The sequence below is a fragment of the Chionomys nivalis genome, chromosome 3 (genome assembly GCF_950005125.1).
Source record: "Chionomys nivalis chromosome 3, mChiNiv1.1, whole genome shotgun sequence".
NCBI lineage: Eukaryota > Metazoa > Chordata > Mammalia > Rodentia > Cricetidae > Chionomys > Chionomys nivalis.
The window spans coordinates 116,626,692-116,756,314 of NC_080088.1; the positions used below are offsets into that span (position 1 = coordinate 116,626,692).

At 49.5% G+C, this 129,623-nt stretch overlaps 1 protein-coding gene across 5 annotated transcripts; it reads left to right on the plus strand.

The window, feature by feature from the left end:
- Positions 1–13,182: 13,182 nt before the first annotated feature.
- Nos1 (nitric oxide synthase 1) lies at positions 13,183–119,438 on the plus strand. Of its 5 annotated transcripts, none has more exons than XM_057764206.1 (31): positions 13,194–13,320; positions 14,126–14,191; positions 35,256–36,348; positions 47,798–47,924; positions 62,501–62,629; positions 64,624–64,769; positions 65,138–65,300; positions 66,280–66,371; positions 68,716–68,857; positions 71,619–71,758; positions 73,216–73,390; positions 75,855–75,956; positions 77,463–77,657; positions 78,177–78,262; positions 79,208–79,352; positions 80,562–80,666; positions 81,134–81,192; positions 82,379–82,480; positions 85,272–85,388; positions 89,551–89,725; positions 92,215–92,353; positions 93,064–93,142; positions 99,200–99,393; positions 100,628–100,797; positions 105,086–105,296; positions 105,927–106,014; positions 108,184–108,305; positions 109,648–109,796; positions 111,121–111,315; positions 113,489–113,607; positions 114,613–119,438. In XM_057764206.1, exons 3-31 carry the CDS (start codon positions 35,639–35,641, stop codon positions 114,626–114,628), a joined length of 4,392 nt encoding a protein of 1,463 aa, XP_057620189.1. In that variant the 5' UTR covers positions 13,194–13,320; positions 14,126–14,191; positions 35,256–35,638; the 3' UTR covers positions 114,629–119,438. The 5 variants fall into 5 exon arrangements, with proteins under 5 accessions (XP_057620186.1, XP_057620189.1, XP_057620185.1 ...); XM_057764202.1 differs by having other exon boundaries at positions 115,584–119,438; XM_057764203.1 differs by lacking the exon at positions 14,126–14,191 and having other exon boundaries at positions 13,183–13,320; positions 115,584–119,438.
- The last annotated feature ends 10,185 nt before the right edge of the window (positions 119,439–129,623 follow it).

Below are 129,623 nucleotides of genomic sequence, written 5' to 3' on the forward strand. Positions count from 1 at the left end.
AGGGGCAGAGAATTACCAAGAGTGGAGCCTAACACAGCATGGTTGGCGGGGGTAATATAGCACACATACAAATGCTCGGTTCTAGAATGAACCCCCACTTCCCAGTCTATTCCCCCGCCCCCAACTCGCACTTCCCCCACGGGGCAGACACAAGCTGTGCTACCCTACCTCTTCTGTGTGCCCAGCACCATCCCCTGGTGTCACCCTGAACATGTCTCGTGGTCATTCTACAACTTCAAGCAAGTTCTGTGACCTTTCCTGAACCCCCATTTCTTTCCTTAAAAATATAAGGTTCTGTAAATAGGTTCCTAATGGGGTCATTGAGCCTTAATGGTGTGGTACTTAGCTTGGCGCCTGGAGCAGAGAGAACAAGCAGTTAGTATTAGCTGGTGTGGGCCTTGGCCACTTCTCAGACTTGAGGCTTGAGGCAGAACCCATGGCAGGATCCACTTCCCATGCCTATGATTTCCAGGCCCTCAGGTGGCCCTGCATGGAGTCACAGTGCTGACTGATGGCAGATGACACCTTCCTCTCAGGTATTTATTGGGCCGGGGACCTATCAGATGTCTGGATGACGTTGTATTATTCTAACTTCCTTTCTGTTGCTATAATAAATTCCTCTATTTAACTCTCTTACATAGACCAGTCCTAGCTGCCCAGGGAATGGAGCTGCCCACAGTGGACTGAGCCCTCCTATTTCAATTAACAATCAATATGATCCTTAACAGACATGCCAACAGGCCAGTCTGAACCACTGCTCTAGACTGTGTCAAGCTGACAGTTAAAATGAACCAGAACAGGTATCAACTTGGTAGTCTGTGGTTCTGGAAACTTTAGACAAAGTCCCCATGGATTTTTCCTTTTTTCTATCAAAGCTACCTATATCATTGGTATGGTGGGCTCTTTATTTAGCAAGCCTTTGTGGCACACTTGCTACGTGCACAGTCTCCATGACCATGTCTCGGCTGTGCTGGGTAACATCAGCCCCAGCATGGCCTCTCTGCCCCTTTCCCTGACACTTTTGCCATAGCTACCTTCAGCAGCTATGGCCAATTGATACATTGTTTCTCTGTTTGCTTGTGGAATAAGAATGTAGGCCCCACTGGGGCTAGGCCAGGCGTGTTGGTTTGCTTATCTCCCTCTGGCTAAAGCACACAGCGGATGCCCAGTGAGGATTTACCAGATGACTGAATGCTAAGCCATGGCCCAGGTGGTTTGCAAGGATGGGGATGAATATGTATATATGTATATTCACTGGTGTGGCCGAGGAAAAACCTTAGTAGAAATTCACAGTTCTGTCGTGTGAATGGTGTCACAGTAAACAGCTTATGAAGGAGATGGTAGAGGCTCTGTCACCAGACCCAGCAACCTGAGTTTAATCCCTGGGACATGTGGTGGAAAATGAGAACCGACTCCTTTAGGTTGTTCTCTTTCACAAATACACAGTTGTATGCCTCTCTCTCTCTCTCTCTCTCTCTCTCTCTCTCTCTCTCTCTCTCTCTCCCCCCTCCTCCCCCTCCCCCTCCCCCCCCTCTGTTAATGTTAAAGAAAGAACAAATAAATTCTCCTCAGTCGATTGCCTGCTACACACCAGTGTCCTCCTGTGGCTATTGGTCAGTGTGATTTTTTTTTTCAAAACATTTGAAAGGTAGCTGGATACTGGTGGTGAGGTGGGGGACTCTGAGAAGTTAGGATTCTGGCCTCTCGGTCACACATCTAACATCAGGCGGAGGCTGGCTTGGTTAAGGCCAGGTGTCACGTGGCTTCCATGATCATCCTGTCATAGTATGGATTAGCGGGCTGCAACAATGGTGGGGCTAGCCTGGGCTGGAACGTTCATGGGGGGTGCCCGCTTTCCTCATCTACCCTCCACCCACTGTGTCCTCTTTGGCCCCAGATGTGAGTCAGCCCAACCTTGTCCCAGAGTCTAGTCAGGGGATTCCCTAGCCTCGGTCTCACCCTGAGGCCCACCTTCCAGGCTTCTCTCCAGACTTTCAGACTGGTTGATATTCAAGTCCGACAGACCTGGATTCAAATTTTACTGCTGCCACAGTTAGCCCCGTGTCCTCGAGTAAGTAACCCTGCCTTTCCTTGCCGTGGTCCCCCTAAAGTTCAGCCGGCAGTGCCCTGCTTACAGGGCAGCTGGAGGAGGGCTGGCCCAGACAAGTGTTCCTGTGGCAATGACACTCTGATGTCATCTGCTTCCTCACCTTTCCGTACTGAGGACTCTCCCCTCCCCTACCCCTTCATCTTCAGTCACCATCATGCAGGGTAAGCATGCAGACCCTAGAGGCTGGTGTCCTGAGTCCACACCTGACTCTGACCTGCACCAGTGGCCAGCAAACAGTGTGCAAATAGGAAAAGCAAGCTGTGTCCCTTCTCCAAAATGCTCCAAAATGGGAACAGAAATGGAGATTTTTAGGTGGTTTTCATATTTTGCGATATTAACATCTATGTAATAAGCTATGTTAAATGGGACCCTGGTCTAAGCACGAAGCCCATTTCCGTTTCCTGTGTACCTCCTACATCCAGACTGAAGGTGCTTTTATGCAGTATTATTAATGCAATTTTATTTTGACTTTCCATGAGGTCAACTGTGGAATTTTCCACTCATAGCCCCAAGTCAAAACATGGTAACTTTCGGCTTTTGGAGCTTCCTGGGTTTTTGGATTGAGAATTCCTATGCTGTCCAGCAAGTAGGTGAGAGTTCACACTTTAGCCAGCCTGTGGGATGAAGCTACCTCCAATGTTCCTATGAGCAAATCTTTATTAGATGACGACTGTGTAGCAAACACTGGTGTGATGCCAGGTCCCTGGGGTAGAGAAGCAGGGCTCTCTCCTCGGGGCTGCTGCGACATGCGGAGGCAGAGGCACTGGGCAGCACCGAGCCGTGGAAGGAGAGGACGGTGCTGGAGCACAGCTGAGGAGCCAGGCACTCTCTGCGGGCCCTCCTGGTGTCCACCTGCTTGATGTGCTCTGCCTAAAAGCTTCCTTTTCATGTCTTACAGCTCTGCTGGGGTCCCCGGTATCTCTACCCCTCTGCTCGAGGATCCACTCTAAGCCTTCATAGGCTGTGTCATTCCCTAAGGATTTTATATGATAATGGAACCAATACACAGAGCTGAGCAGAGAGAGGCTGAACAGGGTCCAAGCTCTGACGTCTGAAGGTTGCTGCCCACCCATAAGCTGGCGTGTGGCCGGCCACAGTTTCATGTAAGCTTGCAGGTGACACAAGATGCCTGGGGCAAAGGCACTCGATTTTATTACTCCTGTCAACAGTAGAAATCAGGATATCAACATGGAGCCCAGTTCCCAGCAGACAACACAAAGAGGACCCAGTGACGTGGCTTTTCTTCAGGGGAGAAATCTAAAACTCAGGAAACCAACTCTTGATGATTAGAAAACTTCCCAAAGGCAAATGGTATCTTTATTGATGTGATAGTGGACACATGTCCCCATTGCTTCTGAATGCCCATGCTGCTTCTGTCTTCCAATGTTGTCTTCTTTGTAAGCATGCTTAGAAACAGTCTTCTTGGTAAGACAGATAGAAATATAAGAGACATGTGATCTCAACAGATACCGATATGTGGGTGGACAGGTAGTGAATATATGGATGGATGGATGGATGGATGGATGGATGGATGGATGGATGGATGGATGGATGCATCAACAGATTGATGGATGATGAATCCATGTGTACGTGAGTATATGGTATATAGATGAATTGATAATATATAAATTTATGTATGCATAGATGGATGGTGAATGAATATGTTGTTGAGTGAATGGATGGATGGATAGATTCATATATGTATGAATAAATGGATAGATGGATTATATGTGGATGACAGATGGTAGATGAATAGGTAGGTAGCTAGGTAGATAGATGATAGATAGATAGATAGATAGATAGATAGATAGATAGATAGATAGATAGATAGATAGATAGATAGATGAATGTATTCTTATGTGTATTGATACCTGGGTAGATGGATGGATATAGAAATAGATTCATGTGTTCATGGATGTCTGGGTGGGCATGTTCATATGTGTAAGGATGAGTGTGTAGATAGATGAAAAATGACTGAGACAGATGGATTGGCTGCCTGCTGAATAGATAGGCAGTAGGCAGCGAGATGAAAAGTCCTTAGGCAATGCTTTCTAAGATGCATTCCAGGAGGTCCTAAGTGTTTCCCGGCTCCTGGAGGAGGATGGTAGAGGAAGGGGTCTTTATCCTCCCTCAAGATTCCTATATATGCTCTTCTGCTTTCCTAGAGACACATAGCTATTTTATTCCAGACAGTCCTTCTTTAGGAGTGCATATTAGTCACGCTAAACTGTGACATTTTCACACATATGTACAATGCACTTCAAGCATGTTCACCCCATTTCCCTCCCTTCCTCCTGCCCCTCCTGTAGTCTGCCCCCCCCACAAGGCAGTCAGTCCTCTTTCTACTTTTATCCCTGTATTTACTTTTAAATCTAGATTTCATGTACGGGAGGGAACATACAATGTCTATTTTTCTAAACCTGGTTTGTTTTCTCAACATCACTGCTTCTGGCTCCATGCATTTTTCTTGTTGATGACATAGTTTCACTCTTCCTTATGGCTGACTAATACGCTGTCAGATGTACACCCTACACCCCACTCTCTAGCCACAAATCTGACGCTGGGCATCTAGGCTGATTCTCTTGGTTGCTGTGGATAGGGCTGCAGTGAGGTGAACCTGGACATGCGGGGAGGGAGGGAGGGATGTGCAAGTAGCTCTCTAGTTTTCCCACTTAGATTCCTTCAGGTCACATGATCTCACGATGATTCTGCTGTTGCTGGGGTCAGGGTTGGATTGGGTATTTAAGATGAAGTCTCAACCTATGACCCAGCTTGCCCTATGACTCACTGTGTAGCCTTGATCCTCCTGCTTTGACCTCCTGAGCTGAGGTGACAGGTGCGTCCTGCCATCATATCTGACTCTACTTTCAGCCTCTACGCTGACTGCCTGAGGCTGGACCCACTTCCATCCCCACCAACATCAATGGTGATTCAAGATTCATCCCTCTGCCATCCTTGCCAGCCCTGGTTCATATGCACTTTCTGATGATGACCATGCCAACATAAGCTGCAGTCTCGGTCTGCTTATGTTTTCTTTGTAGCTAAGTATAGTGAGCATTGCTTCTGTTGGTCATTTCTTCCTTCCTTCCTTCTTCCTTCCTCCCTTTTATTTCTTTCTTCCCTTCTTTTTATGTCTGTTCAATTTTGCACTAATGAGGGCTCTTTTTTGTCAACCTGACATAAACTAGAGTTATTTGGGACGAAGGACCCTCAAATGCCTTCATCAAATTGACTAATGGCAAGTCTGTGGGGCATTTTCTTGATTAAAGATTGGCATGGGAGACCCAGCCAGTTGTGGGCAGTGCCAGTCCCAGACAGAAGATCCTAGGTTGTGTAAGAAAGCAGGCTAAGCAAACCATGGGGAGTAAGCCAGGAAACAGCACTTCCTGGTCTCTGTTTCAGTTCCTGCCTCCAGCTTCCTGCCCTGGCTTCCCTGAGTGATAGACTGCACTGTGGAACTGTGAGCCACAATAAACCCTTCCCACCCAGGCTGCTGCTGACCATAGTGTTTATTGCAGCAACAGAAAAACAAATCATGACAAATTTTGGCTCATCTGCCCACTGATGATTGGATGGTTTTTTTGTTTGTTTGAACTCTTTATATATCCTGGATCCCCTTGTCAGGTGGAGAGCTGGCAAAAGCTTTCTCCCAGTCTGCACTGTTTTCTTTGCTAATCCAGAGCTTCCGATTTCACACATTCTCATTCGACACTTCCGGCCATGATTTCCAAATCTGCTGGAGTCCTCTCCAGAAAACCCTTGTCTCTGTCTGTATCATGAAGTAGGGCGGCTTCAGAGTCTCAGATCTTACGCTGAGGTCTCTGATCCAGCATAAACTGATTTCTGCATGGTGTAGTAGGGAACCTAGTTTCATTCCTCCTGTGGATATCTGGTTCCAGCAGCACCATTTCTTGAGGAGTTTTTTTCTCCAGTGCTTTGAGACCTTTGATGTGAATGGCTTTATCTCAGGGCCCTCTGTTCTGTTCAACTGGTCATGTATGGTTTGTTGCCCGTAGCATACCGGTGTTGTCACTACGGCTCTGTAGTTCACTTTGCGGTCCATATTGCAATCCCTCCGGGCTTTGTTCTTTCTACAAAGAACTGCTTTGGCTATTTGGGCTCTTCCAACATCCATAGATCCTCTTTCCTGCTTTAGCTGTTGGCTTCTGTAGATTCTGTCTCAAAAGAAATGATTAATTTATAAAACCAAACAAGTAAAAACAGGCATAGTGATATTGTGTCCATAACCCCAATACTCAGGGTCAGAAGTTCAAGTTTATCCTTGTCTAGATATGGAGTTCAAAGCCAGTCTGGACTACATAATGCTACATAATAATAAAGTAAAATAAACTATGTACACTCTACATACAATCATGTACACAATTTCACTTGGATAGCAAATATTGTGAAAACATCATGAATGTGGGTCCCAAGTTTACTTAGCAAATCAGAACTGCAAGCAACTTCTTAAAATTCGGATAGTCATTCTCTGCCCCTCCTCCGGTCGCCGACTGGGACAAGGACAGAAAACATACAGGTGCCACACAACCCAGGAGCTGCTGCAGGTGGTAGTGGCGGTCCCAGGACTCAGCTTCTAAAATCAGTCGTGTGGAGAAACTGCCACATCCTCCCAAACAATTGGGTTGAGCTGCTGAACTGCCTGAGACACATTAGCAAACTGCTAGACATCTGAAAATGTCAAAATAGATTCCAACTTGACTGCTGCCTTCCAAAGAGACCAAAAACCAACCTAGGATCACACAGTTAGGAGTCCGCCGGGCCCAGAACTGAGTCCCATGCTTTTAAATGGCACCAGCTCCTCCCTCGTCCACACGATTAGAGGGAGAGTCCACTCGAATCAATTGGATGCCAGAGTGCAGGGCCGTCTGACTGGGGAGGATAAAATGGCTTCTCTCACTAAAGTTTTGAAACTGAGGGCAAGGCTGGCATCCCAGGGTCCCATTGTAGGGGTACAGACAAGAGAGACTGCGGGGTGTCAGCACTGCTGTGGACCATGAGTTTATGGTCCTCTGGGGCCCAAACTCCTGCCAGAGGGTCTCACCACCCCACCTGGCACAGTGCTCCACACAGCTACCAGAAAGAGTGAGTGTGTAACCTGATACACAAGCAAGAAAGCCAAACACACAGGGCTGGAGAGATGGCTCAGTGGTTAAGAGCATTGCCTGTTCTTCCAAAGGTCCTGAGTTCAATTCCCGACAACCACATGGTGGCTCACAACCATCTGTAATGAGGTCTGATGCCCTCTTCTGGCCTGCAGATATACACAGACAGAATATTGTATATATAATAAATAAATATTTAAAAAATAAAAAGAAAGCCAAACACACCAAGAGCAGAGCTCTTCTGGAAGGAAGAGGGACCTGAGGGCTAGGGCACCCTCCCCGCTACCCAGCAAGCAAGCTGCTGCAGAGTTCTAAGAGTCCTAAGCAAGTAGAGTAGGGAAGCTAGTTCAATCTCCTTCATTTCATAGAGACCCAGAGAGGGGAGCCCTCTCACCCAAGCTCACACAGCAGGTGAAGTAAAGTTAGGAGAAGGATTGTGGTACCTGACCCTGACTTTGGGGGCTTTGTAGAATATGAAGCTGGAGTTTCTTCCTGCCCCTCTGTCCTCCACATCCCCAGTGACCTCCCCCAGGGACTGCCCAGCAGAAGCCAAGGGTATGACCTTCTCTGTAATATCTGTGGCCTGATAAAGCGGGTGCGGTCACTGGAGATCTCTACTTTGATAAGAGAGGAGTGTCATAGTTTCCAAGAAGCCTTGTCATTTGAATTCCAGATGTCTGGAGCCAAAGATGAGGATGCAGACCAGCTTATTGGAGTGACCTCACATGGCAAAGCAACCAACTTGAAACCAGGGGATCATCTGACTCCGTCTCCTCAACAGCTTGTTGAGGACACAGTCGTCCCAGCTCTCCTTTTGGGGGATGGGGGGAGCATCTCTGCATATTGGGAATTCTTAGGCACCTGGCAGTTTGTGACTCTGTGTTGGGGATCTCCCTTGACACGACACAGCAACACTCGCAGGAGCCCACATTTGTGGTCAGAACTCTCCAGTGAGTGGCCTCGAAGCTTTAGTTTGATGGGAAGTATTAGAATTCTCTGCAGACCCCACTGTTCCCCAATGCTTCACACTCAGCCTACTTTAAGCCCTGGCTGTACCCTTCTAACTGCAAACTCCACCAGAGCTGTCCACAATGAGGGGGGCTGAGAAAGAGCAGGAGGTTACAAAACAAGGCTTGGACTAACTATAAGATATTAACAGGACCAGCAGTTGCATGCCACCCAAATCAGTTCAGCTTGTCCGGGACCCAGACCCGAGGTCCCAAAATTTGACTCTAAGAAGCCATCATATCTTCCAGGTAGGTCTCAAAAAGCAAGTTGGCTACCGTGAAAGCTTAGCGCCATCTGTCGGTCATTTAGGGAACTGCCTCTCTGCTGAGCTAGCTTGGTAAATCCAACTGCCATCAGGGACCCCTCGTCTGGTGGCCCTTTAAAGGGGTTTGGACACTGAGAAACCTTTGTATACTTGATTTTGCACATAACTCATGGGGCTATCCATCTTCACATTAAATTCTCCTTTGAGGCCCAGAGACTCCCGGCTACTTTACTCTGGCTCACACGGCCCTGGAGGAAGTCAGGTCATGCTATTCCTTATGGCCAGATTGCTCCTCTAAATGGTTCCTCTCTGATCTCTGCCAGAGTCTCACAAATTATTTCCGGTGTCTGGGGTAACATCTGCAGGGACCGTGGCACTCCCTCCTTCCCTAGGGACAGTAGCCTCTCAGATAACCATGTTCTCAATACTGGGTCCTGTCTGGCCTGCCAGCCTGCTGGCTCCAAGACTGCTTTAGATAAAATGTTTCCCTTCTTATGATCCCTGAGCTGGAGGGAAAAACCAATCAGCCACCCACAGGCTGCTGCTCCTAGAAGGCTCTGGAACTTTCTGGTTTGGGCCACTCTGCCAGACAGCATTTCCGAGGCCCCTCCTTTCTCCAACTGCAAAAGGGACTGATGGACATGGAGTCTCATAGAATGTGCGCAACACCCAGGGCTGAGCTCAGACGCCAGCTAACTTTGTGGCTGAAACCAGTATCTCTCACCCAGAGAGAGGAGCAGAGTTGATTCGGGCACAGAGAGGCTCTGATTGCCATGGCAACGGAGGGACAGCCCTGAGGCTGTCATCACCCCTGTAACTCAGGGGCATTCCTCAGAACTGAGGTGTGAGGGAATGTGGGCGTAGGTTAGAGGCCGAAAGAATTCAAGAACTTCATTACATGGGACTGTGTATACAGTTGGTGTCTAATAAGGGAGTTGCCGTTGAATACACAAACCCTGGCTAAATGAACGGTTGTCCCTTCATTCACATATTCAAACAAGTGTGAGTTTGGCTTTTGGTTGGCACTGGGATTCTCATAAATCCGCAATGAGTCTGTCTTAAACACAGCCCTGAGGGTCTGCTCCAATGGGTGTGGGGTGAGCGTGGTCAAGCGGTTCCCAGGGGATGGTGACCTAGTTGTCCAGCAGCAATCTTTGAGAACCACCGACTTGGAGTCGCAAGTGGTAGTGGCTGTGAGCGTCCACCCTTGTGAGCGTCTTTCCAGTCTAACACTGAATTTGTAAATATTCCTGAACGTGCTGTGTATTAGGAGTGGGAGGGTAGCTTAGAGCAGCGGCTTCTCCGAAGAGGGAGTGTTTGTGCAGACTACATCTCAGTACAGCCTGTGCAGTCATGGAAGAAGTGATCGTTTTATTAAACACATAGAATATGCTGGGACCCCTCCCCTCCCACCACCTCACCTAAGTTAAGTTCCTTAAGTTGCAGTGAAAGAGGAATAATTAAATCCCATTGTATGGGTGAGAAAACTGAGGTTGCAAGTGACAAAGGAAAAGCCCAGAACTCGCAGCAGGAATGGAACCCCCAGGTCTGTGCCTGGACAGACAGACACCTTGGGGTTGCCGTGGGCCTTTGGCGGCTGCTGCTATCTGAGCTCTAGGCACCGCACAGCCTGGACACAGCTGCAAGCCAGCCAACAGCGCTCTCCTCTCCCCTCCAGGGTCCTGCAAGTGTTTTCACTGATGGGTGAATTCAACAGATGCCTTTCGATCGCAGCCTATTAAATTAGCCCCTCTCTGCAGCCAAAAGAAGATAATTATGTTTTCATTAGCCCTGGGTAATGTATTAGCCCTCGGCGGCAGCCACATAGAGTAAGCAAAGCAAGTCCCTCTTCCCTCGGCTCGCCTGGGCCAGCTCTTAGCAGAGGACCGTGGGGGATACTGACGGACGTGGATATAAACACTTTATCCACCCACTGTCTGTGCAGGGGTTTGGAGTGAGACCCCAAGCCTGGAACAGATGTCTGGATGTGTGTTAGCCGACTCAGCCCCTGTCAGACCGAGAAAGGTGACATCTTCGTCATCTACCCCTAAACGCCCAAGGCTGCTTCTGGTAGAACCAAGCCATAGCACCCTCTAGGTCACCACATCCAAGGAGCATTTGGGGGACTGTTGCTATCACCCTGCCCAGAGCCACCTAGCTGGTGGCAAGATCCTCTGGTTTGTTTTCCTGCACTTCTTGGGAATGTTAGTTCTGCCCAACATTAGCCATGAGGCTCCCCGGGGCCGAGAGTCACTCCTCCCCCCAACACTAAGATCCCAGCACAGTGACTGACTTCATTCCCCTCCCTCTTTCTCTATGAGACACCAAGCACTTTGGGGTCCTGGGGGTGGAACCTAGGCTCTCATGCACAATCAGAAGGAGCACTACCTCTGAGCCATGCCCACCCCACCCCCCGCCCCCGCCTAGATCTGGGTTCTTGTATTTTACTTTCTCATCCACTGCTTGGAGAGGCTCTGTCTTCAGAGCATCTAATGCCCCCTCTGTCAGGCACGGATGAGGAAAGGAAGCCACTTCTTGTCATTTTGGTGATAATTCCATGAGCCGTGTGTCTGTAAAGGGCTTGGTTCAAAACCAGCAAAATGGGAAATGATACCCATGTCCTCGTGGTGGTAAGCTCCTCCGCTGGACTCTGGCTCAGTCGTCGCAGCGGAGTCTCCAGAACCTCTGGGTCCTGACTCGCCGTCACTTGCACCAGGACACCTAGCAACAGTGACAGGATTGGGGGTCGTGGGTTTCTGCCTCCTCCCCCAGCCAGCCAACTCTGTTTCTTCAGGCACAGCCCAGCCTTGGCCCTGACCCCACATGCCACAGCTCTGTCTTCCCTACTGACCATCCCTCTGGACCTCTGCTGGCCCCAGCTCCCACACACAGCAAGCTAGCGTGAGTCTCTGGAGCAGGTGAACTGCCAGCCCAGTGAAGAGGCAGCCTCCCTTCCTGGCTTCCTGATTTTCCCCAGTTGCCATGGTAATTGAGGGAGCAGTGTTGAGACCCAACACCATGGAAGCCCAGTACTCAACTTTGAAAAGGATGAGGAGGAAGCTGGGCCCAGGATGGACTGAGCCCAGGCTGCAAGGACTCAACTCCAACCTCCGCTTCTGGGACCCTCCTTTACCCGTTGACATATAGTCAAACCTTCTGGTCAGTAACACTATTAACGGCTGGTCTTTTCAGAGCAGGTACTGTATGCCAGACGCTAAACTAAGGGCTTTGCCGCCATTGTTTGACTATACCAGCCTCACCACAGCCCAAGACCCACGTCAGAGGCTCAGGAAGCAGACTTCGGAACTGGCACACCCAGTCAGGAAGTGGCAGGAGCCCTGGCAGGCCGGTGGAATTTCTCAGGCCTTCCCTCTACACACACTCTTCACACCCCACAGCTTTTTCTTGTGCTTCTCTCCCCTCCTCTTCCTGCACCCCTCCAGGTCATAGCCCCTTTCCTCAAGCTTGACATGTAACAATATCTGAAGACCATGTGTGAGCAACAAGGAGGGGTAGCTGGCTCTTGGTCTCAGTGCGATTATACTCCGAGTGTGCAGTGTCTTCGCTGAGACTAAATGGAGATCAAGCTAGTAGCCAGGTGTCTAGGCGTGTTTGGGTCTGAATCCTCCTCCCCTTCCTTGAGTGCAACCCCCTCTACACACACACACACACACACACACACACCACACTCCTTCCCTCAAGAGTGTGTGAGCAGCAGTGACAGTTAAATGCAAAACCGCCTTGCAATCTGCCCAGGGAAAGACAGCTTTAGAGACGGGTTTATATGGTTACCCATATGTTAGAGCCCCCAAGAAAGGAAGGGAAGAGCTCTCTGAGCCCACCCCTCCCCCAGCCCAGCCCTTGGCCTCTCCTGGCATTGTTGTCTCCAGCCCCCCCCCGGGGTTTTTTTACCCCCCCCCCCACTCCCACAGTTGCAATACCTACACTCTACCCTGAAAAACACCAGAACCGGGCATCCTTTCCAGAACGTCTGGGCACCCAAGAACCAGGACCAGAACCCAGGCCGTCTTCTGCTGGCTCTGCAAGGGGCTTCTTGCCCTGCCCGGAGGGGCTGTGCTCTACCTATCCCATTAAGGAATGTTTCACCACATAGGACAGAGACAACCACCTGCCTCAGCTAGGTCCTTCCCTGCCCAAAACAGCCTGCCTCCTCGCTGTGGTCACTATCCAGCCCCCTTCGGGCTCCCCAAAATTGTCATTGTGTGTATGTTTTTTTTTTCTGATAAAAAAAAAAATGGAAATTAGGTTACATAAAAGATGTATGCTTCCAAGCCCAGAGCGGCCCTTTTAATGAGGGTTGCGACGTCTCCCTCCCCACGCCCATAAACCAGCCAGTTGGACGTCACCACTAATTCGTTTCAGCGGTGATAGGATAAAGCAGGGACATTAAGAAATAAATTCCCCCTCACGACCCTCGCTACGCTCACTGCTCGGTCCCTGCATATTGATGCAGCTGCAGGCGCGAGCGACTACTTAGCACAGCGGCTAAGGCAGGGGCAGCTGCTGCTAGGGTGAGCCGGGTTGCGCGTGGGGACACTGGCAGCCTCCAGTCCTGAACTTGGCTGGGCTAGGGCGGAGCGAGGCGGGAGCTAGGGGCCGGGAGGGGGCGGGGAGCGCTCGCTCAGGAAGCTCCTACCCCGAGGCGCTGCCAAAGCCTGGAGCATCCTGCCGCTGAGCTGAGCGAAGCTCTGGATCTGCGCGCTTGACAGCCCCGGGAGAAGGAGGCGCGGGAGACAGGGTGATCAGCGAGATTCACAGCCCTGAAACTGCGCGGGCTCCGGCGGCGGCGGCAGGTGAGTTCTCTGCCCCGGACCCAGTGTATTCCACATACCCTCTCTCAGACCAGTGCTCTAGCTCCGACTGTGTGTGTCCCAACTTGGCTCTCCTTGGCGGCCTGGCTCTCTTGATAATGGGGCAGACCCGGATCCCCGGACTGTGAGCTCCTGGGCAGATGAGTCCTGCCACATCGTTCCAACTTTACAAGGGCAGAGGACCCTCCCAACCCCATTCCCCGAATATCCCCAACCTCCGTGTCACAATGACAGGGATTCACGACCCTAGGCATGCATGTAACCTGAGGCTGGGGATACATGACCCTAGAGACCTTGGCACCTGCGGGGCCTTAACTTTAAGCTACCTCTTCTTCTAGGAGACCCTCTCATCCTCTATCCCGCCACCACCCTCCTCAAACCCGTGACCCTGTTGGTGACTCTGGCATGGCCAGAGGGTGATGGGGGCTGCAAGACTGGCTTGCTAGAGTGCTGTTCCTTGACTTTCCAACTTTGCCCCATCAGCCTGGCGCTCCTACAGACTGGCACAATACAGTAAGGCAGTTCTCACTCCTCCAATCTCAAAGTTGTACCTCTCCTGCCAAGGAGACTATTGAGAACGTCTGATGGTTCCCAGAGCCGAATGAAGGCACTCTGTGGGTCCCTGCTATGCACAGCTTTTCATCTAAGTGGTCCGAGAGTGAGACAGGGCTCCCAGGAGATCCGGCTTCCCTGGTCACTCGTGAACACTTGGGTCTTAGAGTCTAGCTCAGAACTCTTGGGTTGTGCCCTAAAGAATAGGAAATAAAAGGCTCACCTCCATCCTCAGGGCAAGGTGGTCTCAGCACTTGCAGCTGTCTATACACTGGGGACGTCGCTGTCTGGAGCAAGCAAGGTTTGTAAGGGCGGTACACCCAGGGAAGAGACTTAGAGGAACTCCCCCTGGGGTTCTAATCCTAAAGCTACCATTTCGGGTGAGTCCCTTCCCCTCTCAAAGACTATTTTTCTCGTGTGTAAAAGAGAGACGTAGCCCTTTCCTGGAGATCTGTTGGCAAACCTTTCAAACATCGTAAATGTCGCAGTGAAACTGAGGGTAGGTGCTCAGCGAGGGAGATATTGCTGGTTCAGTCTAAAGCAGCTGGGACAGAGCCTGGGGCCTCGGCATCTTGTGATTTCCCATAGACCAAACCGAGGGTCAGGAGGGTGATGTAGGCTGTGCCCACCTCCATCTCCCAAGCAGCCCCTGGGGAGATGTATCCCATTTTTGCGGCAGATGAGACTCTTTAAAAACATTGTCCGACTCATGGGGAACCCCAAACCTCTCTTCACACATGTACATATTCACAGATTGGGAAGGGAGCTCTAGAGGCACCCCATAGAGGGAGAACCCCAAAGGTGAGCTGGTAGGTGTGATGTGCAGGCAAGCCTGGGGCACCCAAGGAGTATCTGCCCCAATAGTGAGGAAGACAAAAAGGAGTTGGCCCTTCAGACCACTCTCTAGGGCAGGTGTGAGGGAAAGTACCCCCCCTTGTCCAGCCCCTCTCAAACTAGGATGTGCAAATAACAGGTCGGGGGGGGGCATTAACAGCTTCCTGGAGAATTGATTTTCTTGGCTGGATTTTTGCTCTTGTTTTTAGTGGGGTTTGTTTTGGAGTTTGTTTTTTAAGCTTGGATGTATAGCAGAATGGAATAGGGGTCATGCCCACTCTTTATCCTTGCAAGCCGCAGCAGAGAGGTTTGAGGATTCTTCACAGGTTTCCAAGAGGAAGCCCTTTACCCATGATCACAAATGACACCACCCCAGTCCAGATTCCAGAAGAGGACATGTCGTCTCTTTGCTTATGCTGTAGGCTACTACCGCATATAGGATGTGTCTGGAATATCTTGACTTCCCCAATACCTAGGACAGCTACCTGAAACTCACTTTCCAGATATGGAAACTGAGGTAGGGCCAACCAAGCTAGCTGCCCATAGTCAAAGCAAGGAGACCTCCATCCTGGTTTGTGGCTTCCTAAATGGGGGGAGGAGGGATTGCATGCATAACCAATTGATCTGTGTCCCTCTTTTGTGTACATGGCCCCACTTCCAGATGCATCTACACAACCAGACTACCCCCCAAAAGACTTCATAAAGTCTGGGAACCCTTCCCCCCAGTACCCAGAACATGCAGGGAAAGCCCGAGCAGTATAGTGGAGACCTGTTGAAGATTTTTGCCTAAAACTAAGATTGCTCCATGGCTGTGTAATCTTCCATTTGGTCACTTAACATCTCTGAGCTTCAGTCCTGTTATCTGTTAAATGGGAGAATCACTCCTACAAGAAGCCGTCTTGATGATATTGTGATGTCTGTAACAGGCATTCTGGAAACACCCACAGTGTGTTAAAGTTGTTGGGTTTTTTTTGTTTTGTTTTTAAATAAAAGAGAATTAACCCAGCTTGGGAGGTCTGCTCTGAAGTAAACATGGGATATAGAATCTCTTCCTGCCGCTTGTTCATTTTTCCCAAATGGCCAATGCCAGCCCCTAAGGGCTTTATCTCTGAGGAGCAGCCCTGGGGTAAAGCCAAGAGCCCGGGGAGTGCTCTAATGTAGAAAGTCCCCAAGGGTCTCTCCACCAAGCAGCAAGGAGCTGTCCAAGGTACTGGGGGAAAGTGTTCCAAATACTTCCAGCGCTCACAGAGATGACTTGGGGCGGGGCGGGGTGGGGGTCAGCTTGCCTACGTTTGTAAGCATGAAGACATTTGTTCCGTATTTGTGTGTCCGTGTGTCTGTGTCCCCGGTGGCTGTCAGGTTCCCGGTAGGTCTCAGCAGGGGTGGGTGTGCTTCGGAATGCAGTTAAGAACCACAGGCAAGAAGTGTGCTCATCAGAGAAGCTGGCGTACTCAGAGGTTGAATTTGGCAACTCAAGAGCAATTTTAGCACAGGCTGTTTCCATGAAAGGGCACGCTTTTCCCACCCCAAAACAGTGTGGGACTAGGTGGTTAATAAGGCAAAGGCTGCAGACTGTATAGTCTTGGCTTTTTGTCTCCTGATGTCTGATGGGCTTAAGACATCTTCCAATTGGGTGAGTGTCAAATGCCTGCCCAGCCAACCAGCATCATCAGAACCACAAGCTGGAAGCAGAGATGTCAGGACCCCTCTGCAGAGTCCTTGTCTCCTGCAGGAGACATGAAGTAACTGCATTTAGACAGAGCTTTTCTAGAAGATTCTAAAGCCCTCAGTTTCTGACCTCATTGTGAAGGAGGGATGCTAAGGACAAGGGAAGGCTTGTGACTTGTCAAAAGTCATATAGCCCTTCTCTGACAAAGTAGGGGCTGAGCCTCATGTCTCGGCATTTTGTCTAGAACTTGTGGATGATATTTTATGCTGTCTTCTCAGTAGAGAGTCCCCAGAGTCAGGCATGGGTGGTGCAGGGTTTCTTCTCTTCTGATCATCCCTGTAAATTAGGGAGCTGTTGGGGGTTCCTCCCACCTCTGCCCTGAGTTCCAGTCCAGCACTAAGCCTTAGTCCACTGGTTAATCCTTTCAGGGGGAAAGTTCCTCTTTAAAGTGGCCCATCAGGAATAACTTCAGGATCAAGCATGCAGGCTCCCACTGAACTGTCACTGGTCTTGCCAAAGCCCTTGTTTTGTGCTCAGCCCTGGCCCAGCCTTGGCAAATCTTCAGTGCATCGGTGGATCTCAAGCTTCTGAGCCTGGAAAGGAGGAAGGCTACTTAAGCTGCCATGCCAGGCACCATAGCCAGCTCAGAGCTGTTCAACACAAATAACCCATCCACAGAAAATGTCACTGAGTCCCCAGTGTGAGCATTATCAGGGCTCTGTGGGCACACATCCTGTCATATCGGTATTCAACGAGAAAAGACAAGAATTAGGGCAGTTACTATGGGTGGCCCCACAACATACACCCTCATTTGCCAGATGTGACATTGTGTGTGTTAATGCTACATGTCCATAGACAAGTACGTGATACAAGTGGTATGACCACCCTGAGGTTGGCTGATCAGGCAGTGGGTCATCTAGCAAGCCCTGTGCCAATTGTGACATTTCTTTAGGAGTGGTGGGAGGTACTTTTTCATTGCTGCCATGATGGTGTGGCTGAGGGCATCAGGGGAGATGTCTCAGAGGCAGGGTTATCAGAGATGGTACCCAAATTTTCACTAATCTCTTTGGCAACAGGGCATCTTCCACTATAAGCTGGCCACAGTCAAATCACAAGACTCAGTATGACAGAGAATCAATGGGGGCATCATTATGGGATGCATCCAGGGACTCAGTGACTTGGGGATGAATGAGTTGAGCTCCCCAACCCTTGGTGTGTCATCGATGAAATCATAAGTACTGTGTGAGCTGTCAGGAGGAGTCAGTGGGGCAGCATTGTGAAAAGGGACAGAATCTAGTAACCAAAGCAAGAGGAAGGATCCTGAGAGCAAGAGACCCCTTCCATTGGCCAGTTGTTTAGTCTAAGCCTTAACCTCATGCTCAACCTCCATTTTCTGCCTGTGAAATGGAGACCTAGGAATCCATGGCGGATCTACCCAGATGCCTGCTGAGATACTGTGGCTGGTATACAGTTGTGTCTTGTTGGTTTGGTTTTGGATGGGTGGGGGAGGCTTTTGTTATAGGCTCTTATTATAGGCTCTTGTTACAATTGATTTGGCTTATAGATCTAGATCATCTCAGGACCAGCACATATGGTCCGTGCCACTTGACTGACCTCAAAGGTGTTTGGGCTGCAAGCCCTGGGCTAACGACCCTCCATAGCCTTATTAGCATCAGTGTTCTCTTGCTTGCCTGAGACAAACATTCCTCAGGCATGATCCCTTAGTTATGCGCAAAGGGAGAGTTCCCTGTTCAAATGGAAGTCAGAAACCCTTTGCTAGGGACACGGTTTCTGTGTGCAGCAGGGAGGTGCACACTGTCTCACACTGTACCTGGTGTCTCACTGTACCTGGTGCCACCTTGTCTCCATGGTGGTTTTCCAGGAAGGGCAGTGCTGAATCTGGAGTACCATACTGGGTGGTCCTGAGTCTGAGCATCACACTGGGTGGTCCTGAGTCTGGAGCATCACACTGGGTGGTCCTGAGTCTTGAGCATCACAGTGGGTGGTCCTGAGTCTGGAGCATCACACTGGGTGGTCCTGAGTCTGGAGCATCACACTGGGTGGTCCTGAGTCTGGAGCATCACAGTGGGTGGTCCTGAGTCTGGAGCATCACACTGGGTGGTCCTGAGTCTGGAGCATCACACTGGGTGGTCCTGAGTCTGGAGCATCATACTGTGCTTCCGGAGTTTGTGGCAAAAGTCCCCGGAACAAATCTCCAGGTTTGCAGAGGTGCTCCAAAGTTTTATCAGCTTCTGCCAGAAACATTGACCCAACATCTCAACATCAAATAACTCAGAAATGGCTTCTTCTTTTTTATTTATTTATTTTTTTATTAAAACCTTGCAGTCAAGTTGAAAACGAGGTGGGGTTTTCCGGAACCTATTTCTGATTAAACACGAAGAAGGAAGCTTGTGTGGAATCAAAAGCTTGTTCTGCCTCAGACAGCAGCAGCCGTCGTTTCTCAGCTTGAGGATTTGATTTTTTGTTATAAACGAGGGTTAGGTGTGTTGCCTTAATGGACAAACCTTGAACTTCTAACTCCAGTGAGACTTCCTAAAAGAGGGGGGTGGCATCAGGAAAGGGTAAGATGGTCTCTGCCTCGAAGACAATGGTTCTCAACCTATGGATCGAGACCCCCACTGGGGTCACATGTCGGATATTTTCAATTACAGTTATAAAGTAGCAACAAAATAATTTTATGGGTGGGGGTCACCACAACATGAGGACCCTGTATTCAGGAGTCACAGCATTAGGAAGGTTGAGAGCCATTGCTCTAGGGTGCTCACAGCATCTAAGGGGCATCCAGTTGCCAGTCTCTAGATATAAGAGTTGGGGTGTATTTTTTTTAAGTATAAAAAAAAAAAAGTATAGATTTCAGTGGCACCTGACATCTTCTGGGCTCTTTTGTCTCTCTGATGTTTGACACTGTAGCCCTGAAATATTCAACAAGTGAAATGAAATCCAATTACAATCACACACCAGCGTTCAGGTAGCCGGCAGAGTCGAGAACAGCCTGCTGACGAAGCAAAGCTTGCCTCTTATTTCCCCTCCTGTGACGCGGTCTTGGAGATGAGACCCCTTTGTTTCCTTACAAAGAACAACAGAGGTTTGTTCACCTGACCGGATAGCTCTCCTAGCTGGGTGGGGGGGAGTATTATTATCTTGGGGGATTATCTAGGTGTTTTTATTATTTTATTATCTTTTTACCAGACACTTGGAACTCTGGTGTGGGGAGAAATACAGTCTAAGTAGAGAGGAAAAACAGACAGGGTCGACAAGATGGCTCAGCAGATTACGGAGGTTTGACGCCAAGTCTAAGGACCAGAGTTCAACCCCCAGAACCCCCATACTGACCTTCTCAAAGGGTAATTTTTCCTTCAGATCTCCCACAGTGCCTTTTCCTGGATTCTAGAAACAGGAAACCTCAGAGAGTGAAAGATAGGGAAGGGTTGTGATAACACTGGCTAGAAGAATACATGGACTTGGGTGTGGTTTTTTTCCTAAGAGATGGGTGTGGTCAGGCTAAATTTCTAGTCTAAACCAAAGCTACTGTCAAAGAGGTGTGTCCTGGACTTGGTCGTGGACACACCACTCCCGTAGCTGGGAGGTAAGATGTCAGCTTTTCTCTCAAGTGGTGAGACTCTAGCTTTCCTGCACAGACTGGCATTAAAATTAAAAAACCAAACAAACAAAAACTCTGTTGAGTATTAAGTGAAATTTCTAAGAACAAAGACATTATATTTAAGAATTTAGGGCTGAAAATTTAGTGTGGTGGCTTGTGCCTGAAAGCCTAGCACTCAGGAGCCTGAGGCAGAAGGATTGTCCCAAGTCTGAAGCCAGCCGAAACTACTGAGGGAGAGCCTGTCCAAAAAAAAAATAATAATAATAATCATAAGTAATGTTCTACTAATGACTGTTAATATTAACATATTATGTTTATACAATGTTACAATATAATTATTTTTATTATGGTTATTACTCAAGGCTGAAACACCATGATGTCTCCAATTTATTTTAAGATGATTCATTTTAAGGATAAAGGCCAGGGTTGGGCTCAGTGGAAGAGAACTTGCCAAGATAGGCAAGGCCTGGGTTTCAGATGAGTAAGTTAAGACAAACAGGTAGATGGACAGACAAATGGGTAAATGACAGACGATTGGATACTTAAATAGCTTGCAGGCAGACGAGGAAATGCATAGCTTCATGGTGCTTTGATGGGGGCGGATGAGCCAAGACATGTACGTGAGCAGCTATGGGATCTAATGGAAACTTGGAGGCTGCTGTTGTCTTGTTTAAGGTTTCTGCATGTAAATATTTCCTACAGGTCAGCCATGCTCACCTATAATTCCAACACTCAGGAGGCTAAGGAGGGAGAAGTTCAAAACCAGCCTTGGCTAAAACAGCAAGACCTTGTTTGTTGTGTCTCATTCAGCACACAAGTGTGCACGTGTGTGTGTGTGTGTGTGTGAGCGCGCGTGTGCGTAATTTCCTAATAAAAGTTAGTTGGGGGTGTAGTTTCAGTGAAACTTCTCATCCAATTTCCTGATCTCTTAGAAGAATAATATTCATAGCTCAGGGTACATAAGACCCTCTCTAAAAAATAAATAAATAATGATAATTTTGTCTTTCCTATTTCCTGCCATCTCTTCACATATACAGGCATGTATTCACTCCTGAACTCCCCCTCTCTTCCCGCCTTCTCTTTCCCCTCTTTTCCTGGAAAACTCACCCCCCCCAAGTTTAGTAGAGAGTCATTATTTTTCCAGGCAGCCTTTCTTTACACGTGTCTTTGGGCATTTTAATTAAGACTGAGGGTCTTTCTGAAGGCTGGTGACAGGGTCACTCCCAGCTCTGTGAGTCCCTATCCGGCCCTTTTTCTCCGGGTTCATCATCTCGCAGGCACTGAGCAGCTAGTGGGCAAGTGCTCTCTCTGCCAGCAGCAGATGCTGCCCTGGGCCTCCTGGTGAGCATGCAGGAAAGGTGCAGCAAACCTGTGGTTCCCTCCTGGAGCTGCTTCCTAAGTTGCCCTGTCCCAGGCCAGTGTGGCATCCCAGCCATATCCACAAGCTCTGTTTTTGCTTCCAGCTCTGTGGAGTTGTTCAAACAACTCTGACCTCCCCTCACTCCCAGTGACCTCTTTCCTCTGTGTGAAGGACCAAGACAGGAATCTGTTCTGCTCTGGGGACGGTCAGGTCTGAGGTGACATCAAAGACAAAAAGCCTCATTGAGAATAAAGAGGCTATGATAGGAAAGGCTTGGTCAGAGAAGCACTAGATAGGGCAGGTACCTAGCAAGAGGCCTGGATGGTAGGGAGCTGCCCTAGTAAGAGTCCAGTGTAGCATGCATACAGATGGTGGTGGATTCCAACCAGGGCATGGAAAGTTAGGGGAAGCCTCAGCCAGAAGCATGAGATGGACAGGGACTGAGCCCCAGCAGAAGACCTCATGACATACTTTGGTCTTCCAAGGGACCCTAATACCCAGCCACTTCTCGGCTCTTAAGGAGTTCCGAGAGGTGACTCCACTATCTCCTCCGAAAACTCCTACTTAATAAGGACTTAAAACTTAAATTGAGTCTTCCCTCCAAAGCCCTGGCAGGAAACAGAGATTTGAGGGAGGCTGTGTGGTGGCCAACGGTGACCAAGAACTCAGATGCTATCTGCGCCACCACCCAGTCCAGCTGTGTTCGACAGCTGCAATTGTCTAAGACTGGGCTGTAGATTTCCAGCGTCTTTCTACCTACATGTTTCTTGACTATCCTCAGTAAGTCCAAAGAGTTACAATCACTTTACCCCGCCTCCTGGGGAACCACCTTCACCTGCCTCTTAAGATGGAGAACAGGGTGTTTGAAGAAATCTAAGCATGAAATGAGCACAAGAAGGCCCAATATATCCATAAATATTATGTAAAACCCCCCTTTTTTAATGGAAGGAGAACTTAACATTGTAAACCACACACGGCTCATCTACATATCTGTGGGCCATTCTATATAGACCCTGGTCACAGCCTTTTTTAAAAAAAAACCTTCATATCCTAGATGAGAAATGCTTTTGTTTGGAATGGCCTGTAGATTGAGCTGAAATTGGAGTTTCATTTGAAACTGTCATCTTTGTAGGTCACAGAATTGCCCAACGGCGACAATTTCGTGTGGTTCAAGCTAACATAGTTAGCTTCGCAGTTCAAGCTAACACAGTTCAAGCTTCACAGTTGCTGCCTGGAAGTCTTCTGCTTGAGGCTTTGAAGAATTGACTGCCCGAAAGTGCCCCGGGCATTCAGAGATAAACTAGACCCATATGTCTCAAATGCTCTGGTGGCCCTGTGCACAGGAATCTGAGGCTCTTGAAGTGGGGAGTCTGGGTGGCTCTTAGGGGTTTGTGTCTCTGATGGTGATGCTGACCTGTGGACCAGACTTTGGGGAGCAGGACATTAGATGGCATCCATCCCTGGTGATTTCACAGAGACCCCTCTTTTTTTTTTCTTTTTTCTTTTAAACATGTTTATTTATTGATTCTTTGGAAATTTCACATCATGCTCCCCAATTCCACTCACTTCCCAGTCCCTCTATATCCATCCCTTACTCCTGTAGTATGCCCCCCCAAAATTAGTTAAAAACAACCAAACACCCACCTTGCTCCTCCATCTTTTCAACACTTCTTCCTTCATTTTCTTAGCATGGGGAACATCATGCAGTGTACCCCATAAAATGTTCATCAGTGAGTCACCGATCTGGGTCAAAGCCTCTGGGTTCTAGGATACCATCATCTCTGGGCTGAGAGCTCATGGAAATTCTTCTTGGCTGTCCAACCATCGCCCTGAGTCAGGGCTCATTCTGTAGGACCAGTCCCTTTGTGTACTAACAGGTCAAAGACAGGGCAGCTGTCAGGATGGGCCAACCCAAGGCCCAGAATGTGGGTCTGGATGGTAGTTGAGCTGGTTAGTCTGGGTCATTGGGACCACCCCTTCAGGCGAGGGGCAGAGCCAGCTCTCCCCCGTCCATGATTTGGGGTAAGGTCATCTGTCCCAAGTGTTTGGGTCAGCTCTCCCATGGGGGCAGTGGCAGTGCCAGCTCTTCTATTATAGTGTCCCCGTGACAGGGCCAACTATCCCAGAGACGCTTCTTTTTCAACTCTCCTTTTTCTAAATCTGTGATTGGTTTCCCAAGCCTGTAAAGTCCAGCTGACCCTTCCCATTGGCAGGTGTGCCAGGCACTGGACATCCTGGGCTCTCCAGTCCTCTGTGATCCTCACTGGCATGGTTCTGTTAATGGTTGTCGATTTTAAGGCTCGGTTCCTGGGCTGTTGAGCACCTGAGCTGTACTGAGCCCCATGCATTTCCGTGAGGATGAAATAGGATCTCTGTGAGTTCGAGACCAGCCTGGTCTACAGAGCTAGTTCCAGGACAGGCTCCAAAGCCACAGAGAAACCCTGTCTCGAAAAAAAAAAAAAAAAAAAAAAAAAAAAAAACCCAAGGAACAGGCAAGCAGCAGCAACCAAGCTCACGGCTCATTTGGTTGTTCACGTGTTTGGGTTCTGTTGTGGGGGGAGGGGAGTAATTGCTCAATAAAAACAGTTGATGAGGGAATTACAGCAGGGTTTTCTGGGTCCACGAGCCTCATGTTAATTTTATTCTTTTAATTAAAAATACTATATTATGCTTTATCGTTCCCCCACAACACTGACATACAGCTTTCTTGCATAATCATGAAATTGACCTTTGAAACATTTACTTTCTGAAGTGGCTAGAATCCATCCACCTGGGCAGCACCTGTGAATTCTTCCACACCCTGTTCTCCATCCTAAAACACAGTTAACACTTGAAGGTCCTTCACTAGGAAGGGAAGGGAATCGATTTGTAACCGTTTGGGCTCATTTAGAATAGTCAAGAAGCACCTAGACGGAAAGAGTTCAAAAGTCTGCAGCCCACTTTATGAGATCATGGGGAGATAAGGAAACGGGTAAGAGCCCGGGTGAGTCTGAGGGGCCTGAATTTGAACCTAGTTCTGAAATTCTGAGAAACTCTCCAAAGTCTCTCCAGCTGTGATCTCGAACTCACCTGTCCGTTTGACGCACACACTTCTCCCCTGAACCCTTGTTGCTACCTGGAGCGTTTGGAAAACTGTTGTGTGCAGACTCTTTCCCTGAGGGAACTCACAGGCACTTAACCTGAGGTCCCTGAGCCCTAAGGACATCCTCAGACTCCAGACAGGACTGAAGTGAAAGGCCAAGAGTCCCTCTCACCTTCCAGTCCCTGGAGCTGCGACACAGTCTCCTCTCCGGTCAGGCTTCTTACATCACGGGCATGCAGTGCTACCTGGAAAGAGACTAGAGAGCGAGACTACAGATATAAACAGACTAAGCTTGTGCCCCCAGCCGACTCCAGGGATTTCATTGCCTTTGTTAGTGTCTCTGCATCTTGTTTCCATCTGCCAAGAGGAGATAAACAATATTGTGTCTTTCAGGATTTTTTTTAAAGTTCAATTAGAAAGATCCTGCAAGAGCTAGAGATGGAGATTAGTTGGTAGAGATCTTGCCTAGCAAGAAGTCTTTACTTGGATCTCCAGCACATAACTCAGGCTTGGTTGCTTATGTCTGGAATCCCAGCACTTGGAAGACAGAGGCAAGAAGATCAGAAGTTCAAGGTCATCCTCAGCTGTACAGTTAATTCAAGGCCAGTTTTGCACACACGAGACCCCATCTCATTAATTAAATTAAAATTAAGACTCTTTATATGAAAAATGTTCAGACTATTGAAGGCAAAACATTTGGAATTGGTAGAATTCATTCATAATACTGTTTATTTCACACGCTTAAATCTAAATAATATTTAGTAGAAAATATTTCTGGAGTTGAACATATATTCAGAAATAATGCTTCCAGGCGGCTATCTTTTAAGAAGAGAGTGAACTGTGTTATTAAATTCTTCAATTAAAAGTAGATTCAATCTGTTTGGGAGCCGTACGAGCAGCAGGTGCACATTGGGCCCATGCCTGCCTTTGGGACTGGTTTCTCCTGTCCAGGGTCCTTGTCCCTACACCCACGCTGCTGTTTGGGAGCCTTAAGAGTTCACTCAGATTTGACCCTGCTTAATTTATTGTTATCATGGACATAGCTGCCTTTGAGAGGAACATTTCCTCCTCTGCTGCTGTGTTTTCCGTTTAGCAGATTCTCTGTTTGCTAAGATTCTTCTGTAACTAACTCAGGATCCTACGGGTACAGTGACTGTTTACAGGCATCATTGAAGTTAAAGGATCAAATCCAACAGTGCCCTAAAATATAGGTGTTTTTTTTTTTAAACCTTGTCTCCTTCTAAGAGCCCATTTCCCCACATCTGGGCCTAGCTTCTCTCCCCCAGGGAGTGTGTGTGTTGGGGCGGGGAGGGGGTGTTTACTGAGTTAACACTCGGCTACAATTTGGAGCATGTCGTTCTCAATATCCTCTCAGAGAGATGGACCCAACGGTGTCATTACAGCTGACATGATGGTTTGCAAAGTGTCCTCTACAGTATCTACCTGTCTGAATCTTGACGAGATCCTCGGGAACTACTTCTGACTACCTTTTAATTTCACCAGAAGACTGAGTCAGATTGTTAGGGAACAGGCGGAACATCAATCTGCCACATAGGGACCGTGCCAGAGAATGAACCGAATCAAGTGTATTTTTTTTTGTCATCCCCGTACGCTCTCAGAATAGTGGAAGTCAAGGACCACAGAATGTTGATTCCTGCGATCACGCAGACCGCAGTCAAACTGTGCATCGGACTCTGGAAGCACAGTCCCACAAACACCTTTGGCGCGTTGTTATGATGTCCTCCCATCACACAAGCCTGCAGTCTTCTAGGAAATGGTTTCCTACCCCACCTGTGGGGAAGCTGAGCCAAGAAATCTCTGAGGACACCACCCTCTCCCTCCACTCTGGGTCCATCAGTCACCACATCCCCAGAACCCACTTCCCTTCTCTGCCCTGCTCCACCACCGAGAGCCGACCGACCACATGGTACCTAGAATAGCTCCTGCCTGGGCTTCTGTGGCCTGCCTGGAATTTCCTCCCATCGCTACAGAATCAGAGCCTGAGCACAGCCCAGGTCTCACCGTCACCATCAAAGGAGAGTCCAAAGGGTGTTTTTAATCGTTGTGCAAAGTAATCGGCTCCGATATAATGCTTCCCTGTGTGTATGTAATATGTTTTGTTTATAGCCACCTCACGTCTCCTCTCTTCTGCTGATCTCCTCCTCCTCTCAAAGAGTCCCTTTTCTACATTGACATCCTAAAGATTTCTTAATCTAGATTTCACATAAGAAAAAAAACCTGTAAATCTCTTCCATCCTCTCCTTTTGGGGGGGGTTGAGGTAGAGTCTCACAGGGTCACGCAGGATGACATGGATTCATGGCACACGGCAGCCTCAATTTGTCTTTCTGAGTCTGACTTATTTCATTTAACATGATGCTCTCCAGTTCTATCCATCTCACTGAAAAAAAAAATGGCATAATTTTATTCTTCATGACTGAGAAAACCTCCATCACACACACATACCCCACGTTTTCTTTAATACACTTATCTGTCAATGGCCGTCTACACCGGCTCTATTCCCTGGCTCTTGTAAATAATTCTCAGTCACTGAGTTTCGTATGTCTTGACAACTAGCCTAAAGTGACTCTAAAGCTAACAGTTAAGAGTCCTAGATGACCCCCTAGAGGACACGCCCACTTAATCGTCTTCTGTGGTTCATTGGCGGAAGCCCTCAACATTCCTGCCTCACAGATGAGGAATCAGAAGGTAGCAGAAAGTAGACCTAAGTCTCAAATCTTTGTCTTTCTGGCTCCAGATTCATGCTGTGACCTCTCCCCAGTGATGGGGCAGGCCTAGCCAGGGTGAGAGATGAGCCAAAGGCAATAGAAAAGCCTCTGCTCTGAACTCTGGAACTTTCTGTCATCGTGATGGATGTAGTAGCATGCAGGTGGCTAAGCTAGCTCTGGTAAATGAGTTTGTGAAGCCAAGCCAAGGTGAAAGATCTGTGAGTCCCCTCATCTCTTCCAACATGGGGACAGAGCCCTATAGCTCTCCCGGCATGGCACACAGTGACATCTCCATACCTTCCTCTGAGTTCTGGCTTACTACCAAGCTCTGAGACCTGAGTGTCTCTGCCTGTGTCTCTCAGGCTCAACATCCCAGCATCCTTGGTGCTGCTCTTTCTACATTCCAAAGAGGAGCTGGTGACCTGGGGACAGACGCTCACTCTCCCGGGAATCAGGATCAGTTCATATATACAGAGCACAAAGTGCCCTAAAGAAAATGTATTTACCAGATACCAAAGACACTCAGTAGAAAGATGAATGTCCAAGAGTCAGAATTGGCTCCATGGAGCACAAGGGTTCTTTCCTTGGTTATGTCCCCTAGTTTATTGATTATCTAAAAACAGCAGCAACAACAAAGCAAACCAAGACCCTAATAACCCTCCTCTCACTCCATCCACACAGGTGCCAGCACTGCCATGATCTCTGACAGACGGTGGCACTGACTCAGGGGCTGAGGACCTTTCCCACCATCACAAAGCCAAGTAGACAACTTGGCATCAAAGACCTTGTCCTGTTTGGGAAAAGTGATATTAAAAATAATCAAAGCAATTAATCAATAATCAATTATAAAAAAATATCCAAAAAGTAAAGTTCTTTTTTTACATCCAAATCCCACCCTTTCCTGAGAAGTTGCTACTGATGCCAAGGGCCTGGGTTCGTATCCAGAAATACTTGGTTTCTTCAAGTTTACATGGAAATAAGGACAGGCAAATCAGATATATAAGTAAATATAGTCCTTGGTTAGTATGGTCCACATTAAATGTAGTAACGTATCTTTTTTGTTCTTTTTATTTATTTATAAGATGGTCTTTCTCTTAGTAGCCCTGACTGTACTGAAACTCACTCTACATACCAGGCTTGCCTCAAACTCACAAAATATATACACAGTATATTTTGACTGGGTTCATCCTAACTCCTCCCAGATCCCCCCAACTCCCTACCCAGCCCCAGCCCCCCACCCCCGCTCACTCTCTCATAGCCCATCAACTCTGACTTGTGCTACCCACAGACTCCTGGATGTCAGGCTGTGCCCTGGAGCATGGTCAGGAGCCACACCCTTAAAGAGAACTGGTTCTTTCTCACCCAGAAGCCATGAACTGTCAGGAGCGCTTGGTGAGGGGTGGGTCTCCTAAACCCCTCCCAATTCCACGCCATAAGGTGACTTGTGCAGCCACAGTCCCATGCTGACTGGCTTGATCCAGTACAGACAGCCAAGGGTTTGTGGGTGTCTCCAAGGGTTCGTGCCAGTTCTCCCCAACCTCTGGTTCTTAAACCCTTCCACACCTCTTCCGTGATGTCTCCTGAGCCTTGGCAGGGGTGGGGAGTGACCTAGATGTCCCATTTGTGAATAAGCACTCCACTGACCCTCTGAATTTCTGCACTTCCCACACCCACTGCACAAAGAAGCGTGTCTGATGAGGTCAGAGAGCTGTGCACGTCCACCTGTCTATGTGTGCGTCTATTGGTGTTCTCTATGGTTATTCTGAAGGAGAAAGTCCAAATTCTCAATGGCTACACCCAAGGCGCATTTTAAATTGAGGGCCAATATTGTAAAATATTAAAAGAGTCTGTCCCAAACAACAGTATAAGAGAGGGTCCATCCCCCAACCTGGATCCTCAGGCCACAGGGATCAAAATTCTACAAATCTTCCTCCACTCTGACTCTGAGCTCAAACTTATCCTGCCCAGCTGTGGATTCAGTCTGAGAAAGTCCAAGACAGCCTCAGGAGGCTGCAGGTGCAAAGGGAGATGGGGAGGGAGTTCCATGGTTGCCTGAGGGGCTCCACTACAGGACCCAGAGCAAGTCTCTGGGATCCCCAAGGCACAGGATTTCAGCACACCCTGCTGACTTGTGGGGGCGAGGCAGGCTTGGGGCTCTGGCTTGCTGGCGTGGGAGAGATGGCTTCAACTTGGATCTTAAACGACTGCAAATTAGAGACTGTGGAAGTTGGTTGTTGGGGTACTGTTTAAAGGGGCACAACTTGGCGTCTTTTGTTCAAAGGGGGGATGGCTGTGTCTTGTTGTGCTTTGTAAGACTTGGGAACATGCAATCTGTTTTTAAATAAGACTGGGGAGAGCCTCTGTGACTCCAAGAACGACCTTGTGGCTGTGCAAACTGCACACTGGCTTGGTTCTGTGATCTTTAATCCTGTTCATTTACAGTATAAATACAGCTGTGGTTAGAACCTAAGTGATCTGACATTCCAGCACGAGGAAAGGTGTTTTGTAATGAGGGCGTGGCCACCGACTTCTGACTTAGAGGGCCTTGGGAAGATGCAGGCCTGGATACCTGCCCCTTCCAGAATGATCGCTGTATGCTGTGTACAGAATTTACCATGCGTGCATTTTCTCACCTAGCAGGGTGTATTGGGGCTCCTTTCTAGTCTACAGATACCCACCTTGTTCTCCAAAACGCACTTCTTGTATATAAATGTGTTAGGTTTCACCTGATATCCAAAGGTCAGAGTTCCAGGCACTAGAACATTAACCCCAGAGACACCCATTTCTTTTTTTTTTCTTTTTTTTTTTTTTTTTTTTTTTTGGTTTTTCGAGACAGGGTTTCTCTGTGGTTTTGGAGCCTGTCCTGGAACTAGCTCTTGTAGACCAGGCTGGTCTTGAACTCACAGAGATCCGCCTGCCTCTGCCTCCCAAGTGCTGGGATTAAAGGCGTGCGCCACCACCGCCCAGCCAAGACACCCATTTCTAACCTCTCCAACATAGCGATAGGATTTCTCTCCTCTATCCTTCCCTCCCATACCTATGCCCTGCTAAGTCCCCAGTAGATGCTTAGGGGACAAGAGGGAGGGGAGACTCCAGGGACCCAACTAACATTTATTTATTCATCAGGTGGGCATGCTTGCAGGTCACAGGCACACGTGGAGGCCAAAGGTCCTCCGGTAGGATGAGCTCTCCTTCCACTGTGTGGATGGTGGGGACTGAACCCAGGTCATCAGGTTTGGTGACAAGTGCTCTCCTTTGCTGAGCCATGGCACTGGTCTCAGAGTCACAGATGACAGTGTGGGAAGAGCCGTGCTAAACTATCCGGCTTTGGGGTAATCGCACTGGGAAAAAAAGCAGTAAAGGAGGAAAGGATTGCAGCAGAGGGCACGTAGTATCCTCAGTACCACAAAAATATATGTTAAAAATAAATAAATAAAAATCTAACAAAGGAAAAGCAATTTCCATAATTCTATTTAGCCTAATATATCTGTAACAGTATTATTTCTAGATGGAAGCAATATTTTAACTTTATTTATAATGTGTTAATGCTAGCCCTTAGGAAGCCATCATCAGGGGGGTCATAGGTTCAAGTCCAGCCTGGGCTAACAGTAAAAAACCTAACTCAGAAAAAAAATTGATATGTTTTGAAATCCTTTTCTCATACAAGTCCTTGAAACCCATATTTGTACTTGGGCTCTTCCAGAACCTCTTAGCCACAGTGAAAGAAACCCAACCAACATACCGTGAACAACTGTCATCTTGGGTATTGTGACTCACCACCACCTGATGTGACTGATTAAGGCAAAACCACAATTCTCACCCCAAAGGCAGTAAGAGAGTTTCCCCAAATTCCATCTTCTATCCTGGAAGTGGCTGCATGAGATTTTATTGGCTACAGAGCAGAAGAATCTGAAAGTGTTTACTAGAGTTATTAGTGGGGGCACGGGTGGGCGGTCACAGTTTTACCCGGGAGATTCTGCCGTAACATCCGATGACATCTTTAGTTTTGGCATTGGTGGGACAAGTGGTGGCTAAGAATGCATTTTAGAGTTTTAATAGTCACGAGGACCCTGGGCACAACGGAGGGGCAAACAAACGGCAACTTTCAAAGGCACCGAGGTTAGCCAGATATGTCTGCCCCCGATCTGTAACAGTCTAATGCGGTCTAACGCGGTCTAACGCTTCATATTCTCCAAGTTCAGTCCTTCAGCCTAGCATTGGCTTTAACACCTGCGAGGTTTTTCTCTCTTTCTTCTCACCCCGCCCCCTTCTTTCTGGGAATTTCAGATACCAGCATTTCCATTTGAGTTCACAACACTGAGCGTGCTCCCCTGATTCTCCTGACCTCTGTTCCTTGTTTCTCGGTGAACGAGCGAGGCTCCCAGTGGCTCTTCTTCATTCCAGTATAGAAACGGAAAGTGCTCAGATTGGAAAGCCAGAAACCAGCACTTGTGATACTGAGAGTAGTTTACATTCGTCCTGTGTGTGTGTGAAGAGAGCCCCTTGGCATGACCGCGGGCAGCTTAGGGCTGAAATGTGAGAGTGGAGTGGGGTGCGTGCTTTGGGGAAAGACAGGGTGCCGTTGTGTCTGAAATCGGCATCTGGGCCAGGTCCAACCCTGACTGTTAAGCTCCCTGGAGTCTCCCCCTTTACATTAAGGCCTTATTGATAACTTAGCTGAGCAGAAAATACTTCATAAGCTTAACCTTCCAAAAGAAAACAAAACAAAACAAGAAGAGTGGCAAGGAGCATTCACATCTGTGACCCTCACCCATTGTCAAAGCAAGGATGAGAAAGGTTCTTTCCTACGGTGGCTGTAAGGATCAAATCCAATCCATGGAGAGGACTTGACACCCTTCCTAGCCAAGAACCCCCACTGTCCCCATCCCTCCCACTGTAGAAATGAGGTTTAGGGTGGGGCCTGCTTGCACAAAGTCACACAACGAAGGGGTGACATCAGACACGCCCTGTTTGGGCTGCTTCCTTCTCCCAGGCAGTCATCACCGACAGTCAGCCTCTTATTCCCACACAGCAAGGTAAAGGGAATAAATACACCCAGAATGAGTGATACATTCAACAAAGGATCACGGCCAAGTGTGGTTTCCATGGTACGTACCGTATGTGCCTGTGTGTGTGTATGTGTGTGTATTTGTGCATGCCTGCGTGAGCGCCTATGTATGAGAGAGAAACAGAGAGAGACTTGGCAGGCTCTTCAGCCTAGCTTCTATCTCCCTCCCTGTCTCCCTGTAGATGATGCTCCCAAAGGGACCATGTAAGAGTCCTCAGTGCCATCTGCAGGGAAGGGTGTCCATCAAGATGACGCAAAGGACTGTGATTGATGGGGAAAGTAAAACAAATCATCCTGATTAAAATCCGGGGAGTCCAAATCATCATGTTATATAATAACCAGAGACAGGGTTTTCTGAGTATCGGTCCTCTCTGTGGCATGACTGTCCCTGTGTTTTCTATGCCTGTTGAATTCTCCGGGTTAATCAGTAAGGTGGCTTCTACTAAGAAACCATTCTACAGACAAGGGAGATGAGGCTCAGGCAAATAAGGAGCCCTCTCAGAAACACAGACAGAGCCAAGAAACAGAGACTGGGGGACCCGAATGTTTGCAGGTGAACTTGTCCCTGCCTTTTAGGTAGGAAAAAAAAAAGCCAGGACACTGTGGGGTCAAGACTGTGGCATGCACTGGGAGTAGCAGCTCAGGCCTGTAATCCCAACTACTGAGGCAGGAGGATGACAAGGTCAAGGCCTGCCTGAACTATAGAGTGAGTTCAAGTTCAGTCTGGAAAACTTCAGCAGACCCTGTCTCAAAATAAGAATTACCAAGGCTGGGAATATAGTATAGTATACACAGTGGCCTGGATTCCATTTTCAGTACCACCGGAAGAAAGGGAGGGAGGGAGGGAGGGAGGGAGGAAGGGGAGGATGCCTAGTTTCCCAGACACCTGCCAAGAGCCCCACCTGTTTCTAGATGATAGCAGAGACTGAGGCCAAGCTGAGCATGGCTGAAGGTGGGAGGCCCTGTAAGAAGCTTTATTTCTCTTTTTTTTTTCCTTTTAACCAAGGCACACCAAAGGCCAAGCCTATGCTCTGTCCTTTACTAAAGTCTGGCCTAAGCCAGCATTTGTAATAAATGAACTTGAGATCCTTGCCTCTCCTTCCAACCCTTCTTCCATTAAAGAATGGAGCCAGAGCCAAATGTGGATGCCAGAGAAAGCTCTAGAGCCCCAGATGTCTCCCCCTTTGGCTGTGGTTGGGTCCCCAGAAGATGAGACCCTTATGTGAGCTACAGAAGCGAGAGAGCAAACTGTCCTAGACAAGAAAGAGATTGATGATTCTGGGTACTTTTCCTACACACCAGAGCCTAGGCAGCAAAACGCTACAATCGACACAAGGGCCACACACAGCCGAGAAATGCCACAGCATGAGAATAGTGCATGATACACAGAGAGAAACACACACAGAGCCACGCCAGATGGAGAAAGCTGCCCAGGCTGGGCCAGGGATTCGTTACTCCTCCACCCACACAGAGCGACTGGTAGGGTTATGTAATACAAGCTGCAAAAACACTAACCAGCCTCCTTTAAGGGGCCCTGGGTGGAGGGGCACCTCCACTGAAAGTCGGGGGGACCTGTGCAGTCAACTCCTGCTCTTGGAAGCAGTGGGCACTTGTGCCAGCGGACTCAGCGCCAGGGTGGCCCTGGGAAGTAGCTGGAAGGGAAAGGAGGTGAGGTTTTGGTTTGTTAGTCATGACCAGCAGCTGGGTGTTTCTCCTTGCGCGAAGGCATGGTGAGAATGTGTAAAGAGAGGGCTGGGGACACAGGACTGGGGCTTGGAGGGGAGGAGAGAAATGGATGCCAAGATTGGCTTGTCCTCTCCCCACCCCCACCGCACCCCACCCACCACCTGGCACAACCCACAGCTTTTCACACACCCAGCTCCCTGCACTTGCCTGATCTGAGCTACCACCATACCACAGCTTGGCCCCTCTTAGCCTTTGGCACCACAAACACACCCCAAGACCTTCCTCTGGGACAACTGGTACTTTGAAAGCTGACAGCATTTTAGGGAAGTAAACACGGAGCTGTGAGAATATACATCGGGTGTGGTTAGCAGGTGAGTCTCAAAGTTCAGGCTTGCAAGGGAAGCTGCTCCATCCTTCCGCCATGCACTGTGTGTGACCTAGGACAAGCCACTGAGGTGTCTCTCAAGTTGGGGCTGCAGGCCCCGGGATGGTTCTGTAAACATCAAAGGAGGGAAAATAACTGTTGAGAATGGATGTATTCAGAAACTTCCCTGTTAGTCTTCACTTTGCTTTTTCCTCTTCCATCAGTGAATATCGATTGAGCGTGTCATGTGCCGTTGCTAAGCCCAGAGGGTCGCGTTGGGGTTTTTCATGTGGTGTGTGGGGAACAAATGTATTCCAGAGTTTTGTGTGGACCTATCTCTTTGTGTTCAAAGTATTTGTAACATGGCGAAGTGTCTACTTTTAAAATTGAAAGAAGCTAATGCGAAGGGACATGGCCGTGAGGTTAGCTGGACTCCTCCATCCGTGGGACCACCTAAGGCAGCGTCTCTGTCTGTACAGTAGGTTTTGTTCTTGGTGATGATGGAGGTGGAAGTTAGTGGGAAGGTTTTAGATTCAGGAACCCAAAGATTGGTGCCAGAGGAGCTTCTGAGCTGTGGACGGGATGTGTTTGCCAAACCAGGGCACTGAGGACAGTGTGACTAGTCGGATCAGTGACCTCCCATGCTGGGAGAGAGAAAAGGTTAAGAATTATTACCCTTGGGTCTCTGGGACTGCCTGACCATTGTGGTTGTGGTGTCCCCAGGGAGGCCCTCTGGTCCTCGAGGGTTGTAATCACTGGGTAAAGCCAGGTAGCTGCTGCAAACTGGAGAAGGTGAGTGTCCAGTTAAGGAAGACCAACCATGCCTCGGGTTCAGCTTCAGTACCCCGGGCATCTGTGATTCAATGTTTTCCATCCTAACTCCGAGGTGCTGGGTGCCCTGCACAGCTCTCTCCCTTCCCCTTCTCATCCGCTCTCTTCTTCCTTCTCCTCAGCTCCAGGAACCCTACATCAATTTTCATTTGACAAGCTGGTGACCAAGATGCCCAGAGATTAGTCCCCATGCATGTGCGTCACCTTAGACACAGTCATAAGACACAGCAAGCCTCCAGACTTCCTGACCTGTTGCTTGGGGACACGTCCCTTCCCTGCTCCTGACGTCTGCCTGGTCAACCTTGGCTTCCTCAGAGAACAAGGAAGGAGGTGGGACACATGAAACCATGCCACCCAAGGCCGAATGGCAATGAGCAAGTGACGCCAAGTTGACGTCAAAGACAGAAGCGGCTGAAATTCTGCAACCAGCTCTTTTCCTGGAGTAGTTCAGGGCCCCTGCAAGAGTCATCTTAGCTTAGAAGTCTTCCAAAGGACACAAGACACCATGGAAGAGCACACATTTGGAGTTCAGCAGATCCAACCCAATGTCATTTCTGTCCGTCTTTTCAAACGCAAAGTCGGGGGTCTGGGCTTCTTGGTGAAGGAACGGGTCAGCAAGCCACCCGTGATCATCTCCGACCTGATTCGAGGAGGTGCCGCAGAACAGAGCGGCCTTATCCAAGCCGGAGACATCATTCTAGCCGTCAATGGCCGGCCCCTGGTGGATCTCAGCTATGAGAGCGCCCTGGAAGTACTCAGGGGCATTGCCTCTGAGACCCATGTGGTCCTCATTCTGAGGGGCCCCGAGGGCTTCACTACACATCTGGAGACCACCTTCACAGGAGACGGAACCCCCAAGACCATCCGGGTGACCCAGCCCTTGGGTCCCCCCACCAAAGCTGTTGATCAGTCCCACCAACCGTCAGGTGGCAAAGACCAGCCATTAGCAGTAGGCAGGACCACGGATCCTGGTAATGGGCCTCAGCATGCCCATGGCAATGGACAGGAAGCTGGCTTAGTCTCCCAAGCTAATGGTCTGGCCATCGACCCTACAATAAAAAGTACCAAGGCCAGTCTCCAGGACAGCCGGGAACATGACGAACTGCTCAAAGAGATAGAACCTGTACTGAGCCTCCTCAACAGTGGAGGCAAAGCAATCAACAGAGGTGGACCAGCCAAAGCAGAAATGAAGGACACGGGTGTCCAGGTGGACAGGTAAGCTACGGGTGTGCAAGTGTGTGCTTGTGTGTAGGTGTGCATGTAGAGGCTCCAGCTGACAACCCGGGAGCCAGCCTGCCCAGTCACATGTCTTGACTGCCCTATCTTTCCCTGGAAATTTCAGTCACGCAAGGTGAGTGGGTCTCCATTTGAAGACGTAACTCTTGCCATGAAGCCCGTGGTCATTAATAACTATGGTACAGGGCATTGTGTCTTCAAGTGTTTGTCCCATGCATGCTCCCAAAGTCCTACAATGTGGGATGTGGGAAAGATGTGTCGAGAGTGGGATTCAGAGAGATGGAGATGGCTTTGCTAATATTGACCAGAGACTTAGAGGTATGTGCACACGTGTCTCGCTAAGCACATAGCTCTTGCCAGGGTCTTGGGAAAGCGAGTAGGGAAGAGAAGAAATCTACACCCCACGCTGCTTCCTCCTCTCTGCAGCCAACTGAGGACAAGGGAGGCTCCGAGGAGAGGAAAAAACAGGAGAATTAGTTCCAAAACCCCTAAACGACAGTCTTCCAGTCTTGAACCCTGGGGGTAGACCCTGAAGTACTGGGAATGGCCCCTCTTGTTCACCAAACTGCTACTTTCAGAGTCTCTGGTGGAAGGGATCCTGGCAGAACTAGAGATGTTGCCAGCTTCTTCCGAGGGAGGAAAGAGCAGCTGGCCCTGGCAGTCAGAGAGTTGTGTGTCCCACAATGAGGGAATTCCCTCTGCCTCTTACACCATCAAACCCAGTAGCCCTGTGCCATACTGCCAAGATGGGGATAGAGCCACCCAGAATTCAAGCCCTGCATGCATTGGTGACACTCACCGAAGCTGTGCCGTGCACCAGGGCTCCAGAGCTGTATCTGCTGTGCTCATGACACAAGCCAGTCCTAGACATCAAACCCTATTCCTCAACAGAAGAGAAGTTCAGAGAGTTTTAAATGAGACTCTGCCGCTGTGGCGGACCCCCTGACCGATGGCAACTAACCCTTAGCTCTATCCATGGTTTGTACATTTGACTGGTTTGCAGCTGGGCCTGAGGCTGTGGTTAGAAGGACCCCTTGGGTTCTATTTCAAGTACACTTGCACTCCTAAACCCCATATGATGTGAGTTCTCCCCCAGAAGACCCACAGTGGATGCTGGGTACTCCTCGCCATGTGACTAATTTGACCCTGTCTCTCAGGTGACACAGAAGACACAAAGGGGCCACAAAGAATATAAGGAACATCACTAGTGGGTGCTGGTGTAGTTACAGAGCAAACAGTGTCTGTAAAAGGATCTCCATGCTCCATTCCATAGAAACAGTGCCTCTGAGGAGGCACAGGCAGCGTGGCATAGCGCACTACCCCTGGGTCCATTTTTCTGACTTGGGAATGGCTCCATACAATCTCTCTTCCATTACGGCCTCCCTCCGGCCACCAGATCCAAAAATCATAGATAAGCTGAGGTTTGAGGGAAAGCCACTCATGAAGGCTCAGAATCCCGGGAAGCCACTCAGAGGAACTGACTGTAGGGAATGGGTGACATTTTTTAGTGCCCTCTGTCCCCCAGCTTAGTGGCTCATACTCACGCTGCATCCAAGATTACCTTACTAGTCAGAAAACTAGCATGTGGTTGATATAGCCTGCCCCTATTTGACATTTTCAGACATTTTGTGTCCTAACCGTGACATAAGGACAATGTCAATCTCCTAAAGAGAGAGTCAGCAATCAAGAGTATTGGTGCAAACACGGGACCTTGTTGGAGGAGGGCCGGCTTGTTCATCCCGGCCACCCGGCTAGCTTCGCCCCAAAATAACCACACAGAAACTGTATTAATTTAATCACTGCTTGGCCCATTAGCTCTAGTTTCTTATTGGCTAATTCTTACATCTTAATTTAACCCATTTCTATTCATCTGTGTTATCACCACATTGCAGTGGCTTACGGGCTAAGTTTCAGCATGTCTACCTCCGGCAGCGGGTCCATAGTGTCTCTCCACCATGTCTTCTTTTTCCCAGCATTCAGTATTATAATCAAATGTCTCAATGTTCATTGTATTCAGGATCCATTCATCCATAGGTGCTGATCTAACCTTTAAAGGCCCAAGTATCTTTTTGCATTCTAAGTTGGCATTTTCAAAAGCCAGAGATTTAATAAGTACTCGTCTAGCATCTGAGTCTGTTACTCCTATTTGTACAGCCTTAGTTAATCTTTGTAAAAAGTCAGTAAAGGGTTTTCTCTGGCCCTGTTTAACCCTGGTATATGATTCAATTATTTTTCATAGTTCTTGAGTCCTGTCCCAAATATTTAAGGCTGCTTTGTGGCATAGGAACCGACCTCGGCCAGCAGGTCAAGGGTGTGTGCCTGGACACGAAACTGCTGCACACACAGGAGCATCGGGTACAGAAGGACATAGGTGTGTCATCTTGGCATCTCAAGTGCCACAGCAGTGTCACAATCTGTGATACAGTTTCTGAAATGAACCGTTCTCAAGGAGACGACAGGTCAGGCTGGCTTCACTTGGTACTCCCCATTTCTGTGGCCTCACACAAGGAAGATCAAATCTGTCCGTATCATAAGACAGAGTCCAGGAACTTCTGCCTGCTTCTATCTACACAGAAGGTCCTGTGGTTATGGAGACCCTTTGTCCTTATGTGAGACTTATCCTTGCTGTTTCATGTCCTCTGTCCCATATGGTTCCACCTCCACAATGCAAGGAGCACCCCTGAACCCGAAGATCAACAGCCCAGAATGTCCACAAGCCCACTGCCACTCAGCCTCCTGGAGACTAAAATCCAATGCCAGAGTCAATGTCATACATTAGGACCCAGAAGCCCAGAGTGCATTTTCCCGGGGGTCAGTTTCGCATTGGCATCCCTGAGACCATCAGGGAGGGGCCCTTGGTGCTCACAGCTGTGGGGAATATCTTGTGACTCTCAGTGACCTCCCTGACCAGATGATGTTTGATTGGCACTGGCAACTTGGAGACTGGATGAATGGTTGCCATACTGAGCCACTTAGGAGACAGCGGCGTACTGTATCCAGATCCAACATCCAGGGCACGCTCACCAGCCAGTGACTGCTCAGGTCAACGGGAGCAACAGCCACTTGCTAGTTTAGAATGCTGCCTGTCTCATCTCTGTGGCCCTTCATCCCTCCTATGCGTGGACTCGGCTGTCTGCCCATCACTGGGATTTATGGGGACCAAATGTGATGATACATTACTCTAAAATGGCAGTGGAATCCCCTTACAACCAGGAGCCAGGTGGCCCCAAGAGCCTGTAAACCCAGACTTCTAGTCCATTCTGTATTTGAGAGTGGTCACTTTAAAAAGTGTCAGAGGATGTCAAGGTTGCTCAGCTTGCTGCCCTGAGGCAGGGTTCTAAGGAGGCCAAGGTCCCTGGTTCAGCATCCATCTGGAACAGCCGGTCATCCTGGCCCTATGATCAGGAAACTAACCAGCCCCCTATTCACTTTTGCAAGGCACTAGGGCAGCCCCTCAGCACCTCTTCGGAGGTCATGTAAATGTTACTGTAGATGTAGGACACTGGCTTCTGCCCACCTTTCTAAATGAGCAAACTGAGGCCCAGAGAATTGAAGTCACTTAGCCAGGGTCACACAGTCCTGCCTGTAACCTACAGCAAGTGTCTAGAATTAAAGGGCCAAAAGAAGCAGCTGTGGTGGGGGGAGCAATATGCAGGACACCTGCTCTGTGGCGAGCCTGAGTCAGGGGATTGTGCTATATACCCATCTCTGCCGACCACTCCCAGGGAGGCTGGCCCCAGGCTGGCCCCACACTGCCGTCTGTATGCCAGTCCCACTTCTGCAATGAATAAAGCAGGGATCAAAGAGGCTCTGTCATTTATCCCAGGTCAGTTAGCAAACAAACCAAATTCAGGCCCGAAGCTGTGCTCTTGACCTCTGTGGCCTCACAGATGGCCCCGTTGCCCTCAGTGTGCTTGGCTACTGGCCCCCTGGGTGTCTGAAGCTATCAGAATATTTCATCTGAGTCTGGAAGGGAAACTGAGGCTTTGCAGTTCCTCTGACTTAGGGCAAGGTGGCCATGCCTTGTCTTCCTTCAAGATGAGAAGCAGGGCCTCCCTAATTACAGAAGAGCCTCTCTGATGGGTTTTGCAGGTTTCCCAGCCTTCCAGCCATCATGGTGGAGGAACCAGGATCTCGGGTTCATTCTTTTTGTAGCTGGCCAGGCGACTAGCCTGTTTCTGTGGAGCTAATTAGTGTTTGCTCACCATAATGGTGGCCAAGAAGAGGCTGGGGAGATGGCTCAGTGGGTAAGTGCTTGCTGCAGACATGAGGACCTGAGCTCAGATCTCAGGTAACCACATAAAAAGTGCTAGAGAGATAGAGACAGCCAGACCCCTGCAGTTTGCTGATCAGTCCTGCTTAGCTGGAGAGTACCACCAGAGGGGGAGACCCTGTCTCAACAAAGAAGATGAACAGTGAGCTTCACACACACACATGCTCACACACACACATGCACAAATACACACAGTGACCTCAGTGACCCTCAGCGGGGCTGGCTCCAGGCTGCCTGAGTTGGCACACCCTGCACACAGAGCTCTGAATGGGACTGCGGAAGCTCTCCCACAAACTTCCACGCCACAAGCCAGAGCGACTTCTGTTCTCTCCCTCATCAGACATGCATGTCTTCCCCAGTCTGTTCTCCCCTGCCTCGTCCCCTTTCTGTCTTGTCACTTGGACATTCAGTCCTTCACCCTGAACGAGCTATGGAAGAACTCACTTGTCTACCTCCCCCAAATCGACCTGTCCCCAGCGGGCTTCTCACCACCTTGCACCCAGTGAAGTTTTGAGCAGACATAGTCTCACCCCTGGTTCCGCTCTCAGAGCTGGGGACTCACTGAGGAAGCTCTCCCCCCTCCCCGAGTCACATCAGAGGCAGAATAGACAAATAGATGTTTGCCGTCATCTCTCACAGTGACTCATGCCAGGGAGGAAATAGGCCAGAGATTTGGGGGGAAGTAGCTCAAGAGTGAGGAGAACGTTAGGTGGGGGAAGACAGAGGTGCCAGTCATGTGGAAGTCAGGGAGGGGGGGAGCCTGACAAGAGAGTAGAGTGGAAACAGAGGTCCTGAGGCAGGGACCAGAATGAGGGCCTCAATGGGGTGATGGGAGGCTCCAAGGGATGCAGGGTAAACAGTAGGAGGAGCTTTCCATGTGAGCACTGGGGATCAAACTCGGGTCCTATGCTTGCACGTAGGCACTTCACTCTCTGAGCCACCTCCCAACCTACTGTTTCAGGATACTGAGTGTGTGTGCAGTGAGGATGGCTGTTAACACTCTCCCTATCCAGATGGGACAGGACAGACATTGGGTCAGTACATAGGAACCCTCCTGTGCTCCAGCATCCTACGTCTTGCAGGTGTAGGTTTAAGGGTAATTAGAGTCATGATCGTGACTGAGCCCCAGCGCCCCACCTCTCTTCCCAGCTTCAGCATCCCTTCTTGGGTTCCCGTTCTCAAAAGCAGATGCTACAGCCTACCCTGGTGGTACATGCTTGTAATCTCAAGCCCTGGAAAGCTGAGGCACAAGGGTGACAAGTTTGAAGCCAGTCTGGGCAAAGTAGTAAGGCTGTCTCAAAAAATAATGACGGGGGATGTAGAGTGTTTGCCTCTGATACACAGAGCCCTGGCTTCAACCCTGCACCACGTAAAGCAGGTGTGATAACCTACACTGGAATCCTATCATCTGGGGTTAGAACGGGAGGCCCCGAAGTTCGAGGCCATTCTTGACTACACAGCGAGTTTAAAGCCAACCTGGGCCTGTCTCAAAAAAGAAAAACTTCCCCACATTTTGTCTGACAAGACCTCGCCATCAGGTGAAGTCAAGGGGAAGGTTTGGCCATAAACTCGAGTCTTTATATTAACTTAGTCCCCAGCCACTGAGACCAGGTCGAGGCAGCAATGAATGACAAGCACAGGGCAAGGAGTATGGGAAGGAGTTAGCCATTATATCCACGGAACACTGGGGTAGGCCTTCTGCCGAAGCCAGCTGCTCTGCGGGGGGCCCCATCATCTGGTAACCGCCTCTACCTTCCCCAAGTCTGACACACAGGCCTGACACACCTCCTCCTTGCCAGGTATTCAGGCTTGGCCAGCGGTCAGCCATGTGAGATTTCCAAGGAGTCAGACCAGTCCATTCTGTGAGAGAATATGGACCTTGATTCCCAAGCACCCTGTGCTGAGGACCTGACCAAGGCCGTGTGAAGGTTCAGGACACTGACATGGTGCTTGGCTTGGGCACATCTCAGCATAGTGTCCACAGATGGCTTTGCCTGTCATCATGGGGCATGGCACTGTTACTGTAGTGGGGTGGGCATAGAGGACAGGATGCTCAACAACCCTCCAGGCCTGGGACAGAGTCCACTGTGAGGAGGTCTCTGACTCCAAACCTCAATGGTGGAGGCCCAGACATTTTCAACCACATCAAGGTGACTCAAGGCAGCTGGACAGGCTCTGGAGGCAAAATAAAGTCCGTCATCCATCTACCCTTGCCAGAAATCAAGAGACAACCTGGTCCTGTTTCAGTGGCCTCCTAGTGTTTCTCCTGCCATGGGAAGATGATAAAATGCCTTCAGCAAGCCACAGTTACCCAGCTGATGAAGCCAATGCTCTCACTTCATTGACTGGGAGTGTCTAGCGGTTCATTTAAAGTTCTGGGCCCCTGGCAACACAGGTAAAGGTGCTACCTGCCAGGGTTGTTGACCTGAGCTTGATTCCCAGGATACACAGTTAAGAGAATAGACTCCTGTAAGTTCTCCTCTGACCGCCACAATATGCTCTCTCTCTCTCTCTCTCTCTCTCTCTCTCTCTCTCTCTCTCTCTCTCTCTCTCTCTCTCACACACACACACACACACACACCACTCATATCCTCAAATTTTTTTAATTTAATTATTTTTTTAAAAAATACTCAAAAGTCTTCATGAGTATGTGGTTTAGCCAGATATACCTCCACAGTCCCCTGTGTAATCCCCATCCCTCCCCCCCTCCAGAAAAAGCAAAAGACAGCTTTAGAAAGCATCTTTCACTGACTGTGTCCCCTTGGACAAGTGATCCAATCTCTCTGAGCTGTAGCTCTCTTCGCTGTTAAGGAACATCATTATAGTTAGTGTCTTATTTGTGCTGACTGTGTGCCAGACATTGTACACACATGACCTCACGTAGTACCCAGCAGAGGTGGGTGCCCCATTGCTTTAAAAGATGATCAGAGGCAGCACTCAGCAGTGGGTAGACTAAAGGGCACACAGAGGGGGGAGGGAGGAGATCAGGGTGGGACTTATGGAAATCTAACTACATTTACTGCAGACTTGGACTTCTGAAGTTCAAGTGGCCACGTGTGACTAGTGACCATACCAGATGAAACAGGCATAAAGCATGTCTATCATGGCTGGCTAGTGACAAAGGCCTTGGAGGACTAGAAGTTTTCTTGTCCCATCTGGTAGGAAAGTTGCTAGCAGGTTCCCCCAGCTGTGTGAGGACGGTCCTCTCACTCAGTCTTTGGCCATGCTATCACTAACCCTCATGTGACAAAGGGCACACTGAAGCTGGTTGCATGCCCAGACTCACCTGGCTAGGAATTGAACTCAGGACCTTTGAAAGAGCAGGCAGTACTCTTAACCACTGAGCCATCTCTAAGAGCCAGACCTGGTTCTGCCCACTCCCTGCTGTGGATGCTGCTTGTGGCCACTGTGAGCAGAGACACTGTGGGATGCTTAGGAACCTCTATCATGCAGATGAATTCCTAAGGTGTACCAGGTCCTCCCCAGTCCTCCCCCCACAGGCTGGGGGTCAGGGAGTTTACTCCTGAATTTGTGCTGAGTGTATGAAGATCAGATAGCTCTGACATTCTCTGGGCTCCAACTAAAATTCCCTGCTCATCATACATGATTCTAAAATCAGTATGTGGTTAGTCAAACCACCCAAGCACATTCTTTGAACAAAGGTGCTCATAAGAGAAGGAGAAGGAGAAGGGGAGGGAGGGAGGGAAGGAGGGAGGGAGGGAGGGAGGGAGGGAGGGAGGGAGGGAGGGAGGGAAAAGGAAGGAAGGAAGGAAGGAAGGAAGGAAGGAAGGAAGGAAGGAAGGAAGGAAGGAAGGAAGGAAGGAAGGAAAAACAAAAACTAAATGTTAAACCTCTGAGTTCCTTCCTGTAAGGTCACTAGGAGATCCACCTCAGAGTTGCCTAGGTGATGGACCTCACAAATGCTGGGGTTCTCGCTCTGTCATCTGTAGCTGAGAATGTAAGTATCGTGTTTTTCCTGCCCCCTCCTTTGAATCTCAGAAGAATGTGAGCTAGCAGCCATCAATCAGATCTAGTTCCATAGCTCAGCTTCAAGCTGTGGGCCTCCAGGGAGCCCACACTGCCCCTCTGGGCGCTGCTCTCTCATCTGAAACCAACGCAGTGAATGGCTGTTGAAACGAGATGGAATAACTATGTACAAGAACCTGGTACATTACAGATGTCTCCAAATGCATTAACCTCCTCCCTTGTCTGCTGAGGCCCCATTTGTGGTCACGTGACACAGTCAGCTCAGGCACGACAGAGCCGAAATGGAGCTGAGTGACATTTGAAGCAACTCTCTACAGCCCGTTCCCTAGTTAATTGCTGCACAGGTAATCCGTTGACTTGGGAAATGCTGGCCGTCAAGAACCACTCCAGGGACGTTTCAGTGACATTTTAAAGAGGGTGAGACAGAATGTTCCCTCTGATGATGTAATCATCCCCAGCAGGAGAGCAGAAGTAGCTGCACCATGGGCCAGAGGGACTAAGAGAAACCCAGCTAGGAGGGGTGGGCTGGCCCCCTTGGAGCACTGGGAAGGGAAACCGCTCAGGGCCTGCACTGTAAAACAGTCTCCTAGCTCCTCCTTTATCCCAAATGACAATTCACATAGACTTGGGGGGATGGAATCCCCAAAGCTGGGGAGGTAACACAGAGAGCTAGACAAGAGACAGCCCCCATGCCTGAGACTAATACCCATGAGGGGGGCTACAAAGTAACTGAGAGGTCTGAAGTTGGGATAGGGTGTGACAATAAGGTACAACTCAGTTGGATGCAGGGCCAACAGACAGAGGGGAACAAGAGAGCAGCCTTCACAGGAAAGGAGAGAGGTGACACGGGCATCTGGGCAACATGGTCCAGTCTTTATCTCTGAGGCTGGCTACCCTACAGGACCTTGCTGGCATAGCCTCATCCTGGGCCAATCAGAGGAAAGGGCAGGAAGATGATGGGCTTCACAGGCAAGAGATCAGGTTCTGGAGTCAGGCACAAGCCTGTGGTTGAGGACCACGTGATGTGAGCTAATGACTTCCTGTACATGGACCTCAGTTTTCTTGTGCGATTCTTATTTTGGTGATGCTGGTGGTAGTCATGGTGAAGAGGGGAAGGGAATGATTATGGTGTTCATGGCTTAGCAGCAATGATAGTGGTGATGATGGTCATGATGGTGATGGTTTGGTGAGGATGAGTATCTTAGGATTTCAATTGCTGTGAAGAGACACCATGACCAGGGCAACTCTTATAAAGGAAAATATTTAATTAGGGTGGCTTACAGTTCAGAGGTTTAGTCTATTATCGTCAAGGTGCTGGAGGAGCTGAGAGTTCTATATCTTGATCCACAGGCAACAGGAAGTGAATTGTGATGCTGGGCATAGCTTGACCATAGGAAACCTCAAAGGCCACCCCCACAGTGACACACTTCCTCCAACAAGGCTGCACCTCCTAATAGTGCCACTCCCTTTGGGGGACATTTTCTTTCAAACCACCACCACGAGCTTGGTCATGATGGTGAATGACAATGATGGTCATGGGAGTGGTGCTGAGCACGGTGATGGTGAAGATGGTCACCATGGCGATAATGGTGATTATCATGATGGTGACGATGGTGTGATGATGGTAATGATGTTGATATTGGTGACGATGTGTGAATAACGGTCATCGTGATAGGGAAGAGGACAGTGAAGATGTGACAAAGATCTTGACAACAGCCATGTGGGTGCCACTGGTGTTGGTGTTACTGCCAATGAGGAGGGAAAGCCAGAGGCTTGTTTCTGAGTGTGGTGGTGATGGTGACAGCGGTGGAGAAGAAGGACACTAACGGTCTCTACTTCAGAGTGAATGTAAGCAGCAGGCTGGAAGCTATGACTTTACCACTGACCGCCTGTGACCTTGGTCCCTGGATGAGTTATCTGCCCATAGCCCTGATATAACAATGTGACAGGAGCAACTTAAGGGGGAGTCTGTAACTCACAGTTCTAGGGTGCAGTCCATTACGGCGGGGACGTCAGGGCAACGGGAGCTTGAGACAGCTGGTCACATTATGTGCACTGTCAGGAAGTTGTGTATAATGAATGCCGGGCTCAGCTCACTTTATGTGTTACAGTCCATAGTCCCTGGGAACAGCCGTACCCTCAGCCATATGGGTCTTTCCCTAGGAGTTGACCCAGCCAAGTTAATTCCCCATCAGCATAGCCAGACTTGTCTCCCTGCTCATGCTGGACTCTAGAGTTGACAGCAGCTCTAACCTCCACAGCCCTCTCTTCTGCACCATCTGCACCATCTGTGAAGGTATGATGGTGGTGATGGTGGTGATGAATCCTCACTCCTGCCCCATGGACCATCTGAAGGCTTAGATGAGTCAAACACACACAAAGGGGCCAGGAGACCATTCAGCTGGTAGAGTGTTTGCCTTGAAAAAAATGAGGACCTGGGTTTAGTTCCCAGAATCCACAGAAAGGAAGGCTCCCGGACCCTGGAGATGTAGAGGCAGGGAATGGATGGAGTTTCCTGTTCTGTGGTCCCATCAAATCCATAATCTCTATTCTGTGAAAGAGTCATAAAAGCTAAATGGCTCCTGAGGAATGACATCTGAGGCTCACCTCAGGCCTCCGCATTCTCCTGTACATCACATACTCGTGAACCACACGCATCGTGCCTGAAGTGTGTAGGGAATGTTAATTGACTCTAGTCGCCATTATGAGTGCTATTACTTTCATTGCTATGTCCCCTAAGCTGGTGACTTTTATAAAGAAGCCCAAAGCCTTGATCGAGATCAGAATGAGCCTTGGATCTGGCCTATAGGACTTCTACCCATCCCATGCCCTGTCTTTCCGGTCATGAGCTGTCCTGGGTGGTCAGGGCATATGGTACATACCTGAGGAGGGTGACAATGACAGATCTGAGAGCCCCCCAGATTCCCAGGCCTGGGAAATGGGAGCAGGGGTGAGTAATGTCCACGGGGCACCCTTGTCCCAAGCCTAGAACTGCCTTTCCTGTGGCCCTGGGGGAGGGGCGGGGTTCTGGTGAAGATGCATGGACCCACAGGCTACACAGAGAGACCTGCAAGTGAGCTGGGGTTCTGCACGGATGCAGGGCTTCCAGATCAAGGCGCCATCTTGCTATCACTTCCTCACCGTGTCCTCCCTGTCCTTGCCTTTCAGAGACGGGGACGGCAAGCTGCACAAAGCTCTGCCACTGGGCAGCGAGAACGACCGAGTCTTCAATGACCTGTGGGGGAAGGGCAACGTCCCTGTGGTCCTCAACAACCCATATTCAGAGAAGGAGCAGGTAAGTGGATACGCTGGCAGCACCCTGGGTCCCTGTACCTCCCTGAGGGCGGGGGAAGGGAGCATGGAATCCCAGAGCCATTGACCTGGAAGCTAAGCCAAGAGGGCAGGGACAGGGGTGTGAGGGTCGGTTTCACGTCTCAACATGCAATATTAGCAAGCATTTAGGAACTTGTCATTTTTCCAAATTTTACATTCCTGTTCCTACCAAGAAAGACACTCACGTTCCATGTTCTAACGCCATAGAAAATATAAGATTCTAAATACTTTTTAAATTTTATAAATCTAAAGATATTTATAAAAATATTTTTAAAAGTATCTAAAGCCAGCAAATATCCTTGCTAATACCTTTTCCCCCTTAATGCCAACTGTAGAGACTAAGAGGATCGGTTGCTTTTTGTGCGTTCTAACATCTCATATATAATCAGACAAATGACCCTCGTGTTAGTCTTCCTTCATAACAAACGAAAGTGTCTGCACTTGGCCTTGCTTTTTCTTGTGTGTTAACATGTCTAGAAGATAAGTCCCTGTGAGGAGGCAAAGGAGCCGGTGTCTTAAGTAGGGTTTCTATTGGTGTGATAAACACCAGAACCAAAAGCTACTTGGAGAGGAGAGTGATTATTTCACTTTATCGTTTCCAGGTAATAATCCGTCACTGAAGGAAGTCAGGACAGGGACTCACAGGGCAGGAACCTGGAGACAGGAGCTGATGCAGCGGCCATGGAGGGTGCTGCTTACCGGCTTGCTCCCCTGGCTTGCTCAGTCTGCTTCTTATAGAACCCAGGACCACCAACCCAGGGGTGGTACCACCCACCATGGGGTGGGCCCTGGGTGGACCTTCCCATGTCAATTACTGATTAAGAAAATGCCCAACAGGCTTGTCTACAACCCAATCTTACTGAGGTTCCCTCCTCTCTGATGGCTTTAGCTTGTGTAGCCAGCACAGAGAGCCTGGTTCTTTTTCACAACTGTATAATATTCCAGTGTGAGGCTACGCCGTCCTCTATTGAGTAAGCCCTCATAACAGACACTTGGGCCATGGCCACTCTTTGGCTGTGGCAACACTATCCTGTGTGGTATTGTATAGATAGATACTCATTTGGCACGTGAATGGACTTAGGACAAAAAGATTCCTGGAAGTGTTGGGTTGAGTCAAAAGTCTTTTCCATTTCCAGCCCGGTGGCTGTACCCATTTTACCAGATAAGTGGCAGGAGCAGGGGGGCTGTTTGCCCACAGCCTTGCCAGCTCCATCTGTTGCCGAGTATTTCAGTCCGTGCCAATCTGCTGAGACGTGTGCTGACAGCTGAGTCACCGTCCCTTCCATTCCTTTCTAAGACTGCCTCAGCTTGGCCAGAGACCAGCAGCCGCTTCTCTCCTGCCTAGGCAACTGAGGGGCCAGGCCAGATTGACCCTTGGGAAGAGTCTGTGTCTCCTACCAGTCATCCTCACCCCACAGAGGCAGGAGTGGGGTAACTCACGGGAGGTCTGGAAGAGGGGAGCTGCACCCCCTCTTCTCAGCACCTGCACACAATTGGAGCCTTTCAGGCCCTCTGAGCCAGGACTCCCAGCCTTTCCTCAGGGCTTCAGAGGCTAGTGAGCCAAGCTGAGACACAGAGAAGGAAGAAATGGGCATGGGGAATTCCACGAACCCACTGGCTCACTCTCCCGCAGCCGGTGACACCCAGGAATGTTTGTGGAGTGAATAGCATAAAACTGTCCTCAAAAATCAAGACCACATTGGAACAGGAGTGGGATCAGTGGTTGAGCGTGTACTTAACAGAGAGGAGGCCTGGGTTCATCCCAGCCAAACACAAATGAACGAAGGCCACACCGGAACAGGGATTTCCTGTTCATGGACAAGAAAACAGGCTACTATGCTGTTCAAAAATTCCTTCATAATTTCTTTTTATTGTAGGAGAGAGAGAGGTCCTAAGAATGGAACCCAGGTCTTGGCATATAAGCACATAACTCCGTACACTAGGCTATATCACTAGCCCTTGGCTTTTTTAATGTACATCCCAGGCTAGTCTTGAACTTGTAACTCTCCGGCCCCTGCCTCCCAGCTGCTGGGATTACAGGTATGAACCACTGCGCTGGGTTATAGTTCCTTTCTTTATTAAAAAATGAAGCCATGTGTACTGCCAACCTTTCCAAGACAAAGACGGACAGGAAGTCGTGACTCCGGCCAGATCCAGACTCCACCACCATTTGTCAGGTGTGCAGTCTGTTGTCCCAAGAGATGAGTCGGATTTTTCATTTATGGCCATTGTTTCAGAGTGTCGCACAGAAATAACACTGTTTCTCCTTTAAACATACACTGTCTAGCCATATGCGAGCCTGTCCTGCTAGGGAGCGTCTTAGTCACTCTTCTGTTGCAGGGAAGAAGCGCCATTACCAAGGCAACTCTTAGGAAAGTGTTTAACTGAGGGCCTGCTTACAGTTGCAGAGGTTCCGTTCCTCTTCACCATGGCAGGGAAGATGCAGCATGAAGGCAGGCACTGGAGCAGTAGCTGAGAGTTACACCCTGGTCCATAGGAAGAGAGAGACTCTGGGCTGGGTGTAGGCCTTTGAAACCTCCAAACCCGCCTCCAGTGACACATCTCCAAGAAGGCCACACCTCCTAATCCTTCTAATCCTCTTCAAAGTTTCACTCCCTGGTCCCTAGGTATTAAAATATAGGAGTCTATGGGGCCATTCTTATTCAAACCACCTTAGGGGAGCAGCAGTCTACATAAGCAATCTGCTCACATAGACTCTCCACTTTGGGACCATCCCTACCACCTGGTACTGTCATCATCTTAGCAAGACCAGGTGCCCATTGTCATTCATTAGCACACTGATGCTGTTGGTTTTATTTTTACATTTAGGATAGGATATAAATATTTTTGTATCCATTTTTTCTTACTGCTATTGCTCATGCGTGCTAGGTAGATGCTCTACCACTGAGCCATATCCTTATTCTCTTGTGTTTTTCTAGGATTCATTTTTATTATCTTAGTTATGTGTATGTGTGTGTATGTGTGCGAATATGTGTATATGTATGTGTGTGGGTATATGTGTGTATGTGTGTGTGTATGTGTATGTGTGTGTGTGGGTATGTGCATATGAGTGCAATGTCTACAGAGTTCAGAAAAAAGTATCAGATCCCCTGAAACTGGAATTACAGGCAGTTATGAACCTGCCAACATGGGTGTTGGGAATTGAACTTGGGTCCTCTGCAAGCATATTACCTACTCTTGGCTTCTGAGCCATCCAGCCCCTCCCCCATTCTTTAAAAATAAATTTTTAGATGAAATTACCCTTTCTGACCTTTAACTCACTCGATAGCCTGAGCAGTTCTTTACCCTGCCATCCTCCTGCCTCAGCCACCTGGGTATCTGGGCATATCTTTATTATAAATGATGGGTAGAAAATGACTAAAAAGTTCCTATGTGTCAAGAAAGATAAGAAATGAGACATATTTTTGCCTGTGCAATGTACACCCAAATGCGCTGTTTGAAATTGTCAGTCCGCTCTACTGGTTTGCCCTTGGAGTTTGTGATCTCCTGTTGGTGATGGCCTTTGAGTTTGGCTGAAGGAGAAGTGTGGGGAAGAAGCAGAAACATTCTGGACTTTTCTAGAAATAACTGGAAGGCCCTGGCAAAGTGTGAGCAAGGGCAGGGCTGTGACCACTTCCTTTTATGCTGTTCACCTTATTGGAAGTGGTAATTTGCAAAAACTCACCTTGATCTTCTAGTTAGAGGGGCTGAGCTCAGGACAGAGAATATGGCCGAAGTGATTGGGAGATAGGCTTCTTAGCCAGTGGGCAACAGAGGGGTGATGACGGGTGCTGAGCACCGAGGATCCGGTAAGATGGCCGAGTGGCATTGTCTGAAAGACTGACCTAGAGCCCAGCAGTGAGGGGTTAGGCCCACTCTACCCCTCACATCAGATCCTCAGAACAATCCATGACTGAAAACTCCAAACCACTGGTCTAACACGATCTTCCCAGACGCACTGACTGTAAAGCCAGACTCCACACTGCTGAAGGAGCTGAGCGTGATGATGGGGTTGCAGGTTCAAGGGTAGCCTGGGTGACATGAGACCCTTTCTCAGAAACGGGAAAATAAGCACCCTGGATACAACTGGTACAAGAGGGCGCTTTCCCAGCATTCACTTGGTTCTGTGTCTAATCCTCAAGACAAAGGGAGCAAGCGCTTTCCTTGAGACCCAAGTTTAGGGTACATTTGCCAGATCCAGAGATAAGGAGGCGGCACTGTGGTCCATCGGCCTCTCATCCGCGCGCCCTGGGCCTTCATGTGGAGCCAGTCACTAGAAAGCTGGTCTTATCGGATGTGGACTGTCTCCCAGAGCCTGCTCAAACCATCCCACCCAACGCTGCTAAAGCCCGCCTCCTTCTTCCCTGGAGCCGTTTGCTTTTCTCTTTCATACTTTAACCAACAATTTTTTATTTTAATTGTTTTGAGAATTTCAAACAGGAGTGCTGAGCTTATATCATTTCTTGCCCTCCCTCTCCCTGCTCAAATGCCTCCCGTCTCCCTCCCTCCAGATCCAATTCATGATCTCTTCTTTAGTCTTTCTTGGGGGTCTGTGTGTATGTGTGTGTGTGTAGGTGTAGGTCAAACATTTTCTGTATTTGCGCAGCAGTGGCTTTCTGTGATGCTACCTTCATCTGCTACTTATGTGAGCACCCTCAGATGGACAGCACTCTTCACTGCACAAAGGGACCTCACTGTCTGCTTCCCCAGTCTGAAAGAGACTGGTGATGATGGGGGGGGGTGGGAGCTGTCTGTATTCCCCCTCCCCAGACCTGGACATAGGAGCAGAGAGTATGTATGAAGAAAGCAAGGAAGATACAGGCTGGACATGAGAAAGAACTTCCTAACTCAGAGCACTATTTTTTTTTTTTAAGAAATAATGAGGCCACACTCTTGGCCCAGAGAGGAGTGCCACCATCCTTGGGGGCTCGTGTTTGTTTAAATTTGGAGGGCCTGGCACACAGGTGCCGCCCTTAAGCCAGCCTGGGAAAGCCAAGCTGTTTCTTTCTATACCAGGTGACTTCTCTTGGGTAGCTGTGAGGAGGAGTAGAAAGCCTGTAGTTTCTAGTCTTTGGTGATATCTCTGTGGGCCTTGTCCTGCACATCCTCAGCACAAATTGCGTCTGGCCCAAGATGGAAGGTGGGATGAGCTATTTCTCATGCTTCCAAATGCTTCCTTGAAACCCGTGGACCTAGCTCTGGGTTAGAAGCAGAGAACAGCCAACTCCACCTTCCCTGCCCTCAAGAGCCTCGTGGAGAAATGCACATCTGCTGTGTGCTTAGTGCTAAGCAGGGTCTCATGGGAACTGGGGTGGCTCGTCGGCCAGCACGGGAGGCTTGCTCTGAGAGGTAACACTGGGCCTGAGCTTTTGAAGATCAATGGGAGTTTGCCTAGCATAAAGTAGATAAAAGTTTCCCGGTAAAAAACAAATGATTGTGGCTGACAAGCTATGGGTTTGCATTTCTGAGGCTCTCTCCTGGATCCCTGCTGTTATCTTTGATGCTCGCACCACCATGCTAAGGCCCTTCTGTGACAATCACCATATGTAAAATGTCACAACAGATAAATAGTGTGAGACCTGATGCCTGTCCCCTCTCCCTGTGTTCTTTTCTCTCTACTGCGACAGAATGTCTGACCAGGCAGCTTTGGAGAGGAGAGGTTGTTTTTGTTTCACAGTTCAGGGGATTCAGTCCACTATGGCAGGAAAGACATAGAGGTGGGAGCCATCTTGGCTGCAGCGGTGGCAGGAGGGTGAAGCTGCTTGCTCATATCTTGGCTGATCAGGAAGTGGAGCTAAAACAGGAAGTGGGGCAGAAATATTTCCTCATTGCCAGTCACCTAGTGACTCACTTCCACTACCCAGGACCCTGGCCTCTCAACATCATCACCCTCTGAGGTCCAATTTTTCAAAGCATGATGAACTTGTGGCAGCCATGTCCCATTCAGCCAGAATGCTCTATAGATCCCTAGGAATGGAACCCAGCCCTTCTCGTTGCCCCCTTTTCATTGGTTATCCACGTCCCTCGTGTATCCCTGTTCCCTAATGGAGAAATAACTTCGCACCATCTGGAGGCAGATGTCCTTTTCAGAGTCTAACCAACCACTCGCCCAGCCCACAGTGCACAGGAAGTGAAGGTTCCAAGCCGGAAGTGGCTTCTCCCCTGGAGTCTGCCCCTCTCTGTCTCCGGCCTCCTGCTGGTTGAAGAGATTACACAATCACTCTAGTGGCCTTTCTTGTGATTCTCTCCCCACCCCTCACCTCAGCGGGAACTGGCATTTCCTCTCCCTAGGGACCCAGGGCTTCCTGGCCACTTTCAAAATGTCAGAACTCATTGTGGAGCCTCTCTGTATTTCCAATCAAATGCCAGCACTTCGGCCTCTGGGGAGTTCCAAGTTACAAATCAGGAGGAGCCAGACTCCTCAACCCATACTCCCTAGCATGCATTGGAATCTCCAAGACCTGGGAGCCAGCTCTGTTGAATGGCAGAGGGACAGCAGCCATGTGAGCCCCAGCAGCAGAGGGATAGAGCAGACACTGTCTCACAGCTTTGGGCCCATGGCGACAGCAGGAAACATCAGTCAGCCCTGTGGAGATAGACATGCAGCCATTAGAGCCCAGGGTTCCCTGGCCACGGCATAGCAGCCAACCCTGCTGTAGGTGGGGCCAGGATGGCCTAGTCCTCATTGGTGATTGACATCAGATGACAAGTTAGCATGGAGCCAAGACCCTCCCCTCATCACAAGGACTCATCCTCTCATATGGAATAATGGTGGTCACCACAGCAGCTGTGCCTAGTACTTACTGAGCCTTGTCAGTGCTATGCTGAGTACTTCCGGATTGCCATCTCTTTTCATCCCCAGTTCTACCCAGGGTAGTGCTGTCTGCATAGTGTGTGCCTTGACTTGGTACCCAGGCTGAAAATACTCACAAAATTGCACCTACACTGAATGATGTAGACTATTGTTTTTATTACCCCCTTTCTAATATTGCAGCGCAGCTACTTGGGTCATGTTTCTAGAGATAACTTAAAAGTACATAGAAGACTGGGCCAGCAAGATGGCTCAGTGGGTAGGAGCACTTGCGGAACAAGCATGAGGACCTGAGTTCAAATCTGGAACCCACATAAAAAGCTAGGTATGGCTGTACATGCCTATAACCCCAGCCTTTGGGGCTAGAAACAAAAGGATCTCAAGAGCTTTCTGGCCAGTCAGCCTAGGCGATATGGTAGGCTTCAGCCTCAGTGAGAGACCCTGTTTTGAAGGACAAGGCAGAGAGTGATGGGGGAAGACACCCAAAGCCCTGCATCTTGCTCTGGCCTCTGCAGGCACAAACACGTGACCTGTATACTCAAGTGTATGCAACACACACACACTGCACACACACACACACACACACACACACACACACACACACATTACCCCTCTGTTGTCCCTATATTATAGCTGGGGAACCTGAGGCACAGAGATTTAATATCTCAGTGAAGATCAGTGAGTTCCTCAACAGGCGTATGACACAGTCCCACCATCCCACCATCTCAGAGCCCACCCTCTGCTTAATGAGGCCTCGTGTGGAATTAAAGCAGCCAGAGAATAAGGTCGCCGTCCTTATAGTAACTGCCCCGTAGAATTGAGGGATGGACACTGAACACATGTCAACACGGTGAAGTCGCGGTCACCAGACCTGCAGCTAACATCACTGCAAATGAGAAAAATGAAAGACTCTTCCTAACGCTAGGAACAGGGGTGGGTGAAGGGGCTCGGTGGGTAACGGTACCTGCCGCCAAGCCTGACAGCCTGAGTCTGGCTAATTACTAACTCAATAACATGAGGCATGGGACTAAGAAACCACAACTCCCCTCTTTCATCGGCATCCTGTCTGTCACCCACATCTGTGACCTGTGTCTCTTGGGGACACATAGCCAGCCCCGTCACCTGTGCTTAGTTGAACAGATACTTGGGCTCTCCGACCCTGTTCTGTCGGTGAGGACTGAGAGCTGGTGGATATGCTCTGGGCTGGGCCCTTCTGGGCACTAAGGAGACATTTGCAAGAGATTGCTCAAAACCAGCCGAAACCGAGTGTGGCCGCATCTCTGAAGGAGCTCAGGACCATCATTTCTTCATCAGATGTTTGCCTTGACTTCTGGAAGCATCTCTCCTAAGGCAAGCTAGCATGGATACTTCCAGCAGCCATTGCACTCACTGGTCAGTGGGAGTCTCAGAGACTTCTGTCCCCACATGACCCGCATAGTCCACCCACCCAGCTGTCGCTAGGAGAGGCCGTTGGCTGTGCGCTGGCTGACATCTCTTGATGCCAGTCGGCTCCTCCCTCCCTGAGATCTACCTCTGTCTGAACCCCTTGGTTGACCCCACCTTGCTTGGGTCAACTCATCCACAATGAATCCTACTGCCCTTAAGAAGCAGACCCTTCAAAACCATGCATTCCAGAAACTTCTCCTGAACAGGGCCTTTTATCTATAGTGGTGAGTGACAGAATACAGTCTCTGCCAATGCCTTCCTTCCTCTGCCTAAGCAGTCTGTTTGGTGACCCCTAGTCTTTATAGGTCCCTTATTCAAAAGTGTCACCATCTCTGGGGAGATCACTCCTGCAGTAAAATGCTTGCTGCCCAAGCATGAGAACCTAAGTTCAAATCCCCAGAGCCCATGTTAAAAGCCAGGCAACAGAGTATTCACCTGTACCTCAGTACTGGGGTGTCAGTGAGAAGAGAATTCCTAGACATCACTGGCCAGCCAGTCTAGTGGAATATGGAAGTGGCAAGTTCCATGTTCAGTGAGAGAACCTGTCTCAAGAAATAAGGTGAAAGACACTCAATAGGGAACTCTGGACACCACACACATGTGTACAAACAGGTAGAGATATGACACACATGCACACATGTACACACACATATACACTCATGTGCACATGCATACACAGACACCACATGCACACAAAGACACCAAGTCCTGCTGTCTGGGGGTCAGAGCCAGGGTGGAGCCAGGAAATGGGGTTTGAATGCCCTAAACCAATGTTTGGGTTCAGCCCTGTGGGGACTTCCACATATTCTGCTAATGGTTTGTTTCCATAGCGAGTGTACTCAATGCAGGCTGTCCCACCTAGGAAGGCCATGGCATTTGATGGGGAACCAAGCAGAATTCTCTGAATGTTGAGTCACTGTGTGGCTCACTGTCAAAACCCTTTACCCATAACCTTAGCCCAGGCTGAGCTGCCCACCCCTGCCCCAACTGATAGCTGAGACCCCCTTCACTTTCCAACAGAGATCCTGACAGCTCCAGAGAGCCCTCCCTTCATTCTGCCCCCAAGACATTTGAAACATGTGTGTTTAGCAAGTTCACATGCACGAGACGAGCCACAGGTATTTACAGGACTCACTATTAAAATTAATGTCCCGGGCATGCAACAGTTCTGGTGTGGTCACAGGGCCAAGTTCAGGGTTATCGAGAAACATGCAACTATCCAGAAGTCTCTCCAGGATGGGGGTCAATGTCCGTTTTCTAGCTTTTGGGGAGTTACATGTCCAGGCACACATGTGTGGGGGTTCATATGTGTGCAGGTGCACGTGTGTGGATGGATATGCACGTGTATTTGTGTGAACATGAGGTCAGAGGTCAATGCCCTGTGTCACCCTCAATCATTCTCCATTTTTTTCTCTTAAGAAATTCCATGCACGTATACAATGCATTTTGGTCATATCCATCCTGCATCCCCTTCTTCCAGCCTCCTCACCATCCCTACCCCAACATACCCTCTGTCTCCCTCCCAATTTCATGTCCTTTCGTGGTTTTATATTTTTATAGCCCACTAATCCAATTAGTACTGTCTGCAGTACATGGTTCATGCCCCAGTAGGTGACTCCACTCTTGCTTTTCTGAGCCGGGGTGCCTCACTAAACCTGTTTTGACTGGACCAACTGGCCGGAGTGCCCCAGAGATCCCCCTGTCCTCTGTCCCCATGCTAGGGTTTCAAGCACAAAATTGTGACAGCTGACTTCTTCCATGGGTGCTGGGGATCTGAACTCAGGTCCTCGGGCTTGCACAACTCGCTCTCTAGAAACTGAGCTGAGCGTCCCTCCCCCGCTCACATTGTAGTTTAAGGGCCTCTCTAAACTCAGGGGTCTGAACCACCTCCTCTCTCACACTAGAACAGGTCTGCTTCCCAGAACTCCTCCTCTTCCCCACCCCATGGACTAGAACACGGTACGATGGTGAGAGGAAATTAAAACAAGCGGTTGCCAGTATCATGAGGTCACTGTAGGGACTGGGTCACTTTGAACAAAATGCTTTGCACATAACCCACAGAAACCACTCCCCAGGTCCTAAGCACAATTGGCTCCATCCTCCAAACAATTTGCTTATGGCATGGATGTTACACTACCAGGGACCATAACTGGCTTAGGCTGGCTCTCTTGAAGAAGAAGTCCCCACACGTTGGGGCAGGTGTTGCCTAGGGTTGCAGGAAGATCACAGGAGGCGGCGTCTAGCCCCTGTGGTGTGATGGCCTGCTGCCCGGCTTGGCCCCGGCTTGCTGTCCTCATTTCAGGACAAGTCCAGAAGAGGCAGGTTGATGCAGGGCTGTCACAGAGCGGCCATGGCTGGTGCCAACAGGGAAGAAGGGAAGATGCTGGCTGACTGTGCAAGCTTGGGCTCAGCTCCAGGGCTCACTCATCCGGGCTGCATAATCCAGTCCTGACAACCTGGTGCTTTGTGTCACCATCATGACACAGAGAACTAAACGTCACAAGAGCCTTCATAATCGCAAGACTTTCCTCTTTCGGTGGGGAAGTGTCTGCCTCTGAATTCCCCTTTTCTACATAATGTCAGCCATGTTGAATCAAGGACTACGTAGTGACTACATTGTAACTTATTACCCTGTCTTCAGTTGGGGCATTGTATCATTCCTTTTCTGATTACTGTGACAAACTATCCAGCAAGAGCAACATATGGAAGGGGGGTTCTTTCTGGCTGACAGTCTGAGGGGAGAGGGGAAAACATGCTCACTTCTCTGTATTCAGTTCCAAGACCCCAGGTCATAGGACAGTGCCACTCACAGCTGGGGGTGAGTCTTCTCACCTCGACTAACTTAATCTGGGAACTCTCCTACTGACAGGCCCAGGAGCCTGTCTCCATGGTGATTCTAGATCCTCTCAAATGACAGTCAACATTAGCCACCACAGTCACATTCAGAGGTACTGAGCTTTGGGACATCGATATAAGGATTTGACGGGTCAAGTCTATTGGGAACACACAGGTCCTTGACCCTGCTCTGACACCTTCCTGCCTACCATATTGAGGTTCTTGCTTCAAACACTTCTCCCTCCAGCCCCCACATTCTCCCCCATGCTTCTCAGAGTCTGATAGTGTCTCATCAAGTTTTCAGAACATCTATGGCCCTAACAGGAAGCCACAAGGCTGACTTCTCACACCCCAGACTCTCAGCTGCCCATCCTGTACACCATGTTCAGCCCAGCTCCCTCTTCCAGTCCCACATCCAGATCTATTCTCCAGCTGTGCCCCCATCACACTGTTGAGAAAGCATCTCCAAGGCTCTCAGCCTTCCCTTCCTCCCTCCCACGATCCTTGAAATCCTTAGCATTTCAGTTTTGCCGTGGTGAGAAAGCAATATTTATTCTGTAGAAATTGTACTTGGGGTTTTGCAGGAGTATACAGCCCAATCGTTGTAGCTCCCTCTCAGTGAGAAATCACAGAGAAGCACCTGGCACTCCGCAGCGAGCTTCGCTACTGCCGGAATGCCCCACGGGTTAGGTGTCATATGAGTTTTCTTCTTAGGTCTGTCGGGTTGTGACCCCATGAAAAGTCTAGGCGCCTCTGTTAAGAGCCCCTGGCTTCCATCAAGTAACTCACTCAAGCTCAGCAGCTTCATGGTTCACTGTCCACCCCCCCAAATCAAGACCTGACCAGAGTCCTTGGCTGTGCATTTAGGTCACTTGACGGTTTCAAGGATGCTAAGAGCAAACAAACAAGAAAGTCAAACATGGTGCCTGTATCTTGGACTTGTGGCTTACACTTGGAGAACTGGAGAGGAGTGGACCTGTGGGACTCGCTGGCTGCCTAGCAAACTGCTTGTTGGCTACTGACCAATAGAAGATCCTGTCTCGCAATAAGGGGGATGGTGCCTGAGATAACACCCAAGGTTGTCTTCTGCCCTACACACACAACATGTGCATGCACATGCACACAGGCACATGCACACTTACAGAGGCACAAAAGATCCCTGCAGGCTATGATAAGTGTTCTACAGATGTTTAACAGGTGGTAAGGGTCAGTGAAGAGCAGGGCACACAGGGCTATTTCCTAGAAATTCTGGAAAGACCTCCACCCCAATGGCATTTGAGCAAAATAGGCCAGTGGCAAAATTGGAGACATCTTTGGGAACTCTCCAGTCTCTGTTTCTGTCATAATTACATATAACGCAATGACACTGCCATGTACACGAAGCCCTGAACGGGTCAGGCCTGATGGCAGAGGTCCATGACTCCAGCTACTCAGGAGGCTGAGGCAGGATAACAAGTTCGGGGTCAGCCTGGGCTATGCAGTAAGTGCAAAGCCCACCTGGAAAGGTTAACAGAATTGCTTCAAAGGTTGGGGATGGAGCTCAGTGGGGAACACTTGCCTACATGTGTATGAAGGCCTGGGTTCGGTCCCAGCGCGTCGCAAGAGAAACGGGCAACAGGGTGAGGCGTGAAAACCTCACCCCTGAAACCTGAGCTCTATATCTGTTCCATGAAACACAAAATGTTATTCTTATTGGGATTGTTATATTAAACCATGTAAAAATGGGGGAAAGGGCTCTCCAGAAACACAAGCATGCATTGGCTGAGCCCACAGGCTACAGAGCCCAGACCCCTGCCTCAGGATAGTCAGTGAGTCATTCCTGCTCCCCAGTGACGGGGTTAGCGCTGTCACCTGTGTGAGGGCCCTCAGCCTCCATGGACCTGAGTGCCTAGGTGCTTCTCTTGGGCTTCTACGAATCCCTCAGCGGAGTGAGTCTGTGGGCATCCAGCTAGAGCAGGTGTCCCCCCACCAGGACACTTCCGTCCTCCTACAGCAGACACGAAGCTGGGAAAGGAATGGACAGGTGTGGCTGCCACCTCAGTCTACACACGCCCACCCCAGCCTCGCAGCCCTGAACGTGCTGATCTGCATTTTGAGCAGAGACTTTGGTTCCCACTCAGAAAAGCCATTTGTGTCCTGTATGCAGGGCCTCTGTCTGCTACACTCCATCTCCTCATTTATCCAGGGTCACTGATGGCTAATTAAAACATCAAAGCCAGGTGCAGCAGGCCCAGCAAGGCTTCTGGTGTGCTACCCAGGAGCTCCTATTGGTCCGTTATCTTGTTTCTCTGTTGCCTGGTAGCAAGGGCTAAATGCCATTGGCCAGCCACACCCTACACCTTATCCTCACTCCCGCCACTGTCTGAACCTCTGCCCTCCAATCACGATGGGAACACTGTGTCCACGGCTCCCTCTTGGATTCCTGCTGTCACTCAGTCTCCATGGCGCCAATGCAAGCAGCCCAGAGTAATGCTAGACTCGTTGAGCGACACCCAGTTCTGAGGGAGGAAAGCAGAGCTGGTCTTCGAAGACTCAGGCTGTCAGCTCCATCATATAACTCACAGCTGTCCTCCTGCCTCAGCGCTTCCAAGCTTGTGAACCATGGGCTTGACCTTTAACCTCCCCATCCCTCTTCTCCCCTTCACATCACTATGCCTGGGTTTTTCACACGGGTTCCAGGAATCAAACTTAGGTCTGTGTTCCTGGTGAAGCAGCTGAACCAGCGCCCCAAGCCCCTGGTCCTTTAACTCAGCAAGTTCACCCTGATCCTAGGCCCTTGTGCTCACCTCTCTCCATCCCCTCCCTTCCTTTATGTTCTCATCCCAACGCTGCCGTTTTTGTGCCTGCTTATTCTTTCTCTCCTGTTTCAGGAGGCTGAGGTCACCGACGTTCACTGAGTGTGTTTGGCCGTGAGTTCTGAGTTAGGATGAAACGGGGGCCATGAGAGCTTGTGAGTTAGAACTTGCACTTGTGTGAGTCACACAGCTCAGACTCGCTCCCTCTCCGGCTTGTCTTTCACATGGGGGTGTCCCCACCAAACAAATGACCCAGTTTCTACAACTCTAAGGACTGTAACCGTTCAAAGGTCCTCTCAGTCACTTATTCATTCCACAAACGTTCACCGGGTCTCTCGGAGGCGTTCTAGATATTAGAACGTAGAATCTATTCTAGATACTCTTGACTCTGTGGCAGACACTGAAGCAATCACCTGTGACCTCTTGCCTTCTACCCCAGGACTGAATCCATAGCTTTTTCCCTGTGCCATGATGTGTCTTTTGCATAGGCAAAGCTGTTGGTTTCTGGGAATCTCACACCTGGCACCGGGGGAAAGCTTCTCTCTGTGAAGGCAGTGGGTGACCTAAAAAGAACAAAGCCTATAAATCCCAGACAAGACATCGCGGCCCCTCTGGCCCTGTCTCGTGTGTCACTTTCCTTCTCATTCTCAGCCCCCCACCTCGGGAAAGCAGTCCCCCACCAAGAATGGCAGCCCTTCCAGGTGCCCCCGCTTCCTCAAGGTCAAGAACTGGGAGACAGATGTGGTCCTCACTGACACGCTGCACCTCAAGAGTACATTGGTGAGTGTTGGGAGGAGGGGGAGGGGCACCTGTTGGGGGTCCTGTGCGTGGCAATGTCATCAACACCTCCTGCAGCCCACCCCATCAGAGGCCAGAATCCCTGTCCACGTAGTGACAGCCAGGGCCTCTGCAGGCACGGCCTCACGCCTCCCTGAGTGCCCTACCAATGGGGTTTTTCTGTGTGAGCACCTTGCTCCCAGCAGAAGGTAAGGGTCCTCGCATGTCCTTCACCTCTGACAGTGTGATCACAGATGGGCACTGAACCAATCTTTCCTTGTTTCCCACTGTGGCCTCTGTCCTCTACCACATTCTTAATGCTCAACACTCCAACCCATTGCCTTCCATTTTTGTTTGAAAAAAAAAATGAGTCTCTTGAAGGAGTATTGTATCTGTTGGCTAGTGCCACGTAACAAGCAGGCCTCAAACTTGGTGGCTGAAAACAACTGCTATGTGTTGCTTTTTGTAAATGCACAGTGTGGCCAGATGACTCTGCAGACCTGACCAGGAAGTGGCTGGTTTTGACAGGGTCTATCTCACGCACCTTTGGTCACCCTAGAAGACTGTGTAAAGCCCTGGGTTTAAGCACCAGAGCACAGGTGGTGTGATGGTGCACAGGTTGGAATTCCAAGGTCATCTTTGGTCTCGGGCATATAAAGACCCCGTCTCAGTAATAATAGTAATGATAATAATAATAATATCTGTGACAACAATGATGAGATGGTGCTGACAATGACAATGTCATTATTAGTCTTCTTTAATCAAATTGAATAAAAAGAATTTTCTGGAAATGGGTGCAGTGGCACACACCTGTACTTTTAGACTTGAGAGATGAAGGTAGAAAGTTGAAAACTTAAGGCCAACCTCAGGTGCATAGTGAGTTCAAGACCAACCAGCCTGGGCTATATGAATGCTGTCTCAAAACCAAAAACATAGATGATAGATAGATAGATAGATAGATAGATAGATAGATAGATAGATAGATGATATATGGATAGATAGATGATATATGGATAGATAGATAGATAGATAGATAGATAGATAGATAGATAGATGATATATGGATAGATGGATAGATAGATAGATAGATAGATGATATATGGATAGATAGATAGATAGATAGATAGATAGATAGATAGATAGATGATATATGGATAGATAGATAGATAGATGATAGATAGATAGATAGATAGATAGATAGATAGATAGAGGATGGATAGATAGATAGATAGATAGATAGATAGAGGATGGATAGATAGATAGATAGATAGATAGATAGATAGATAGATAGATAGATGATGGTGAGAGAGATGATCAATGATAAATAGATGAGTAAATAACTAATGGATGGATAGATGAGTAGATATAATAGAGTTAGAGGATAGATAGATAGATAGATAGATAGGCATATAGATAGATGATTGATTGATAGGTTGATGATAGGTAGATAATATATGGGTGATAGATGATAAATAATATGTAGATGACAGGTAGATAGATGATAGATAGATAGATAATGATAGATAGATATAATAGGTAGGTAGATAGATAGATGATAGATAGATAGATAGATAGATAGATAGATAGATAGATAGATAGATAGATGATGGATGGATAGACAGACAGACAGATAGATGATGGATGGATAGACAGACACAGACAGACAGACAGACAGACAGACAGATAGATATATAATGATGGGTAGATAGGTGATAGATATGTAGATGATTGTTGCACCAGTGGCTGTGGGTCCCAGTGGCAGAGCCCCTTCCCTAACTGACCAGTGCAAACACCTTGGGCAGCTTAAAACAAGGCCACCACTCCTTGAGGGCTTTGACCAATCATGTCCAGCAATAATTTGAAGCTGTCTTGGAAGATCCTTTGGGATGGAAGGTTGAGTCAGCCTGTGAGTCCCGGGTCCTGGTCCTCAGTCATGATGCTTGCCAACTATGGTGGCGAGAAGCCAGACACTCACTCACCTCCCTCTTGGCTCCCAGGAAACGGGGTGCACAGAGCACATCTGCATGGGCTCTGTCATGCTGCCATCCCAGCACACTCGGAAGCCAGAAGATGTCCGCACAAAGGACCAGCTCTTCCCGCTAGCCAAAGAATTTCTCGACCAATACTACTCATCCATTAAAAGGCAAGTACAGGGGCCTAGGCAGTTGAACCAGTAGGGGAAATGCCCCTTGGTTAAGTGTGAGGACCTGAGTTCGGATCCCCTGCACTCTGCAAACACAGAGCGTATTGGAATGGGGACAGACAGTCCTGGAGCTCACTGGATTGCCAACCTTGCAAAATCGATGAGCTCTGGGTTCACTGTCTCAAAAAGTAAGAAGGAGAGGGATTGAGAATTCACTGTTCCCCACCTCATAAAGGCATAAAGGCTCTTTCACCGGTTAGTAGCATAGGGATTTGAGTGTTTAACACACACACACACACACACACACACAGAACATTTCCAAGCCGTCACACTGTGGCCCTCTCCTTGCCCTGTCCCCGCTCCCTCAGGTTTGGCTCCAAGGCGCACATGGACAGGCTGGAGGAGGTGAACAAGGAGATTGAAAGCACCAGCACCTACCAGCTCAAGGACACCGAGCTCATCTACGGAGCCAAGCATGCCTGGCGGAATGCCTCTCGATGTGTGGGCAGGATCCAGTGGTCCAAGCTGCAGGTAGGTGGCGACACTCGGACTCCTGGAAGACCCTCTGGAAGGGAACAAGCCAAGGGGGCAGATGGAGTTTCAAAAGAGATCCAGTCTAGTGGAGACCCATCGGAACACTGTTCTTCGCTGGAGGAAATTGCCGTGCCTCCTGGGAGAACTCAGGCTGTCCTGTTTGCCGAAGTCCCCACCACTCCCTTCTGCTGTCTCTTTTCCTGAAGACCCAACACTCCCTTGCACCTGCCTGAAGGTGTTCACTTCTGTGCCCCTAGTTTGAGTCTGTCCTAGAGAGCAGCTTAATGTTACAAGTAGATTGGTTTGTCGGATCAATTCTTTCTGTTCGAAGGACTGTGTTAGCGTGTATCGTGCATACTGACGGCTTCGTTATGGCGTTCACTTACATAACGTATTTTGATCATGTTCATTATCCACTACCTTCTCTTGCTATCTTCCTGTTCCCAGCTGTCCTCTTCTACTTCCGGGTCCTATATTTTATTTTTATGTTCTGTGACCCCACTGATTTGATTTGGGCTTCTGGCATGAGCTGGGGTGTGGGGTTACTCACTAAGGCGGGGCCAGCTTTCTGGTGCTACCTCACCAGAGGAAGTGAGAAGCCATCAATTCCCAGCAGCTCCTCAGGGCAAAGCAGGGTCTCGTGAGCTCCCACCTCCACCCTCAGCTCTAGATTATTTGATTTTTTTTTTGCTAGTTTTTAAACTCCTGGTGAGCCCACAGGAAATACAACCAGTCCCAGACAGCTTGCTCCGTTGTTCACCACCTAGTCATGTGACCTCCTCGCATACTTTTGGGGACACTTCCTCAGTTATTGGCATAGAAAAGCAAATGGCAATACAAAATTATACAGCCTGGACCTCAAGAGTAGGGGGGCTGGCTATCCACGAGGGGGGCAGCGGCAGTGAGTTCAGGGTTCCCTAGAGAGGAAGTCTGCCTTGGGGAGGCAGCCAGCAGTCCCACCATACACTTTCCACAGGTGTTCGATGCCAGAGACTGTACCACGGCCCATGGCATGTTCAACTACATCTGTAACCACGTCAAGTACGCCACCAACAAGGGGAACCTCAGGTGAGTCGTCGGGGTGGGATGGAGCAGGAGTCCTAGTTCTGGATGTGGCTGAGCTGCCTGGGGGAAAGGCTGTCCCTTCAGCTGGCAGAAACACCCTGGTATTCTTCTCCCCTGCCCCTCCTCTGCTGGAGAGAACAACAAAACTGAGAGTGAGCAGGACTGTCCTTCCCTGCCACCCACAGAGAGGTCAGGAAACTAGTTAGAATTCCTAAAAAGAAAAAGTAAATAGATAAGATCCCCTTTCCAAGTAGAGCCGGCTCTCACGGCATCCCAACCTGCTCCTCCTGTGGCCGCCTCCCATCCGCAGGACTCTGTGCCTTCCCAATCTGCCCCAGTGAGCCCCGCCTTGGACTCCTGGACCCATACAAAGAACATAATCTACGTGAGCCAGCTGAGCCAGGGAGGTGCCTCAGTCTGTGATTTCCACCCTGGCCTCAGCTCCTTCCTCACAGATGAGGCCCCATCCACAGCTGGCTGCACTTGTCAATCCTGTCGGTGACATCTGTTCCCCCACTGCTGAGAATCAGTCCCGCCTCAGAAACACCCAAGGCTCTCTCACGGATATTCCCACAAACCCTGGCCTGCCCTGAGCTCATACAGAGGGGGCTTGTCTGCCTCAGGAATGGACTTCCTTGCCGCCTGAGTCACCGCTTGAGACAGAAACAATATGTATGAGAGGAATTCATATTTAGGACTCTTTGCTAAGTAACATCACCCTGAGAAAAATGTCAAAGAACTTCCCAGCTAGTGGCTAGAGAGGATGTTCAGTTGGTGAGGCGTGTGCTGCACCAGCTTAGGGGTCTGAGTTCAAATCCAGGACCCATGCTTTAAAAAGGCCGGTGTAGCGGCATGTGCTTACAATCCCAGTGCTGAGGAAGTGAAGATGGGGAATTCCTGCAACCTGCTGCCAGCCAGCCTAGCAAGCCAGTGAGCTTCATGGCAGTTGAGGGACCTTGTCTCAAAAAGCTTGGATGGGCCACTGGCCTTCGTGTACATGCATGTACACATGGCACCTACACACACACACACATATACAGAGAGAGAGGGAGAACCTTCCACATATTCTGAACCCTGAATGATGGCGGGTCTTGCCAAGGCTAGGCCCTCAAGTTCTCAAGTTGCTTAGAGGCTATCCTGGTGACTTCCAAAGGAGGGGGTCACCCTACACTCGACAGTATATCTCTGCTGTGTTCAGCGATCTACGTTGGGGAGAGGGACTTCATTGAGAGTGAATTAAAATAATCACTTGAGCCGGGCGGTGGTGGCGCACGCCTTTAATCCCAGCACTCGGGAGGCAGAGGCAGGCGGATCTCTGTGAGTTCGAGACCAGCCTGGTCTACAAGAGCTAGTTCCAGGACAGGCTCCAAAACCACAGAGAAACCCTGTCTCGAAAAACCAAAAAAAAAAAAATAAATATAAATAAATAAATAAATAAATAAATAAATAAATAAATAAATAAATAATAATCACTTGGGATCATTTTCTTAAGATTCAAAATCTTGGGTCTAAAAGCTATGAGACAGACGTAGGAGGATGTCCAGCGTGAGCGGAAAGAGTTGGTGCCTGCATGGGTGACTCCCAGCGCAGGCCTTGAAACTGCCCTCAGGTAGCTCCAGTCAAGCAGACAGGAGCTGTGGCCATGCTTCCCATCTCAGCTCCCACATGGAAAGTGACTATCACACCCTCCTCACCCCGTGTGCCTCGACCGTTTATAAACATACGTGCACACAAGCAGGCTCCAGCTGGTGGCCCCCTGTAGACATAGCCATGTGTCTTCGTGCCAGAGGGAAGGCGGCTTGCTTGTCTCCCATGTGTGGCGGAGATTTTCACTAAGAGATGTGAACACCGGCTTTGGATCCGTGAATCGCCCAGACTCTATCCTCATCCTCCTGCATCAGTGACATGATGACCTGGGTAGCAAATGCTGCATTCCCTTGTCTGGAGAGTAAGACCTACAAAATGTGCTTAGAAGCAGGGTCCTGTGAACTCCGTCCCAGAAGCTGCTTATGGAAATAGAGTCTAGTGCAGCCTTGGATGTGGACCTGTGACAGCAGAGAGGATTTCAGACGAAGGGTGGACCATGACGTTCAGACAGGAGGGCTTATGCCCTGCGGTGTGTGTGGCACACACCTCTCGATCCAGCCCTCGGGAGGCTGAGGCAAGAGGATCACAACTTCAAGGCCAGGATGTCCATTTCCCGCCCTCCACCTTGCATAGACCGTGGGTGGGTTTTGTTGCAGGAGCTGGTCACTCAACCCCTTCGCACAGCTGGGGACCTGAACAAAGCCGATCCCCAAAGGGCAAATGCCATCCTGCTGACTCATGCCCTCTCCCCTCTCCCAAGGTCGGCCATCACTATATTCCCCCAGAGGACAGACGGCAAGCATGACTTCCGAGTGTGGAACTCACAGCTCATCCGCTATGCTGGCTACAAGCAACCAGATGGCTCTACCTTGGGGGACCCTGCGAATGTGCAGTTTACAGAGGTGAGCTCAGATGCGCCAACCCCATCCCTGGTGGGACTCTCAGTTCCCCTGTGCTTTTCCACGTTGACAATCTTATCCCAGAGGGGTCGGCCAGCAAGGAGCACAGAACCCCCCTCAACCTCATCCTTCCGGTGCCATTGCAGTCATTCGGCACAACCCTTCCAATGGGAGCTCTGTCCCCTTTCAGAGTTGAATAGACCAAGTCTTGCCAGTGCCAAGGGTCTTATCCTGAACTATTAAATGAATGAAGGAATGTCTAGAACCCTAGGTTTCCCAGCCTGCCACCAGGAGAAATGTGGTCCAGAGAATCCACGTCCCTGGCCACCTTCCTGAACTGACATATATGGCTCCTTCGTGTGTCGATCAATAGTTTGAGCCAGGTGGTGGTGGCACACGCCTTTAAACCCAGCACTTGGGAGGCGGAGGCAGGGGTATCTCTGTGAGTACAAGGCCAGCCTGGTCTACAGAATGAGTTACACAAAGAAACCCTGTCTAGAAGAAAAAAAAAAGAGTTGTCAATCCTTCCTGGAGTGGGCTTGACTCTCCCAGGGTCAATGTATACCACAATGCTGGGGACCAAAGTTAACAAAAACTACCAAGAGAACCAAGACTGCCCATCTCCCTTCCCAGGGTTCCTTCCCTGTGGACATAGTGACAGTTCAGAGTCGAATAGACTGTGCCCCCTGGGATACACAGCAGACAGATGCTGATGCCCTTTGTCCCCCTTTTCTCAACCCCCACACACCCTGCTCTTCTCCCCACCCCTGTGTGCTGACTTCATATGCATAAAGCTTTTCTCATTGAAATATGATCATCCTGAGAACTGGTTGTAACCAGGGCAACCAGGAGCCGCACCTGTGCACTTGGAGCCTGGGCCAGACTCCCCAGACTCCGTTCTACTTGGCTGAGCGCTAACTGCTGAGGGTGTACTTGGCTGACCTTGGCTCCTGCTTAGCTGAACATGATCGTGTGCCCCAATCTTCTTCCTTATCTGTGTCCAGAACCATCCCTGGCCAGAATGTGTCCTCCTGAAGCCAAGATGTAAACTTCTGTTTCCACTCACACCCCACACAGGAACATTCCGAACCTGGCCACATTGTTACATGGAGTCCTTCATGTCCCTGATGGTGGCCTGTGCATGCTACACAGCTGGCCCCAACCAAAAGATCTCCAAAATGACCCCTCCAAAAAACCAGGGAAATGACTCACTAATCGTCTTATATTGAGGATATTTTTAAAGTTATAGTAGTAGTAGGGTAGAGAAAATTAGCATATGGATAAATTAGAAAACTTAATCAATTAAATATATTTATTAAATACTGCTAAATATCTTATTTAAATATACTCACTTTAACAATTCTGTCATTCTTTGTGCATCCTGGTGGCCACACCTGTCCTTCCAGTGCTCCGGACACTGAGGTGGAAGGGTTGTGAGTTTGAGGCCAGCCTGAGCTACATAGTGAGACTGTCTCTAAAGAAAAACAGGGCTGATGAGGTGGCGCAGTAGGTGAAGGGCTTGCTGCACAGGCTTGGATCCCCGCCCCCACATAAAAAGCTGAACCCAGTGAGGCGAGCCTGTAACACCAGCACAGAGGAGCTGGGGACAGGAGGGTCCTGCTGGTTGGCTGCTGTGTAGTCAGCGGCCATGTCTAGTGGTGGCTCAGTCTCAGCACTCAGGAGGCAGAGGCAGGCGGCTCTCTGGGTTCAAAGCCAGCCTGGTCTACAGAGTGAGTTCCAGGACAGTCAGGGCTAAATAGTGAGACCCTCAAGGCTGGAGAGTAGGCTCTTTGGTTAACAGTGGCTCTTCCATAGGTCCCTGGTTCAATTCCCAGCACCCACATGGTGGCTTACAACTGTCTATAACTCCAATCCAAGGAAACCTTTCCTGGCCTCCAAAGGCAGCAGGAATGTACCTGGAATGCAGACATACACCCAAGCAAAACATCTACACACATAAGATAAAATAATAAAAGACCCTCTCAAAATAAGGTTGAGAGCTTACACACATAAACATATGCACAATATACACACACCACGGAGAGAGAAAAACTTAAAATAAAAATCAAATGATAAAAATGTATACAATTAGTAAATTAATATTGATATTTAATGTACTTTATTATATTCTGTAAACATAGACTTAATATATTCAGTAAATGAACAAATGTCATTTAATTTTAGTGTCAAATGTCTCATTAAAAATCTTAATCCATTATTAATGAATTACTATTCATATGAGGCATATTGTTGGAGCTAAAATTCACCGTTTAAAAGGAGTATGCTAATACAATGAGTCTCACTTCTTGGGTTTTTCTTCTTAACGAGCTTCCAGAACACTGTAACTCCCGTGTCTCGCTGTGCGTGTGTCTTGCTGTGTGTGTGTTTTCTACGGTGAGCCACAGCACCGGAGGTTTTCTTTGTATCTTGCGGCACTTAACACCACACATAAAAGCTAGCCGGGGGTGGGGGGGTGGGGGGTGGAATGCCAGGGTTAGTCAGACTCAGCCCTCACCCCCTCAGGTGTGCACAGCCGGCACGGGAGACCCTTTCTGGAAAACACTGACCTGTGTTCCCGGGGAGAAGTTGCCCTTGTTCTATGATGAGGTCAAACTGAGCTTGTAAAGGAGGCTTTGACTTGGGTTTGGTCTTGTTTTCTTAAGCACCTCTCATAACTGAGAGACCCCGCAGAGCTTGCCTCAGCCCTGTGCCTGCTGTGTTGGGGGGGCAGGGGCAGAGGTGTGACCGGGGACTCTGTTCGTAGATCTGTATTCAGCAGGGCTGGAAAGCCCCGAGAGGCCGCTTCGATGTCCTGCCACTCCTGCTCCAGGCCAATGGCAATGACCCTGAGCTCTTCCAGATCCCCCCAGAGCTGGTCCTGGAAGTGCCCATCAGGCACCCCAAGTAAGAGGAACTGCCCGGGGGGTGGGGTGGTTCTCCGATGACCTCCTCTGTCCAGCTCCTGCCCCACCTCCACCCCACGTTCTCTCCCAGCCCCAACAACAGAAAGAGGGTCCTGGGTCCCATCCTGGCTATCAGGCAGGGACACAAAGGGTCCTTCTGAACCAGCCTGAGCCATTGGATGCATGTACTCCTAAGTGACTCCGTGACCTGCCCTTTGCCCAGCCCTTGGGGTCACAAGAGTAGACACACCTACTTAGATACAGGCGTTCAGTTGAAGAAGCTGCACACAATGACCGACCCTGAGTGAACTAAGTTCAGGGAGGAGACCAAGGTCAGAGAAGCAGGTAGTGTGTGCAATTTAAGAGTAAAGGATGTATTAGGTTGGTGAGGTGATTCAGCCCGTAAAGGAGCTTGCCACCCAGCCTTGCCACCCAGCCTTGCCACCCAGCCTGACTTCTTTAGTTTGATCCCAGAGCCCATACAGTGGAGGACAGACCTGATTCCTGTAAGTTGTCCTCTAGAACACGCGCCCACACGCACGCACACGGCACACACACAAACGAATAAATGTCATTATAAAATGAATGAAGGAAGGCCACCATGAGGTGCCAGACTGGGGCCAAGCCCAAGGGAGGTTGCTAAGAAACTTAAATTATGTGCAAGATAGATCTTAAAAAGCAAGTTAATTATTTTTAATTTATGGTGAACTATATCTCAACTTTTAAAATAAAAACAGGCTTCAGCTCAGCCCTGACATGAAGGTGTGATGACCGATGAGTCACCAAGAGGGAGCCTGTCTATTTAAGGAGGGCTTTCTGTTTATTTTTTTTAAGTGTGGATTCATTTAAAATTCCCCATGCACAAATAACAATGCTGTTCTTGTTGACTAAGTCTCTGGAGGACCTGCCCTCTTACACCTGGCCTGGATCCCCGCCTGCCTGGCCTGGATCTTCCGTGGACAGGGAACACCCGTCCTGGGGAACCTGATATGTTGGAGCACATCCAGATGCCTAGATGCACTTGGCTTATGTTCATTTCTGGGCCCATTCGACCCACTTTGCAGCCCTCATTCCATCCAGCGTGGCACTAGCTTAGGGCTGTGTCTCTGCCTCTATAGTTTGTGTCAAAGAGGAAAGGACCACAGAGAAACAACTCCTGGAATACTCAGTTTCTGTAAAAAGAACGGCAAAGGAGATGTGTGAGGTCACCTGAACCCAGCTGGACGTTGGGAAGGTTTCCCAGTGCGAGAAATATTAAGCTTAGAATCAAACATAGATTTTAAAGGTGAAGGCACAGGAAAGAGGAAGTTTTGGGGAGACGGAGCTGTCAATAATCAGGTTTTATGCATGATCCTAGAGAGTACTGAGCCTGGATTATCCCCAACCTGAGGCTGCCGCACCCCTGTCTGTGCTCAGGAGACACTGCTGCATGCTAAGCAGGGCCTTTGCTCTCTGCAGGTTTGACTGGTTTAAAGACCTGGGGCTCAAATGGTATGGCCTCCCTGCTGTGTCCAACATGCTGCTGGAGATTGGGGGCCTGGAGTTCAGCGCCTGTCCCTTCAGCGGCTGGTACATGGGCACAGAGATCGGCGTCCGTGACTACTGTGACAACTCTCGATACAACATCCTGGAGGTGAGGTCCCTCGATGCCGGAACAGTGGACACTGCTCAGCAGCTTTGGGGCTGGGAGACTGGATCGAGCTGGGACAGAACTACAGGCCTGGTGACTCTTCTAGAAATGCCACAGTACTTATGTCTTTCCTAGCCGTGGCAGCCATAGCAAATGGCACAGCCACCACCACAGTGAACGCTTTGCATGCAACTTACACATGACGCCTTCCCTTGACGCATCCACCAGAGGATTCCCTGGACCCCTTCAGCTATGAATATCATCTGCAGATGGGCAGAGAGATGATGACTTAGTGGGTGACGTGCTTCCCACCCAAAGAATGAGAACTGAGCTTAATCCCCAAGATTCACATTTTAAAATCCAGGCTTGGTAGCGGGTGCCTATAACCCTGAGACCAGGGAAGTGGAGACAGATGGGTCTCTGGGACCCACTGGCCAGATAGCCTAGCCTACATGGTAAGTTCCAGATCACTGTGAGAGCGTGCCTCAGAAGACAGGATAGATAGCCCTTGAAGAACAACGGTGGTGCCTGAGGCTGCTCTCTGGCCTCTACATGGACATACATCCATGTGCACCCACACACATGTATGTACATGTATATACCCATACATATGCAGACACACACACACACACACACACCTTGATGTTCGAGTCTCATACATAAAATGCTGTGGTATTTGCACTGAGCCTTCTGTATAGTTGAACCTTCTGCAGCTGGACATATGATTTTAAACACAGGGTAGGTACTGTATAAGTGGCTGTCACTCTACAGATCAAGGAACGGTGACAGGGAAATGGCTTCACAAGCTTTTTTACAGATGCAATTATTTTGAATATTTTATAGTCCAGTGTGATCTGACCATGCTGTTGAGGAGTGTTCGGTGTGGAGGACTGGCTGAAGAAGCAGTCAGGGTGTGTGTGTTTCGGAAGCACTGGGGCTCTTGGTTTATTGAGTTTGTTTGGCTTTGTTTTTCTGTTTGCTTCTGCGATGCTGGGGGTTGAACCCAAGTCCTTGAGCATGCTAGGGAAGCTCTCTACCATTGAACTAAAGCTCCAGTCCTACCTTGTACTTTTCGTTGTATTTTATTTATCAGCAAATGTCCTGACAACAATTTGCAACTGTTGACCTTGCTTCTGGAGAGAAGCAAGGCTGGGCTCGGATCACACAGGCTATCAGTGAAGAGTCGCCATTGGAACTCAGAGCTGAGCGCTAGGTTTATAGTGTTAAAACCCTCTTGCGTCAGCGGGCATGGTAACCCACACCTGAGATCCCCTACTTGGGAGGTAGAATCTGGAGGATCAGGAGTTCAGGGCTGTCCTTAGCTACGTGGCAAGTACCAGGCCAGCCTGGGCTACATGGGACCCTGTCTCAAAAACACGAAAACAAAGCAGTATTCATGGTGCCGCTATGGAAAGAAGTTGTCAGAGGCCACCAGCCTTGTGGAGACCTGAAGAGTTTCATGGTGCCAGGCCCAGTCCACAGAAATCTTGTGCTATCGATCTGGGGTATGGACTGGGTATCAGCGTTTTCTTAAAGCTCCCAAGGAGAATCCAGTAGATGAGCACCGGTATGTACAAGACTCTGGCAAGAAAGAAGAAAATTACACATTAGTCCACATCCTAGTTCAAGTAACATCTACAAGTTTGGTTTTGGTTTTTTAAATCAAAAAGGGCATATTTCAACAATTTTTATGCTTTTAATGAAAGTAATGCTGCACGGTGCCCAGGTGTGTGTGCCCTCCTGTTTCAGAACTCACCAGGACGTTAGATGTGTGTACATAAAACAGGAGTCATTGGCTTTCTGCAGAAGTGTTCCCTGATTCTCATCCAGGCTAACCCGAAAGGCTTCGCCTCAGACAGTGAATTGATAAGTCTGCTTTCTGCTCTCCCGGGCACCTCATGACTTAAATGAGAGGCTCTGCCACCCCGGCCCTTCAATCTCAGCTGCTGGGAACACTGTCAGCTGGGGCTGAGGAGCAATTTACCCCAACTGAGGGATGGTGGCATCTGAGCCTAGTAATGAGACCGGGGCTCCCACCAGCGACTGGCCTTGACAAAGAGAGGAAAAAGCATGACTTTAATTAAGGGATCTGCCTCGAGCCTCTGCCACTGTGTCCAGGATGTTCATTTCTGTTATGTCAAATATTAACGCCGGGACGTATTTCTTTCAAGTTATTTCGCTAGAGTTGTCATTGACTTAGAAAGCAACTGGCTCCCGGCATTCTAGGTCTCAAGCGTTAGGCGTTAACACAGTCTCCCCCGTTGACTGGCACATGAGTTTGGTGGCTGGAGGGCCAAGCACGTGTCTTTAGTTACCACCTGGGTTGTCGATAGCAAATCTCTGGAACCTGTGAACGAGTCAGTCAGCCCATGAGTGGGTTAACTGTAATTAGGAACTCCCCTCACCACAGCTGACTTTGGAATTCAGCGTTAGCCAGGCTGTGAGTCTGTTTTCCTCGCCCTTCTAGGAAGTAGCCAAGAAGATGAACTTGGACATGAGGAAGACGTCCTCCCTGTGGAAGGACCAGGCGTTGGTGGAGATCAACATTGCTGTTCTGTACAGCTTCCAGGTACCCTAGAGCTCAGTGCTAAGCTCAAGCCTCAAAGGAGAGAGGGGGGAAAAGGGACTTTCTAGAGGTCTAGTGTTCTGCCAACAAGATTCACCTTTGGGAGCCAGAGACACGGCCCAGCCAGTACAGTAAAGCACTGGCCTCACAGGCATGAGGTCCTAGAGTCAACTCCCAGAACCCACGTAGAGAGCCAGAAGGAGGAGAAGGCTACTCAAAATCCCAGCAATGCTGAAACCAGAGACAGAGACAGGCGGGTCCCTGGCTCCTCACTCTGGTTATCCAGACTAGCCCAGATTGGTGAAGTTCCAGGCCAAAGAGAGACGAGAGACTGCCTCAAACAGACATCTGAAAAATGACACCCAAAGTTCCCCTCTGCCCTCCACACACGTACACACATGCACCTTCCTACATGTTTGAATATATCACAACAAAAAAAGTCACTTTCAGGGGGCTCCCATCTGTCAGTGTGGCCTACTTCCTGTCTACATGCCTTCCTGTCTTACCTGCCTTGACAGAGTAAGACATTTGCTACAGAGAAGTGGGAAGGACCCTAGACTTGATACTCCCCAACTCTGCAACTTGATGGCAGTGTCTCCAGACTGTGCCATCTCTTAGAGACTTGGACATCCTCATCACAGGATGACACCCAACTTCACTCTGGGCCACAAAACTCCCTGCCCCGCACAAGGAGTTTTCCATGGCTGGGAAGTATGCCACCAGAATGTGAGGTGGGCATTGCTGATTATTCTGATTGGACAGACACGAAGTGAGATCTCAGTGGCCACTCTTAGAACTTGAGGTCAGCCCTGCCCTGGGGGTACCAGTGGCCTCCGTCTGAGTAGACAGAGGACAGGCATGTTCATTCAGACCTTGGGTGGACATGAATAGAGCAGGCACCGCACCTCACAGAGCATCACGGTGCAGAGATTCTTTGGGAGGGGGCAAGAGGCCACTTCCCAGGGAGAATTAAGAAGCTGTGGAAAATATCAGAACTCAGCCCCTGGTGGGGACACTCGGGACATAAAAGAGATGAGGGAAGGAATGCAGTCAGGGCAGTATCTCTTAGACAACTTGCAAATCCGTGCCCGCCAGCCCCAGCCTGTGCCAGACACTGGTCCACCCACCTCCGTGCTGGCTCATCCCTTTGATCTCTAATCAGCTCAAACTCGCTCCTTAAAACTAAGTTGAGAAGATTTTATTTCACTAGATAAATAGTTACAGAGGATAATAAAACAGGAGATGAGTACACAGACATAAGAAAAATAAAACAAACCCCTAAGAGTCTGGCTCCCACCCCTGGTTAAAGGAAGGAGGGAGGGAAGATGGACAAGGTTGACAAGGAGGTCTTGGAGGCACACCAGCACCAAGTAGAACCTTCGCCATGCACAGTTAGACTTAAAGAACTAAGATTCACCCCAGGGCTGCCCTTGGCAGACTCTTTGGGAAGGTGCCTGAACATCTCACCACCTCTTCATTCCTGACTCCTTGTCCCTTCTCCTCCCGCAGAGTGACAAGGTGACCATCGTTGACCACCACTCTGCCACCGAGTCCTTCATCAAACACATGGAAAATGAGTACCGCTGCCGAGGAGGCTGCCCTGCCGACTGGGTGTGGATTGTGCCCCCCATGTCGGGCAGCATCACCCCTGTCTTCCACCAGGAGATGCTCAACTATCGACTCACCCCATCCTTCGAATACCAGGTCCTGCCCCTCGCTGCTCTGGGTTCACCTCTGCCCTGAGACCCACCCTGCCCAGGGGCCAAGTTTTCCCAACCCATGGGAGCCCATCTCTATCGGGCCAGGGGCCGTGCTGTGGTCACAGGTGTGCCCAGTAGCCTGAGAGACTTACGGAGACAGGAAATGACTGTACAGGAAGAGGATGTGCATATCCAGGAAGAGTTCAGTTGGACACGGGGTGCAGGGTGGGGGGACACCTAGAATCTAGTGCTCAGGAAGCTGAAGCAGAAGGATGACAGTTTGTGGCTAGCCTGGGCTACATAGCCAGACCCTATCTCAAACAGAGTCTGGAGGGACCTGGGCTGAGTGGGAAGGGCTCATGGAGCGATGCAGAGAGGCTGAGCACATCCCTTTACACAGGGACATCTGTGGCTATCCCTGGCTGGGGCTTAGGGTTGGGCAGCCATAGCTGCTCTGGGCATCTCCAGGTGGGATGACTGAATTCCCTCATGCTGTGACTGGTGCCATTGCTTCTCTTCCCAGCCTGACCCATGGAACACGCATGTGTGGAAGGGTACCAATGGAACCCCCACGAAGCGGCGAGCGATTGGCTTCAAGAAATTGGCAGAGTGAGTTCCCTATACTGGGAGACGGACAGATCTGTTCACAAGCTGGGAGTGCCCAGAGCTAGGCAGGTGCTGTAGCCTGTGCCAGCACAGTAGGGTACTTCCATCTTATCACCACCATTACACACACACACACACACACACACACATACATGCATACATACACATACATACACATGCACACATACATACACATACATATACACACATACATGCATACACATGCGCACACTTACACACACATACATACACATGCACACATTCACACACACGCATACACACACCTACATGCACCCACAGGGTGGGGGATATAGGTGAGATAGGCTGAGCTACAATAACAAGATCCTATTTGTTGGTTGTTTTTTGTTGTTGGTGGTGGTGGTGGTGGGATTCTTTTGTTGGTGGTGGTGATGTGGGGGGGTGTTTTGTTTAGTATTTTGAGACAGGGTTTCTCTGTGTAGCCCTAGCTGGCCTGGAACTCGCTCTGTAGACCAAGTTGGCCTCAAACTCAGAGATCTGCCTGCCTCTGCCTCCCAAGTGCTGGAACTAAAAACATGCACTGCCACTGCCTGGCAAGACCCTGTCTTTTAAAAAGAAATTAATTACTAATAATTATTGATAAATAGTAATAATAATAATGTTTAACTGAGCCAAAAGGAAGATCAGGAGGCTATGGACCATGAAGGAATCACTTTTGACACAGGGTCCAGCTGGCATATTTGGGTGGTGTATGTCACCAAGATGATTTAATGGAGTCAACAACTGTCTGTCATCCAACAGCAGCCATGTTGCCAACCTTGGACCTCCGATCTGGAGGAATAATTCATAAGCCAATGTGGGTCTCTTAACTCTGGGATGCTGTGTGTCTCTAGGGGTCCCTACATCCCATTCTAACATCCTGTGTCCTTTCTCCGTTCCCCATTTTTCTCTCCACCTGCTCCCTCGAAGAGCTGTCAAGTTCTCGGCCAAACTGATGGGGCAGGCCATGGCCAAGAGGGTCAAAGCAACGATTCTCTATGCCACGGAGACAGGCAAATCACAAGCCTACGCCAAGACCCTGTGTGAGATTTTCAAGCATGCCTTTGATGCCAAGGTGAGCAAGGGCTAGTAGAAGCTCCCTGGACCCTCACAGTAAATAATGTGCGTATTTGCATACATACCAAGCATAAATATGTCTCCCATGGACCCTGCAAGAGTCCAGTCCACAGGAAACCCCCATCTCTAGAGCAAAATGTTAGTGGGTTGATGAGAGCCCACCCTGCTAGGGATCAGTGTGAGAAGCATCAATAGTTACAGCTCCATACATAGATCAGGACTTCCCAGAGCTCCGAATCCATGAACACCCATTATAACTGGGGAAATGATGAACTATACATATTTCCCGAACATATCTGACCCAAACAAGATCCCTGGTTCTCATGGGGCATCTGGGAAGAGTGGGGTTCCTTAGAAAGATGGAGAGGTGTGCAGGTAATGCTAAAATGCAGGTGACAGTCCTCTCCCTGCGACGTGCACCTCAGCCTCAGGGGGCTCAGGTCCTTCCAGGTACTGGAGGCAGGATTAGAGAAAAGACTGGGCAAACCTGTTCAGGTGCTACCAGGTCAGACCCTGCCTGACCGTGGTCAGGACTCCAAGATCACGAACTATATGGGGCCATGGGATTGGGCACATGGCTCAGCCAGTAAAGCATTTGCCATCCAACCATGACCATTGGAGTTTAGGTGCCAAGCACCCAAATGTAAATGCCAGGTGTGTGGTGGGTACCCTGCAGCCCTAGTGCATGGGGGGGTGAGACGGGAATTTCCCCCAAGCAAACTGGCTTGTTAGGACAGACCAATCAATGATCTCTGGGCTCAACTGAGAGACCCTGGCTTAGGCAAGGAAGTGGAGAGCAATGTGGAAAGATACCCAATGTCAACCTCTGACCCTTCCCATGCACATGCACAAATATGTGAACTCACACACATTCACATCACACACACACACATACACACATGCATGCACGCATGCACACATGCTCACAAGGAAAAAAAAGGTTCAGGGATCTTTATAAAGATCTACTCCATTGGACCAGAACCTGGGTTCCCATAGCCCTTCAGGCCACAGCGGCCATTGCAAGAGTTCATGCCAACAAACATCACTAGTGCATCACAAGGGTCCACTAGATAGTGAGCATCGAGAACACTGGCCCCAAGCCAGGAGGCAGCTCAGCATAGCTCACCCTTTTGCTCCTTGTACCCTCTGTCCCCTCTCCTCGTTCCCACTCACCTCTCCTCTCCTCTCCCACGCCCCCCACACCTAGGCAATGTCCATGGAGGAATACGACATTGTACACCTGGAGCATGAAGCCCTGGTCTTGGTGGTCACCAGCACCTTTGGCAATGGAGACCCCCCTGAGAACGGGGAGGTGAGAGGGAATGCCCCTGCCCTAGCATGGAATTCCAGTCCCCGTAGGAAATGGTCACCGCTGGGATCCTTCCCCACAACTCCCTCCCCAAGCCCCAAAGTCAAGACTTTGGTTTGATCCAATTTGGGCAAAGGGACCAAGTTTTGACTACCAGTGTCCCTCGGCTAAACGTCCCCACAGTGAGCTGTGTGTTTAAGGTACTCCAATTCTAAGCTTGGAGCAGTTCTTGGAGACAATAAAGCCTACAACAGTTGGTTGTACCCTGGGGTGGGGTGCTAGCTCACACCTGTACTTTAAGTAACCAGCCATGCCCACACATATATGGAACCTGCAGCTGGGGCACTGGCCGCCCACCTCAGCCCCTGGCCGCCCCTGGCATCGTGCCATCAGGCAGCAGTCACGGCCCCAGGGCCTGTGCCCACCACTAATCCGTTCTTCATGCTCTGCTCGTTCACTTTGACTTGTAGAAATTTGGCTGTGCTTTGATGGAGATGAGGCACCCGAGCTCCGTGCAGGAGGAAAGGAAGTAAGTGAATGTCCTCTCTGATGTCACATGCTGCCCTTGGGAACCATTGAACAATATGTCTTGACAACGAGGGTTCATGTGAGGGCCCGGCTGTGGTTGACAGCCTTTGGAGATGGGTTTGAGCTGCTGGTCTGGCCTTCGCTGTGGCTGGAGTTATGGTCTCTGGCTTGACATCCCTCTCCTCTGTACCTCCAGTTCTGTTATCAAGCAGAGATAGTAATATCTACCTTGCCTTCCTGAACCAAATCGGATTTTTAAATGGGAGGGTCTCGAGAAAGGTTCGGAGCACTGTGCAAACCTCAGTTCCTATTATCACTCCTCTGCCTTTGGAACCCACACTGGAAGTCAGGAACCACTCTTTCCTTAGAACCTTCCATCCGAGGCTCAGAATGGTTGTGCAGGTCAAGTTCGAAGGGTAAACAAGTTATCTGCTAAGCCAGAGGCCTGTGATTGCACACACATTTCTGAAGGAGTTGGACCTCATATGGGTTCTAAAGGCATTTTACAGGGCTGGCAAAATAGCTTAGTTGGATGGGAATTGTTTGCCACCAACCTTGATAACCAAGCTTGATCCCCAAGACCCACCTGGTGAACGGATAAAATTGACTCCCCCTCAACACATTTTATAAGGTAGAAACGTCTGTGCACCAAACCATCTTTGGAAATATCTAGAAACTTCTTTGAGGTGCTGAACACAAGGCACATGCACACTGAACCCCCCTCAGGAGACCAATACAGACTTGCCTCCAAAAAGCAGATCCTGTGACTTAAGAGTGTGTGTGAGCCGGGCAGTAGTGGCATATAACTTTGATCCCAGCACTTTGGAGGCAGAGGCAGGTGGATCTCTGTGAGTTCGGGGCCAGCCTAGTCTACAGAGTGAGTTCTAGGACAGCTGGGGATACACAGAGAAACCCTGTCTTGAGGGAAAAAAATAGCAAACAAGAAAGAATGTGTGTATGATTCGTAGCTGACTGGACTTTAGAGACCCTCTCTCTTGGTCTCCCTCCTGAGAACACAGGACCAAACCCAGGCTCTGGGTACCCAGGGAACAGAACCATGAGCATCTTCTGGTCAACTCCAGCATCTTGCCCTCCACCTCCCCATCCCTCTCCTTTCCATCCACAGCAGCTCCCCTCTCCCCACCTCCTTCAGGGAGAGATAGGGCACCATCCGTTCTCCCCTCTAGGTACCCGGAACGCTTGCATTTCTTTCCCCGTAAAGGGCCTTCCCTGTCCCATGCTAACTTTGAAGCCCACAGTCTGGTTGCTGTCGGTGACAACCAGCACAGGTAGAGAGCATCCGTGTGCATGCGCATGTGTGTGTGCCTGTGTGTGTGTGTATGTGTGTGTGCATGCATGGTGTACGTTACATGATGCATGCCCTGTGCTGGAACATCCCTGGCTACATCTGAGTCTCAAAGAGACCTGAATCCTCACCCAAGCCTTGCCACTAACTCTAGGAACCTTAAGCAAATCTCTTGACCTCTGTGGACCTTGGTCCTTCTCATTAACCGAATGGGGAGAAACCTCGGCTCTGCCAGTCTCTAGGGGCTACTGCTGAGGACAGAAGGAATTATCTACAGCAGGGAAAGCAATGGCAGAAACCTCCAGCCTTATACAGTGCACGTGCTGGTATTTTTACCCCACAACCATCCATCGTGACTCCCCCGCTAACAACACAGCCACCCCCTGGTATGCTGCATGACGGATTTGGAGAAGTGACTCAAAGCGAGTCTATTTGCGGGGCAGAAAATACACATCCGTGTATTTAGAACCTTGTTAGAACAAAAACTTTGAAAAGCATCCAGCCTAGAAGCGCTCTGCCAGAGTGTGCATGTTCCTTTTTTGTTTCTCTCTCTGTCTCTCTCCCTCCCTTCCTCCCTCTCTCCTTCCCTCTCTCCCTCCCTCTCCTTTTGCATTCTAATATGTTTCTTGGGATTCTGTCTTAGTTTAGGGGATTTGGGAAGGAAAGAGTTGAATGTGTTGAATATTGAGAATTTTATTTTAGTTTGTGTCTTTTAAGATTTATTTTAAATTATGTGAGTGTAAGTGTGTGCAGTGTCCACAGAAGCCAGAAGGGGGAGCTACCTCCCTTAGAGTTGGACTTACAGGTCGTTATAAGCCTCCATGTGGTTGCTGAGGAATGAATTCAGATCCTCTGACAGAGTGGCAGTGCCAGCACTTGTTTCTGGTTTGTCTAGAAGCAAAAGATCTTGATGGAAACTGATTTTGTTTTCAGTCTCGGGTTCCTGAGCCTCTTGTGCTGCGGCCTGGGCCTTGGACATCCTCCCTGGCTGTAAAAACTGTGGGGAAATGCTGGGCCTATGAGATGCTTGTCTCACAGCTGTGAGAACCTGCGCTCCATCCTCAGAACACACACTGTCCAGACATGGTGGGGCCGGGCATGGTGGCACCTTTAATCCCCATGTTCAGAAGACAGAGGCAGGGGATGTCTGTATGTTCAAGGCCAGTCATGGCTTCATATTGAGATCCTGTCTCCCAAAATGCAAAAGAGGGGAGGGAAGAAAAAGGAGAAAGAGAGAAAGAGAAAATCAGGAAGGCAGGTATAGCAATCCTTGCATAGGCCTGGCCAGCTAACCTAGCCTATTTGTCTAGGCCAATGACAGAGTCTGTCTCAAAACACAAGATAGGCAGCCAGCACCTGAGGAAGATTCCCAAACACCTCTAGTCTCCATACACAAGTACACATACAGCCCCCCACGTGTGCATAGACATACACACACACATACGTTTACATGTGTGCACACGTGGACCCACGAACGCATGTACATATTTACATAAATATACACACCCCCACCCACACACAGTGTGCATGCATGCCTCAGATCAGTGCCAAGAACAGTTTCCACTTTTACTAGAAATGCAGCTCGTGACCCTAAAATGTCTGAGAATGTCACTCCGCGGCAGGAGAGTGTTGGCAGGGACAGGCCAGCTTTGTGGGACTTTCTACAGTGATCTCGTCTGTCTCTGCTGGCTGTAAAGCAGCCACCAGCAGCATATGGCTACTGAGCACCTGGAACGAAACATGACGAGTGCAGGCAAGGCGCCGATGCTTTAAACTTTCGTGCCAGGGCACACTGTAGGTTGGGCATATTTTCCCGTATGTCCCTAAACCCCTTCCTTGCCCTTCCCGTGTCCCTCCACAGCTTCACTTGTACTTCCCTGCCATTTACACACACGTGATGTTATGTGTTGCTTTAAAATTCAGGAACTACAAATGAGAGAAAATGTAAAATATTTTTCTGGGGTTGGCTTATATAACCATCCCCACCCCAACCCCCATTTCTGCAACTAATGTGACTTCTTTCTCCTTCTCTTCCTCTTCCTCCTCTTTCTTTTTGATTTTTTGAGGCAGGGTTTCTCTGGGTAGCCCTGGCTGTCCTGGAACTCACTCTGCAAACCAGGCTGGCCTCAAACTCACAGAGATCCACCAGCATCTACCTTTAGTCTGCTGGAATTAAAGGCGTGAGCCACCACACTCAGCTGAGGCTGACTTCATTCTTCTTTATGGCTGGAAAGTCTCCCCTGGGTTCCTACTCTCTGCGCATCCCACATTTAACCAAGCCCTCTCGTCTCGGGCACCTAGTTTGTAATTGAAGTTCATTGTAATTAACTTTGGGTTTGCATAGCTGCAGGCAGCAAATGTTGACTCTCAAGCCCTGCCCCCATCTCTACTGATCCAGAACCCTCACTTTACCAGAGTCCCCCCTTATTCTGCATGCTACAACTTGAGAGGCCAGGAGGCCTGGTCCCAGTCACAGCATCCCCCACCCCCACTCCACCGACCCCATACTGACAAGACCATCTGAACTCTGTGGGTCTCAATCTTCCCAGTTTAAACAAGGCCCGGAAACATTTACATTTGAGAGGTCAGCTATCATTGTGGCCATTGTGGGTAAATCGATGCATTCCCAGAGAGCCCAGAAGAGTGGTATAATTTATCTCAATAGCAAAGAGAAGGTTCTAGAACCAGGATCAAGAAGTTGAAGATGTCCAGGGTAGGAGCTAGCCTCAGGAGGGCTCCAAGGCAGAGTTCATGCCCTTGTCCATTTGTCACAGGAGCTACAAGGTTCGATTCAACAGCGTCTCCTCCTATTCTGACTCCCGCAAGTCGTCAGGTGATGGGCCCGACCTCAGGGACAACTTTGAAAGTACTGGACCCCTGGCCAATGTGAGGTGAGTGTGGGTGCAGGGGACCGAGGGTGGTGAAGGCTCTTAGGGAGCAGGGCTCGGCGGTGAGTGGTTCTTCCTTCGGGAGGAGAATTCTTCTTTCTTCAGGGGCCGCTTTCTCTCTAAGTCACACTACCTGGTCTCCCGTGTGTGGGAACATTTGCACCTGACAACCTCTGATGTCTCTCCCGCTAACCCCGCCGCCACCCAGATCCTATCACCAAGGCTAATCCATCATCTGTATTGTAGGGCACTAGTCTCTGGATGCCACTGTCTCAGCTGCAGATTTTACATAGAGCAAACATCTCTGGAGACACCCTGCCATGGTGATCCCGTGGATCTCAACCCTAGGTGCATGGTAGAGGCACTTGGAGGTGACCCATGTGTGGCTGGTGATATAGTCCCAGCCCTCAAGAAGCTGAGGAGAAAGGATGGCAAGTTCAAGGCCAGCCTGGGCTACATAAGGAGGGCCTCAAACAAAACAAAAATAACCTGGGGATGCACGCAATTGGCCAGTGTGATGCCCAAGTCCAACAGAAGAGCTTCTGCAGTTGGTCTAGAACTGGGCCTGCTGTTGCTGCTTTTCTTCTAAGCCTTCCAGTGGACTCTGCCATGGGGTCAGATTTGAAAACTCCTCCCCAAACCCACATTTTCCTAAAGCAGAGTCACATTCCATGGGATAATTTGGCGGAGGAGGGGTCACAAAGACAAGCATTTGAGGACTCAATGTGTGTTCAGTTGAGTAAGTATTTAGAAAGAAAAATGGGGACGTCAAGATTTGCTGTCCTGGCTAAAGGCCATGGTAGGCCTGTTGGGCCACCATCCAGACCTAGCCATTGCTGTCTTCCACCTTGACCAGACAAGCCTTCTCAACGACTGCTCAGAGCCAGACTCATCGATGGCGCAGGACACAGGACTCCTAAACAGTGAAGAATTGTATCTATTGCTACATTCTTACACTCTATTTGTAATCTGTATGTGGCGTGTGTGTGCATGGCTGTGTATCACTCATAATGTGGGGCAGCTTTAGATTTTGATATCAGAGCATTATGTTAGCATTACCTTCATACTCCAGTTAGGAAAAAAGGTATCCCTACCCTAACCCATCCCCCCGAAAACAACTCCCTTCTTCCCATTGGTAGACTCGTATTTAAAGAACTGAACTCAAGAGAGTAGAGTTGGCTCAGTCTGGAAAGTTACTGCCACGTGAGCATGAGGACCTGAGTTTGATCCCTAAGACCCGTGTGAAGTCCAGGCATGGTGTCAGGCATCAAGGTGTGAGCTGTGATCCTGGCCCCACGGAGGAAAACAGAGTCCTCAGGTCCCAGCGAGAAAAAAATTATTCTGAGACTCAACATCCACAGTTGGCATCTGCCCTCCACATGCGTGTGCACACATACCTGTGCACACACCAAAACTAATTGTACTTAATTATGGTGATATTTTCATTTTATCATAGAAAAGTATGCAGGCATTTTTTTTCTTTGTTTAAAAACCCACAAAGAACCTTTCAACTTTGAAATCTTAAATGTCTTTGCTATCTGGCCTGGCAGATGAGAACTTAGTCAACTGTTGATTTTGAGGTTTAAAATAGGAGCTTTGGACTCCTCAGTAGCGATTGTCATGGTAACATGAGTCTCCCAGTGACTGTGGTGTGGGCCCCTCAGCCCGTCCGGAAGTGCTGTCATGAGTCAGCCACCTGATCCTCTGCTGGTGAGCAGGAGGGTCACGCGTCTGAGTCTGATGGAGATGCTGTAGTGAAAGGCTGACGGACATTTGTTGCTCTCATTTCTGGGGGCTTGGGGAGTCCAAGGTCAGGGTCCCATGAGAGCTCACCCCTACTTCATGCACAGCTCCTTATAGCTGTGCACTCATGCGGTGGGAGGGATGAAGTCTGGTTCCTTCAACCCCTTAAATGGGCACTCACTTCTAACGAGCCCCGCCCTGATGACCTAATCACCTCCCAGAAGCCCTTTCCCTTCATTCTGTCAGAACAGACTTCCACATGGGAGTCAGGGACTCAATTACTCAAGCCATAGTATGTAGTCTGCCCAGCCAGAGCATGAAAAACAAAAGGAAGTTACACAAGCCAGGTATCCCACACATGCCCGCAACCCCATGTCTCAGGAGAGTGGAAACAGGATTGCAGGACCTTGCTGGTTTATACAATGTAAGCTCTACATTCAAGGAGAGACCCTGCCTCAAAGGGATAGGTGGGGAGGTAGAGGAGAATATACAATACCCTCTTCTAGCCTCTGCCTATGCACAGGCATGCATATCTGCACACGTGTGTTCAGACACTCACAGACACAGCTAAGTAATTTTAAAAAGCAAATTAAAACACAGGAAGTCATTAACAGTATCCAGTAAGGTCAAACGTGGCCAACAGTACACACCCACATAACAGGGATGTTGGGCATAGGTGTATCAGTATTGGGCTAAGGCATGAAACAGAAGTACCCTTTTCTGTCACCCCTCTGATTTGTCCACACCAGTTGCCTCATCTGTGCATAGGCTGCTTCCCTGTGAGGAGTGGTACTCAGACCCAGCAAGACTGGGGGGGGGGGGGGTGACGGAAAAAACCTGGTCTCATGCACAGACTGTGCTTGGGAGGACTCTGGAGCCCCTGGAGAAGAAGGCTGTGAAAGAAAGGAAGAGCAGAATCTAACAGGGTCAAAGGAGGACAGAGACCTGTGATGACGTTTGCTCCACCAGTGAGACCGCTGGGTCCATCCCAGTTCGTGTTGCAATGATGAAAAGCCTCCTCCCAGCATCCCTCCCTCCTCCTTCCTCTTCCATCTCTGCTGCCATTTCATCCCCAGCAGCCTCGAACCATTCAGGGACAGTGGGTGACAAGGTCCACTCCTGGCTCGTCTGGGGTGACTGTCTTTATCAGAGCATCCTCCTTGGAGACAGCAGACAGGGGCTTCTGTCGCATTGATGAATCTATCATTATAGTCCAGATGGCTCAGTCAGTCCAGAAATGAGCCATATAATATCTATAAGAGGGCAAACTAACTGTTGGCACTATACAACTAAGGTCTCAGTACTCAGGAGATGGGAGCAGGAGAAGCGGAGTTCAAGGCCATCCTAGGCTATATGAAACCCTGAGTCAAACAAGCAAAGAAAAATCCTGTAAATAAGGTCCACCGCGCTCTCCAGTCCTGCAGTCCCCACCTCAGCATGGAGAAAACTCGCATTCGCTTCACCCCCACTGACTCAAGTTCTCTTGGTGGAGAGCGCTTGTGAAACACTAGTTTCACAGATATTAGAAAGGGAACAGCATGCATGTACAGTGTGCACGACTCTATCATCCCCACTTCTACACCAACATGTGATAAGTTCAGAAGTCCTTCGGGTCTCTTTGTGAGTTCAGATCCCCAATGGCCACCACATTAGAATCCTCATGGCTATCCTTGAGACATTGACTTGTGGCAAATGGAAGCATCCCTGCTGAGATTCTCTTCTGTCCATGGTCTAGCTAACAGAGGAGACTACACCCAACAGCCGATGTTTCCCGCTCATTGCCCTCTCCTTCCTCAGAAACTACTGGAACCTTCTCTTGAGGACAATCATCACTGTCAGAGACTAAGAGAAAGAAGGGTCTTAAGAACTCTTGGGATTAAAGTCATCCTTCCACTAAAATGTGTTTTTACATAGTTCCGAAAGCTAGGAGTTCAGCAAGGGTTAGATTCCAACTGGCTTCTCTTAGCGGTTTGTTAGTGACTACCTTCTTTCTGTACAGGAAGGGTGGAGGAAGAGGAGGAGAGGAGGAGCAGTGGGAGAGGAGGAGAGGAGAATGACTTTATAGGGATCTTACTAACATTGATCACTTTCTTTTTTTTTTTTTTTTTTTTTTTTTTGGTTTTTTGAGACAGGGTTTCTCTGTAGCTTTGGAGCCTATCCTGGAACTCCCTTTGTAGACCAGGCTGGCCTCGAACTCACAGAGATCCGCCTGCCTCTGCCTCCCGAGTGCTGGGATTAAAGGCGTGCGCCACCACCGCCTGGCCCATTGATCACTTTCTTAAAGCTCCTATTCCAACATACCATCCCATGGAGTTCAGGATTCCGGTACATGAATTTCAAGGTCACACTAATCAGCCCCTGGGACCAGACACCCCACACCCTGCAGCCCCCCATCACAGACCTTCTGTTTTCTCCTGGACAGGTTCTCAGTATTCGGCCTGGGCTCTCGGGCGTACCCTCACTTCTGCGCCTTTGGGCATGCAGTGGACACCCTCCTGGAGGAGCTAGGAGGGGAGAGGATTCTGAAGATGAGGGAGGGGGATGAGCTCTGCGGGCAGGAAGAGGCTTTCAGGACCTGGGCCAAGAAGGTCTTCAAGGTAGGAGACTCTCTGTGCCCGAGACAGCACCAAGCTATCCATGGGGTGTGGCTCAGTGGTAGTGTGTTTACCTAGCAAGTAGGAGGCACAGAGTTGTAACCCCAGAATGGGAAGGAAAGGAGATGAGGGTAGAAATATAAAGCAAGAAAAGTAAGGGGGAAAGGAGGGAGGGAGGGAGAGGGGAGGGAGGGAGGCAAAAAGGAAGAAAATGAAGGAGAAAGAGAAGGATAGGCCAAGGAGAGTCCTCCCCCAATGTCCACAGCCAGGATACAGCTCCGGTGAATTTGAGCAACCTTAACATACACCTTTCCCACTCAGAGTTCTCAGGGACACTGAAGCCAGCCCTGTGGCTTTTATTTTCTCTGTCCATGGCCCTGGAATCCGTCCTCATCAGCAACCCCAGAATGAAGGGTCCTGGGCAGCTTCTGTGATTGAACTTGTGCCGAAGGCCAGAAGGGAAACTGAGGCGCAAGGGTCTATGAGTTATTAAAGGGATCTATGTCTATAAGCCTCTTCCTGGATTTCCATCCAGACATTGAGAGCCGAGATGAATTCAAGTTCATCCACATCTGAGATAACTGTGTTTTCTCATCAGTCAACTTTGACTGAGCATCCCAAAGGCCAGGCCCCTAAGAAGCCCCTAAACCAGTGGTTCTCAGCCTTCCTATCACTCTAATTCACTTCTTCGTGTTGTGGTGACCCCCAACAATAAAATTATTTTCATTGCTACTTCATAACTGTAATTTTGCTACTGTTATGAATTGCAATGTAAACTTTTTGGTGATAGAAGTTTATCAGTGGGGTCAGGACCCATAGGTTGAAAACTGTTGCTCTAAACCCTGCAGCTGTTGACATCCTGGTTTCTCATCCCACCCTCAGCTTGAATAGTGACTCATGTTGACCCACCAGGTCCCACAGCCAGTTAGCCCCAAAGAAATCACACAGAGGTCTACATTAGTTATAAACTGATTGACCCAATAGCTCAAGCTTCTTATTAACTCCATTATTCTCATCTATGTTAGCCATGTGGTTCAGTACCTTATTCAGCAAGACAGTCACATCATACTACTTCTGTGGCTGGGTCATGACTGCAGACTAGGACTTCTTCTTCCCAGAATTCTCCTGTTCCCATTGAACTGCCTCTACTTCCTATCTAGTTGTCCTGCCTGGCTACTGGCCAATCAGCATTTAAAATATAATTGACAGAATACAGACCATTGTCCCACACCAGACTCATTTCTGTGTCTGCAGATATGTTTTCTTGTTCATATGAATGAAGTTCAATACCAGAACCTTTTATGATTGGCTTCTTTCCCATATTCCAAAGTTTTTAAGGTCCATCCATGTTGTGGCATGTGCCAGCACTTTATCCCTTTTTGTGGCCAAATAATATTACACTGCATGATACTTGGCTTTTCTATTTTTCTGTTGATGAACATGTCAACTGCTTTGAAATAGGCACACAACCAGATAATAATAAAGCCTATGTTTGAAAACTTTAAATTTCACTGGAAAAAGTAATTCCATGGTTGTTGATGCCTCAGTCTCAGTTATCTGAGAGGTTGAGGCAGGGGCATTACTGGGACCTGAAGGTTCAAGAGCTACCTGGGCCTATCTCAGAAAAAGTTTGCTAATAATTCTGAGCAGTAATCTTGGGGTCATTACTGTTTGCTGACAAAGGATTTTTGACCAAAAAGGAAACAAACAAGAAAAAAAAATGACAGTTTGTTCTGCCTTTGTGTAATTGTTTTAAATCTTTTGAAGAAGACAAAAAAAAAAACTTCTATGATATTTACTTTCATTTTTAATGTTAAGCCTCTGGGTGTGTGGGATTTAGTAATAAATGTCATTACAGCTGTGTCTTTAGTAGAGGTGAGGACCTCAAGTCATTGCTTAAAATAGAGGGTGATGATGTGTACATGGATGGGTAGGGTAGATGAATGGATATGAAAGAGTGAGTAGGTGGATGAAATATTATGTGGAGATGGACAGATAGATGGGTGTTTGTGTCAGTGGATGGATGGATGGATGATAAATGAATAAATGAATGGATGGATGGATGGATAGATGGATGGATGAATGGGTGGATGGATGGATAGGTGGATGGATATATGGATGATAAATGAATAGATGGATGGATAAATGGGTGGATGGATGCTTAGATGATGGATGGATGAATGCATGGATAGATGATAGATGAATGGATGGTTAGTTGAATGGATGGAAGAAAATGTTGATAAGATAAATGGACAGACAGGTAGGTAGATGAAGGGGTGGGTAGATTAATGGTTGGGTAAGTGAGTTGGTGGATAGATGGTGGAAGGAAGAATGGGTATATGGATTAATGAGTGGAGAGAGGGAGGAAAGAAAAGGGTGAGAAGGGAGAGAAAAAGAGGGGTGGAGAGAGACATCCATGCCATGCCTTGGAGCTCCTGGGGAGGCACCATCTAGGATAACTGAGGTCACCAGAAACTCTGTGTGGGTCACAGGCAGCCTGTGATGTGTTCTGCGTTGGGGATGACGTCAACATCGAGAAGGCGAACAATTCCCTCATCAGCAACGACCGCAGCTGGAAGAGGAACAAGTTCCGCCTCACCTATGTGGCTGAAGCTCCAGAGTTGACACAAGGTACCTGACACCCTAGGGAGGGTTGGGCTGGAGAGCTCCTCTCAAGGGTGTGTGGGACTGGTGGCTTTCACTCTGGTCCCCTTTCAGAGAAGCCTTGAAGCACACAGGCCATACTTTTATCCCCACATGCAGGGTACTGTATAATCGGGAGTCTCTCTCCAGTCACACAGCCTACCTACAAACCATCCCCACCTCCGTTCCATCTACCTTGGCATTTGGTTCCGCGTCTGCATCCACCTCACCCAGCCCCACTGATATCTACCCTCACCCTCACCCTTTCCACTCCAGAGGAAGAGCTGGAAAGGGGTCAGAGGAGGTGGCTCACTTGGTAAAGGACAGGCTTTATAGACACCAGGACCTGTGTTGATTCCCCAGAACCCATGAAGGAGCCAGGCATGGTGGTGCATGCCTACAGTCCCAGCACTGGGAAAGAGGAAACCAGAGAACCTTGGGGTTCACTAGCCAGTCAGCCTAGCCAAACTGGCCAGCTCCAGGCCAGTGAGAGACCTTGTCTCAGAAGATAAGTACATTACCTAAACAATGACAGCTCAGGGTCCTTTGGCCTCTACATACACAAGCACACAAACACATCCACCTGCACATACACTATTGCATGCATGTCATGCACACACACATACCCAAAGGTGGATAGGTTTTGTGGAGCTTTGTTTAAACCCCTCTCATGGTGGCCACTATTTCTCTCCTCACAGGTCTTTCCAATGTGCACAAAAAGCGAGTCTCGGCTGCTCGATTCCTTAGCCGCCAAAACCTGCAGAGCCCCAAGTCCAGGTAGGAACACCCGCTCAGCAGCAATCCCTTCCGCTTCCAGGAAGGAGAACTCAGATTCCAGAGACCGTTAAAAGCTCCTGGAGCCCCTCACACCAGGTCCTCGGACTCCTACCTTTATGTCCCCATGTCCCCAACTAGAGACAGGGACAAAGGAGAAGTGTCAATCATATATCATGCTGACAAAGAAATGGGCCTCAGGGTGAGCTTGGCAGGCTGCCCCCTTGTATAATAGCGGAGTAGTCTCTGTAGGCAGTATCTCCATCCGAAAGTGCTCGATCCAATACTGTGAGTGAGTGATCGCTAGAGCAATGTTTCTCAACCTGTGGGTCACGACCCCTTTGGGGAATCTAATGACCCTTCCATGGGAGGGGGGGCCGTCACCTAAGACCACTGGAAAACACAGCTGTTTACATTACAATTCATAACAGTAGCAAAATTACAGTAGCAACAAAAATAATTTTATGATTAAGGGTCACCACAACTTGAGGAACTGTATTAAAGGGTCACACTAGGAAGGCTGAGAACCACTGCTCTAGAGAGCTGCAGAAACAGCTATGTGTACTGTGGGGTGATGGCAGGCACACCCCCAAATAGCTTACTCTTTGACTAGAAACCCTATCTATAATATATTATCTGTGGAGGGGGGTGGCTGTGTGCCACCATGTGCCTAGGGAAATCAGAGGACAACCTTTGAGTGCCCATCCTTACGTCCCACCTCATTTGAGACAGGAACTCTTCACTACTGCACAAGCCCAACATGGCCCATGGAGCTTCTGTGAACCCTCCTGTCCCTTCCTATGGGGTGCTGGGCTTTTCAGGCAAGCTTGTTCTGGATTTGGCTTTTTGTTGTTGCTCATGTGTGTGTGTTGGGGGTGGGGAGGTATGGCTTGCCAAGACCAGGAGAGTGTCCGATGCCCTCAAGCTGGAGTTACAGGTGATTGTGAGCCACCGTGTGGATGCTGGGAACTACACCTGGGTCCTCGGCCATGGCTGCCAGTGCCCTTAACCACTTTGCCGTTTCTCCAGCGCTATGAACCCTTTTACGTAGGCTGTAGAGAGCTGGACTTGGGTCTTTAGTCTTGTGCCATAAATGTTTTCACCCAATGAGCTATCTCCCCAGCCCTAGAAATTATCTTACTACCCAGCATAGTCAAATAATTTACTCTCTGCTATAGCCAAACACCTTGCTATCTGATAGAGAGTATGTTTGTCTTAGCACTTGGAGCAGGGGCAGGGGGGTCGGTGAGGCTTTTGTTTTATGCAATGCTGGGGCTTGAACCTGGGATCTTACACACACTAGGTGAGTGCTGGACTAGTGAACTGCATTTTGAATCTTAGCACTTGACTTAAAACACAGTTAGATTAGCTGGGTGGTGGTGGCGCACGCCTTTAATCCCAGCACTCAGGAAGCAGAGGCAGGTGAATCCCTGTGAGTTCTAGGCTAGCCTGGTCTACAAGAGCTAGTTTCAGGACAGCTAGGACTGTTACACAGGGAAACCCTGTCTCGAAAAACCAAAATAAATAAATAAATAAATAAATAAATAAATAAATAAGAACCACACAGTTAGCTTAGCTGGGCAGTGGTGGCACACGCCTTTAATCCCAGTACTTGGGAGGCAGAGGCAGGTGGACCTCTATGAGTTCAAAGCCAACTTAGTATATAAGAGCTAATTCCAGGACATGCTCCAAAGCTATAGAGAAACCCTGTCTCGAAAAACCAAAACACAAAAACACAGTTAGCTTTTTCAGCAATGCCCAAAACAAATCATTTTTTTCCTCCCAAAAGACTTACATGACCAAGGGCACTGACCCATATCTTTTGGGTCCCTTTGCTTCCAAGCTGTTTTCCTAAGACCTGGCTTCCAGAGCCTCATGCTTTAACCACAGGCTCTTACTCCTCCACTGGAAATATCACTCCCAGACCCCAGCAGCAGAGGTCACATGATCACCAACAACAACTGTGTCGGGCCAGTTATCGCCATCACCAGCCTGAACAGGACATGCCGATATCACCTGTCCTGCGACACTGTCCTCATGGCCAACCCATCTGTCCACCAAGCCTGTGTCCTCACTGAGCCCAGGCACCTCTTTCCAGAATGATCACACGCAGGTTGGCTGCTGCTCTGCATCTATAATAGTTAAGTCTTTGCGCTGATCCCTCTTGGGATTTAGTTTTTCACCTTTCAGTTACAGCTGAGGTGTGTCTTCTAAATTCTTTATTCTTTGCAGTCCTAGGCTCTGACCCCAGTTCTCCAACACATTTCCCGAGCAGCCTTGGGAAAGTCACAGGGTGTGGAATTGAGAGCTGGAAGGTGACCCAGTGACTAAAAGCACTGGCTGCTCTTGCAGAAGACCCTGGTTCAGTTCCCAGCACCCACATGGTTGCTCACAACCATCTGTAACTCCAGTTCCAGGGTATGTGGCTCCCTCTTTTGGTTGCCATGGGTAGGTAGCAGTGAACATACATACATTCAAAACATTCATAGACAAAATGAAAATAAATGCATTTCTTAAAAAGTCATCAGGATGCTCTGAGGTCCTTTCTCCTTTACTATGGCACAGAACCGCTGACAGCAAGCTTGCTCACTTGTATCTGATACTCCCTGTCTTCCGTGCACTGAGCAGAGCTCCCTGAACGTTATTTCCAACTCACACCAGTCCAGGAAATAAAGGTCACAATTGCTCACGTGTTAGATATGAGAAGTAACCAAGAGAAAATGCAAGTGTCTTTTTTCAAGGTCATACTGACCTGGTTATCTGGCCATCGCACCAAATGACTCCACAGATGGTCTCTGTCTCATTTGCCAGGCTGCTGTGACCATTGAAAATGATCCTCCTAAAGCGGCTGGCACAGTACAGGATCCATTGTTCCTCCCGTCTCCTCGTGCTACCTGCGTAGTTAGCATGCATGCTTCCTGTGTGCCCTTCCGAACCTTTGATTAGAGAGGTCAGCAGGGCAGAACCCCGAGCCTCTTGAACTCCCCTCAAATATTCTCTGACATTAATAGAATAGATTAGGCACTTAGTATCTTTGAACAGTTAGTTCCATGCAGCATTAGATGCATAGGGACATCTGATGGAGAGGGGCTGTGGAAAAGACGTACCTGATGTCCCAATTCTATCCCATGGAAAGTCACCACTGACATGGTGTTACAAGAGGGGTTCTAAGTGCACCAAGGAGCCATGTGCATTGAAAAGTCCATGAAAAAGTCAGTGTGGAATGGGTCCTTCCAAGAGCATGGTTCTCAGGCACAGGTCATGAAGAGGCCCCTGGGGTCACACAGGTCATGAAGAGGCCCCTGGGATCACACAGGTCATGAAGAGGCCCCTGGGATCACACTGATCATGAAGAGGCCCCTGGGATCACACTGGTCATGAAGAGGCCCCTGGGATCTCACAGGTCATGAAGAGGCCCCTGGGATCGCACAGGTCATGAAGAGGCCCCTGGGATCTCACAGGTCATGAAGAGGCCCCTGGGATCTCACAGGTCATGAAGAGGCCCCTGGGACCCACCTATCACCTCTCTCAAACTCTGCAGTCATGACCAGGCATGGTGGCACATGTCTTTTAGAGGACTATGAGTTCCTGATGTGCCTAGCATGTATAGTTCAGAGCTAGCCTGGGCTACATAGTGCGTTAAAAGGTAGCCTGGACAACCTAGCATAACACTGTCAACATAAAATGAAGAAAGCACCATTTCCGCTTTCCTAACGCGCTGTTCCCCTTTTCCACCCTGGACTTCTGCTGACTCTCTCTCCTAGATCACCCTGCCCAGAGGTCTCCATGTGCTCAATCCACATTATGTCAAATATCAGACCCCGAGCGACCACTGTCTCCCTTATGCCATCCTCCCCTCTGCTGCCACATATCCACCGTCCTAACCCTGTGAGACCTTTCAGTGATTTCCAGTGAGGATAAGATGTCCCGCCCACTCTCCCCGTCCATCACTCTCTCCCTGGTGCCTAAAGCCACATGAACCCATAGACAACTGCACCTTGTCGGGGCAGCCAGCTCAGGCTCTCGTTACCCTTCTGGCCGGATGGAGCTATTAGCTATTCGGATTTTTCTATCTAATGCGGGGTGTCAGACAATTGTTGTCTTGCCAGTGAACCTACCTGAACCACTGCCATGAGTGTGTCTGTCTGTCCATACGTGTCTATGTATGTGTCTGTGTGTGTCTTTGCGTGTGCACACATGTGTCTGCATGTGCTTCTATCTGCCTGTGTGTCTGAGTGAGTACATGTAAGTGACACTTCTGTATGTGAAAGAAATGAGCGGGACACGGGACGGGCTGTGAGGAGAGAGGAACACAAGGCCTGAATGTCTACTGCTTCCCACATGGCCCGTCTCTCCCACAGCTGCTCAGCAGACCACATGAGGCATGCCTCACACCTGTAATCTTAGCACTTGGGAGGCTGAGGTGAGCATTCAAAGCCAGCCTGAAGTACAGTGAGAGAGAATCTGTGACGAAGACAGGAGGAGGAGGGGATGAAGGAAGAAAGGAAAAGAAAAAAAATCCCCTATCCCAGAGCTTAATGAACGTAGAAAAAATACAACAGAATTGAGATTGACAGTAATTGATGTTAGCCAGTGAGACCTGGCTTCACAGCAAAATGTTGAGGATTGTCCACCCAGGTTCCCTGGGCACCCAGTCATGGCATCTTGTGCAAAATCCCAGATGGGACGGAACCTGGACCCACCTGCATCCCGTCTCTATCCTGTCCCTCCTTTACTGTCCAATCGCCTGCAGGGTCAGGAGGCCTGGGGGAAGCAGGTGAGCGTCAGCCAGCTCAGCAGGATCAGACCCTTGGCCTTCCCGTTGGGAATAAGTCCTGACGAAGGGAAGAAATTGGGTGTTGATTTGAAATGAAAGCCTTTCGAAGACTTAACTCTGCTTGAGCAACAGGCTCCTGAATTAGAAGCCTTGCAGCGCCCCCTGCTGGCTAGTGGCTGCTGTCACGCTCTTCCCGTAACCAGTGAAAGCTATGGTGGTGGTGGTGTCTTTGCTCCTAGGAATTAAATGCTGATGTGAGTTAGAGATAAAAACAAGTCCTATGAGCTGCTGAAACTGACAGGCTCATCATCCCAGAAAGGGTAAGACCCTCCTGGGAGAGGCAAGGGCATCCCAAACCCTAGAAACACACAGTTAGGCTTCTCAAGTTCCCCCACCATAACACAGACACAGGCTTCAAGAGATGACCTCACACTCTATCCACCCCACTTACACACAAAGATATGTGCCAGTTTAGCTATTTTTAATAACTGTGGCTATTCCTAGCACAAAGGGATTCTTGGTTGTGCCAAAAACATCCCTAAATAGCAAGCGTTCTTGGTCTACTCAAGCGTGATTTACATGTAGAAGACGCGAGTTTCTCCCTCCACTGAGACCAGTTGGTGAAGGGAAAGAGCAATGTCTGGCATTGAAGATGGCTGTGAGCCTCCATGTGGGCACTGGGAACCTAACCTAGGTCCTTTGCAAGAACAGCCAGTGCTCTTAACCACTGAGTCAGCTCTCCAGCCCCAAGAATTCTTTCTTTGGGTTTTTTTTTTTAAGTTTTATTTTATTCTATGTGTGTGGATGTTTTGTCTGCATGTGTATCCATGTACCATAAATGTGCAGTACCCACAAGAGGGAATCCTTGTCCCTTTGAGCCAGAGTTGCAGATGGCTGTGAGCTGCCACGTGAGTGCTGGGAATTAAACCTAGGTCTTCTGCAAGAACAGCAAGAGCTCTTGACCACAGAACCATTCTCCAGCCCCAAGACTTCATTCTTGAAGCAGCTGGTTAGTGTGAGCCCCCTGAACGGGAAACACACAAACCCAGGCAGGTATAAGCAGGTACACACTCGTCCTCAAGCTAAACACTCTCATACACTGACGTGTCTACTCAGGAGAGGCCCCGAGCCTCTGGCCAGGCCTTCTTATACTGCAATAGGGACCTTGTTTGCAAAAGAGAGTAGAGGGCCAGCAAGAGGGCTCAGTGGATAAAGGTGCTTGCTGCCAAGCCTGACAACTGGAATTCAATTCTTTGTCCCACGATCCCCCGCATCCCCTGCAGCCGATCAACCATCTTCGTGCGTCTCCACACCAACGGGAATCAGGAGCTGCAGTACCAGCCAGGTGACCACCTAGGTGTCTTCCCTGGCAACCACGAGGACCTCGTGAATGCACTCATTGAGCGGCTGGAGGATGCGCCGCCTGCCAACCACATGGTGAAGGTGGAGATGCTGGAGGAGAGGAACACAGCTCTGGGTGAGGGTCCAGCTGCACCCAATGGAAGGGCTGCGAGAGCCGCAACTCCAAGTGGGCAGAGTAGCCACCAGGGCATAGTTGGCCTCTCAGTGAGGGCTCCCTATCTCACTTTAGTTGATGGATGGATCACCCGTAGCCTCCTTCCCTCCTTCACTTTCTTCTTTCTTTCCTGTTCCTTCTCTTCCTCCCTCACCTCTCTTCTTGCTTCTAGTTCTTTCTCTATTTCCTTCCCTTTTTCTCCCTCCCTCCTTCCCTTTCTTCATCCTTTTCCTCTTCCCCTTCCTACTTCCTCCCTTCTTTCCTTTTTCCATGTAGACCAGGCTGCCTCCTGCCTCAGCCTCCTAAGTACTAGGACCACAGACACAGCCTGTGACATCTGGTTTGAAGAACCTTCAAAGCTGAGGGTCTCCAAGCTCCGCCCTCACCTCATAGATAGGGAATGGGCTCCAGGCTCCAGTACAAGGAGCTGTGGTGGCCATACCTGACAGCGACAGCCTGTGACACCATGGCTGTCACCTTTGCAGGGGAGCTAACTAGACTGTGAAAATGGCATGCTGTCTGCCAAAGCCTTCCTGCAAATCCTCTTGGCAGGAGCCACTATGAAGAGACATGCCCCCCCCCCCCTTAGGGAATCTAATCGCATGTAGTTCTCTGTGTTAGACCAGAATTTCCATCATGTCTCGAGCTCACAATGAGGTAGGGGATCATATTTGGAAGGTATACAGAATAGTCCTCCCACCATGGAGGAAGGGTTCCAGGACCCCTAGAAGATGCCAGAATCCATGCATACCCAAGTCCTTATGGAAAAGATGCTGTATTTACATAACACCTACGCACACTGTCGTATCTACATGCCACTATGTGCGTCCTCCTGCATACTTTAAACCCTCTCTAGATGTGTGATATAAATGCCCTAATAAACGGTCACTACACCATAGTGTTTACGGATAATGACAAGGAAAAGGTGTACATTTCGATACAGATGAAGTCTCTCTCTCTCTCTCTTTCTCTCCCCCCCCCCATTGCTTTAATTCCTCTGCCATGGACATAGAGAGCCAGGGGTACAGCGTAGTTAGAGCCGGGGGTGAAGCTAGAAGGCTTGCCTTTGCACCCGGAAAGCTGTGTGGCCCTTAGACATATTCCTTCACTTCTCTGTGCTTCCTTTTCCGCACCTGGGCTGACGAGTGTGGTGAGGATTAGGTGACCTGAGCATCGTCCCCCTGTGCCTCCCCAGGCGTCATCAGCAATTGGAAGGATGAGCCTCGCCTCCCACCCTGCACCATCTTCCAGGCCTTCAAGTACTACCTGGACATCACCACGCCACCCACGCCCCTGCAGCTGCAGCAGTTCGCCTCCCTGGCCACCAGCGAGAAAGAGAAGCAGCGGCTGCTGGTCCTCAGCAAGGTTGGTCCCCTGTCTTGGAAAAGCAAGGAATATGCTCTTCCAACTTTTCACAACAGATGGCAGTCGTGAGTAAGGGGGCGTGGTCTCATTTGCATATGGTCGCCATATTGATTTGTCCCATCTGACTCTCCCAGCTCTCAAGCCAGATAAATTGAGAGGGACCCTTCCTGAAACTCAGCAGGCATCGCTATAATAACTCTTATCGCCTTCCTTTGTGGTTTTGAGCTCTTGTCGGCACCAGCTTAACCCATGCATGGAAGAAAAGGTAGCAGAGATCCTCACAGTGGATTTACAGATAGGGGTTTGATTCTGGTGGTAGTAACAGTGGTATTTTCTGGTCCAGAATAGCTTAAAAAAAAAAAAAGTTGCAAGAAAAGAGACAAGAGACCTCTGGTGATCGGATGAACCCAGCAGCTTTACCACCCTTGCCTAGATACCACAAAGGTCCCTACCCCAAGATGTTCTCTGTCCTTGCTCAGCAGGGCACCTAAGGCTGGGGATGTGGCCCAGTGGGTAGAGCTCCTGCCAGGCACACAGGAAGTCTTGGGTTTAATCCCCAGTACCACATGAACTAGACCATGGAGGCAGGAGGATCAGGAGTTCAAGGTCATCTTCACCTACACAGAGAATTCAGCGTCAGCCTGGAATGCATGAGACTTGTCAAAAAAAACAAAAAGAGGGCTTGCAAGATGGCTCAGTGGATAAAGGCACCTGCTGACAACCTAGGCTCAGTTCAATCCCCTGGGCCCACGTGGCGGAAGGAGAAGTTACTCCCGAAAACTGCCCTCTGAATTCCACTTGTATGTGCACATACACTCATACTCTCACACTCAGACACACTCTCCTGTGCACAAAACATAAGAGATGAAGAGATGTCTCAACCCTTTAGAGCACTGGCTGTTCTTGCAGAGGACCCGAGGACCAGGGTTTTATTCCCAGAACCCACATGGCAGCTCATAACCCCAGTTCCAGTGAATCAGATAACCTCTTCTGACCTTTGGAATCACCAGGCACACTCATGGTACACACACACACACACACACACACACTCAGGAAAAACATTCAGACACATAAAATAAATCTAAAATTTTTTGCTGTTTTTTTTTTTGTTTTTCGAGACAGGGTTTCTCTGTAGCTTTGGTGCCTGTCCTGGAACTAGCTCTTGTAGACCAGGTTGGCCTCGAACTCACAGAGATCCACCTGCCTCTGCCTCCCAAGTTCTGGGACCACCTCCTGGCTTAAATCTAAAATTTTAAAGCTAATATAATTTAAAATAAAGATACCTACCTACTCAGGTAGACCACCCAACCCCAGTGTTTCCAGGAAGGTGGGTCTCCTTCCAAGGAAGCAGCCCCCCACCCCCAGCAGAGGCCATATTTTTTGCTATCCAAGAAAGTGGACTGGGTGGTGAGTAGCAAGGGGGAGGCTCATTAGCAAGTGCACATTATCGAGAAAAGTGAAAATAAACACCAGAAGGCAGCAAGGACTCCGAATGGGGAGCAGGAGACAGATGGCCGTGGTAGAACGGGTGGCCGTCATTTTGCATCCTAAGCTTAGCAGGATTTTATAACTTTTAGAAGATGCATAATTTGGACTGGAAACTTGTGATTAATGGTGGCGGGGGTGAGTATGACGGGGGAACATTTTGCATAGTATTCTTTGAGAGAGAGTTTCATATAAAGTTCATTTCTTCCGGAAAGCGCAGAGTCTCCAAGTGAGTGGAATTTTATTATTGTTGTTGTTATTGTCAGAAAGATTACCTGTGAGAAAAAAAAATAGGCTGGAAGGTAGAGGGGGCTGGGAGGGAAGGGTCAGACTGCAAAATAAAGCAGACCCCAGAGAAGAAGGAAAGGAGCAAGGTCAGATGGAAGTGTACCACTTGCAATGTGGTTTCTGAAAAAATGCCCATGGTCCTTGGGGGTTCCTAGAGTCAAAGTCATGACTCCCTAGAAAGAGTCACCTTGGCATCTGTCCTGAGCTTGAACATCCTGCAGGAATCCATGCCCAGCAGTAGCACAGCTGCCGAATGCAGTTCAGGTAGAGGTCACAGCCCGAGGAAGTCAGTGTTAGATGCATGCCCTTTCAGAGTCTTCCACTGGAGGCTCTCGGTCACTAGACCTCTGATGTTCTGAATGTGAAACGTGGGGCTGGAGAGTTTGTTCAGCTGTTCAGAGAACTTGTCGCTCTTCTAGAGGACCCAAGTTTAGTTCCCAGCACCAACATCAGGTGGCTTACAATTGTCTGTTAACTCCAGGTCCAGGAGATTAGGGCCTCTGGCCTCTGCTGGCACCTGCCCTCAAGTGCATGTACTCCCATGTAGACACACACACACACACACACACACACACACACACTCCTCCTTGGTCCACTGCTGGGGGCACTGTTTGAAAACATCATGAAACTTTTAACAGGCAGGGTCTCCCCAGAAGTGGGTTGTTAGGGATGAGTCTTGATCTTAGAGCCCAGTTCCATGTCTCCATACATCCTCTGCCTCATTCCTGCTGCGTGTGTGCAATGGAATGGCCACCTCCTATTCCTGCAGTCCCTCGTCCACCATGATTGGCTGTGTCTCCTTGAATCGTAATCCAAAACAAATCCACCTTCTTTAGGCTGCTTCTCGCTGAGGATTCAGACCCAGCTGTAAGACAAGTGAGGCCGCCTGCAGCAGCTGGAGGCCAATGGGGCTCAGCGTTGGAAATGGATAGCTTTAAAAACACCTGGAGAGGTGGCTCAGCATTTAAGGAACTTGCTGTTCCTGCTAAGACTGGTTTAATGTTTAGCATCCACAGCAGGTGGCTTACCACTCTCTGTAATTCCAGCTCCAGGGAATCTGACGCCCTCTTCTGGCCTCTGCAAGCACTCACACATAGACACACAGACACGTGCACACACATACACGCACACACATGTACACAAAGACACAGAGACACATACACACAAATAAAAATTTAAAGTAAGTCTTTTAAAACGTAGAAACAATTCTTACCTCACAGGCCACACAAACGTGTGGCAGCTGTGGATCTGTGTGCCAGCTGGAGGCGGCCATTCCCGGCTCAGACAAGGCCTAGTCCTAGCTTACCAGGACTCTATGTCTCTGTAACCTCATCTGTGAGATGGGATGATAATAAGCCATTACTGCAGGGTGAGTGTTTATGGCCCCTAGACTTCTCACATCGAAATTAACTCCCTCCGTTAGACTGGGTGTGTCACTTATCAGGGGGTGACATCAAGAGGTAGGGATGGGGTTGGGGGTGCAGCTTGATAGCTGGAGGCTACAGTCATGTGCACAAGGCTCTGAATTCAGTCACAAGGACTGGTGCTGCAAGTGGGGGCAGAGAGAGAAGGGAGAGGGAGGGAGGCAGGGAGGGAAGGGGGAGGGAGGGAAAAAAGAGGAAGGGAGGGAAGAAGGGAGGGAGAGAAGGAGAGAGGGAAGGAGGGAGGGAGGGAAGAAGAAAAGAGGAAGGGAGAGAAAGGAAAGAAAAGGAGGGAGGGAGAGAGGGAAAGAAAAGGAGGAAGGAAAGAAGGGGAGGGAAGAAAGAAAGAAAAAGTAAGGAGGAAGGGAGGAGAGAGGGGAGAGGCTTTTGCAAGGCAATTGCATCAAGGACCTTACCCCCATAGGCCAGATAGACATTTTTATAAAAAGAAGCCAGGAAATCTGCTTCTCCCTTCTGCCACGTGAAGACACGTAGGCACCACCAGGATCTACATGATCTACAGGATCTACGCCAAAGTAGATTCTCCTCAGACACCAAATCTGCTGGTCCCCCAATCACAAACCTCCGGGACGTGAGTGATAGATTTCTACTGAACCAATTAACCAGCCTGGGGTATTGGTATTTCAGAATAGCTGCGGCCATCTCTGTGTCCAATAATAGGCAACTTAAGGCAAGAGAGGCCACAGAGAGCAGCCATCGTGAGAGGGAAGGCATAGTCAGATGAGGCAGCTGGTCACATCACAACGGCAGTCAGGAAGCAGAGTCAACAGGAAGTGGATTAGGCTATAAAAGCTGAAGGCCCGCCCTCAGTGACTCACTTCCTCCAGCTAGGCTCTACCTCTAAAGATTCTACAACTTCCCAAATCAGCACTGCCAACTGAGACCCAAGTGTCCAAACACAGTCTGTGGGGGACCCTTCACGCTTGAACCACTACCGTAAGAGAGGCTCTATTTCAAAGTCAGAGTTGCCTAGCCCCACTGTAGGTACTGAATACCCTCAGGTCAGCTCACTGCTCCCCTGGTCTTCCTCCAGGCCCCACCGACTCAAGTCCCTCTCTGTCCTCTCCTTACAGGGGCTGCAGGAATATGAGGAGTGGAAATGGGGCAAGAACCCCACTATTGTGGAGGTGCTGGAGGAGTTCCCGTCCATCCAGATGCCGGCCACACTTCTCCTCACCCAGCTGTCCCTGTTGCAGCCTCGCTACTATTCCATCAGCTCCTCCCCAGACATGTACCCCGACGAAGTGCACCTCACTGTGGCCATTGTCTCCTACCACACTCGAGGTGCGTACCTGGGGAAGCTCTAGCTGGGGGATTCCTGAATCCGCATTTCCCCTCAAGGTATCTGGAGGTCTCTCCTTGAACAACCTGTGGATCTGATCCCCAATTCTTACAGGACACTGCCAACCAAGCCCATGGAATGGAGTGTGTCCCATAGCTGAGCTAACCCTGAATATGGTTAGGAATAGGCAAGGTGTGTGTCTGGGGGGGTCACCTAGGCCTCCTCTCACCCTGTCCACCCTGCCAGGCAGCACTCACAGGAGCATCACACAGGCCTGTCTGGAGCTAAATAGCACAGACACCGCTGTGATGTCTTTCCCTTGAGATCAAGCCCCTGAAGTGCACAGTGCCTAGAGACTCTGAGACAGGATGAACAAGCCATTCAGAACACCCTGACCCCAGTTCCTCTGGGTATTCACACCCAGACCGATCCAAACCCTATGCACTTGCACACTCAACTCACTCTGAGTGTACCAGCTCCTCCTCCCCTTCAGAGCAGGGATTCAGGTCTGGAACTCCAAGGCACAACCCTTGGCATTGAGATACTTCACTGCGGGTGAGGGCTGGGGCTGGAACTGGAAGAGTGAGACAGTGCGTGGCGTGATGAGATGAACCACCTGCTCGTTCTGTTAGATGGGGAAGGACCCATTCACCACGGCGTGTGCTCCTCCTGGCTCAACCGGATACAGGCTGATGACGTAGTCCCCTGCTTCGTGAGAGGGTGAGTGACAGATGAGGAGAGGCGCAAGGCCATCTCCTATCAGCGCGTTGGTCCTGTGCATTAGGGTACATGAAGGCTCAGCCAGAAGGGCTCTAGATAGATGGCTGGTGGGGCAGGGGTAGCACCAATGTCTGCATCATTTCCAGTCGCTAGGGAGATAGGATCAAGGGACACACATCCAGCCGGGTATCCGGGTAATAAATACTTATACAAGACCATGAGAAGGAGGTCTCGACCTTTAGTGGGCAATCTATCCTTGATGATGTGGTAACCCGAAATGTCTTCAGACATCGTCAGGTGTCCCTGAGGTGGTAGGTAGAGGGCAAAAGACACACCAGGTTGATTTTTTTTTCTTTTTATGTACCAGTATGTGTGTGTGATTGTGAGTGTGGCACACACATGGAGAACACAGGACAACCTCCGTGGGTCACTTCTCCCCTTCCACTTTTACATAGGTCCTGGGGATCGAACTCAGACCCAGGCAAGTTTTGTTTATTAAAACACAAACAAAGTATCACTATATTTCCCCTTTTTGTCATAATTAATATAAGAAAAACTATATACACTAAGTACAATTACTATATACAGTATATCCAGGCAATAAGTACATCAGTAACGTCTAGTTCATTTGCATTTGATAAATTCAGAAGAAATACCCTATATCCTATCTTGGTGAGTCCAAAGTGTTGTACCTAATTTACTTTCCATCACAACTTGCGTGACCATCCAAAACTATCTTTTGAGATCTCTCAACCTTATATGTTTTACACTTCTTTAGTGGATGTCCTTTCTGAGTCTCGTAAGCAAGGAAAGCCACGGCAGGCCTGCACAGGACGTGTTTGACCTGCTGAGCCATCTCAATGGCTCCGCGTTTGTTTTTCTTTCTGGTTCTCACTCTGGTTTCTCAGAGATTGGGATGTACTAAGCACCCCCATCCAGAGAAGATTTCCCCATTTTAAGAATGATCCTGAGCTGGGACCCTCACCTCATATACAGTTCTTCATCAATGGAAGCGCTGATCCAACACTGGTTTGGCCACCACTCTTTTCTCCTGTGGAGGGTAGAACGTTGGCAGTATGGACTGCCTACTGTCCACATCAGAGTCTCGGAGAGTCACTCGTAAAGCACAGCCTGACCACATAGCCTAGGCACGTCCATGTTAGCATCCCCACGTAGCTAGCTCATTCCGGCACTGGTGTCTGCGACCCCCTGATTAAAAACCTCGTGGATGACTGAGGCCTGCTTCTCAAGAGTGGAAAAGAAAGCTGAAATCAGGGCCTGGGGCAATGGCTCGGTGCTGTTTTACAGGTGTAAGGATCGAACCCAAATCCCAGCACCATCTTATTAAAAGCCAGGCAGGGTGACTCATACCTGGGGAGGCAGAGACAGGCAGGTGGCAGGCAGGTTCACAGAGCTTAGTGGCAGCCTCTGAATCGGGGAACTCCAGGTTCCATGGAAAAACCTGTCTCAAAAAGTAAAGTGGAAAATGATAGAAAAACATTCGATGTTGACATCCGACATCCACATGTGCAGATAAACATACATACATACATGCATGCACACAAACATACACACGCACGTGAACACAATACACAAGCCCACACGCACACACACATCTGCACACACACACGCACATATACTTACACACACATACATTCATACATACACATGCACACACACACACACATACACACGCACATATACTCACACACAGTTGAAATTTTAATTTAAAATTCAATCCAGAGTGATTTTCTCCCTCTGTCTACCACCCTGGGGACATTTGTTGATGTCCAAGGATGTTTTTGACAGTCATCACTCCAGAGTTATTCCTGACATCAACTTGGTAGGAGCCCAGGGTGGTGCTTGAACTCCCACAATGCATACAATAGCTCCCCCAAAAATGGGTGCCCATTCCCAAAGCCAGAACACAGAGGAAGTCCAGGTTAGCTCAGGCTTCTTGTCCATGGGGCTTAGCCTGACGCTAAGTGATGGGAATGGAGGAAGAGGCAAGCTCCAGCAAACTCACTTTTAAATGACTCTGCTAGTTCTCACACTAAAGGGACCCATGGTCCCACTAAGAAACAGAAAACTCTCTAAGATGGCTGCCTGGGATACCCTGGGCTCCAATGTGGAGCAGCACACAGTGAAGCTTCTGTCTTTTCTGCCCAGTGCCCCTAGCTTCCACCTGCCTCGAAATCCCCAGGTCCCTTGCATCCTGGTTGGCCCAGGCACCGGCATCGCACCCTTCCGAAGCTTCTGGCAACAGCGACAATTTGACATTCAACACAAAGGTATATATGGACCAGGGGCCACTGACTTCTGACTTGAGAAAGACGGGAGGGCCCCTGCTTCACCTCACTGCCTGAGGAAGGGAGAGGAAGGGTTGGAGGGGTTGCCATACCGATGTGGCCACAGGTGCAGTTTGAACAGCTCACCCAAACGGACCTGCTCCACAGCCTGTCCCAGGAGCCTAAAATCTCATCTCCAGCAGGCATTTCCTTGGCTTAAGAGTTGATCCTAAAAGCCTAATATGCCACCAAGGAAAGGCACGCATCCTTGTCGAATGGATTTGAGCATGTGACTACCTCATGAACCACCACAAGAGCAGGCCTTGCCGAGTGAGATAAGTTCAGATTTGGAAAAAGGAGAGAAAAGATCCCAGTTGCAGAGGCGTCAAGGAAGGAGTCCAGCTGTATAAGACATGAGGACAGCACATGTAAAACCTGGACAGGCTGTGCTGGCACTGCCTTTAATCCCAGGACTCCGAGGCAGAGGGATCTCTGTGAGTTCCAGGTCAGCCTGGTCTACATAGTTTCTGGCCAGTGAGGATTAATTTAAGTAAATAGATAAATGAAGGAAGGGAAGGAAGGAAGGAAGGAAGGAAGGAAGGAAGGAAGGAAGGAAGGAAGGAAGGAAACATAAATGCCCCATACAACTGTTTCCAACAGAACAGTGACCCCAGGAGGTAGTTAGTGGTATTACCATCGCCCTACACACCCAGATCTGAATCTGATTTCCCAACTGCACATCAAATAATTGAAAAAAAAACGTGGAGTCTGTATTGAACATCTACAGATTTTCCCCTTAAACAGTGCAGTATAACAATAGAGAGTTTACACTGCATCAATTGTTGTAAGTAGAGAGGTAAGTGGAGGCACAAAGGAAGACATGTAGGGATTCTAGAAAATGCTGTGCTATTTTATCTGAAGGACTGAGGTACCTGCAGATTTTCATACCCAGGGGATCCTGTAATCACCCTTTCCCTTGCATCCTGGGCGGTCGCTTCTGGTTCCATTTTCACGTGGGGAAACTGAGGCTCTGAGAAAGAAGTGACTTGGCTCAGGGTCATACAGAGCCGGGACTCAGACCTGGGCCATCAGCCTCCAGTCTGGACACTGAGCATTTTCCAGTAGCAGGCTGCAAAGGAGTAAGACCAGGAAAGGAATGTCCCCTGTTCCCACAGGCTGTGCTTGTCTGTATGTGTGGGTGAAAACATGGGGGTGGCCTGTGTGTTTAACCACCTGCCCCATGTATGTCACACCCTGAGTTCCTGGCACCCCAGTTCCTGTAGTTCAACCACTGCCTACTTGGGCATCAAAGCCATATGTGATACGGGGTCTTCTGGGTCCCCAGGAATGAATCCCTGCCCCATGGTCCTGGTCTTTGGGTGTCGACAATCCAAGATAGATCATATCTACAGAGAGGAGACCCTGCAGGCCAAGAACAAGGGTGTCTTCCGAGAGCTGTATACTGCCTATTCCCGGGAACCTGATAGGCCAAAGGTAAGCTGGCCATGCCCAGTGTGCGTGCATGAGTGTACTTATGCCTGTCGACACACACACACACGACAGGCCAAAGGTAAGCCGGCCACACCCAGTGTGCACGCATGACTGTGCCTGTACACGGCAACACACCTGTGACAGGTCACAGGTAAGCCAGCCACCCCTGGCCACACCCAGTGTACAGACATGATTTTATTTCCCACTTGAAACTCTCTAGAATCGCCCAGGAAAAGGGCTCAAAGAAGATTATCTGGATTAGGTTGGCCTGTGGATGTGTTGGAGGGAGATTTCTTAATTGGGCTCATCAAAGTGGGCAGACTTGCTCTGAATGTAAATAGCACCATTCATGGGTGGGACCTTTGGACCGAATGAAAAGGCAGGAGTGCCAGGCAGTGGTGGCGCACGCCTTTAATCCCAGCAATCGGGAAGCAGAGGCAGGCGAATCTCTGCGTTTGAGGTCAGCCTGGTCTACAGAATGAGTTCCAGGACAGGCTCCAAAGCTGCAAAGAAACCCTATCTTGAAAAGCCGAAAGAAAAAAAGAAAGGAAAAGAAGGAAAGGAAAGGAAAAGAAAGGGAAAGGAAGGAAGGAAGGAAGGAAGGAAGGAAGGAAGGAAGGAAGGAAGGAAAAGGCAGGAACAAACTGAGCGTCATGCGCTCACCATCTTTCCTTGGGGAAAGGAAAAGATAGCTAAGGCTTTTGTGTTTCGGTTGCTTGTCTCACGGCTGTGACAAAGTACTTGACAAAAATCACTTCAATAAGGGAGGTTTTGTGTGAGCTCACAGGGAGTACAGTCTGCAGTCCGCCATGGTGAGGAGCCATTGCGGCAGGAGTCTGAACCACATGGCCACCTGTGTAACTGAGAGCAGAGAGAGATGGTGAACGCTGGTACTCGCTTGCCTTCTCCTTAAGTCAGTCCAGAACCTGGCCTATGAAACAGTACCACCCATGTTCAGAGTGGGTGTGCCCACCCACATTAACCCAGTCTAGAGACCCCCTCACAGACACACCCAAAGCTTTTATCAAGCTGACAGTCAAAATGAACCATGCATGCTGGGGTGGTCCTCTCGGAGGTGACCCAGGGAGCCCTCCCCCAGAGTGTCCTCAGCAGACAGCTCAAGCTACCCCCAAGGTTGGGATCAGCTCACTACACACAGAGGTTTGGTCTCGTTGCACTCTTCCTGGTCCCTCATCCCATTTCCCTGAGGTTACCTCACAAAATATCCCCTACCCATAAGCCCCCACATCATACTCTCCTTCCTCTGGGACTGGGGAACAAGAGCCTCTTACAGCAGCCCCTTTTCTCTGGTCGCCCTCTTCTGCAGAAATACGTGCAGGACGTGCTGCAGGAGCAGCTGGCCGAGCCTGTGTACCGCGCCCTGAAGGAGCAAGGAGGCCACATCTATGTCTGTGGGGATGTCACCATGGCCGCCGATGTCCTCAAAGCCATCCAGCGAATAATGACCCAGCAGGGAAAGCTCTCAGAGGAGGATGCTGGTGTGTTCATCAGCAGACTGCGGGTGAGTGACCCAGGGGCCGGGAGTTTCCCCCTTGCTCAATCAGTGCCCTCACAACTGGGGCTGTACCCAGCTACAGCCCAGAGGGGATGCACAGCCAGGCACACAGGCACACACATACACGCAATCTGTCTGGTTTTAGGCTCTATATGTGAAAATGACCTGTGGGCGAGCCTGTGGGTAGTTACACAGATGCTGTCCCGACTCAGCGCTTCCTGACCTGACCCCCAAGCCAGGCTGCCCTCTGCCCCATGTGCTTGCATATGTTTGGCAGTAAACAAAAGGCTAGTCCAAAGGGGGCGGGTGGAAGCTGGAGGCCGGCCCTCATGCTTGATCCCAAAACCATGTGCCTGGCATGGAGTACGCCCACCCTAGAGGAAGGGCACTGGAAGGCTAGGTTATAGCCTAGGACAGCTTCCCCAGCAGAGTCCCAGCTTGTGACCACCACCCCCCACCAAGCGGAGATTGAATCCCAGAGGTGGTCCCATCCCATTACTGCCTTCTTAAATGAGAAGCAATCAAGTTTTCTTGTGGGGGGAGGGCGGAGCATGTCATGGTTCGTGTGTGTGCGGAAGTCAGAGGATGTGTTTCGGAGTGTTCTTTCCTCCTACCGTGTGGATCTCGGGGATTCAAGCCACGTCAGCTGACTTTGTGGCAAGTGCCTTTACCTGCTGAGCTCCCTCCCGGGCCCCATGCAGTAACCAAACATGTTTTTAGAAGCTCTTCTCTAAACTTTATTCTAAACCCCAGTGAGGGGAAAGAGATTTCTGCTAGAAATTGGCCAGGAGCCATTAGAAATGACTCAGCAGGGAAAGTGCGTGCTGTGCAAGCTGGAAGACCTGGGTTCAAATCTCTGCACTTACACCACTGCCAGGTGGGCCTGGCGGCGAGCCTGTGGCCCCAGCACACACAGACAGCAGAGCTGGGAACTTCAGAGCAAGCTGGCTATGAGACAAGCTGGACCAGTGAGCTCTAGGTTCCGGTGAGAGCCCCTGGCCCAGTCCATCAGTGGAGAGTGATCGAGAAAGATATCCAGTGCCCTCCTCTGGCCTTCACCCGTGTGCATACACACACATGCACCCACATGGATACACGGGGAAGGAAAAAGGCATGCCAGGCATAAGGGATGCTGTGGAGTCTGCCACTCTCTTGGTGTCTTTGACATAGTCCCCTGGGAACACTTCATAGCTTCCCATGAACTTTGCAGACTAGGGCAAAGAAACTTCCCCAACTCTCTCTGGATGTGGGCCGTGCTGCAGACCCAGGGTGCTGGAATTGAGTACATCATGGGCCCTGGTGCAGAATCGGGGTGCTAGACCTGGGTTTATCGTGGGCCTTGCTAGCCAAGTCGAGCTCCTGGTCACTGCTCTCATAAGCATTGAGATCAATATCTCCTCCCAACCACAAAGATGCCACTCTTCGAGAATATTCTTCTTAGGGCAGGAAAGATGGCTCAATGGCTAAAGAGCACTGTCTGCTCTTCCAGAGGACCTGGGTTCAATTCCCAGCACCCACATGGCAGCTCACACTGTCTGTAACTCCAGTTCCAGGGGATCTGACACCTGCACTCCCAGATGCATAAAATAAAATAAGTTTTTTAAAAAGAATATTCTTCTTAACTTCCCAGTCTGCCCCTCACTTCTGCCAAGGGAGCTCCCATCACTTCTGAATCTGCCCCCTCCCCAAACCCCACTTTCTTTCTCCTATGCTGGAAATGAAACACAGGGTCTGTGTGTGCTGGGTAAGCCTGTACCATTTAGCTCCCCCACAACTACGTTTTTTTTTTCCTCTCTCATCGGCTGCTGCCATTAATCTGGGGCATTTCATACTTAGTTCTGCCTCGCTGGAATCTGAACTTACAGGGGAGAGTTGGAAGGAGGAGAGAGAGAATTGGAGGCTTCCTTCAGGCCTCGTTGCTTCTTCTATGCTCGCAATCCTCAAGGCGGCCCCCCTTTTTGCAAAGGCTCACCCCATAGATTCTTTGCCGCCCAGCCTCAAGAGGCACAAAATGGCAGAGCCCTGCTCACACACAGCCTTAGACATCAAAGATACCCCAGCACCTTCAGCTCAGCCTCTGTCTTGTCTGGGTATACGTTCCTCCATGTATCACTCTGGCTGTTCCTCTCTAACCCCTTATCTGCCCTTTGATCCATCCCCTGGCTGTTTCTGTCCATAGGATGACAACCGGTACCATGAGGACATCTTTGGAGTCACCCTGCGAACATATGAAGTGACCAACCGCCTTCGATCTGAGTCCATTGCCTTCATTGAAGAGAGCAAAAAAGACACAGATGAGTAAGTCCTCTCCAGCCCCGGGGAGAGGGGCCGCAGCGGGCTGCAGCTGGGGCTTGACTGGGTTTCTCACAGTGGGGGTCGGCAGGCCAAAATGCATGGCTGTGATCCTGCTGCTGCCCATTGGAGGCCAGCTTGAGGTACACGTGGGACCTCATCTCAATAAAAAAAGGAGTGCACATCCCCCAGGTGACCCCAATCCTGCTGAGTCTGGCATTCAAAAGTTAGGTCACAGTGGTTTGCAAGGTCTAGGGGTACCAAGGATCCAAAGTGTCTGCTCTCCATATGGACAGCTGGCTAGGGTGCCCCCTAGTGGAACCATGGTCTCCCTGCCAACTACTGTAACTTCATGCTCCCCACCCCTGTCCCAGAAGTCACTGGAAACATTGTCTTGGTCGCAAATTAAAATAGCCTCTAGAAGTTGCTGGAAACAGCCTGAAGCATCATGAGGGTGGGACGGAGTCTCACTATTTAAACCTTACCTCCCAGCGTGCAGCAAGAGGACCAGGGTGCTGATGCCTTCCTCATTCCCTTCCCTCAGATCTTCCCCTTCAAACAGGCAGAACTTTCTCCCAGTTGTCTCTTTCCCAGTCAGAATGGCTGTTTCTGGAGACTTCTCACTGTTTCTCCTCCAGACAGCTTGGCTGTCTCCAAACATCCCCTGTCCACGCAGCTTACACTTCTATTGCATGTGCACACATTCACGCCTGTGAATCGGGTGCCTGCAGAGGCCAGAAGGGAGTGTTGGCTGGACCTGGAGCTAGAGGCAATTGTGAACTGCCTGCCACACATGGGTGCTGGAAACCGAACTGGGTTCTCTGGGACATCTCTTCCACTCCTTCTGGTCTGTTTATTGTTTGTTTGGGGTTTGCTTTTCTGAGAGAGTCTGTGTAGCCCAGGCTAGCCTGAACTTGCCCTCCTACACTGCCTCTGTACCCCAGGTCACCTGAAGGAAGTGAAGGAGCCTGGCTTCTATGCCACTAACCCCCTCCCTCTCTCATCCAACAGGGTTTTCAGCTCCTAACTGGATCCTCCTGCCCCATGGGATAGTGGGGTGGCCACCCCAAGTGCCCAAGCTAGGGCGGCCACAGTTGACTAACCGCGGACACACATGGCTGAACCTTCCCCACGGGACCCCATGTGACCCACCCTGCCTTTTGTCCTGTTGCTGTGTCCTGGTCCTTCCTCCCACCCCACATTCCCAACCCTGGGTTTTCTCCTTGCCTCTTCTGTAATGCATTGTCCCTGTACCCTGCAGTGGCTCTTACAAAACTACACCCTCCCCACCCACTCGTTGCCAAGGACAGGTTGTGGCGCATGAAACCGCTGGGTCATGGCTGTCACTCCTGTTGGGGTCTGAAGGCACCTGGCACTGGGCTTCAGAGTCACCCTGAGCCAGTCCCTTGACCACTTCAGCACCTCCCGTGCGTGCGTGCGTGCGTGCGTGTGTGTGTGTGTGTGTGTGTGTGTGAGACAGGCCTAGGTCACTCTCTGTCCTCTTACCTGAGTCCTCTGCCTCCGTGAAGGACGTCCAGTGTCCACTGCCTTCGTGAAGAACGTTCAGTGTCATGAAACGTGTTCCTAACTATTGTTAATCCCTCTCCATGTCCATCATGACAGATCTGTGTCAGCCTCTCTGAAACACATCAAGTCCCTTTACTAATCTAGTGGACCAATCAGAGTGGGAGATAGGCAGGTGATGGAGAGATGTCCCTTTGAAGGAGTCAGTTATTGAATTCAAGGTGTTCAGAGTCTGACCCCCGTCAACAGAGGTCTGTCTGGGAGATTTACCCAGATGGTGAATTGGGCAAGCACCTCCCCACCCCCACCCACCTCAGCTGGGGCCACCAGCCCTTGAGCTCCCTCCCTGTACCTAGGCAACCCCAGCTAAGAGCCCAGCAGCCATGCTGAGCAAGGAAGCATGCTGGGAGTACAGACAAGGAAGGGTGTGCCTAACTCTAAGTCTGCCCTTATTGAAGGAATGGAAGTGCCTCCCGGAGTGCTTTGGAGCCTGGAAGTAAACACCAAGGAAGAAGAAGATAGCTGGTTTTTATTCCTCCAAATCGGCTTGCCTCCCACTTGCGAATAATTTCCTCTCCCACACCCCACCCCTAAAACGAGCAGCCATAGCCGGGGCAAGTTGGCCCTTGGAGACAACTGTGTTCTGAGTCAGCAGGCCCAAGGGGTCGGCTCTGAGTCCCATGTTCTGTGCTTTTGTTTGGTTCTGTGATGCAGAAAAAAACGAAACAAAATATTTCCTCCACGTCCTGAGCCAGGGCCTGGCTCTCTTGATGCTAAGTATGGGGGCTGCCATATAGAAAGTGCCAAGGACTTTACAGTTGTGGCCCCAAACCTAAAAACGTCAATCCTTCCTTCCTTCCTTCCTTCCTTCCTTCCTTCCTTCCTTCCTTCCTTCCTTCCTTCCTTCCTTCCTTCCTTCCTAACTTCCTTCCTTTTATCCATTTTCCCAGACAGGGTCTACTGTTGCCCAGGCTGGCTTTGAACTCATGACCTTGAATTGCTAATCCTCTTGCCTCTACTTCCCTAGCTAGGATTACAGGCATGAACTATGTCCAGTTTGCGCTGTGCTGGGGAGGGGGAAGGAGGGTGTCAAACCCACGATTTTCTGCACACCAGGCAAGCACTCTACCAATTGATCAACATCCCCAGTCTTCAGTCTTCAACCCGAAACTCAGAGACAGGTCTCATGCTGCTCCGGACACCCCCACCACATCCCATCACTAGCATGTGGATTTGTCCCAGTTATCACCCCCTGGCCCCAGTTAGTAGCAATGTTTCCCCCAGTAGCCTGGAGGCAAGGCAGCGTCCTCTGACGGTCCCTCCAACACAGTTCCCACCACTTTCTTCCCAGGGACTTCCTTCTCAATCCTTCAAGCCTCTGCGGACACTTCCTAAAATGTAGTTGATTCCCCAGATCTGAACGGCTATGCCCAACCTCCATCCAAGAGCCTTCTCTCTGCACGCCAGCTACATGCACGCCTGCATGGGCGATTTTTCCACCTCTGAATAAGGAGTGCTTACCATGTGACAGGCTCCTCCCCACCCCCACCCCTGTATATCCGGGTGCTCCCAGTAGCAGGTGGACAGATGGAAGCTTCGTGTCACTTGCCAGAGAGTCCAAAGACAGATTACATAACCGGGTTCAGGAGGGACTTTGGTTTTCCAGTGCTAAAGGTGAGACCCAGGGCCTCACGTGTGCCAGACTGAGCTATGTCCCCAACCCCCAAGAGAGAATGGTTTAAAAAAGACCTTTGAACTTTTAACCTAGGCATCCTCCTTAGCCCCTGGCTAGAAAGCCAGAGACCGGCTGAATGCCCTAATCTTTTTCCAGAAAGCCCTCTAAATTGCTTGTCCAATGGCTGACTAAAGTGACCATCTAGAGTGGGCCAATACTGCCCTCTGCTGGTGGATTTTAGTTCATCCCACAGCCAGCAACAAGGGAATCTACAGCTTAGAATAAGAGAGCAGAGTTCAAGACTCAGTTTGTAGCGGTCTGTTTACCTCACCTTCTATCTGACAGTAGCTTCAACCCCACTTCACAAAAGCAGGTTTGGCCAGGAAGAAGAAGATGACCCCTCAAAACAGGAGGGCTGGAGACTTAGGCTCCCTGCCATCCCTGGAACGCCAGCATTCAGCCTGTGGGAGGGGAAGAGAGCTTCTCTCATGTCCTTGGGGAAGAAAGCAGGTGATTTGGGGACACAAAAGCCGAGGTGCCCCCTATGAAGTTTCACATGCACACCTGACCCACGTGTTAATTCTGCCTTGTTTATGAAGAAGGCCTGGTTCCTTGGCGTTCTGAGAACCCGGGTCTACTGAGCAGGGTGGCTTTAATGAGATAATGGTCTATGGCAGTGCCAACTCCAGCTCTAATGAGCTTCCATTTCCCCTTATGGCTGGGACAACACTGTTCCGACATCAAGATTATCACCGTCACTAGTTTAAAAGGGGGGGAGGAGGGGCAGGCAGATTTTATGCTAAGTCAACAATACTCGCTACAGTCTGTCATGAAGAGTGAAGACAGAGAGAGATCCTTCCCCCCTGCACCCCTCCCTCCCCCCGTACCCTGTGCACTTCCCCCACCCCACCCTCCACCCCCATCCCCACCATGGACAAGAAAGTCATCAGGACAAAGGAAGAAAGCTGAATCAGCCAGAAAACACAGGACCGAGGGTGTGGATTTCCCTGGCAAAGGCCTGCTTTGGGAAGCAAGAGTTCAGGTTTCTCCTAAGGCCAGGGCAAAATGCAATGGTTCTGACTCTGATGTCTGAGCCCCCATCCCTGCAGCGCTACACACACACACACACACACACACACTTACACGCCACATCATACACACACACCGCACACACTGCACACACACGGAGCCTTTCGCTGTGCCCTAGAAAAGTCCTTCTAGGTAGAGTTCAGCCAAGGTTTGCTTTTATTTTCCTTCCATCTCTGGCTCTGCCTCCTCAGGACTCAACCTTGAGAGGTTCAGGCTGGCCCGACTCTTTCTCTTTTCTCACTCACTGCCAGACCACCTAGAGGGAAAGGCACCCAAGAGGACTCACTGGCCATGAAGTGTCTTAAACAAGAGGACCCAGGGACTCCCGGACTTCCGGGGGCATCCCCAAAGTGAAAATGCTCCATATCTAAAATATCTTGTTGGAAGTACCAAGATACCGCAATTGAATGCTTTAGTTCATTCATGAAATGATCTAAAAGAATGGGCAGACTGGGCATAAACTCAGGGATAGAGTTTGCCTAGCCTGCGGAGTCCTTGGGTCCTTCCCAGCATCATCAGTAAATTGTTCCGGGCTATGTATGTAAGAGATATATATAGATATACGTATATCTATATATATATGAATCATAAAAGAATTTCATGATTAGAGGTGGGTCCCGTCTACCAAATATCCCATTAGGAATATGCAAATATTATGTTTTTTTTTTAAATCCAAAATCGAAAACATTTCTTGTCACAAGTATTTCATCAAAGTAAAGTCAACCAACCTATCAGAATCAAGGGTGATATTGGGGTAAGCATGCCTCAGCTGTGTTTATAAGTTTGTTTCGTTCCGACATATCTGAGTGGCTCCGGATAACTGGGCATCCCTGACCCAAGGCAGTCAGTTCCTAATGAAGTGTCCCTGGAAGGCAGAAGCAAGGGTGACTTCACGAACTGATAATCTCCTAGCCGAGTCAGGACATGGAAGTGACCGGGTTTAGTCGTGACCTCTAGGAGATTCCAGCCAGGAACGCACTAACCTTAGCCTTCTTGTTTGGAGCACGGCTGTCTTGGTACTGTAGGATGGTGAATACCATTTATGGTCTTTCCTACTAAATGCCTCTGGCGGCCTCCCGCCATCTGGGACAGCCACAAAGGTCACTAGAAAGTACTGAGTGCCCCTGAGAGGGCAGGACCTTCAGCCATTGGACCAAGCAACCATTGCTTTTGGGTCTCAGGGGCCATGGAGCTGTTTACCTGCGGCTGTAGGCCTTCTGGTTATAGAGCTAAAGAAAGCCAGAAACCTGCCTCAGTTCGATGGTTGCTTCTTTAACCTCCTTCAAACCAACAATGACATAGCAAAGTCTCAAAACTCCCAAGTCAGAGGGTAGCTCAGCGTTCTTAAGACAGAGGCACTGAGGAGCCACCTCTCATGTAGGGTCTGAGGTTATCCCCTGTCCCTATCCCGCCTCCGTGCCCCAAGCTCTGTCTTTCCACTTTTGTCACTGTGTTGTCCTTGTGACTGTACAACCCACTCCAGGCTAGGCAATTGCTTGCCAGAAGTCCCACATCCCACATGGGATCAGGTTACACCCAGAGGGTTCACTTGTGTGTGTGTGGGGGGGGGGGTTACGGGGAGTGGGGGCAGGGGGATGGGCAGAGCCCGGGTTCCACCTCACCATGCACAAGCTGTCAGAAACTCAGACGCCCCCACCCACCTCTGACTTCTCCATGCTGCTAATCTCTGCCAAGTGTCCCGTGTGCTCCAGCACTGCCACCTGCCCCCACGCCCTCTGCGAGGCTGTCCAGGCTGTGTTCTCGCATGCTTCTCTTCTATATAACCCTCACCTTCTCATTTGATGGGATTCAACACAAAGTCTACTTATGCTTGTTTGCATTATGTATGGTTAAACAATTAAAAAAAAAGTGCACCGACTCGGCTGGCTGGTGTCTTTTGTCGCATTGGGTTGGAATATCACACATCTCTCTACCCCAGTCGTGGGTTGGGTATCCAGGTAGCATGTATTGGGACTGGAGGATGCTCACAGGGTAAAACTGTTGGGAGAAGTCTCCTTGGTGTCCTGATCTGGGGCCAGAAGACAAGGTTTTACCCATCAGTCCCTCTTGAGCCATTGCAACTGGCCATGAGCCAGTTGACCACTAAGGACACTCCTAGCTGCTGGATGGAGGCTTGGGGAAGCAACTAAGTCTCCATCCCTGTGCAGCCACCCCCTCCACAGCACCCCTCTTCCCCACCATAGCCTCATCCTTTGGAGGGACCCCAGAGAGGCAGCCCCATTGTTCAGTTCTCCCATGTAGCCCTGAAGACCCCAGAACTGAAACCTAGCTGGTCTCAGGCTCAGCTCCACCTAAAAAGAGATCTCCAAAGGCCCAACAAGGAGGCTGGAGAGATGGCTCAGTGGTTAATACACTAGCCGTTCTTGCGGAGGACTCAGGTTCGGTTCCCGGCACCCACATGGTGACTCAGAGCCACCTGTAACTCCAGTTCCAGGGGATTTAATGCCCTCTTCTGCACAGGCAACAGGTACGTAGGTGGTACACGCACATGCATGCTGGCAAAACATTCATAAGCATAAATTATTTTTTTAAATGTAAATCCCCTGCCAGGGCTGATGAGGAGGTGCTTGTCTTAGATGCCGGAATGAGTTGGTTACTGACAAGGGATACAGGAGTGAGACAGGGCAGGGGGATATGCCTTCACATGCCCTCTGGACACAGCCATGAGGGAGGGAAGTCATACCAGTCCTCTGTCCTGCCAATCAATCCCTGGGCCCCACGTGGAGGAAGGAGAGGATTGACTCCCGAAAGGTTGTTCTCTGACGGCCACGCGTGTGCATGCCTTGTGCATGCATACCCCCTCCCTGTCTCTCTATTCCTCACTCATCCCAACCCTGAGCCACAGTCCAAGGTGCAGTGTAAGAAGAAGGTCAGAGATGGAGCAGGAACCAGGCAAGGCCACTCATGCATGCCCTGCCCCTTACGGGACTACAAATTCATTAACCAATTAACACTACGGCTAATGATGATGCAAAGCCAGTCCCCACAGGCTGCTTTGGCGTGTCACCTACAGTCAGGAAGTCAGGATGCACTGATAGGCGTGTCACTGTGCAGCCTGTAACTCTTTGCCCTCCCTAACTGAGGCACCGGGGGCGGGGCGGGGGGGGGAACGCCAGGCAGCTTTACAACGTCCACAGCTTGGAAATGACAAGGGTGGAGCCAGGAGCAGCTGGTCCATCCTAAGAACCCACATTCTGATCCACTATGATGGGTATTTGCTGAGATACTCAATCTTGGTTCGAATCCCAGCTCCTCCACTTCCTGACTGTGTAACTTCGAATAAGTTGCTCAGCTTCTCTGTGCCTTCATTTCTTTGCCATAAAATGGGCTGGGGGTTGTAATTTGTTAGATTGTGGTAGTATTAAATGAGTTCAAATGTACAACATGGGATGGGATGGGGTGGGGGTAGGGTGGGGTGGGATGGGATAGGATGAGGTATGGGAGGGTGGGGTGGGATGAATTTGATAGAAAAATAAATAGGCTTGAATTCTGGCTCTCCTGACTTCCTCTGCTTATTTCTCTTCTGGGTATGAGCAGTCTTCTCCCCAAAATGACTTGATACCTAACCCTGATCTCCTCTGGCCTCTCAGGCCCTATAAAGAGTCGATTCCTGAACACTCTCACCATGCCCAGTAGCATTGCCTCAGAGCCTCCACATCTGTGTGTTTAACCAGCTTCCCTCCTGACGCCTACTCAGGATGGAGCTTTGACAGGTCCAACATGAGAGTTAGCCAGGGACAACTTAACAGTGTACACCTCCCCAGCTCTATAGCTCCTGTTGCCTAGCAACCAGGTGAACATTTTAAGTTTATACCCAAACAGAACCTTCACAAGCACAAATCAAAGAAGAAAAAGGTGGCGACAGCATATGGTGTATGTGGGTAGGGGGAGAATAAGAATATTGTTAAGTATTTGGAGATCAGCCTAGAGTTTGGGCTTCCCTGGACAGTGAGATGACTCCGTGGGGAACCTGCTTGCCGCTGAGCCCGGTTGACCTGACTTCGATCCTGGAACCCACCAGGAAGGAGCGAGCTGACTGCACAGAACCTTTTTTTCTTCTTCACTTTTCCCTTTGCAAAGTCACCGAAAGGGCAAAGCCCAAGAACAGGGCTGTGAAGCTGGCTCCGTGGTTAAGAGTACTTGCCGTGCAACTTTGAGGATCCGAACTCACATCCCAGCACCCATGAGCCAAGCCAGGTGTGTTTCCACGTAAAGACAATATTGTGAGACAGAGACTGGAAGGATGGGGGTTTGCTGCACCAACCTAGCTGAAAAACACGAGTTCCAGGCTCAGGAGAGGCACTGCCTCAAAGTAGTAATTCTCAGGCTTGGGAATGCAAAGGCACATGCAACCATGTGCACAAGTGTGCATACACCACACACACACACACACACACATATTTATAATTGGCTTGAACTATGATATTTAGCCCCTGACCTGAGAGCAAGATTTGAAGATCGTCCACAATGGTTCTCAACCTATGGGTCTCGACCTCTTTGGTGGGGGGAGGGGAACAACACTTTCACAGATGTTGCATACCAGATATTTGCATTACACTTCATAACAGTAGCAAAGTTATAGTTATGAAGTTGCAATGAAAATGATGTTATGGGTGGGCTCACCACACCATGAGGAACTGTATACTAAAGGGTTGCAGCGTTAGGAAGGTTGAGAACCGCTATTCCAGCTAAGACAGCTCTTGGTTGGGAGAAGGTCACAAAGACGAATCAGCAGCAGCGGAAGTGTGTGTTAAACGCTGCAGCATGTAAGTGGATCTGCTGTGGATCATCAAATCCAGTGTGAGCTCTATGGAGAAAGAGAAGCCTGCCCTTGTTCCTCTAAGCCTCTAAAAGCACACGCTGCCCCCAGATCCCCCCTTCTGGAAAGGTCTCTTCCATACATAAGTCACACTCTCTGTCAAAAGAACTCAGTGCCGCTGGGAATCAGAGAGGGAGCTGACCCCTCAGCCCAATGTGCAGAGCGCACACTTTTGCTTCCAGCAATTGATCCCTCCTCTTCCTCCCCAGCTCCACCACAGCCTCATCTTCTGGGCCAGCTGATTCTCCTGGAGAGCTTTAAGCTGGCCACTTGTCCCCTGCAGGAGCACCCACTCACCTCCGCCATCTTTGTCAACCTCTTTCTGCTGCTGAGGGATAGTTATTTAAACTTCGCCACGGTACAGACACAACCCAGGGAAAGAAAGGGCGGTTTGGGCTTGTAGTTGAATATTGTCCGTCGTGATGGCAGGAGGCAGCTGGTGACACAGGGACTGAGAGAGTGGCACTCAGTTTACTGCCTTCTTCTTTTCATAAAAGGGATCCCAGCCCACCAACTGCTGCTGCCACACTTAGGTGGGTTTCTACATCTCAATTAACCTAATCTAGATAAGCCCTCCCATATATGCCTAGAGGTGTGTTTCCATAGTGACTTGAAATCTCATCAAATCAAGGATTGAGATTAACCCATCACCCCCTCTTTTCTAGAATCCATACCCATCCATCTATCCTTCCTGTCTGTCCCAGGCACTTGGCAGCACTCACTCTCTCTGTGTAAGTATCCATTTGACTTCTCTGCCTTGGTGTATTAGTGCCTCCGAAATGCTGAGTAACAAACACACTTAAATCTCCTCGTAAACTGTCAAAACCATTGCAGCAAAGGTTGGAGGAGTGAGGCTCTGAGCCCAGTGTGGAGCAGGACTAACCTTTACCAAGCCAAACTGCTACAATCTTCAGGAGTTCAGATGGGCCTACTCACAAAAGATCAGCACAGCTGGGCTTGTTTTAACAACTGATGGTTCCTCAAACAAGGAGGGGATGGGAAGAATCATGGGACCCTCACCTGAGCAGCCAGCTACCCCTCCCAAAGAGTTGTAGGCAATTCTGCCCTAAGAGGAAACAGCCTGAGTCTGGGGAGGGGATAGAGTGTGCAGATGGAGAAGGGAGAGGGTTTTAGCTATGCCCCTGTGAGGGCTTCTCTGTTCATGCCTGGTGCCAGGAACAGATCGTGTGGCTGGCTTGAGCTCACCTGCGTGCCTGCCCGCAACCCCTCACCCACTGAGCTGTAAGTCGGAGTAGCAGAGCTTTGGTTGGTCATTGAGCCCTTAGGGGAGGGTGCAGCTGTTACTTCATTCCGCCCCTAGGGAGATAATTCTCCTGACTCCCAAGGCTGTGGGTGGGTGTCCTCTACAAGCTGGGAGAGACGCGCTGCTCTCAGTCCAGCACTCCACTCCGGGAGGAGCGTGGTTTGTCGGTTCCCATTTTTTAGCCCCACAGGTCTCACTAGGGACTTCCGGCTTCCAGAGCTGGGTAATCAATTTTTGTTTGTTTCTTTGTTTTTGGAGATAAGGTCTCTTGACAGGACCCTGGCTATCCTGGAACTCACAAAGGTCTGCTTGCCACCCCAGCGTTGGGGAGTAAAGGCGTGCACCACCGCACCCAGCTACTTTACAGTTGCTTTTAAGCCTCAGCGTCAGGGCTAATTCTCTAAAGCAGCATCAGAAATCTAAAACAAAAGGCTAGAGATGTAGCTTGGTGCTGGTGTGCCCTGGGTTCCATAGTTAAGACCTTAAAGTGAATGGAGGGAGGAGGAGGGGGACAGACAGACAGACAGACTGGGCTAATCTGTTGCTGTTTAAGTGTCTCCTCGCCTTCTCTAGCTTCTAGAAGCTTCCTAAATTCCTTGGCCTATGGCCCAGCTTTCCTAAAGCCGGTGTTTCTCAACACCAGCTAGTCTCTGACCTTTGCCCTCCTGCCCCCTTCTCCTGAAGGCCTGTGTAACGACACCAGCCCCGTCACTCAGCATAAAGTCTGTCTAAAGCGTCCTAACTTCGGCACACCTGAGAAGTTTTTTTTCACCGTTACAAAACCTTTACTAGTCATCAGCTTCTGGGGATCAGCCTAGGGTCATGTTTGGGGACTATTAGCCTGACTGCCGTAACGGACCCTGACCCCCAGAGACTCTTTTTTCTTTTTTATTCAATTCTACCCTAAATGCAGACAGTCTAAGCAGGGAGTAGAGTATACAGGCCAGGGAGCCTTCGGAAGGGGTTCCAACTACAGGGCCATAGAGAGGTCATCAGCCATGCTGGGTGCACACCCTCCCTTGTGGCTGCTCTAAGCCCACTTGTGCTCCTTCCCATAATGCCTTGCTTTACTCCCTAGGTAAGCCCCATGAATCCATCAGTTTCCCATTTGGGGGAATCATGCCTCCATTTGTCATTGGGACCTTAGGAGGAGGGGTCCATAATGTTTATTTCTCCCCCAGGGAAGGAACTTTAGCCACAGTGTGTGCACACACGCGTGCAATGCCCAGAGAGGTCAGAAGAGGCCATGAGATCCCCCAGGGCTGGAGTTACATGTGATGGTGAGCTTTCTGGCAGGACATGGGAGCTGGAAACCTAACCCGGGTCCATGCTCACTATCACTCCAGCCCCTCAGTCAACTTTTTGATAGGACACACAGTCTTATGCATGCTGGGTAAAGACTCTACCACTGAATTACATCCCTAGCCTCGGATTTACTGGTGGTGGTGGTGATGGTAGTGGTGTGTATGTGTGTGTGTGTGTGTGTGTGTGTGTGTGTGAGAGAGAGAGAGAGAGAGAGAGAGAGAGAGAGAGAGAGAGCTCAACTTTAGTTCGCATTCCCCAGGGACCATCCACCTTGTTTCTTTGAGATATACTTTCTTACTAACTTGGAACACCCTGATTCCTTCAGGCTGGCTGGCATAAATACCCCAGGGACCCACCTGTCTCCCCCCCCCCCCGAACCCTCCCTGCCCAGTTCTGACATTACAAGCACTCAACACTATCCTTGGCTTTTCTTTCATTCTTTCTTTCTAATTATTATTGTAAAAATACTTTGTTTTAATTTTTATTCCTAAGTATGTCTATGCCACATGCTTGGAGATGCCAGAAGAAGGTGTCTGATCGCCTGGAGCTGAAATCAGACAGCCTCATAGCCGCCTGGTGTGGGTGCTGGGAACCATCAGTGCTCTTAGCTGCAGTGTCCACCTCTCCGGCTTCTCTTTCTTGCATTTCTAACATGGGTTCTGGGAAGCAAACTCGGGCCCTTAGACTTGCAAGCATTTTACCTACCAAGCTATCTCCCCAGTCCCCTCAATCCTTGCTTTTTTTTTTCTTTTTTTAAGATAAAATGTCATAAGATATCCCAGGCTGGCCTCCAAACTCCTGGGATTACAGGGTTGTGATACCACACCTGGCTTCAGTAAATATCCGAGCCTAGACGAATGGTAGCCCTGCTTTCCTCTGCATGACCTTCCCACAGGAAGGGATGTGAGCAGCAGGGGCTCGTGAGGAGTAAGATAACACTGGGGACATCCCTCGCAGGCACGCACGCACGGTCCCCTTTTCTCCTGCTGGGGGAACACTTACCAACCAACTCCTCTGTAAGCATTCCCTTTCTTAGATGAGACTGCCCACCAAACAGTACAAGCCCCAGGCCTTTAAACTCCGCCAGTGGGAGAGTTCAGCAGTCACAGTCCATTCTGTCGGGTCCAGAGAATGATCTGTGGCAGCCACGATTTGGGTTTTTATTCATTTTATGTAGGCATTTTTTTTTCTGCCTGTGTATCTGCACACCAGAAGAGGCCACCAGAGCTCATAAGCATATGGCTATAGGAAGTTGTGAGTCACCCAAGTGACTGCTGTGAGTGGAAGCCAGATCCTCTGGGTGAGCAGCCAGTGCTGTTAACTGCTGCACCATCTACCCAGCAAACACTGATTGATTGATTGATGATTGATTGACATTGATTGATTATTTTATGTGTCTGGGCAATGGTTTGGGTTTTGAGTGAATATGCTGATTAGATAGACGGTCAAAGTCAAAGAATAATGAGAGAGAGGGAACAAAATATCGTCTGATCGGGCACTCAAAACATCAAGCCGAAATTCCCTGGGGAAGTTGAGGCTGTGAGCTGGAGCAGCCATTGGAACTTCCTGTCCATAGCTGAGCTTCCAGCCTCTCTCTGCTGCAAGCATTTTTATATCGTGAGATAAATGATAGTAACCTCTGTGTGAAACACGCGTTCTTGGTTCTAGCATTCCCTCAAGGGCACTGTGTTCTTCCTCTTGGCCTCTTTTTGCTGTTCTTTCTCCTCCCTGTCACTGAGCTGGAGAGGATGAACCCATTCCTAGAAAAGGGGCCTCAGAGGACACTGGACAAAGACCTGTTTGAAGTAGAGGAGGGGACCCTGCTTCCAGAGTCAGCTTTCTCAGTGGGCTCAAGCAGCACACGACAGCTTACCAACATGATGTACTTCACACACAGTTAGATGTGTAGGGCAGGTGAAAAGCAGGGGCCTATGAGGCAGAAGGGCTTGTCCAGTCTGAGGTCATGGGGCATGTGCTCCTGCACTCTGAGCAGGCTCTTCTGGAAAATAATTGTCATCAAAGGTCCTAGGCAGAAGAGCCAGACCCAGAAAAAGAAAGTAGGGATGTGTGTGTGTGTGTGTGTGTGTGTGTGTGCACGCACACACACAGTTGTTTCTCAATATGGGAAAGGAAAGTGGCAGGGGAAGTTCCCTGAGACACTCCAAGTCCATGGTTTCTCGTGAAACAGGACACACCTGGATATGCCCCCAAGCTCTGTGAATTATGAAGTCTCTTGCTTAAGTTAACTTTAAAAGTCACTGGGTTTGGAGGTCACACAGCTAAACTTTGTGTCATTCGTCTCCAGACTGGCCCTGCTCATAGCAACAGCTCAGTAACAGTTGTTTAGGTGACTTTTCAAAGACGGGACAGCCACTGTTTGCAAAGTCACTGACTCCTATGTAGGGCCAAGCACTCAGAATTTCTGAACAGTCACAAGGCCCCACTTTGACTCTCTGCCGTGCACTGCCAAAAGAGGTCAAAAGCTTCACTGGTTTATGATATAAACATAAATATTTAGAAGGAGGTTTAACCACATGTCCATTTGACAAAACATTGGTGATAGATTTCCCCAACCTAGGCCTCCCAGACATAGGCGGCTTTTGGCCAGTTCTATGGTGTCAGGAATGTAATCCCTCCCATGAAGCAGGCCTCAAATCCAGCTGGGAACGGAGGATGGAGAGAGGAGTGCCGTGGGATACTGTCCTCTGGAGGGGCCATGGCTGCTGCCATCATGAACACTTAGCAGCTGAGCTGCCTGCGTGGGGCTTGGAGAAAAGGAGCAAAGAGCTTGAGGGGAGGGAAGGGAAGGGGAGGGTAAGAAATGGTAGGATGGGGAGGGGAGGGAAGGGACAGGACTACTTGGTAAGAAGGGGTCAGAAAGAGTGAGGGGGTGAGAGTAGGTAGTTGGGGGGTGAATGTGATCACAGTGCCTCCTATACTGTCCAAAAACTTTAAGATTTATTTTATTTTTAAGGATGTATGTTTTAAGAGAGGTGTTGGAGTGTGGGTATGAGCCTGTGAGTGAAGGTGCTTGAGGAGCCAGAAGAGGGCGCTAAACTCCTCTGAGCGAGAAATATAGGAGGTTGTAAACCTCCTAACAGGGGTGCTGGGTTAGTCTTCCACAAGGTCAGTAAGTACGTGTTCCTAGCCACTGAACTATCTTTCAAATCCTCAAGCCCTAACCCATACAAGAATATTTTGTATTTGTTTTTAGAGACAGGATTCCTCTGTAGCTTTGGAGCCTATCCTGGAATTCACTCTGTAGACCAGGCTGGCCTCGAACTCACAGAGATCCGCCTGCCTCTGCCCCCGAGTGCTGGGATTCCTGCACAAGAATTTATAACTAAATACCTCATCATCTTTTCACCCGGGCCCACGTGAGTGAGGGATAAAAGCAAGTCTTTTGATATCAAGAGGCCAAAATAATACCCTTGGATCACACTAATCCTACAACCTGTTCAGCACAAAGTCCATGGAGAACCTTGAATATTAATTACCACTGCCCAGACCCATAAGAGTCTCCTGTGTGGTCACATTCCCTAGTGCGTCAGCCTCTTCTGACTATCCACGTCTGTGTGTGTATGCCACGTATGTACAGGACCCCTGAGGACCAGGGGAGAGAAGACATCAGATTCACAGAGCTGGGTGACAGCCATTGTGAGCACCGACATAAATGCTGGGAACTGAACCTGGGTATTGGAGCTGCAGGCTCTGTTAACCACTGGGTCATCTCTCCAGTCCTCAGTCCTACTTCTTTATGTCATAAATAGAAATATCGCCGGGTGGTGGTGGCAGACACGAGGGAGGCAGAGGCAGGCGGATGTCTGTGAGTTCAAGGCTAGCCTGGTCTACAAAGCAAGTTCCAGGGCAGCCAAGGCTACACAGAGAAACCCTGTCTCAGAAAACCAAATTAAATACAAATTAAATAAATAAATAGCAGCATCCAGTACTTGGAGAGGCAGGAGGCCCCGTATCTGGATGCTCATCCACTCTGCAAATATACCACTCCTCGTAAAATTCTTCAGTGGCTGTCAAAGTGTGGTGGCTGAACAGCCCTGGTCCACTCAGACTCAGGCCCCTTCTATAAAGTGGCATTGCATTTGCATATAACCCGAACACTGCCTCCATGGGCCTGATTATCAATAGGCAACCCATCAGACACAGTACAGACCAAATGCTGGATAGGTTTTACGGTATGCTCTGGGTACAACCATGAGCGTCTATACGTACACAATACAGATGCCGTTTTCAAATGACCTGTTTTGTTCTCCACACAGGGTCTCTAGTAGCTTAGGCTGGCCTCAAGCTCATCAGTAGCCAAAAAT

What these genes read in the sequence shown, in the direction of transcription:
- Nos1 (XM_057764203.1), top strand. Translation starts at nt 35,639, where the DNA reads ATGGAAGAGCACACATTTGGAGTTCAGCAGATCCAACCCAATGTCATT. An exon ending in TGCACCTCAAGAGTACATTG is followed by an intron (nt 62,630 to 64,623) that starts GTGAGTGTTGGG and finishes CTTGGCTCCCAG; the next exon opens with GAAACGGGGTGCACAGAGCA. An exon ending in GGACCCCTGGCCAATGTGAG is followed by an intron (nt 85,389 to 89,550) that starts GTGAGTGTGGGT and finishes TCTCCTGGACAG; the next exon opens with GTTCTCAGTATTCGGCCTGG.